Source organism: Battus philenor, unplaced genomic scaffold, assembly GCF_028537555.1.
Source record: "Battus philenor isolate CCGP_79_NKW_IND1 unplaced genomic scaffold, ilBatPhil1.0.hap1 SCAF_15, whole genome shotgun sequence".
NCBI lineage: Eukaryota > Metazoa > Arthropoda > Insecta > Lepidoptera > Papilionidae > Battus > Battus philenor.
Genome location: NW_027181677.1, coordinates 8913500 through 9027679, shown reverse-complemented (window position 1 = coordinate 9027679; position 114180 = coordinate 8913500). Strand labels below are relative to the sequence as shown.

Below are 114180 nucleotides of genomic sequence, written 5' to 3'. Positions count from 1 at the left end.
CACTGTTATTCTAAATTCTGACTTTATGTGAAATAATATAAATTTGACTTTTATAATCTATATCAAAAAAATGAATAGCGTTCGACCAATACTAACGAAACAAGTAACAGCAAGCGTCAATTAAATGTTACAGGTAAAAGTTAGGGGACCGCAACATTCATCCTAATGGGAGTTCGCACTTACTTTTTAACAAGTTTCCTTTGCCGAAGCTCAAGTGAAACGGAAAGTTTACGGCGTAAATTAATCATGTCGTGATAATTTTATCATATCTGAATCATTTATAATCTGTAAAAAAATATATCAATATTCCAAATAATTTTGACAATTTTTATCTAACGCTTCATCCAAAAAATTCAAATTAATAATGAGTAACATTCAAATAATTTAAGAATTAAAATCTTAAATTTTCATATATGTAATTCTCATATAAATCTATGATAATTCTAATAATCACAGATTATATTGTGATCAGTGATCAAGGCGCGCTTGGAATCGTCATAGCCATCTATTTTAAGCTGTAGGATGCCATTATAAGGGATCCCAATTCGATTCTTGTTTATTTCAAATTTGGTTGTTCTGGCATTTATCTCATAAAGTTCACCAGTCACGCATAATGAAATGAATAAATAAATAACGTTAAATTTTATAGAGCAGTAAAGGTTATGTATTAAAACAAAAGCTTAAATATGTAAGCACACGTAACACACCGTAAGTCTTCATATTTTACGAAACGTGAAACTTAAACAAAACTTTAATTAATCTTGTAGTAGTCATGCTTGCGAAGAGACGTGTAACCCGACGTTATCACAACACGCCGTTATATCAGAAGTTTAATCGTCGCGGCGTAGAGAGCGCGGCTAATGAGGCTGCGGTTTTCGGGAAAACATAAGAGTGAAACTCCGTCCCCCGCACCTCGCAACTTCACGGACTTACGCAAACTTTCCATTAATTAATTTCCGACGTATCTCTTCACACATAATGTTAATTTCATTTATTTGAAGCAAAACATGCATAACTTATTTTAACAACAACGATATGTATAGCTACTTACGTCAACAATTAAAAAAAAAACTTGAAAAGTTTTTTTTTTCTCTGACTTTACTGGCACTTAAACACAAACACTTCAGTCCGCACAAAATGAAAAAAAAAAGTTTTCGTGAATAACCGCGGAGGCGCGCGCGTCCGTCGCCGAAACGTGGTCGACATTAAAACCTTAGCGGGAAAGAAACGGTCCCCTTATTACGTCTCGAAAGAAATTCGCACACAGAGGCACAGCGAAAGAAGTCCACCCACACCGCGACACTGCATCGACGCTACACGGGGGGAACGCTGTCGTCGTGTGCGTGCGGCACAAATAAGTATTAAAAGAGATAGTTAGGTACAGAACAGACATACGAAATGACGAGACTACCAGGATGATAGTCAATAATCTGAGACATCTTATTACACAAAAGTCCTGTTCTTGGAAAAAAAAACTCTTAATTTATGTATCATTTTATTTATACAAAATCCTTGGAAAAGTATTAAAATTAGCAATCGTACTTATGCTTTTATTGCCGATTAAATTTTACGTAATTACATTAAATTGTAGTTTCTATTTGTAAACTGTCACTTTATTTAAACAGTTGTACAAATAACTGATTTTATAAGAAGTATTGACAAACAATTAAAATACATAAATTATAAAACAGCAAACTAACAAAAAAACGTTTGTACTTCGCGAAAGCTACACGGGTAATCGAGAATCAGTTTAGAAACTCAAATTTTATTTGAAAAATATTTTTTAGTCTAAAACCCAAACTTGACTAGAAAAAATACTGCCCTTGCGGGAAAAGCTTAAAACTATGAGAGCTATTTATATATTGTGTTTTGAGTGCCATTTCTCGTCAAACAATTTTATTTATTTATCTTGACTTGTTTTGAGTGGTTTAGCCATTAATTATTTACCGTTTTGATTTGCGTACTTATCGTAGTGTATTTCCGAAGTATATAATATATGGCCAAAATATTGTATAGTCGTTGAACTTATTGACAATCTTCAAAATATTTTAGAATTTAAATATTTTTTGAACTCCGAAATACAGACTATATATATAACGTTATGCATACTTATTAACTTTCAATTCATAATTTTATAACTAACAGTATGCTAATAAATAATTATTAGCGTTATTATTTAAAAATGTTTAGCTATGCACAAGTATTAAGCGTAGAAAGTATTACTTTTATTAAGATCAGAGCTATGCTGCAATGACGTATCCATAATCTAAAAAAAAAACACTTTTTATTACTTAGATTATTTATAATTAGTCCAAACTTGGTTTTATTTATTTTATCTTTAAAAAAAATTGTTTTTCACATTATGTTTGTGTTTTGTACCTCAACTCATATCTCCAAAAAATGTACATAAAAAAATGCACGTTCTAGGAGTACATACATACAGAAATCGTAATCATCTTTTAGCTGTAGGGCGTCTCCTGCTAGATGTAGGATTCCCCATAGATTTTCAGTAAGTCCAAAAAGTACAGAAAAAAAATTGTAATAAAGAGAAAAATTTTATAGTAATTCTGTGAAATATATGGCTATTAGCGTAAATATAAGGTATGTGAAGAATCATTAGTATTTAGAATAAATAGATAAATACGCTTGCAGCTCGGCATGGAAATTTTATAGCTCAATAAAATTTAAATGCGCGCTTTAATGAGTAAAGCCCGAAGCCGATACAGCGCCGTATCGTTGACAAAAGGATGAGCATTTCGTAGAAACCTCTTCGCTTATACCGACCGCGTCTCACCCACACAGTGGCAAACCACATACCGCGCGTAATTACACACCCACACGCGCATAAACTCACTACTACAGACCCGAAACCCGCACGCCCACCCGCCAAACACGCCCAACGTCTTGGGTTTTCTTATAAACCACGTTGTGTTCGACGTCCCGCTCCCTCACCAGATGCGCTATGGACTCCTCTCCTTCTAGCGCAATGACGAGCTTCACATAAAACGGGCGCCACATTCCCGCCTTTTTTCCCACTCCATTTTGACAGCTCGCGGCTCCATTTCTGGCCGGAAACTAAGACCATGTTCACAGAAATAGTGTAATTTATTTAATGTATTACCCAGATTAACTAATGATATTTTGACCTCTCCTACTGTCTTGTGTTATCCAAAATAGACCTGCATGAAAAACATTCTTAACAAGATGAACTCCAATTTAAAATATCTTTATTCAAATACGATTTACACGCATTTTAGAATCATCATTATTTTTAAGATTATAAACAGGTCAGTGTAGTCAGTCCGTAAATAAGCTACCAGCTGCTCGTAATGCTGATCTACTTAGAAGAGCCGGTTAGAATCAATAAATAATTAATGTCCATTCTTTCTTATCTATATCCTAACGTTATACTCGTAGCTACCATAACTACATGGAAGCTATGAATCAATTCATTTGATTTTCTTTTTATTTTAAATGAGATAACTCTATTGTACCTTACATTATAAAGTATTTTAAATATGGGAATTGGACACACCTGTGCACATAACAAATCATACAAAAATTTGTGCAGTAACACAAGACAATACATTATGCCCATATTAGTTTTTTTTTCAAATAAAAATAACTCTAACCTTTAATATTGAAATATGAAGACGTCCCTTAGTGTAACAATAACGTGCAAAGAGAAATACAGTCGAAATATACGTGTGTCGCGTCTTAAGTTGTCAGTGTGTGCTCCGTCTTATCGACTAAGTGGCTCAAGACGCGTTAGCGGGCGCGGAAGCGGTAGCGGGAGCGGGCGGCGTTGGGCGGGGCTGTGGAAGATGCGGCACTCCGCTATCGGCACACCGTAACACACATTTTTCCCGCCGCAAACCTCGCGCCGAGGGTTAGCCGCGACCCGCAGACCTCGTTCAGCTGAAACGAGACCTCTAGTCCAACTGTCCCGCTCGCACGCGCAAGCGCTCTAAAACCCAACCGGCGCGCCAAATTTGACAGTTTTAATAAGCAATTGGCAAAGGCAGTCCTTCTTTATTACAAAAGTATTTAATAAGCACTCTATCTTTCAATCCTTTTATTAATACATAATTATTAACCAATTATTTAAATTACACATTTTCAAAAATATTGTAATATATCAGTTATTCTTTAAAAAGGCTATACCGGAATCACTGAGACATATGGACGGCCTGCATTATCGGTAGACTGACGCCCTGTGATTGAAAGGAATAAATATTTCTGTTTAATATTTTGATATTTAAAGTATATATTTTCATCATCAGCAAGGCTCCATAAAGATCGCAATAATGACCATCATTAATATAAATTGCACCCGCTTCCAGCGACTTCTGCGATTTTAAGTAAGACGTCGGTTGGTAATCGGGGGCCTGGCTACCTAAGCCGCGTCCACCGGCTGATGGTAGCCCTTCGACCCTAACTGCCATCCGATGCATGAGCAATGTGCTGCGCCCACTGCAACTTCAGACGAGGAATTCGAGCTAAGTTGGTGACCTTGAATATAATTTATAGTACTATATCAGTAACAGTTAGAAATAAAAATATACATTTGATAATAACTGATTTTAAATGAAAAGCCAATTTTAGTTGCCAACGTTGAATTTCGAAGTAAGTGTGCGACCGCAAATGTACAAGTGTCCATTGTCAAGGGTCGTACGGCGTGTCGTGGCAAAACGAAACGCGGCGGGCTAATCGCGTAACGGCGGTCGCTGACAGTTTGTAGGTTAGCCGCGGGACTGCCGAGATCCTTTACTATTATCACGCTAAGTTCAAAAGACACTTTCGGTAATCAACATACATGAGACTAAATAGTAAACTGTTTTTGATGGCATAATCTCCAACATTTCCTCAAACATTTTAATAGCCTATGCTTTTTACTGAAAATATTCAATCATCGTAGAGTACGCGATTGATAATGATATAGCATTACCATAATTTATATTGTATTACAATTCCACATTTATATATGTTTTTTCCACTTTGAATGGTTTTTGGTGATTACACATCAGACATACAGCTTAAAATATAACCTAAATCATGTTCTAATCTGATAAAAACCCACAACTTAGATTTTGTTTAGTGATCATTAGATTTTTCTTGGTTTAATTTTCATTCAAAGTTCATTTAAATAAAATCATGATATTTGTTAATGCTTAAAATATTTGAATGCTATGCATTATTTTTACCTTTTAATTTTGTAACCACTTTCGTAAATTTTTCACAACCGATTTCCAAACTGCGGTTTTCAATTTATTTATTTACTTTATTGGAAATAAACAGTAACAACAGGCAGTAAGAAAGTGCAAACTTAGAAACTTAGAAATATAATAATTGAAATCAAATGTTAAATAATTATACCTTGTCTCAAAATAATGAATCGAGTTACCTTACTAAGATGTGCATTAATTTCCATTTACTTTAAAAATGAAATAGTAAGTTCATTTCTATGTGGGTATTATTTACTTTGTCGTAGTGGTACAATCAAAGCGGGTGAAAGCGCGTAAAAAATCACGCAATCCCGTCCACGGGGCGCTCGCAGTGTATGACAAACACATCAAGTCGCGACGCGTGTGAACAGGGCACCGACATCGCTGAATAAATAACCCGACACTTGTTCGTAAATAAACAATTTAAAATGTCAAGTGTAGAGAAAGGGCGCGACGCTACCCTTTTCCTCCGTTGGCGTTTAATTCAGCTACAATTTCGGAGCTGTTTGCCTTCGCTACACTTTCGATAATTATACCATTTGATTACTATTTACATAATGAACATATGTACGCATAAACAAGTAAGAATTACCAATGCCTTAATAAAAGTTTCAACTTATTAAATCTAACTATTAATTTTAATTGTAAGTCTATTTTATTAATATCTATGTATGCTTGCTATTTTTGGTCTTATGTTTCGATTATACCAAAGATTCTTGATACCCATATTTAACGCTGAAGTTTAAACTAAATAAATTTATTATCATGTTATTATAACACCTTTTCAACATTAATACATTATCCAATTATTAGACTAGTAACAATATTAGTCTGCTGTCATATTATTAAGAAGCACTGTATGTGAAATTATTCGAAACCTCGTGAAAAAGCTGTCAATATTAAGCAAATAAACGTATTTATTTCATTCACAAATTAAAACGTGAAAATAATAAAAATAAAATTATCTTCCTATTGCCATATATTATTACGAATATAATTTATTAAAATTAATTAAGTATTTCGAAAGATAAATTTATATTATTTATTAAAAAATAAGCTATCAGGTATACAGTAAGTATTCAGATCCGACCGTTAAAGGTAATATTTAAAAAATCACAAAACAGGGCTCATTACATCGCGTATTTTCATAATATCAATCTGTCGTTTATTTTAGCATATTGGTAAATTAATTTAATACAGGAAAATCTTCGTAATATCATTTTTTACACTTTTCAATGAGGTGTCAACCAGCATCAAAGTACATCTTCAATCTTCATCTCGTACTACTTCTTACAACTTATTTAAATTGTGGAACGTCCTTCAATAGCGAATACTAAAACTAAAATCGAAGATATGCATAAGATAGAGTCTGATAAGAGAGACATCTACCACCAATTTCGAACAAGCCTGAGCATTTCTATGAATTAAATTCAAAATTTAAAGCGTCATAACAATCGCGTATTCAAAAGCGCATGTAAATGCATACTGAAATAAATATATTATGATTTTTTTTAATTTTCATTATTTAGTACTTTAGAAAATTAGTGCTTGAAGGATACCTTATATTTTGAAGGTACCCAAATTACGTCGTCGCAAGGGTGCCGTCCAATGTTTTCAAAATACTTCGGTGGCGCCTTTAATCCTGGTTATTTAATCCCATAATACAGCATTGAATATTAATCCTAAAACCAGGAGATGTTATTCACAGTCTGTGTTTCCATTAGAATAATTACCAATATAAATTCAAAGAAAACAAGCATATGGCTAGAGATAATCCGTTCATTCTTAGGCCAGACAGGCTGTTACGATAACAATTGTTCTCGAAAATGAGCTGTACTCTCTCCCACTACCTTTACTTTGAGGGACTCTCTATCGCAGCAAAGTTTTTCTTTATCAGAACGTATCAGCACACTCCGCCGAACGATCAACTGAGTATTTCACTATGGCAGGTGTGAAATTATTGAGTCATTGGTGCAGCCGCAATCTTACATCATGTTACTTTAATTTATCGTTAAAAAATAAGAGAAAATATTCATCAAATACGATTTCAAGGTTGTGTAGATGAGGTGGTTGTGAAAACGCCGTCAAAAAGACCTCCAAAGACAAGGTATAACGGCTTCTCATTTAACTAAACTACATTTTTTGAAAAACAAATATTTTTTTTAATAATGATGCGTAGTTTAATTTTTAAAATAAAATCTGTAGTAGTATTCTAAAAAAAAACAATTTCACGTCTTAAATATTCTGTTCTGTATACACCAGACAACTTTCAGACGTTATCGATATACTCAAATACCTTTTCATTTGTTTCCATGAATATTATCTAGAATTTCAATACAATGTTACCTAATTAATAGGTTTTGTTGTTTTTAAAATTGTTAAATGACTACGAATTAAAAATGATTTTGTAGTTTTCTATAACTACGGAAATAAGGCGACTATTAAACTGCTTGTCGAAGTAGTAACAGAGTCATGAAGTGAGAGCGGCACTCGCGTCGTGCGTGTGTCAGCCTTCCTAGCTCCACTAAGCTAGTTATAATCGAGCAGCGGAGCGTGTTCCAGCTGTGTCTGAGGAACGGGCGAAGCTAGAGACGTCCCTGAACATTGTCGGCAAGTTTATCGATTTACAAAAAATATTTACTTTTCTATTTACCTATATTCCATAGTAAACTTAAGATCAATGCAATGAAAGCAAACAGCGCCATCTTTTATCATACGCGAAAACTACAAATTTTTCCGTGACTTCCACAAATCAAATTTATTTTAAATTGTTAATATTTAAATCATAAATTATTGCAATATTTAATCTAAAATTATAATACAAATATCAGAGTTATTTCGTTTTATTATAGTTAAAATTTTTGAATTAAATGTTTCTTTAAAATTATTGTCCGCTGGAAAACCTACCATTGAATGAAATTCTTTTTTAACTACTTTACATAAATACCTAACATAAATTGACTGCAAAAAATGTAAGTTACATAGCTCAAAATGTATTTTTTTAAATCGAATTGTAAACTGCTTCTTTAGTTTGGTACTCTATTTTTATTTACACCGACGTTAGTAAACAAAAATCATAAAGTCTAACTGACCCGAGAGGCATTTTCCAACCTAAGCTGTAAACAATCTCTTCGAACGGAGAAAAGAAATAGATCATTGCCAATAAAGTATATTTATTGTAATTCGTGTCGATACAATAAGTTTTTAGTTCTAATATTTAGTGTACATATAAATCTATATTTAATTTTGTATATCCAACACGGAAACACGCGACATGCAATTTACCCACACATACTCAGCGACTACCTTTCTATTTCTTCTTCTTTTTTTAGCCGATAGACGCCCATTGCAAGGCATAGGCCTCCCTCAAAGATCGTCATGATAACTCGTCTAGCGCTGCTGGTATACAGCGACTTCCCGGTCCACCCAGTGTGGGGCCTACCCACATTCCGTCTACCAGCTCGCGGTCGCCACTCAAAAACGACTGCCCTTACGATTCATTTATCGACATTACAAGGCACATTAAAAAAAGCTTTTTTTTTTTCGTAAGAAGCTTCTAAAAATTAGTGTGAAAGTTATTACAACAAGAATAATAGATTTAATAAATCGTTTTCAAGTTATATCAGTATCAAAAAAATATGAATTCATTTTATATACATATAAAAATGTGATTTCGTTTATAATTTAAAATTACCGATGATAAACATTTAAAATTATCGATACCGAAATCCTTAATTACCGTAGACACCCCTTTAGCAACTCGCCATATGCCGCGGCGCTTCGAGCGCGCCCTTAAATTACAGAACTTCCCGCTCATAATAGAGAGATATGCCTTTAATATCTGCCTGAAACTGCTTCTGCGACTTGTTTACTTTTTGCCTTCGTTCTTATATTAGAAATTGTGTTGCAACACAAATATGTTCGTTATCTTGAACTTTAGTTATTACGGAAACGAATCTGTTTGTTGAACATTCCTCACGAGACACCAACTTCATAATTGTTCTCCTACCAAAAAAGTAGATGTATAAATATTTAAATAAAATATAAAAAATGTACATGCTGTTATAAATTTTTTCAAATTTTTATTAATAAATACACATTTTATGCACTAAGTTTGCAGCACTTTATCTAGCTTAGTTGCCTTGAAATCACACGCACACAGTTTCCTGAATTTCACATATCATGGCTTAGTTATTATGATCAACATGTGCAGGAAAAACTCAAAGCGAACTTCATCACCAACAACAGTCTTCGAGTCTTGTACCAAATTAATATTCCCGGTAATTCAAAATCTGGAAATGTAAAATGAACTTGAAAATATTATTTAACATAATTACAGATAAATATTAATGTTTCCATAAGTTACCCATATTATTATGCTTTTATATACAGAATTATTTAAAAACACAACTTTAAACACTTAAACCTTATAACAATATCAGACATATATAGTGACAAAATAATATTAATTTATTCATAAGTGGTATATAAAGTAGATGAGAAAATTTAAGTGATGATAGTATATTCAGGGTTGGATCGAAAAAAAGGAACAACCGTTTCCGCGCAAACCAGATATAAAGAAATGTGATTACAAAAGCGACTCCCCAAGATCCGGGTGCAATTTCAATCACAATTCCTCGCCGGTGTTCTGATACGCACCTGCTGACTGTCACGGGAAGGACACGTGCCCGGCTAACAGGCTACTTAACGTAAGTGACCCCACTTACCTAAAAAGTACTTTTCCACTCGACGGAGACGATACGATCACGATCTCGTTTCGACAATTTACTTGCATAGATATTTTGATGTCTTAATGTGTTTACCAAACTTTTAATAACTTAAAATGCTAAAAAGTGCCTATAAAATTAAGATGATATATTAAAAAGGAGGGAAACACACACTATTGATTTCTGTACCAAAATCGATACTCTTAAATAATTATAACGCTTCAGCAGTATACAATAAAATACTTTATTTGATTTTACCCTGTACCAAATGTTACGTAGGTAATTTACGTAGATGCTAACTATTCTTCAGGCGATACTAAAACTTGTCACTATAAAACTGAACGAATGAGCTCTTATTCGTTTGTTACAATAAATTTAAATTTCCGAAAAATTTGGTAGGCATGCAACATGATAGCGCAATTAAGTACTCGAGTGTATTAGATTGCGTAATAAAAAAACTGTTCTAACTAGTATAGTGTAGTCAAATGTCAGATTGTAGAGAGATAAATATTGTTGATTTTCTTGCTTCTTTCGTAACCGGCTCTCTACTAAAGAAAATTTATTAAAAGTATCATATCGGGAAAATCACAAAGCTAAAGAGTCTGGATTTATAATGGCGAGCGACAATGCGACAAAAGCTTAATTATAATAGTTAACACAATTTTCAATTTTGTCATGCTAATTACACTTTCATACCTTGGTCGTTGAATGTAAAAGTCCCCAATCCCAAATGTGCCGTCGGAGACACTCCGATAGCCGGCAATTTCACGAGCTACGACCGCCAGCTGCGACCGACGCGCCAAAAAATAACATTCCCTAAAAAACATTTGCGAAAGAAAGGGATATTAGTCTCCGTGGGGCAATAATCGAAGCCGATTGGCCCACCGAACGCCCCGACACGACACTTCCTTTTATTTATACCATTACTTTATTCTATGGTGATATCGTAAAACATATTTTATGGGAGCTTACACCTACTGATTTTAAAATAAAACGATGCACGCTGATTGCAGATTCTATGGGTTCAAGATGTTGTTATTGATTTCAACTCATGCATAAAATAACCATTTATTTAACTTAACTATATTTTACATCCTAATTTAGCTAGACAATAAATAATAAACGTAATATTATTTTGGTTACATTTATTTTACATTTTTTCGTCAATTGTTCAAAATTTCTGTAAGCATAATTTTTTAAACGACTGAAATAAATAATTCCTTTGCTTCATTTTATATTAACAGATTATAATCTTTTCTAAACATTAAATTATATATTCAACATAAAAAAACTGTTAACCTTTCAAAACACTATTAAAGAAACACTGACAAACACAATTTAATTCTAGAAGAAAAATATTGCATTAAAAAGGTAAAGATATCATATATCACTAAGCGTCTACGTACATCAGCTACGCAAATATGTAACTCTGTAGCACCGTAGCAATGCTTTCAGTTACTTTACATAAACCCATAAGCGAGCATTTGTGCCATTTTTAAAACTGCAAGCACTTCTTCTTCACTCATTTTTTTGTCAGCTTCCACATTTTCTAAAACAAATAAAGTAAACATTAATAAAGTTCTTTCAAATAAACTTAAATAACAGTAAACAATTTTTAATTTTTATAGATTCTTTCAAATTATTATCAACTTAGGATCATTAACAGTGAAATCGATGTACGAACGTTCGGCATTCTTTCATGACGTATTCATGAGAAGAATGTCAGAATAAAGTTCTAAGTTTGTACTTACCTACTGCCTTTTGTTACTTTTTATCTCCAATAAAGTAAATAAATAAATAAGACAGCCCAGTTTGATGCAAACTGAAATCAAATTAAACTCCCTTATAACGATATCCTCCCACTGATAGCTATAAAGGTTTGAGAGGAGCCCACAAAAAACTTAGGCGGGTTTTGTGGTCACCTTAACAAAAAGGAAATTGAGACTGTAGTAGAGCAATTTATTCTCTAAAAAGTTCTTAACACTGTACAAAATATTTTTTAAAAATTTTCCCTCGATGAACTTCTTAAATTTATTATGATACCGTACACGATTGCCTAGAAAAGAGTTACGAATTTGGGAAGCCCATTATATTTCCTGCAATCATATTTTTACTTATCATTGTGTAAATTAATCAAAAACCTTGCAATGTAATGATAGTACCAGAAATTTATTCCAAAACATAAGCAGTAAAAGTTGAGTCCAATATACAAACCATCACAAAAAGCCTTCTTTCTTTGAAGTACTTACATTATTTTCATGTTCAAAATATTCGTAATTACTTTGCTTTGCTATAATAAATTTAATAACCAGTAATTTAGTCCTCTCTCTACACTCACTAGAGAAAAGTTTAACTGTGTTAATGTGTAATAACTAAATTAAAAGCTTCAAAGTTTAATGGTTTTTTCACTACGACTGTTTGTGATTATTTTTTTAGGGGTTGTATAAGCGTCCACCACATATGTGACTATTTTCATTGCTAAGCGGTGTGCACGATCATTACATTGCAAAATAATAATATTAATTTGTCTAATGCCTCAAAATAATGACATGGAGAATTTAATGTAACAATTAACAAAGCCATGTATTTTTATGAGTAGTCTATAAAAATTGAGGATAAGTCTGCTAACGAAAGGTTTGTTATGTAATAAGGTTCAAATGCGGTGATATATTTAATGAAATCAGGCGTTACCTTGCGTATAGTAAAATCTATGTACATACAAGTAATTGAATGAAGAGAAGAAATAAGATTTCGACCTATGTATTGATTCATCACGATATCTGTCTAACCATAAGGCTAAGAGACTTGAAATTTGGTAGGAATATTCATTTCTCCAAGTATGAGTAAACTAGGAACAGATTTTATGAAATTCCATCCGCAAGCGGTTGGGGTAGTATTCATTAAAAACGATATTTTTTCGAAATATGTCTACGTAACATTGTCAGAAATTTTTTTCGCTTTTTAAAAATTACCAACAATGAATTTTATATAATTATATTCACAAAAGATACTGCGAGCCACTCGAGGAACAGCCAATATTATTATATCAGTTGGATGTAATTAATAAGTAAGCTGGACTTTGAACTGATTTCGTTTTGTTTTAAGAAATTTCATTTGTAGAAAGACTACGAAAGCATGTATAGTGTAACAATAACGATGCAAGTCATTATAGGTGAGATTACAGACGCTGCGGGGCGGGCTGATGGTTGATGGGTATTTTTAGAAGCGGCCGGGATTAGGCGTCAAGATTAGATTTTAGACGACAAGCGAGCAAGCGACGCGCTGTCACGAACAACGAACGCCCCAGTTTAATGTGCGTTCGATGAGTAATGCTGCGACTTAACATATTTTATTTTGAAATTTTTTCACCTAAAATAGCAAGGAGTATTTAATGTATGATTTTAGGATTCACAGTATTTTTTAATATTTATGTGACAGGCCATGTCTTGCAGATTTCCTACAGCTTAAATAATGATCGTACTATTTTTTTTCGTTTTATAACTATTTTTTTGGTTTTAATTGACTTTACAAATATAGACAGCTTTTTTATTTATTCTATGGTTTTAACTGAAAATTACAAGTGTTGTTTCCCCCACTATCCTTACAGCTATACCATTTTTATCTCCATAATATCTTTATTTCACTAACGACAATATTAAAATTAAAAACGAATAAAATTATAAACGAATTGGAGAGAAGAGTGTAACGGAAAATATAGATAATGCTATACAAAATCAAAAATATAGATTAACAACAAAAATATTATTTTAACTACTTCTGTCAGATCAATAAGAAAATTTAGTACTTTATTAGAAAAATTAGTAGGTATTAAATTTTAAATTTCTTATGTTTATTAAATAATATAACTGCAAGATAATAAAACTAAAAACATTATTATTGATTAAAATTATTAGAAACATTAACATAAATACCATAAGAATCGACAGCCTCTCCTCTCGAAGCAACCCGGCCAATTTCGCCGACCATTTCCCCCTGAATTTTTTCAATGCGCGTTAGGGATCATTTAACATTTTTATGTGTAATCTTGCTCGGTGGCGATAAGAAGGAGATTTTTGCGCGCCTCTCGCTTTATTTTATCGGCGACGTTTTACGGCGGACTCTAAACAGATTAAATCTAAAACGCTACGGGGCTCTCCGCATACAGTTTTTTATACGTCTTGTACAACGTTCAAATATCTATTTATTAGTTCTAAAAATAAATTGCCATGTATGATACACTATGGAAAGTACAATGGAAAGGTAGTCTCATAGGTCATAGCTGCTCAACCTGATTCGTAGATGAACGACACTTCAGGAAATAGCCAAGCGGCTTGACATGTTCAAATGACAATGAGCAGTACACATAGCGTACCGAACAGATCTCGGCTGAAACCTTAATGTTTAGGAGTGAAAACCACGGACCGGTAAGCGCAACCTATGGCATCGAACCACAAGGTGGATAGGCCACCTTGGAAGATATTAGATGCAGGCCACTGCCAACCGGTCCTATCAAAATCCTGTGGAAGAAGCTTATGTCAAGCAGTGGACGTGCTGCTACTCAAATTATTAAAAATAATGATGACAATATTACAACGAGTATGTCAATTATTTAATAAACCTTACTGTTGTCTACGTCGAGTACGAACAATCTTCATCATGAAATTAAATTAATTATGAAGAGAACTGGTAAACCAGTACCCAGGAAGCATGCCCAGTATTTAGATCTATGCATGTCGCTTATCTCTCAGATTGTGGAACCAAAGACGTACCAGTTATTCCAGTCATATCTTTCTTCACTATTCATAAGCCATTGTTAAATATAATTTAAGTCTATTGACATAAATCGGAGTCATTCACCACTAAGGTACCACTATTCTGATGTTACTATATTTAAAAGAAAACTTTAAATCGTCATTTTAAACAGAATCCAAAAAAGTAATGAGATGTTTTTGTGTATGCCATTTATATTTATAACAATATATTTTAATCTAGTGGCTTTCTGGCACTTTATTGATACGTTATAACAATGAATTATTTTGTTTTAATTCAGACTCATTGTGTTCATTGAATATTAGTAAGTTAGTGACAATTTTTAATTAAAGATTATGTTAGTAAAAGGTTAGTATTTTATACAATTTAATAATAACACAAATTTATATTTGTTTAAGCACTAATACCGGGGAAAGACATACCCCATGCGAACAATGGAATATTTTAAGCTACACCGGCAATCAATCGTCTTTAGAATTCGAGAGTCTTAAAAAAATGTGAAAAATTGCAATAAGGTCATTTATCTTTATATATCATATTCAAGATCACTCAAGCCCTTAGGGTGAATGTATAGATAATTAAGCAACAAAAATCATTAAAGGTTTTACACTTATTTTCTGTTTATGAAATTATCACTCTAAAAAATTTTTTTTCTATTGAAATTATGAAAGGTTAGTAATTTCTATCTACAGGAACAAGTTACAAATAATAATTAATTTTAATGTAGCAAACCTAATTTTTCTTACTACATTACTATTACGCTATTTACTATTTCTGAAACCATTGATTTTGACATACAATGTGCCATACATTAATTGACAGCAAAAGATTTTTTTTGAGATGTGATGAGATGATGATTGAGAGCAACACTCAAAACTAGATGATATCAACTCACAAAATTATGTGAACGATCGATCTGAGTAATGAGTTGTGTTAAATTTAGATTTTTCAAAGCAAACGGCACATGAAGCGTCCGCTTAAATTATGCAACATTTGTATGGAAATACGAAAGTCACCCCCGGCCCTTCACGCCTCCTTAAAAATACATCCCATGTTATTTGTTGCCTTGGTTTGACGCTCACTCGCGATTTGATTGCTTTTTCATGTAGATTATAATATAGTATATTTTTATTCTCACTGCAATGCAGTCATTTATGATATTTATGGTGTACTTGAAGTCTATTATTGTTTATGCGAATGATAAAATTTTAAACTACTCTAAACATAAAGAAAGTGAGTAATTTAAAACATTGGTAAATTCGATTACAAAGAAAATATAATATCTCAATTATAATGTGTTTCCCATTATTATAATTTATTATAGCAAAAATTACATATTGTAACTCTAGGTAGTACTGCTTTCTTTTAGCATAAACTTTGACTTGGTCTTCTGCTACTCTTCTTCTTTTACTTCTTTTCAGCCGATAGAGACCCACTGCAGGGCATAGGATTTCCTTAAATATCGCAGGACTTCCCGCGACCTTAATTATGTCGGTTCACCTAGAGAAGCTCGCCACTAAAGAACCTTTCAGTCCCGAAGACGATCGGTAGTATGAGCGATATGCTCCGTCTGCTGCCAATACAGACAACCCATTCTTTGAGCTACATAGGTAGATGACCTTGGTTTTTCTGAGGATCACCTCAATTCTGATTCGATCTCGCAACGAACCTCCCAGCATGACTCTGTCCATTGCTCTCTAGATGACCTGGACTCTTATTATAAGGTCCAGTAAGCGGCCAAGTCTCGGATCCACAACTCATTATAATTTCACATACAATGGTCAAAGACTTTCGTCTTCAGAGGCATTGTGATTTTTTTTACTACAGCTACTATTATAAATTTATAAATAAGAACTAGCTGTAAGTTTTCAATTAATAAAATTAAAAAAAAAACAGTTCAAGCATTATTAATAAAACTTGTAATAATCATCAATGGCCTTGTAATGGCCGTTTAATATGTAATAAGATTTTATAATAGCAAATAAGATAAAAGTAATAAATATCTTATTTACTTTGATCTTATTTACAATATACAGGATGATTGGTTATAGATGCAAAAGTACATTAATTGATTGCAAATAAGCAGATCATTTGCGATCAATTAATGTATTGCGTATCCAAAAATCAACGGTTTTAGAAATAAGTACATAATGATAATATAGCAAGAATAATCGTTTACAAAATTCGGATAAATACGTATTAAAATTAATATATTATCCTTTACTATCTGAGCAGACTTTGTATTAACAGAAGTCATTGGCCAGTCGCAATCAAAAAATGATCACTTTGTGGAGACATAATCACCGCTACAAAACACATCACTCCAACACAGAAATTTCTCGTTCATACATCATTCACAGACACATTGACATTTCACCTCACCTTTTCTCTGTTTAGACAACTCTCGCTAACATTCTGTATTCTATGTATTATTAACAAGGCGATCCTTCCATCTGATTATAATTGGTCAATAGTGGTATTGTGACCGTGTTATTTCATTAAACATTGTAGTCGGAATAAACGGGAGGTTTCTATCCATACCACTATCCAAAACTTTACACAGGTTGATTGTTAATAAGTGTAAAAGCTTTAAAGCTTTAATTGTTCATTTGTCAGCAAATTATTATTACAAGATGCTATAAATAAAATATAGAATCTAAATAACAAGCAACATTTTTATTTTAGGCAATATTTATTAATATTACAGTGTGTTAGTTTGATACATTAATATAAAACCATTAAAAATATATAAAGCTTATTCAAAGTGGTCTCCACTGGCTGCAATACAGCCCTTTAAACGTTGAGGGCATCAATAGTAGCACGCACCTTTTTCTATGAGAAAAGGGGACTCCAAATTATCATGTCGTTAATGCAAATCTTACTCTCTAAAACTGATCAAAATTCAGTAGATGAAGATTAGATGACGGCCAGTTTTCAGCTGTGATGAAGTCCAGAACGTTCATTTCGAACCCAAAGTGTTCCTGAAAGGACCATTCTTGGTTATTAAACATGGTGTCATTAAGTAGCATAAATACCTTTTTAAAAATGGTATTTTGATAAACTTGTGCCGATGATTAGAAACCATTTTTACAAAAATATAGCTTAGTCACGCCTTCATAGCTAACACCCCACCAACCCTTAACGAAATCTGATAATGCCCACGTTGTACTTTGTTGTTTAATGAGGAAGCTTTATTAAAGTTTTTAGCATAAATATGGTCATTTTGTTTAAAAAATGACATGTTCCAAATTCAAAAGTAATATTTAGTTTATTCTTAATGGAAGATTTGTACAGAAACATTTTTCGAACCAATAACAACGAATGTAAGCGTTCTAAACAAATGCTGATTCCCGTGCAGTAGCTAGTGTAAGTTCTGTGGACCAACTCGCTATAGCAAACAACGCCACCAATCACCGGTACAAATGTTTACCCCCGCAATCACGTCACGCACTAGTTTGGTTATTTCCGCAACGACAAATCACATACGAGAACAAAAAATCTACACGAACATGAAGAAGAATTATTAATATTCATCTACTAAATATGGGTTATTTAGTAGATGAATATTAATAATTCTTCACACGGCAGAACATCGAGGCATTCTTTTTGCGTAAAATTTTAAAAAGGTTATTTTTGTTCGATATATATACTCGAGCGCACTTCCCTGATGCACTTATATTCCGCATGGTATTTTTCTAATTAGGACACTTGAACATTTAGGATGATTGGTTTACACTTATTTCCACTTTTCATTATTTTTTCTATTGGAATGCGACACGCCAATCTTCAGGGACAAATGGTAAACAATAATTATTTTTTAAACTTTATATTTATTTTTTCATACCGAGAAAAAGGGTTTTTTTTAATAATATATTGTTAATACGTTTATATATTTTATGAAACCATTGATTTTATAATTAGGTGTACCATATATTAGCTATATAGCAGCAAATGAGTTATACATTCTCCCCTTTAAATATATCTTTAAATATATATCTTTAAATATATCTTTAAATATAAATCTATTACTAATTATTCTGTCTATAAGAAAACTTAAGACTAGACGATCGATCTGAGTAATGAGTTGTGTTTTATTTAAATTTTTTAAAGCAAACGGCACATGAACTATTAATATTAGTCTATTCTATACACGTTTCGTTCTTGAACCTATGGAATACAAAATTGAAGGAACGTCACACCGCAAGCGCCACCCCCTTGCTAAGCCTCGTATATCCTCCATAGATATCTTTAAAGAAGGCCTGTACTTTGCAGTAGACATATCTGGGTTGAAACATCGACGACGACGATGTATTCCAGAATAAAATTTGTACTTTGCTGTACAGCGTTTTTAAGAATGAAAAACATACAGCTGTTGAAAATATATGCAGAAATCCATACATAAATTTATCAATCATATTAAGCTTTAGGTGAGGTTCATATTAACCGCGACTCATCTCGCGTTGTTCGTCATAAAAGAAAGATCAATGTCAGTGTCATCAATGTCAGTCCAGAGCAGACTTAAAGATTATATAGTAATTATTTTCCTATGCGCAACTAAAAAGTATTTATCCTTTCCATTTAATTTTCATGCAGGTGTTAGAAATCTATTAAACTTTTCAAATTTCGATTTTCACCCTCTAAATACGTGACGGCATATTTATATCATATTTTCAATCCGGCAAACCTTATTTTATTACTTCGATAGGTCGCTACCTAACTTTGTTGGCCACCAGTGTGAACAATTTGTTACCACCATGAACTGCACGAAAATTTACAATTCAAACTCTAATACGTTCTCATAGAACTTAAAATATATTACTTATTACAGAACTTTAGGTAAAATCGCTATCCATACCACGCTAACCTTATATTCTTCAAAGAATGGTTGGTAAATTTTCAATACTCACTTTATTAGGGCACAGCGGAAGGAGGGTGAACGAAACGGCCTTTATTAGATTTTCTAGAAACGTGAGCATCCCGCCAATTGCATACAGCTCTGGGTACATTTCATATTCGATGTGTTTATTTACAATGATTATCGTCATACGTAAGTATAAATTTTAGTTATATTCTAATTTATTTAGTGTAAATCAGAGATGAATAAGTAATAATGTAAATTAAAACCAACACAATAATAACACAAAATTGCCATTCATATAGTTTTTATTGAATTCAGAAATAAAAACGAATGTAACATATTTTTAGCAGATAAGAATTAATATGAACGACTAAATTAATTGCATTATATCGTTAATAGTTAGCAACGAAATGTTTCTCAAACATTGACCAGGAACTTTCATACAAAACATAACAAATTACACCTATCCCCCGATTTACACGGTAGATACGTTCCTGAGAAAAACGTATAAATCGAAAATTAAAAATTTTCAAGTCAAAACCGTGTAAATCGAAAAACTTGCAGAAAATGCATGATTTTGCTATTTAACAGTTGTGATTTATTTCAATATTTTTAGGTGTACGCAATAAAAAAAATGCATTGACAAGTTAAAATATTTAATATGAAGAAATTACTCTCATTTTTTTTTGGAATCGAAGGTTTGTAGAAGAAGTTTGATTCGATGTTTGAAGCAGAAATATTTACATTATGAGAGATGGTAATAAAATCGGTTATTAAAACAAAAAAAAACTTATTTGGAAAACCGTGTAAAACAAGTACCGTAAATCGGGGGATAGATGTATTACTAAATCAAATTTGATATATGTTTTACTTAGTTTTTACTTTATAAAATCTTAACTGTAAAGTTTCATGGTATATAGCAACGTAACAGTAAGTAATTATAATATTTTAAAGTATAATCCTCCGTAGTATTTAGTTAATAAGAATAAAATAACTTTATAATTTTAGTACCTATTAACTAAACAAAGAAAGCCTTATAACTATTTGTGCATTTTAGTCATGACAAAGCAATAACTATTAATTAATGAGTGAAAAAGATATTAAACTTATAAAAATCTACATGGAAATTGACAAGTAATACATAGAAATAATTTATACATAGAAGTACTATGTATAAAAAAAACATTACCAAAAATGAAACTATTCATAAAACGAGAGCATGCAAAGAATAATTAGATTGTTATTTAAGTGTTAAAAAGCGCCATCTATTTTTATCACTGTATAACTAAAATCAATTAGCTATAAAACTATATTCGGTAATTGTTTATATCAATAGATGGCGTGTATAATAAAGTTTTGTACTTTGCAATTGTTCCATTTTATCAATTAATAAAACGGTATTTCAAATTAAAATATTAATTTAAAAAGGTAGAATATTTTAAGAAAATAAACAACAAATTAAAAAAAAACTTCAACGAATCCTAAGTTGGTACAATCGGGTCGAAAATCGATATGATCAAGCAACAACTCATAGTTAATATTTTGCTACTTCATAGTTTGGTTATATAATATTTTAATAAAAAGAATTTAAAAATTTTGCTTTTATAAATCAATAATATATTTATTGTTTATTTCAGTTTTCATAAATTGATAATCGATTAATGAAATTTTTATAAAGATCCTCCCTAACATACAAGGCGCGTCATAACATCCTGACAATTTGTCAAGCCGTAGAGGTTAGGCTTCAAGTGAATGAAGGTTTTTGTGTGTTTAAAGTTAAAACTCATCTATAAATATTAGATTTTTATTTAACATATAATGTTTTAAATATTACTACAATAGAGTAAATTCTAAAAAAACAATGGCAGTAGTAATAGAAACTACATTAGGCGATATAACTGTTGACTTATACTTGGATCAGCGACCTGTTACGTGTTTAAACTTTCTGAAATTATGCAAAATAAAATATTATAATTTCAATTTATTCCACTCAATTAGAAGTGGTTTTATTGCACAAACAGGTGATCCGTCAGGCGAAGGTTCAGGTGGTGAATCTATATGGGGAGTCTTAGATGGCCCCGAAAAACGTTTCTTCTCTGGTGAAAAAATGCCTAAAATACGTCACACGGATGCAGGTTTATTAGCAATGGTGTGCACAGGCGACATGATGGTTGGTTCACAATTTTACTTCACCCTTGCACCAAATTTAGACTCACTTGATGGGGTACATTGCGTGATTGGTGAAGTTACAGAAGGTCGTGAAATATTAAGCAAGCTTAATGAGGTTATATGTGATGATACACACCGGCCTTACCAAGATGTAAGGATTACTCATACTGTTATTCTTGAAGACCCTTTTAATGATCCTCCAGGACTTATTCCACCTTCTAGATCTCCATCACCGAGTGCGGAAAGACTGAGAGGTGGCAGAATTGCACCTGATGAAGATATAGATGAAACTCAAGGCAAAAGTGCTGCAGAAATACAAGAGATGGTAGAAGAGAAAGAGGCAAAAGCCAGGGCCACGATTCTAGAAATTGTGGGCGATTTACCGGATGCTGATATTGCTCCCCCTGAAAATGTACTGTTTGTTTGCAAGCTAAACCCTGTTACGACTGATGATGACTTAGAAATTATATTTAGCCGTTTTGGCAAAATTGTTAATTGTGAAGTTATTCGAGATAAAAAGACTGGTGATTCTTTACAATATGCCTTTATAGAATTTGCAGATAAGCAGTCATGTGAAGATGCATATTTTAAAATGGACAATGTATTGATAGATGATCGTAGAATCCATGTAGACTTTTCACAATCTGTTTCTAAAATGAAATGGTTGGGAAAAGGTAGAGGAGTTAAGTACCTGAATGAAAATGAATCCAAATCAACTACTAAAGAGGAAAGTAAACCGAGGTCCAGAAGCAGGGACAGACAGAGAAGTATGTATGATAGAGATAGAAGTAAAAATAATTCAAATAAAGATAGAAGACATAGCCGTGAAAAAGATATTTCAAAACATAAAAATTATAGGGAAAGAAGTAGAAGCAGGTCAAGAACAAATAATCACAAGATTTCTTCTTCAAAAAGAGAAAGGAGTCCCTTGCGAGATAAAAGAAAACATTCCAACAACCAGCACTCTAGGAGAGAAAAACATCATAGCAATCATTATGCTGACAGTAAAAATGATAATTGTAATAACGAAAAGGAAAAATCTAAAAGTTTTAAAAGAAATTCATCCCAATCCCCAGAAAGAAAACACAGAAAAGTAGATGAGGAATACAAGAAACACAAAAAACACCATAATGATAATGACAAAAATTATAACATTATTAATGAGAACAATAAACAAAATTCATCAAATAATGAAGCAAATTTGTATAGTGGTAACAAAAAATCAAAAGAAGTTAGAGGTGAGGAGTCTCAAACACCATCTCCAATATCTAGAAGAAAAAATGAAAAAACACGAAATAATCATAAAGAAAAACAAAGAATAAAAAAAAATGAAACACCAAATAAAAAAATGAAAAAGAAGCGCAAGCCTTCAACCTCTTCATCAGATACAGATTCTTCCGATTCAAGTTCATCTAGCAGTAGCACAAGTTCTAGCGATTCTGATAAGAAAAAAAAGAAATTAAAAAGAAAGAAAAGACAAAGATCAACATCTAGCAGCAGCAGCAGTGACTCTAGTGAGAGTTCATCTAGCTCCTCTAGTTCAGACTCATCAAGCACGACAAGTAGTTCGAGTTCTGATAGTGACCAAAAGAAGAGAAAACTAAAAAAAAAGGGAAAGAAGCTAGTTACTAAAACTAAGAATAAGTTATAGGGTTTAGCTCATTTTAAGCTTTATTCAATTTATAGTACAATAAACTGGATTTTAAATGTAGAGTTGTCGTTTGTATTCACCTATATAAGTTTTATTTAAAATACTTGATAAACAAACATTACATGACTTTATGATGCTTCTTAGTTTTCATATCAATGTTTGTATGTATTTTTTAAAAAAATATGATTAAAATATAGTCCAATCTATTATGCCATAACATAATAAAAAAAAAAAACAAAAACTGATAATATATAAGTAAAAAATTATCACAAGGAGCAAATATTGCCATTAAGTATTATTACTTTAAGGTAAGGGGACAATTCTTGTAAAAACAATAATCAGTAAATTTATTAAGTCAAAAATACGTAAAACATAGGGACATTTGGTTTTAAATAAATGATTATTACCAATACTTATGTTGGACGAACATTCTCACGCCTTAAGGATCGCTCAAATAAAATTAAATGATAGACTACATGGTCCATATAGTTATTGCCCAAGTTATTGAAGAGATTAGTATTTACATAATGTCACAACAAAGAAAGGGTTTTAGCCACCAAAATACATGTACAACTTATTTATGCACAGGATGATTGATTTATAAATTTAAAAGCTTTAAGAGGACAATAAATACATAGCTATACACTCTGTGTAGCTATATATTTAATGTATGGATATAAACTAAAAGTTTGAATGCTTTTAAATCTATTTCCAGTAGCCCTTTATAAAGTTATCGCTCTGAAATATGGTACATTTTTTTTTTATTGGAATGCGACAGGCTCACTTCAAGCAGTACAGTTTGCAGGGACAGATAGTAATTAATTGTAATAAAATGTTTTAACACGAATTAAAAAAAAAGAGTTTTTCTAAGTGTATTATCATAAAGTTTTATTTCTGAGACCATTGATTTTTGAATTGAATACATACATTACTTGACAGCAAATAAACTATACATTTTCCCCTTTAAAACTTTGTTACCTATAACTAGGCTTACCATAATTACGAAGAGCCAAACCGGGACGCAGAAGAGAAAGAGGCTCATTTTCATTTTGCTTTTCGCTTAATTTGTATTTTTCATATTTGAAATGCAATCAAAATTATTATGAATTAGAAACATATTAATAAATGTGAATATATTTTTTATTAAAAAGAAAAAGAGACAAAGTACAATTAATACAAACAACACTAAAAATTTGCCCGGATTTATTGTTCACCCATGCTTGCTTTATATTTTTCACTAGAGTGCACTTTCTTCAGAAAAAATTCTTTCCACTGGCGCTGAAGTACCGGGTAGACACAGCAAACTCCACAATTTTTTTTTATTTGGCACCTCAATATGCTGCTTGTGAAAATGGGTGAATAGCTGGACCCATTTCTTGGAGTAATTAGCTTCATTAGAATTTTGGAAGAAGCTTTTTGCCAATAACACCTCATCAAACAGCTCATCAATCATTATTTGGGTTTTCGATTGAGGTTTTTGCATTTTATTTATATTTTCCGCTGCCTTTTCGATTTCACTCCAGTTGAGCTCATTTTTCAAGCAGATCCACTCAAAATCTTTAGCTCCGTCGAAGCTCTTTTCCCACAATGTTAGATACGATATGCAGCGCTCATAAAAAGTGTGGACGTCACTCATGAAGTTTTCGACATTTATGGACTCTCAATTTATTTAAGAGTTGTTTAGCTGCTTGTAGAAGAAATTTGTTTACCATCCTGTTTTAAATTGGTTTTTAACTTAGCCAACTCCATACCTACATCTGTCGCCGTTGAGTTAGTCTTCTCCGTAGACTCAATGATCTTGTTGAATACATTGAACTGTCCGAGCACAAACCAAAAATAAAGTGCTCCAATTTCTGTTGTGAAGAACTGTCGCAATGCGAACGGGCAGTTTACTTTACTTTACGATTGGTTGGGGTGTCGGTGCTGTTCAAGTTTGACCGGGACACTAATGCAGACCGGCCGAGACGCCGGGACAGGGATCTCAAACCGGGACTATCCCGGTCAAACCGGGGCGTATGGTAAGCCTACCTATAACCAAGATTGGTTACAATTAACAACGGTTATTTACCTGAATCGTCCAAGTACTACAGACTAACTTTGGGGAATATGTAATAACTATGTAATGGGTATCTACCGGCTGATATGATGATCATAGTGAAATGTAACATATATAGGACCAAAAATTGGAATTTTGCAAGACACTTTTGTCACGAGTAATTTATTTTCGCTTTTGTGAAAAGATTATACCTTCTCTGACAACAGGTTATTGTGTTGAGAATAAGGATATTACACTCCAGAACGTCAAAGCCACAGCGGCCACCTGTTCACGCTATGTGCCATTCCCGCTTTAACTGGCCAATCTGATGGCCTATGTCGATAATTTTCGTTCGTCTATGAATCTCTTCATTCTTGATTCAATCTTGTGAAGAAATCCTGCGCATAGCCGAGAGGGCATCTGTAAGACTGCCAATACAGTCCGAAGCCCGATAGGTTTCCTAGCGTAAATGTGATCAAATTAATTAGTTATCTATGGTAAACTCTCGGAGCCTCGCAATGCCGTAAGAGAAAGTCCGTGGTATTAGCAATGCCAGTGTATAGTAAAAAAAATCAGCGAAAAATTTGTAAAACTATGGTCTTTATACAGTAATTGTAATTACATTTGTTGGCTCACATTTTAATTATTTACATACTTATTCTCATAAAACTGTAAATCGTAATATTTATAGAATCAAAGGAAATCATAAATAAATCCGTTTCAAATTGGAGGTACGTACAGTGCGAACACAGGACGTTGTTCGCGACACTCTATTGGCCCGGTCAGTTATCTTTTGTATGGTTAAAGTGACTAAACAAGAAGATGACTGTCGTTAGCTTCTGCTATTGTGTACCTTCAGACTAAAAATGAATCTGTATTGTAACCATTACTAAAAGCACCATTTGTTTTTTATTCACAAATTTCGGATCAATTTCAACGTCTGAATATTTACTTAATACTGTTAAAATCGATTATTATCGACAAATTTGTAGGATTAATTTTAATCAGATGTTTAGATATTATATTTAACAAATTATTAGTAATGTTATGTAAGTTATAAATAACAGCTTTACGAAAAAATGATGAAGTATGTATTAAAAAGAAAGATATTGTATAAAGATTTTTAATCAAACACCATAAAAAGCCATGAATATTAAACAAGATATGATGGTTTGATGTATAAACGCTTTTGGAATTGGCACAAGATAATTTGATCACTTTTTACTTGTACATGAGACGGGTTGCTATGGAAACGACCTCTATTTAATTCGCACGGTCGCCAACCACGAGCAAAAAGCTGGAAAATGCTTAATGTAATGTAATTAATGGGTGTCGACGGCGTTCCTGACGCTTCATCTTCCAAGCAATAAGATATATTTTATGAAGGGACTCCTTAACTTGACGATGTCAGACGTCATTAATACAGGGATGAATTAAACGAATCGTAAATTACGAAGCATGTTAAGTTACATAATGTTAATCATAGTAAAAGTATACCATAATAAGTTTATTACATATTATAATTTATATCTAAGATGGTATAACGTACTCATTTACTTTTTATAGATCAACTACATAGTTGGTACAAAATTTAACGGGAAATTAATAACTTAAATCCCGTGGCTTATTTTGTGAATATACTCTGATAAATGATTAATGATGTAACAAATACAATAACCGAAATAAACTAAAACGTATAAATTTATTACGCTCTTTGTAGCTAAAAACTTGATTCAGCTCTTCAAAGATTAAAAAGTGTCTACGATATCTATTCTTATGCTCCGAAATTAAATTTTGTTTAAAACTATCACAAAATGTGTCAACGTTAAAACAAAGAACACATTCTTTCTTAATAAATAAAGTAACATTTTATAAATTAAAGATGTATAAATAAATCTAAATATTATAAGTTAAATAATATTTTTATCGCGACCATAAGTTCGACTCTGTCGCGCTCACTGCGCATGTCGCGAATGTATCGACAGGAGCGATGGGTTTTCTCTCCAGTGGTACCCAGCAGACGACACTCGTTCCCTGAGAGCGCCCACCTCACTGTCGTATCCGGAGTTACTCTTGCAATATTCCTTTTAATTAAATAACATTTATTATTTCTAAATCCTGCCACGTCGTCAACATGTTATTTGCAACTTTGACCGCGGTGTTCGCGGTACTTTTCGTCAGCTACGCGTTGCCTGCTCCTACGAACAATAAAGGTATTATTTCTATCTCATTTTTTAATTGCGATTCATACAAAATAACATTTTTTTCTTAATTATTCAAATTTTATGTGTAAGGTTTTTTTCTAAGTAGTTTAGTGGTGTTCTTGATGTTTATTGATCAAACTTGGGCCGGGTTGCGTCCAAATTTAGCAACAGGTGGCTCGACTGCGCCGTTGTTGCTGCGTAGTATCTACAGTCGGATGTAAACTATGACCTTTACTTTCCCACCCCTATCTAAAAATAGCATCGAACCTGGTCCTACTAAAGTTCATACAATATCAAAGCTTTTTCGATTTAAACGAAAACAATATAATATACTAAATCACAAGAAAGTTTCCATGACGAAAAATTTAAAAAAAAAATTTAAGTTCAAATGCCACATATGGTTCTCACTATTAATAAAATGGTATCGGCAATGTCATCAAAGTTTAACAATCAAATAAAATCCCTGTATAGCAGAATTGTGCATCACGTCATATTTTGAAATAAATTTATAATATTATAATTTAACTATATTTTATTTTAGGGTTTAAAAGTTATTTTTTATAAAACATGTGTACTAAAAATAATTAGTAGTTTTTATGTAAGTTCGCTATACTTTATATTAAGAGTATTAAAGCAGCGATTTTTATTTGCATTCTTATAAAACAGCTAATACAAAGATAGAAAAATTTGTTAAATCAAAACGATTTATTGATGTATTCTTCAGAGTTTTTCTAAAGATAGCTTTTATGAAACAACGGAATTTTTTTTTATTATTTTAGGGACGCCATTTCTCCTACACATTATTTATCTATATGATGTATTAAATTATTCTAGATGGCGGTCCAATTGGTGAACTACCGGACAATTGGGACCAAACAAAAGATGATACGCAGTCGTTGTTCCTTAATAAAAGTGACAAAAATGATCTCGAGCCATATCCTCTTGCTTTAAGCGAGGAAGGTAATCCTAAGCTATATCAGTTTTTATTCTAATTCTTTTAGTAAAATTATTCTGAATCAAAGTGCGAGAATTTTACCGTAAATTAGTCAGAAGTCAGTCTTGTATAATGAGCTTTCATATTTTTGTTGCTATATTAAAAGTAAAAAAAGGACCGGTATAAAAAACGGATTCATGAATAATATAAAAATATTTAAATAAAAATTTAAAGAACTTTTTGGAAACTTTTTGCCATTATTTTAAAAGAAAACCTTTTTTATGTTTCGTGACCTATCACAGGGAATGCTGAGGCTTACGATCAAAACGTTGAACAACGTTTCGATACTCCTCAATCGACTGGCGAACTTGATAACCTCATCATGAGACCCGAATTGTACGGTGAGCCACCATCTATGGAAGGCCTACCAAGTGGATACGAATCTCGTCGTCGTAAGCGAGGAAGTGGAACTAAAGTTGGAGGCGCAGGCGCTGCAACTAAAGTGGCGACTAAATCTGGATCAGGCAAAAAAAACTTGAAGTAAGGGTTCATTCCAAGACAACAATGTACATTTTATGTTAGCTGTACATTAATGTTTATTTTGTTGTAGACCTGAGGATGCCCTTTCACCAGTAGAATCTTTGTCTCAAGATCACGATGTTCATCGTCTCAAACGCGGAAGCGGAACTAAAGTAGGGGGAGCTGCGGCATCAGCTAAGACAGCCACCAAGAATTCTGGCGGAAACAAAAAGAATTTTAGGTAACTTTGCCTCCAAGCTTTGTAATAACAGCAATTCTTAGGTTGGTTCTAATGTTTACGAATTTTTAGGCCAATTTCGGAACGGCGCAAGCGTGACTCTGGCCTAAGTGCTGCCGATGTTCGTGCTTTATTGAACTTATGGGAAGCTCAGGAACGAAGAAAACAAGAGTGGAACGCGAATCAATGGGCGGCAGCGGCGGACAATAATGGTTGGTACGGTCGCATGAATGCGCTTGAAGAGGAACAACCTGAAGTGGACGAAAATGGCGACGTTTGGTATAATGAACCAGTTGTTATCAACCCCCGTGAAAGGGACTTCCCGCGTCATTCCTATTTCTCTGAACAGAATCGCCTGGCGATGGCCCATGGCTTACCTGACATGTACCAAGTTGATCCAAATGAACTCGCGCAGAGGTACGAGGAGGCGCGTCGCAAGCGCCAATATGCTAACAAAATGAAGCGTTTCATGGTGGCGCGGAAACGTTCGGATGCCATGATGCATCAGAACAACTACCGACCACGGGACGACCTTTACACTCTTGCCGAACTCCTTCGTTCTGCACCGAGAGTACAAGAACAAGACATTCCCGTATATCGACGACTGATTCTCTAAATGCATTTTATCTATGACTCTCTACTCTTAAAAAAATCAATATAGATTATTTCTGTCTGGAAACTTGGTGTTATCTGGTAAAAGAATAAAATAAAAATAAGTCTTCTCTGATAAATGTTTGCTGCCAAATGGACATGGGAATGGAAGTTAATTGTTTCGCATTTAATTAATTTTCGTAGTGTGTATTCGTCTACCACAGTAGAAGTAAAGCATGAACAAATAAAAAAATTTGTTTATTTCGTTATGTAATGGCCTAATATAGGAATATAGCCAAAATTGAAATCAAACTGAAACAAATTCTTACAAATTTCTACCTCGGTTACTATATAACATTTTAATCAGTTCGGACAAATTTTACACAATCTAGATGTATTTTATTTGTACGTCGCATATAATTGCAACTAGTGAGGTCAAACTTCACATTTTAACATTATTTAGATTTAGCCATCATGTCTATATAATATAAACTTATGCTGTATTAAATTAGTGAAAAATTAAATTTGAGTTTCATTTATCATATATTATTTTACTTTAAAATAAAATATAAATAAAATTGGCATGTTATAAAGATATTGCGATTAAATAACTGCCGGTGAAAGAATCGCCTAAAATCAAAAGAATCTTCAAATACTTCACTTTCTAAGGTTTGAACGTGGTATGGGAAGTAAATAAAATAATAATAATAATAAAATAAACTCACACACTATTTTATAATATTTAAAACTGCTTAAAATATTGAATTAATATGGTAATATTTTGGTGCGTTAGCACGAAAAACAGTAATTTAAAAAAAATGCAGTTTTTTCACCAATAAAAAAATCGTCTAAGGCTACCGTGTTTAAGGCGGTAACTTTTTATAATAGCATAAATGAAGGGAACGATCGAAAGTAATCGATATAGCCCAGCGGACTCGCAAGTTGAAGTATCAATGGGCAGGCCACATAGCATGCAGAACATATAGCTGCAGGTCTCTACTTCAGTGACCATGGACTGGCAAGTGCATCGTTGGAAATCCACACTTTAGGCGGAGAGACGACCGGGATAAGATCGTTGAAAGACGCTGGATGCTTGCCACTTCCACCCGCTCTTTTCGGAAATGTATGGTGGAGGCCTTTATCCAGAAGTAGACATCCTACGGAATTGATGATCATGACGATAAAAGGTTCCCTGAGGAACTAACCAAATTACGGTCATTGTATTATTTCACCACTCACCAAGCTTAGGGCGCTTAGGGGTTATCTCCATTGAGATAATTTATGCTAGACCTTTCTACAGAGATGTCAAGTTAGGGCCGTCACTCAATCGGGAAAACCCGACAGTAGCGACATACAGCTCAACTCTGCTATTATCGAATTATCTAGGGAACTACCGCATCTAACAAAATCTTGTTAAAAACACGTCACTTTGTATATTATAAACAACGAACATTGAGTATTGATAAAAAAAATTAAATACATTCTTATATTCTGATTTATTTTTTGTTTCAGTGAGAATAAAACTTTATTTTTCACAAACCAGTTTTAATTAATAGAAAATTTCTATTTTGTTATTATTTATTCAATCGAAATAATTCCATGACGTTTGGTAACCACAGCAAAGTTTTCAACAAACGATGCAACTATCCGCCAGATATTATTTCGTGTTTGGACAATGAATTATAGACACCACAGCATATAATTTTCAAAGTACGAAAGTTGAACAGGGGTCTACTATTTTTAAGAGTCTATCTAATAAAAAAATACAAAAAAACCGGTAACCATTTTTACCTGGCATTAATCTGTTTTTTCTGAGGTTACTACCTCACTTCTACGTAAAATAGACTGGAATAATTAGTACTCCTAATATAATACCTATTTCTATAGAAAACTATTTGCAATTGATTTTTTGAAAATATGAATATTTTTATTTGTCAAAGTCACTCGTAAATATACTTATAACAAAGTCACCGAGTGTTATATTTTAATTTAAGATATCTACATATGGTCTAAGGAAATATGAATAAAGACAGCCATTATGCGAATATAATTGGCGTTAGAGATTTTGAAGAGGGAAATCCGTTAAGTAATGTCATAGAGAATTCAGACAATAACTATGTTTCATCGGCAGCATCGTATGAAACGTTCGTTTGGTTTATTAATTATTTCAAAATGTTCATGTTTCGCCTAGGCAAAGATCTGTGTCTTTCTGCACTATGCTTGATTTTTTCTGAAAGAGTCTTGCCAAATCACATCGTAGATTTGATGAAAAACCAAAAAACGCTTCGCACGGACCGTCAAAGCCAAGTCGCTGTTTATAGTAAAAACATAAGTAACAAAAAAAGTTGTCACTCCCTGCTCGATCGCTCCACACAAACTATTTGAAGTTACTTTTGCTGTTTTGTTAATAATTAATAACTACAATGTGTTCCTTGTCAATAAAATTGTAAATTATGGTAAAAAATTAAAGTATTTGCTGACTACAAAAAAACCATTACATGCACTTGTATTGTATTTAAAAACAAGCAAGTTAGAAAAATGTATCTAAAGAAAACTTAGAAAAAACCAAACACCATAAAGACATGTCGTAACTAGTTATGAAGACGTTAGTTAAAAACCAATATAAAGAACATTCATTAAAATTTTATTATGTTAAAACTTCTTTTCTTTTTAAACCAATATTGAAATTTTACATATAAAATTACTTTAAGAAATCTCATTCCAAAAAATATCTTTCCTAATTCATGTATTTAAATTGTGTAAAATAGTTTATTTTACACAATTTAAAATAGTTCCCTACATAATTTGTCGACCTATGGATAAGGCCAGTGTCTGCAAAAGGGCGTCTATTGGCTGGCATGGCGATGACGATGATGATAATTCTGATATGTATAGTCATATAATGAAAGTAATATTTATTGAAATATGATTGTGATTAAAAATATCTTTAGAAGTGTAATGTTTTGTAATAATCTCAACGTTTGCTGTCTGTAATATCTCACTTTGCCTATTTTATGAATGTCGATAAATCGAATATGCAATTTCAATAAAGTTTTTCTCTTACTTATAATTCAATCATCTTACAAACGATATTATTTAATTATCAAATATTTATTAACAATATGAACGTTTCTTATTGTTATAACAAATATTCATTTCAACAAATTTATGCGTTACTTTAGGTTTACTGACATATTTTAATTAAGTTTCAAATGTATAAAAGTACATTAATGTTTTGACAGAAATACTGAATTACTTATTGGATTTATCCGATGTCAACCTTTTTGCACCAAAATTTTCGCTGATGAATCCGACTCCCGAAATTCTCAACTACGAAGAGCCGTAGAATTCATTCATGAGGATAAAGAGTTCTTAGTCGCTGCGGAAATCGGCAATCTGAAAATGCTACAAATTCTTATCAGGTGATTGTTGCAATAATAATTTTATGAAACACAGAATTAAATAAAATCAACTAATTATTGTACAATAGCAAAGGAGTTGATATTCAACAAATGGATCACTTGGGAAGAAACGCTCTTCATCTGGCAGTATGCGCTGACAGCAAACAAGCGATAATTCTCCTCCTGAAAGCGGGAGTTCACCCTAACGTCAAGGACAATCTAGGAATGACACCGCTCTCACTATGTTTGATGAGAAGGTATTTTTTATATATACATTGGCAAGCTTACCGTCGCTCAATTAGCCGTGGAGAGGGCTATGCTCGAGATAAGCGATTTCTCTACGAAATCGAATCAGTAACGAAGAGATTCGAGAAGATTAAAAGAACGAAATTAATTAAGTTGCCTAGGGGGTTGGGTGGGCATACCACATTACCAATGGCTGTTTCTGAAGTGGAAACTTCGGTCCGGCAAATGCAGCGTAGGACTTCCGCTCCCAAAATGGACAAATACTGGATGCAGACCCCTTCCACCGGTCTTTGGAAATCTATGGACAAGGTCTATGCTCTGCATTGGACATCCATTCGGCTGAAATAATGATAATGATGGTACATGACATGTACATTAAATTTCGTAAAGCTAATAGAAATCAAACATACACGTATTGAAACAATAACGCATGTTTTTAATGTTTAAATTAATGCTGTGTCTCTCAACAGATTTACTAAATATTTCAGACCGTCTTTAGAAGTAGCAAACCTGTTATTTGATCACGGAGCTAAACTCTTGCCTCGGTCAAATCCTATGGACACCGGACTATTTATGCGTAAGTGTAATTTATTGATCAATTTTATCGAATGTTTTTTACACATATGCGTATTATGTATAAATCATATAAAATTGTATACATACTGTTTATCCCTCGCCCTCTTTGTGAACTTAATGAACGTCGATTTACCCTTTCCAGATAAAAACTTCATAAAATCAGTACATTGGTAGAAATTGGTAATAATATGTATAGATTTTATCAGTAATTTATTAATGATTTCGTTAATTTTATATTTACGACACTTGTAACCCGCCTAATATTGTTTCTTCGAGCATATTGCATCACTAAAACACAGGGTGTAATAAATCTGATCTTTCGCAACTGTCGATCGTTCTTCGAAATAAAGTTGGAAGGAGTACAAAACATATGACTCAACTGAGCCATTTATATTTTGAAAGAAGTCACAGGCGTGGAGCAAGGTAACAAGTATAGAAACTCTACGATTAGCCCCACAGCTATTTGCCTACTCGTCCGGGCTTGTTAGTCACACCTCTGTTCAGCTCGAGATTATGCAATGCAGAATAAACGACAATAACATTTGAGAGCGTCCAATACTTTTTGTTTCTGTTTAATGCATAGAAAATATTATAACTTTAAAAAAAATTTGCTATCTTTACAATAGAACTTCACAAAGTATTGCTTTCGATAACAACTTAATAATTCTTTCTTCTGACATTAATTTAGTCTTAGTTAACTACACATAAGTAAGACTAACTAATCGCCATCTTTATTTTATTATATTGAGGCACATAAAAAATAATACAGACAAAAATATACATTGTTGTTTTTCTCCTATTTTTATTTTATATTACATTTAATATATTTTGTGAAAGAAATCTTTTGTGTAACATATAATATGAAAGAATTTACATATGTACGCAGCAATATTTATGTATGTATTTCTTTCTTCACACGGGCTTGTTTACAGTGTGTACATATAGTACTTTGCCGTAAAGATCTTGTCAGGTTAGAAACATAATAAAATTATAGTACCTGTTTTGCCCTCTTCAGAATTTGTCATGATGTGCACGCCGACAGATGAGGAAACGAAGATACTTAATCTTTTAATCACAAAGGGTGCCCTGATAAACGATCCAGAAGCTCCAGGTGGCCGCCAAGCCCTCCACTTTGCAGCAATGAGTGACAACTGTCCTCTTATTCAAATCCTAGTCGATCTTGGAGCGGATTTGTTCCTTGTCAATCACCGTGATGAAACGCCTAAAGAAGTTGCATTTACTTTCAAATGCAGGAACGCTTTCCTCTTTTTAAATCATTTAGAAGGTGCAAGTGGATCAAACTTTTATCTAAATTAAATATGGTGATTCAAAGGTAGTGGTACTAACTTTAAGGTAAACTGAAACAGCTATCCGCTGTTTTTGTTATATGTAGATAATTGATTGTAATGACGGTTAGTCAATTGCTAAATAAAAACAGCGTATATATCGCATGAAACGTATCGGTATTTATTTTAAATAATTAAAACCTGTAAGAATGTATAAAATTTTCACAATAAATACTATATGATAAAGCTGAACATAAAATATTATAATTAACAGGTAAATAATAATCCATAAAACTATTTCTTAAGGTGAATATTTATATTACTTTGTGTTATGGACATTTTGTTAACATATAATAAGTTTAAAAAAATTATAACAAAAATCTTTTTCATGTGCACATATGTTTGTTAACGTGTAATGTAAATATGATATAAATTTAAAAAGTGGAACTTTTATTAAATGTGAAACTCATTGTACAATTTAATTCTTAGATATTACTTTATCTATTTATTAATTTTCTTCATTACTAATATATCGCCTCAATACTGAAATAGAAAATTGGGTTTTATAACAAAAAGACACCGAAGTAGACATCAATCGATCTCATGAACAGAGATCTAGTAGAATACTACCAGGTTATGAAAATTTACTATAGATTGCCACTTCTTTACATCTTATTACAAGGCAGGCGATAAAGAGTGAACTCGCTTAACATTTCTTTAACATCAATAATAAAGTTGATTTAAATCTTTATTCGCTGATTATGAACTAATTATGAGGACGACTAATTTCATTCGCTCCTCTTCTATTTTCTAGTTTTTCTTGTAGGTAATTACAATAGTATTTTTATTTCAAATTTATTAAAAAATATATATAAAAATGTATTGAAGAAAATTTGAGTGATCTAAAAAATAATTATAACATAGCAATACATAAAAATTATCAATTAATTATTCGGAAAAAAATGTTACATTTTAAAAGTCTAACAAACATGATAACTATCTACTATTAGTATAAATTAATGCGAAGAATTAAATTTGCCGGTTATCAGAATTACCTTCGCTCTAGTTAAACGCTTTTAACATCAATTGAAACTTGAACGAAGTTTCAAAAATTACTTTATATGTGAGAGTGAATAAAATGTCATAGTCTGCATTAGTTGGTAATTTCACAATAATGAAGTTAAACACTAATATCTATCGAAAGACTTATAAGTTTACGTTTTCTAAGGTAAAATTAAAAAGGCATTTTGTATTTAATTAAAAGCAAAAAATTTAAACTCTTATTTCTGGTACTCAATCATAAATTTTGACTAAAAATCTTGTAATGTAATAACCATATTATTATTTAATGACTTGTTAAATATGACAAAGTTGTTCTTTTGAATTAATATATAACAATTTACTCATAATCAATAATAAACGACTAACTAAAATCAATCGCCAAAACTAAATTTAATGGATTATTTTAGTCGCCCACGCTGGGTAACGAGCGGTAATTCTCGGTGATGATTGACGCTGATGCTCACGGTACTGACCTACAAAATCAGTTTTGCCTAGTGTAAATAGCTGTAATACTGTCGGTTGATCTGTATACACAAGTTTAAAATTAAGTTATATAAAAAAGTTAAAGGTTGAACATTTTTTTATATTCAATATTGAATGTTAACCTTTTATTCTAATCTTACACTTTGCGTCGCATATCTCACTACAGAGGATCTCTTTTTAGAAAGTTTCTCCCTCACTAAATTGCCAATACATGATCTTTTTACAGCATATGCAAAAACAACATATTTTAGATACTTGTAAGCACTGCTGTGGTATTACAAAGCGAAAGTAGAATAAAAAATTTACAACCTAAGATTTTTTACAAATCTATTTTATTTTTTTAAATTAATATTTACTAGGACAACACTATTCAGCGAAATGACATTTGTTCTACGGTTTCAAAGATGGCGGTCTTGTCGCAGTTGCTATTTCTTGTCAAACAATAACGAGAAAATTTATTTAAGCAACTATTTATACCTCCTTTTTTAAAAATTGTAGCAAAATACTTATAAACAATACTTGTACTTTAAAGCTAGTCATTTTGATAATGTGATATTAAGTGTACCGATGGCTTCCAGTGTACAAGACTTGCCTGTCGTCCAGCAGACATTTGTTGAGGAAATAGATTACAGTGAAATACAGGAACTGTCGGTAAGCACAATTGATGTACGGTCTCTTTGTTCAATTCTTATTTAAACTTATTTATAATAATGAGGAATGTGGGGAAAGGTTGTAGGAAAAGGTGCATTTGGTGTGGTATGGAAAGGCTTATGGCGGAATACGTATGTAGCAGTGAAACACATAAATTCAGAAGCAGAAAAACGAGAATTTGCGATAGAAGTTCGTCAGCTGTCACGTGTATCACACCCAAACATTGTACGGCTGTATGGTGCATGTACTAAAGGTGCTCATGTATGTCTGGTAATGGAATATGCAGAGGGTGGTTCACTATATAATGTACTACATAATCGACCTAAGCCTAAATACACAGCAGCACATGCAATGAGTTGGGCACTACAGTGTGCTGAGGTATAGTTCCTTATTTTTCTATCATGCTGCATGCTTAATTTTTTTAACAGTATGTTTATTGATTTATACATATAGATAATTCAGTAATAATTTATTAAAACAATATTATTTTTCAGGGTGTTGCCTACTTACATGCCATGAAACCAAAACCATTAATACACAGGGATCTAAAACCTCCAAATTTACTCTTAGTTGGAGGAGGACAGAGGCTTAAAATATGTGATTTTGGAACTGCAGCTGACAAAGCTACTTACATGACAAATAATAAAGGAAGTGCAGCTTGGATGGCACCTGAGGTTTGTGTTATAAATACTGCAAAATATTTGAACTTACAATTAAAAAGCTCTCTTATGAATATATACACAAATTATATGTATATTAAAATTACTATACACATTTGCCAGTGTCCCTAGTTTAAAGTAGATTTATATTTTATATTATAATCTATATATACATATTTTTAAATCGGCAAATCATTTTATCAACATCAACACACAACCACATTACCTGTGTAAGCTTCGCTATTCTAAATATCAAAGTATCTTTTAAAAACCTATTCAATCATGTTACACATAGACATAGGGCCTACTACTAGAATGTGCCTTTTTGTCAATAAATATTTAACATGTGATTGCATTAAAGATACTATTTATGGAGTGTTGAATAAATGTCAAGGAAGATATATATTTCCTGATAAGTGTTTTAGGAAGGTGCAATTTTTATTGTTTTGAAATTTTTTTGTTATAAGAAATTGAAGTGACGGGCGAAATAATTTTTAAGACAGTTACTTAGAGGCTATATAAATATTCAACAATTTTTTCTTTAAATGGAATTCATAACATATATAACTGTAAATCGGATTACAAATAAAAAGTTTTATGTTAAGTTTTAATATAAAATTATTTTTGTTTATACAAGCACTAAAATATGCATCTAATTTCATAGACCTAAAACATTGATATGTCTATACATACCATAGATTAATATAGCAGCAAAAAATTACTTTAAAAAAGTACAATGCTCATACACAATGTATATTCGTTTAAATTAAGCTATATTGTATATGAAGGGCAATTAGTTATAGATGTAAAAGGTTTAAAAGTCTTATTTATCAGCACAGCTTTACAGCTATTACACCTCTTTCAAATGAACCTGTATAAATTTATCTGACTGAAATATTTTACTATCATCATATCAGTTGATAGTTGCTACTGTAAGTCAAGGGTCTTCCCAAAAGGTCAACTTCATTTTTGCTTTTGGAACTCAACAAGTCAATAATTTTGGGACAGGTAGTAAACAATATTTAACTTTAATATAATCCATTTTTAGAAAATGTGTTTTTTACTGTATTACCATTTCATTGTTTATTTTTAAAACCATTGATGTTTGTACATCCTAGCCAATAAATTTAAGAAGCATTAAATAACAACAGTAAGAAATAGCCTTTTCGAAATTTGGATTACTAATTGTTGAAATTAATTATTGTTTACTAACAATCCATGCAGACTTTTGTACTGATAGAGGTGATTGGTCCTTTGCATTCATATTGACAGAATACTTTAATGTAACATATTTCAGAGTGATTTACTTTTTCCACTTCATACTGGTTGATTGGAAATAGGTGTAAGAGCTTTTGCTGCCAAATGCATTCACCTTTTTAATAGTTTTACCCGATCATTTTATGTAATTTTGTGAATTTATTAAAGAAGTTGATGTAAATTATTTTAAGCTTTGTAGTTTGTAGTGTATATGTAAATTTTTCAAGTACAAATAAGGTATTGATATTAAACTATTTTAACAGTATTTATAACAAATCATAATATAAGATTTTAATGTACTTTTATATTGTTGGATTTATTAACTAAACTGTACAGACAAAATTATTATAAAAGTTCCTATTATAAACACTGTTTAATTGTCTGTGTTTGGTACTTGATTGAGCAGAATTTTTTTATTTATCTTTTTTTTTGCAATTCCTACAAAACAAACTACTAATAAATTAGAGTTTTGACAGTTTTTTTTTGATTTGTGTAAATTATTTTATAAAATATTTAAAATGCTTAAAATTGTTTCAGGTATTTGAAGGGTCCTCATATACTGAAAAGTGTGATGTATTTTCATGGGGCATCATACTTTGGGAGGTGCTATCTAGAAGAAAACCTTTTGAGGAAGGGGGATCGGCATTTAGGATTATGTGGGCTGTACATACAGGTGGTTTTTTAGTAGTAAATATCAATAAAAAGCTCTTGGAGTTAGTAAATCAAAATATCTTGTACAATTGAATGAGTAAAAAATGAATGTTAACATATTTTTAATATTTTTGTGTATTTTGCTTTTACAACCTATTTAAACTGTTATCAAATCAACATATTTTAAATTTTCTCAATTTGTTTTTCGCATAAGACATGAAATATTCGTTTACAATATATGTAGCATATATAATAGTTATTTAAAATGTGTGATATTCTTATTATGATTACACTAAATAGTATCTATACACATTTCAGGTCAACGGCCTAATCTAATAGAAGGTTGTCCTGAACCAATAGAGCAATTGATGACACAATGCTGGGACAAAGTGCCCGCAGAGAGACCTAGTATGGCGAAAGTAAGTTAGCAAAATTCTACTCAATAAAAAAATTTGTTAAGGATAAAATCACCTAATGTTACGGAGAATATCTAGTTGGTTTATTTATTCAATAGTATTCTTAAAATTTATATATTGTACAAAGATTTGTGTACCTAAAAGCAGTTTACTCCATAAATGTGTGAGAAAAGTTTGTGTTGCCAAAAAACTATAATGAAAATTTACTGCTTTTAGGTGGTAGAAATTATGACAGCACTATGTACATTCTTTCCTGGTGCTGACACACCTATTGATTATAATGACTGTGAAGAAGACGATGCAGATTATTCAGATGAAGACTTTGTGATGTATGACACCCATGACAGTCTGGAAACTGATACAGATAACATCTCACAAGCTCATAACTCACTTCATTACACTAACGAGACTACGTCAAATCCAATCTTATACAGAAATGCAGGCAGGCCTACATTGTCACCCAGGCCACAGAGTCTTGTCGAAACGCAAGTGAACAAACTACAAAATCTTATAGCATCCGAAACACAGCCTAGAACAGCTGGTTTACATAAAGACGAGTTAGATACGCAAAATAGAATAGGAGCAGTTAGAATTCCACACCAATTCAAAAAGGCTGAAGCATCTATGGAAGCGGTTAGATCACCGGTTACCATAAACCGCACTTCCAGTTCCCCAGTGCCGTCCGACAAAACCTATATGCCGAGCGAAGGAAGCACGCCTCAAGATTCTCTACGCATTGTTCGTAGTCCCGCTATATTTAGTGAGAGCTCGTCACCTAGAAGACTGTCCCCGATTGTTAATTATAACATTGGCAACATGAACCCACGACATATAGATATAGAACAATATTGGAACAGAGAGAACAACAAGTCACCAGCTAGGAGCCCATCTGTGACGAGTAATACTAATTCATCAAGAAAGGAGGACTACAATCAAAATTACTGTGATAGACTGAGCGCAGCCAACAGTCCCATGACACCTAGAGAGTTCAATGGTAACATACAACAAAGGCGGATCGAGTCGCCATATCAAACTCCCTTGCAGATCGAAGTGGACCCGGTACGTATATTTTAAAGAAACTTCGCGGTGTGTTTTCGCGAGTCTTGTTTTCAAATATCCATTATAAAAAATTTCAGAACGCGTGGGAGCTAAACGACTTGCCGCTCGATTTTGACGGTTACGTGGAAGTCAAGAACATGGCGGGTTTTGATAAATTTATCCCAGTCGGTGAGTGTTGCATGCTAAATTCACAGTGCCGAGATTTTTTTTTAAATAACTTTAATTCAGAAATAATTTTCACCAACATGTTTATACGTGTGTGTATTTAATGATTCATGATTTTTTTTCAATGCTTCTATTTAAATTCGTACAGTTTAGCTTCAGACAATAGAATTCCGAAAAATAATTTTAACTGTAGACGATGACGACTTTTATTATAACTATCGCAAAAGCTGTACAAAAAAGGCATATTATTAATATGACGTTAAAACAGAGACAGACATTTAAAACGATTTTCTTTTGTTATAAATTAAAAATTACAACAAAAGTTGATAAAGAGGTATTAGTAATTACATATTTTTATCCTTTCTTTTAAACAAGCACCTAAACGCACTTTTTTTAGATAGACACTCTTTCTATTTATAAATCATGAGTAGTTCTTCAGAACAAATAAATATCATTTAAATCGTAAATAAAATAGGTTTCTTATAATATTCAAAATAAATATATATGTTTCTCATTTGTATGTAAATCTAATTAATTTGAACTCAAACTTAAAATTACGAAAACGCAATCTATTAGATCTATTTATTGTTGAATATATATTTTTGAGAAAGTTTGTTAAATTTTATACTGTCTACTAATCTGTATTGATAACTACGTTGGCTCATTTAATACATGATATCCAAAGAAAAATGATAATTTCGACAACACTTTCATTTTTCATCACGCCTAATAATGTAGTTTGAATTTGAATAAATTCAACCAGCAATGTTGTTGTTGTTTTGTTGCAAATTTCTTTATAAGTAATTAATAAATATCAATAGAAATTATTTACGGCACTGAAACATGATTTCTTTCTCTAGCCTTGTTGGTCGGTCACAGTCGCTAAAAGAATAGGGTAGGTCTATACTAGCGGCTGGAGCCTTAATATTCTGGATTAGACCACGGATTAGCGAGAGAAGCGTAGAACATGCATCTACAAGATGGATAGACAGACTTCTTAACGGTAGACGCTTGATGCAGTTATTGCTTTCAACCAGTCCTGGTAAAAATCTATGGCGGATGGCTTTAGTCCAGAGGTGGGCGTCCTAAAGCTAAAATGATGATGAATAAATATAATCTTATACAAATCAATTAAATTACAATAATAAATAGATATTGAGTGAAAATTCTAAGAACCCTTGATATAATCTCTCTTTTGATTCCATATTAAAATTTGAAAAGATTTAAAAGATTGAAATAGTAATGATGAAAATTATTTTTTTATGTTTTTATCGCACTTTTTTATAACCATAGAGATCCCTAAATAATTAAAGAGCCAGATGTAATGTAAATTATAACAGTTAAATCAAACCTGCGTTTTGCTTGCTGAATGCTGAATTTTATACATAAGCTTGCTCTATCCAGGCGGGCCTTATCGCGTGGCTCGCATTGCCTTTTGTTGGTATAATCTCATAGAATCCATTCCACGCCATTTAACATGCCGTGAAAAATATTTGAGTTCAACTTTATACATTTTTCATGAATGTTCCCTCTACCAAGATTTCAGGTGGAACTTGGTAAAATTGCTCAGATTACTTAGTTGACCTCTACACAGCAAGAAGAACATTTCCACTAAATTTCAAATCCCTTGGCCTTATGGTTCCAAAGACCTCTGCTTAGGCTGTCAATTGAATCGCGTTTAGCATTCCCATTCGAAGTTCGCTTCGCTCGAGCCGATGCTACGCCGTTTGGTATAATCGATTATAATTTTATACCTATATAACCTTATTTTGTATCTCCAATAGATGTGCATTGTTAATATATAAATATATGAAAAAAGAATTTAGTTGAAGCTATGAATCAGCCGCTCAATTAGTAATGATACCTATTATACATTTATTCATTGTTAATACAGGTATTAATTATTCTTCCACGTTATTTAGTTGCTGTACAAAAGCCTCCTCAGTAGATTTCTGATAAGACCGGTTGAAAGCGGTCTTCATCTAGCGTCTTCTGACCTGCTTATCGACAATAATTTTTCTTGTTAAATTGCTAATATTAAACCATTGATGCTCTAAAGTAAAACCTATGGGTTTCTAACATTTCTTCAAAAAATTCAACGCTTCCTTTTAACAATTTTGTGAAAAAAAGTTTTTCTTTATACTTTCAACTGTCCTCTTGAAAACCTACAGCGTCGACTAGCAGGCAGTACCATCTTGGTTGGAAATCTATGCGCTAAAAATTTTCACACTTTGGCTTATATGCATATTGTTTTAAGTAAATTTATCGTGTATTAAATATTGTTGGGAAACTATTTATATTAATACCTTGTCGGGTGCGCTAATTTTCTTAAGACAAATTGGCTGTCTCAATTAAAATATTTATTATGTCTTTTTTTCATAGTACTCTGGATTAGCAAACTGCAACGATTTTCTCTCCGTTATAAAGAGATGGATAGTCTAAAGTTAACTCAATGCATCATCGAGCTTGAGCCAGCATATCGAAATAGCGTAGTCCTGTGCCAGGACATACGTGTGCCATGACTCAACCTCCCGCTGCTGTTTTATTTAATCTCTTTGTATAGATATACCACAAAAGACATGCATTAAAAACAAATAAACCATTCCATTTATTTTCTTAGATGGACTAAAAATTTTACAAAATATTTAATTTGATTATAGACATAAGATATTTTGTAATCTGTTTTATTACTCGGCGAAAAAACTATTATTTTTTTTATTGGATTTATAAAAATGCAGTTTTTTTATTATTTGTTCTTGTTACCATCACTTTGAATTTACACCAGTATATAAAACTATTGTAAGTCATACATAAACTATGATTATTAGAGGCACAAGATTTTCAACTTAAAAACCCCTCGATGATTTTTTAACTGCTAAGAAAAAGTAACAAACTCTTCGAAATCATTTTCCCTCTGTTACTTACGGTATTAATGATTTTCATTATTTTCGAGCGCGAAATTATTTATCGGACAAGCTATTAGTTAAAATTTAGATATTTATTTATTTATTACATATTACGTATTGTACACCAAAATAATAATAAAATGCATCTAGAAGTATATGTAACATAAAAATATGTATATGTGTACTTTTTATAAAGAAAAAAACTGTTTTGCAATAATAACTGTGGTAAGGATAATAAATTTGCCAATTAAAGTCATACGTCATTTAAATATTAGTTTAATCGCCTAAAATAATATTATTAAATATTATTAGAACTATTATAATATTATATTAAATTGCTGTTATTAATTCTCCCCCGTGTTACAGGCGCGATTAATAAAGTTAACACATTAAGGCGGCGCTTCGTGGAACGGCCTGTTTTGCAGCGTCATTTGTCATAAAATATTCGACGCACTTAAATATTACGCGTTATTTCGTCATACTTATTTTAATAATAGTTCGAACAGGATACTTCATTTGAAATTTTTAATACTATAAATGCGCTCTGATTAATGTAATGTTAAATTAATTAATTGTTGTCTTGGGGACATTAAGGTTCTCTTTGAAAGATATAATTTTGATTACATACTTATATTTTTAAGAAACGTTATTAACGATATTTGTTCGTTTTACTCCTTTATATCTAAAACGGTAGACATTTTTAGGTGTATGTTAGTAATTTATCATTAAAAGCCTTAAAACATTATAAGTCTCGTTGTCGGATCAATGTAAATTAATAAATTTTATTTTGTTTATGTTTTAAGGTACAATTCAAGTATTGACTGCAAACTTTTATTTGTAAATGTTTTATACGAGGCATCTTGTTCAACATGGTAAGAGTTGGATCACGGGAAACGCGCAAATCGTTGATAAAAAAAGGCGCGCTCTTTGTCCAAAGCGGCCTCCGCGCCGGCACGTGATTGCGAGTTTTATAAGCGCGTACATACGTATAAGGAGGAAGCGTTCGCTCCGCTCGTTTTAGGTGCATTTATACTCGACGTCTATAATACGGGATTGTGGTGTTACGCCCGGTCCAGATGCGGTCCGGGACGGTCCCGGCATGAGTCACGGTTCTCGGAAGAGGCCGGGACTATTTTAGACTGTGTCCGCTTACCTTCTAGGAAGCGATGTGGGACCAACGACCGGCTCGCAACGAAGTATTGTTAGATCACGAACGGGGTTGCCTGTTCCCAACACCGCTTGTTCCTTATTGTGTTCAAGCTAACCTGTTCCAGATGTAACGAGGAAGTGATGTCTTCACTTGCCCGACTTTTAAAACGATACAATTTTACCGGTAGTCAGCTTTTATACGCATTCGTAACGATTATAATCTACGCTATAATCCATACCAACAATTTCTATTTTTTATGTGATTGTACTTCATTTCTTATGTACTCTTTTATTTCCTATATTATTGAAGTTTAGCTATATAACAATTCACATTTAATTTTATAAAGTTTAATTTATGCATTTGTATTAATATAAAAACCTATTAAACTAGAGTCTTTATTCAGTCTGCGCTTACGCAACTAGAGATGACTGTACTTACTACACGGAGACAATTCAAAGAAGCTTCAATATTATTTTTGTCACAGAAATCAGAGACACCTTTCCTGTTTACCTGTCTAGAGTCGGCCTGCGTGTATATAAATGAAGCCCGCGATTGAGTGGGAACTTCAAGTTCAACTCATTTTGCGAACATTAGTAAACAACCTAATTTTTTGCCATTGCTCCACTTGTTTATTTAAATACAAAGCGCTAAGAATTTTTTTTAATCTAAAGCCATAGAGTGGATCATCAAAAAATTTTACCATCATTTTGTAAATTCCAAATATTTTTTGAATGCAAGCTTATAGAGACTAATGTTTGAACCATCAGACAAATAAAGATAGAGAAGAATAAAATATAAACATTTTTTCACTGTCATGTCCACCGTAAGCAGGTCCATTTCTGGACACGGGACTCGCCCAAATATTTTCAAAAGAACCGGTTGAAAGTGTTTTGCATCATACTTCCTTCATTTATTAAAAAAAGTTAATTATATTGTATACGTTTTTAACAAACATTTTTGTTTTTAAAATGACTATTTAATCATTACGGTGCGGTTACCCTAAAACTCTGCTCTTATAATATCTAACATATTTGAATGCTTCGCATTATGCAATTACGGGATCGTATAATAGAATGTGAAATCGGCACTTACCAAATTGAAATTCAAAATATCATTACTCAAGTAGGCTTTTAAATAGTCAATTATCGCCTCTTGAAAACAAAACAGTACTCACATTATGAAGTGACGTAACAGTGTAGTGTGAAACATCTTTACAATAAAATTTATTATATTTAGATCAATTACAGCAGTACATTGACGCGAGGGGCTTACGCTGCATCTGTATGCATCGGCGTGTAAAGTCGAAAACACCACTTGTCTCTGTCTGTAATCCCCTTTTGTTATATTAAGCCGACGTATTAGTCCGGTGTCAGCAGGGTCGCCAATTGTACGCCATTTTTTTGGACGGTCTTCTTGCTTTTATAGCGTAATACAAATATACATTTTAATAAAACAACCTCCTTACAGTTTTATTGCAGAAACCGCGCAATAGATATATATTACCTCTAAATCTTCCTACAATTTAATATAATAAATTCAGGTGGGTATGAGGTCACCTTTTGAAATAACCTCTTAGTAATAAATCAATCTGCAATTTCCGATATTCAAGTGGTTAACAGTTGAATAATAGCATTCATAAACATTCTCATTAATAGCACAGGTTAAGCGGACGGTTAATATTAATACTTATTACTATATAATAGGGATTAGTTTCTAAAACGGATTTATTATTCCTTACAGTAATATAAATATTTTTAATTGCTGGCAATTCCGCTTAAGTATACTGTCAATTTCACACGCACACCAAAACAATAGTAATTAGGGGTGGTTTTTTATAGTGGTTATAACAAATTTTTTATATATCAAAGTGGGTTCAGATGAAAGAAAAAAGAGAAATTCCCACAATTAAATAGCCTCGAGTCGACAATCGTCGCCCCCTCACTTTGTCCCGTCTTTTTTCGTTCGCTGTTGGCAACCCTTGGCGTCGGGTACAGGCATGAATCAGCTCGATACAATTAATCTAATTTGAGGTTATCGGGATACATGGGACGGGCTCGGTGACGACGCACAGTCTCGCGGCACTGTCGCCTCGGTGCATACGGATGCGTCCGCGGAGCACCTCGCATTTGCAGGACGACTGCCCAACGGGCGACACCGCCTTCGTACCGCGGCTTGTGCACGAATGCCGATATCGTGGACACTTATGCGGTAGTTCAGTGAGATGCCACAAAAAGACTGTTCATTTCAAGTTTCGATAAGAGTGCAACCAAGTTATTACAAGTTTGAGGTGTTCCTAGACGTTTTCATGAGTAAGTGCTCAAGAAAATTTTAAATGATTACATGTGTTAATTAAAGTTTTATATGGTACAAGTTCTTATACGAGAATTTTGTCATAAAAATTAAAAAAATAGGTAGGTACTTCACCTAGAAGTTTTTTTTGGCTATAAAACACATTTTCACATATATAATACTGAAAATAAATTTAATTATAATTACTCTTTAATTAAAAAATTATTATTCAATATAATTTTGAATATGACACATATTTTTCGTCATTATAATTTGCAATAGTGTAAGTAAACTTTACATTGATTATTTAAATAATAATTTGTAAATTAAGATTTGCATTTACATTAAAGTCCAAAAAATATTTAAGAAAAACATAATTTTAATTGATACGACAGACGTTGCTCGAAGTTCATAACGAACTGTCAAATACGCAGTTTTAATAATCTTAAGAACCTTTTACATACTTATACATATCTTAATAAAAATATAAATTTTTAAGAATATTAAGTTCCTCATTGTTCATTAGTCCAATGTATTGTAAGCCCTGTATGTTCTTCAACGAAAGTAAAATTCATAGAAACACAATTACGTCACACAAACAAAAACTGTTTTATTCGATGAACAGAGTTGATATAGCGCTGGTCATTTCAGCCCATAGACGCCCACCTAAAAGGCATAGGCCTCCCCTAAACGTATCTATGAGGGGATATACCATAATCGTCAAACTTAACAGGCAAGTTTGCGAATTTAAGCTCATCAACCGTAATTTTGCAAGCAATTGAAAAAACCGATGAGAACAACTGTAAAGAAGTGTTACCGTGTGACAACTTTTTTAAAAGATGTGCACATATCAATTAACGTAATTATTTTTCTTCTCGGTTGTCATAAAATGTCGTTCCGATTTCTTTACCGAGATTTACTGTATACTGTATCGCTATCCATACGAAAAACAGGAATTATGTAAGAATACACTAAATCAAATAATGCTAAATAAAAATAGGTTCAAAAACACACTGAGCATGAACAGAAATTATCGACATATAAGGAGAATACGTCCTTGCTTAAAAGTTACAAGCATGTAGACGCATCCTTACCTATTAATCAAGTAATAAGACGTGCATTTTCTGATATTAACTCTGTCCAGTGAATACAAGATATATAATGTTGAATGTTCAGTTGTGTAATCTCACGATCGATTATCGCTTCTCTGGCAAAAAGGAACAGTTTATATATTTACCTTGATTGCGATCAATCACAGCACAGATGATAAACAGCCGCCATCGCAGTCGCGCGGTTAAATTTATAATCGCTGCTAACGATCGTGGACATAGAAATAATCGGCTGTCAAAAGGCTTTGCCAAAAGCACTCGGCTAACTGCGATCTCACAGCGTCGAGTGATGCTTTCGGCGCATCGGTGAATCACCGCTAATTATTTTATGATGATAGCGCTCCGATTCGAAGGCGCAAAACATTGCCCGCTAATATAACTTAAAATAATTTAACTAAGTTTTTTTTATTTGTGTAAATTAGCGGTAATCACATCGAAAATATAATTATTTGTAAACATTTATTTAAACCCGTATTGTTATTTGTTGTTTGTATAATATTATTCACAATAGAAGCAAACAAACACAAAAACACTTAGCTATTTCAATTAACAATTGTGCCTAAATGCAGTGTGTTTATGTGAAAAAGTTAAGAAGGTAAATATTTTTTACATGTACTTTTACATCTATTTCTAATCCTCGTACAGTTAACAGAGACTGATAGAAATGATTTTAATATGTTGTGATTCTAATTTTTAAAACACTTTTTCTTACAATACTATCATTACGTTATTATTACTTAAACTATTGGATTTTGATAAAGTATATACATTAATTGTTAGCAAATCAGTTATAGGTTCATCACTTAAAAGCTTTTAGCAATAACACAGGGTAATAAATCTTATGATCATCGATATGACATAAAACTATGACGATTAATACTAGGGAACCCAAATTAATTATTCTTCATCATATTTAAAATACTATTCTATCGAATACGTTGTTTAATTCCGCGCGCAGTTTATCAGTTACATCGTACGGTAACGTCTAATGACCTAGGCCGTTGTACAAATTTACGACTCTGAAATTTATTTACAATGTAATCTTTTGTTGTACCGTGCCGTTTTCAAAGCGATGCTCAACTCTCTTTTGAACACAAGTCTGTTTACGCGGCCTAAAAACGCATACGCGGGAGTTGTTTCCGCGTCATCTCTTTATATTTAAACCACTTACGAGTTTATTTGTACATATTAAAACATGAAATAACGCTTGACATATAAATATTAAAGATTTATAATGAAAATATTATTTAAAAAAAAACCGTTCGAGTTTCATCTTTAAGTTGAAGGTTGCCGTCACAGTAAAGCACAATCTAATTCTTATTTCTGTTAAATTGGGACTTCCTGACATTCTCAATAAATAATCTTTATAATTCTAATTAGATAATAATATGAATAAAAAAGATGAATGTTGTGATAGTCCTGCTTTTCTCAAAGAAAATCTTTGATAAATTGAAGTAAACCGGAGCACAAGTACAGTTATGGTAAAAAATTTCCCGGTAATAACATTATGTATACAAGATAATTAATTATGCAAAAGCTTTAAAATGGTGTAACACGCTGATAATTAAATAAAAATAAATTGTTAACAAAAAACGTCATTTTACAATTAGGATTACGAGATATTAAAATCATCATCAAAAAAATAGACTCCTGTAGATTTTGTGCTGCCAGAAGTTCACTTGTCGCATTCCAATAGAAAAAATAAATTAATGTAACATATTTCAGTGAAATACACGGTGATTGGTGTAAAAGGTGAAAAGTTTCATGCTGACAAATGAGTATAACTCATTCATCTCTTCAAAGCCTTTACACCTTTGTCCGATCAAATTGTTTATACTTGGGAAAAAGACGAGATTACGTCGGAGAGCTTAAACTTAAACATGGCATACATCACCTTCGGTTCTCTGCTGTGTACGAAATAGAAAAAATAAAGATAACGCAATAAAAGTAATAACAGTATGCCGTAAACAAACAAGACGCGGTCCGAGACGTCAGCGTGTCTTTCAGAGACGCGGTACGGACGCTGGATCGGGAGCATAAATGAGTATCAGTGAGACATTTTGCAGACGGCGCTTAGTGTGATTCAGTCTGGAATACGATTGCCTTTATAGCTTTGATGGTGGTGTGCAGCGGCCGGGACGTTGGCATCGGCACCAGCATGTGACTAACCGCCCGCTCTAGATATAATCAAAATATGTGACAAGTTTATTTCTATTCGGAACAACACACGGCTCGATATATCCCGCCGCAAAGTTAAACATCTGCTGATTTTTTTTTGACGACATAAGTAGGTCGGGGCTCGTGCCTGCGTCACTCGCCCCGGCCGTGGCCGAACGTTCGCTTACGTTTACGCGAAAACGTTACGCTCGTCTATGACCTCGGTTGATGCTGCCGCGGCAACCAGCCTGCCCGAGAACCAATTACGCAATTTTCTAAATTTCTATAAAATATTCAATCGTTAGCGAAAAATCTGACATAACTATACGAGTAAATATATGCATCGAAAACAACAGTGGAATAATTCATTACAAAAAAATAACATGTATGTTTGAAGTTTACACATGTGTATTGAATCATCATGATATCTCTGGAACCATAAAGCTAAGAGACTTGAAATTTAGTAGAATTATTCCTTTTGCCCAGTACAGGTTGAAACCTGTACCGGGTGAACCTGCAAGGGGGATTGTAATAAAGAATAATTAGAAATAATTACCCAATAATTAGAAAGGTAGATAATAAAATTTAACATTTCTCTATATTTTACGCGACGCGAAGCGGACGGGAAATAGCTAATAAAATATACGCACTTATTTATATACACTTGTATATTTTCATTTATTATTCATCAATATCTATAATTAATATTAATCCTATCTAAGATACAATTATTTACTTGCGGAAATTAAATAATTATTTAATTTTCGCAAGTGTTATTTTGTTGAATTTTTATAATAAATTTACTTAATATCGGTCTATTTTGATACATAACATTGTTTATGTGGTTTTCATAATTTTAAGTACCACATGGTGCCATAACCAACGTGAATTCTCACTAAGTAGATCGACGACATAGTAAAGGTCGCGAGAAGTTGCCGATTGCGGAAAGCTCTAGAAAGGTGGCGATCTCCAGGGATGGTCTTGCAATGGGTTTCTATCAGTTGCTATGACGTTAATGAACCAAGAAGGCTATTTCAAAAAGTATCATTATAAATATTAAAAAAAAATACAATCTATAAGAGGTGTTATAAAATATACAGCAGAGTGCCGGCCGCCGTGTGCGTCGCAGCGGGAGCGCTCCTCCGAAATACACGCGTGACTCACGCCGCTATTTCACAACGTTACCTTTGCCAATAGTTTTCCTATTGCTTCCTGCTGCCGTTATCCCTCGTTTAATTGTTTCATTCTAATCCTTACTTCAATTATTACAAACACAATCAAATTATTTACCCACATAATCTGATTTTCAACAAACAATGTCAAGACACTACAAATCATAAAATAGAAATTTTTTAAAGTATTCGCCGTGAAAAAAACAATATATTGAAAATAAACTTTAATAAATAATCGGCATTATATTGGCTCGGTCATTGTTGCGGTCTGTCCTGTAGGCCTAGGCCTAGTGGGCGTCTATCGGCTGATATGATGATACTAATGATGATTACATTACTATTTTATTTTTTATATGTAAGGCTTATTAATAAATCAATTAATGATTACTACGTGTCTGGTTGTACGATAGTATATACTTAGTAAATTATTAAATTATTGATTTGAGTTTTTTCTCCAAAAATTCTCTTTTTTTTGTTACGTGTTGTGTGGTTTTTTGATATTTTTTATTTGTCATATTGTGCTTGCCCGTCACTTAAATTGCAATTTTCCTATTCTTTCATGAGATTTGTATTTGCATGTAATGTTGTTAAATTTACAATAAATTTTATTGGCAATCATATCATATATTAAAAATATTTCAGCAAACCTCAAATGCAGTGTACAACTTAAACATTACTTAAACGATATAATGGAAGATGTACGAAATATTTTTATTTAAATAAGAAACAATAAAACCTTACCCTAATTTGTACTATTACTATGTTATAATTGTTTTAATCTTGGTATTAGTACGATAGGTAAAATTTTGACTTGTTCCTGTGCAAACTTAGAACAGGTTTTAGGTAGTAAATACGCCCATTTTGTTTGTAAACTCTGTACAGATTTGTTCCTAAAAAATTATTTGTTAATTATTAGTTATAATATATATTGGAGAGCTCAAGCTCACCTGGCAATTAGACACTATTTGTTGATTTTATTCAATCTTCTACTTAAACATTAGTTCAACTCACTTTTCTATATAAATTAATATTACTTAGGTCTTCCATTCTCTGTGTCCGTTATATAATATTATCATTAAATAAATATGTCGGTTTCTTGTCTGTTTTTACTTGGAATTTTGAGTACGTAAAGTCAATTTATGAGTCATCAACATATTACGTGGACTTGAACAATATAATCAAGGAAAGCGAATTCTTCGTGGTTGGACATCTTTTTTAATAAATAATAATTAGGTTTAAAGTTCTCAAAGCATAATACACACAAGTAAATTGTGATATAACATATTTGAATATTTCTAATAAAATTTTGAATAATTTACTTTATTTTACTATTTAATGATTTTTGCATTGACGATATTAAACTGTGCTGATATATTACGTTTTAAGTATTAGCTAGTAACCTTTTCAAATCTCTCATATCATGAACGCGAATATTGGTAACTACTTCCCGTAAAAAATTTCGAAGATTAATAAAATTATAACCGTGCATCCCAAACCCGTTTGTTAGGGAAAACCACAGGTACGTAAGAGTTAATGATCAAGTTTACGCTAACGTTTTTCCTGTTTAAAATAATATTCACCAGAGAAATAAAAGGGAAAAGAAAGCAAAATAAAATGGCATAGTAGTTATAAAATGTGGAGAAGAAGCAGGAAGAAACTCTACAACACCACATCTTTTAAAAAAGAGTTAACAATATTCTTTAAACAGCAGTATGTTTGCACATACACTTTTTGTCAGATATAGCCAAAGCGAAAACAAAATAATCGAGCGTCATCATTGTCAAGGGTTCATGTCATATGAATACATCATCGGAACATAATGTATAACGGAATCGTAAATAACCTTGCCGAACGAGGTACATAAATTTAGCGACGAATCTATACACCCGTATAACCGGAGCAACGTAACGTCGCCGGTCTGTCCTGATCAATGCTGCTGCTTCATATCCCGCATCCCGCATCCCGATTCTTTGATGTGATCTGGATACGATCACGTATATAGCACATTAACGGCGACTGCCCCAGTTCCGATTTCGCCGTAGAAGTTGGCACGAAATTGTAAACTGCCCTCTTTACAATGGGCACTAAATAACCTAGCAATTCTCAATGACTGTCGTTTGTCTTTTCGCGAGGGAACTTTATCATTTCGATAGGAAACTTGTTATAAACAAGGTTGTTGTATATTATGTGTGTATATATATATATATATATATATATATATATATAACATGTGGTTGTTGTATATGTATGTAACCTTTATTGTTTTGTAATAAATTTGAATAGAAAAAAAAACTCATAAAATAAAATGTACCTTTTGCGAGAGGGTATTCCGAAATCTATAATATCGCTAGCGATTACATTGAATCGGGTATTTTCTCTTAGTGAAAACACCGCCCCACAGGATTTTGTATTTGAAAAGTTAAGACGCTACCATAATAATTCGAGTAATAATCATATCAATCTATTAGCTGCATATAGTTTGCATAAACTTGGAAACTTAGTCTGTTGGTATACAAAAAATTAGGATACGGTGGTATATTTTTATACAGGGTGATTGAAAATATGTATAAAATTTTGTTAACAAATGAACTATACTTTCATTCCTTGAAGCATGACCAATCACTCTATAAAGCAACACTAGGGTATTATATTATACTTTTATATATTGTATTACAACCTTTGACAAGTACTTAAATAATAATCAATGTTGATTTTAGCCACAAGCGGTGATTTTTATGACCGCAACAAAATCAGGAGCCTTATTGTAAGAATAAAAGTTTGAGTCATAGATGTCATTAATAGATCAGTTACTAAATTTTATCGTAAGTTAAGACGATCCTCTCGATATGAGGAGGTTAATAAAAGTCACATATAATCATCTTATCAGCCGATAGACGATCACAGCAAGGCATAGGTCTCCCTCAAAGATCGCCATGATGACCGGTCTTGCGCTTGTCGGCATCCTGACGATGTCGTCGGTTCAAACACTGTGGTGCACAACCTCTAGCTTTATACATCAATGTGATATAGATGTAACAAAAGTAGAATTCAAAAACAAATTGTCTCGTCACAATATTCCAATAATACAATTATGTTATCCACGGTTATAAATTTTAAATATTGATTCTTGCAAGTCGCTGCGTTTTCTTTCATCGACTTCTTTAGATCTCATTAGCGAAGTAATATCAGTAGGTGTGACGCCCTTTAAAATAAAATACAATACACTCAATTGTTTAAAGGCAAAAATGTTCTATAATGGCTTATTGTTTTAGGTACAATAAAGATTTTGGACTTGATTCATTTACATTTATCGTAAAATTTTCAGATAATAGTAAGTAAGGTATTCTTTATATACTATTTTCTCAAAATATATTATTTCAAACACAAACATTTGATCATCAAGGGAAATTATTTCGTATTCTTCGTAATGTGTTATGTAAACATTTATAATATATTATTATAACTTCATCCCATATATTCCACTGTGATTAACCGCGTATAAATAAGACTAAAATATACGGTATATTTTGTTCATAATAGATTTATCTATAACTTTTTCAAACATGTCGCTTGACGAACACGCACGAATACATCTGAAAACGTAAAATAGTAATGCTTATAATTTAATGTTAAACATCATTAATCAACGCTACAAAATGTTACTACGGTGAAATTATATATTTTGTCAAACAACTACACGACCGTTCCACTGTTCGCGAAGATTTATTGCAAGAGTATTACTGTCCCTTATATTTTCACTTTTACATCGCATTCAAGGACGACTAAATTCGTAAAGTATATTTCCGTAATGAAAGACGGTGAATCACGCTTTTTTCAAACGCCTGAATGTACATCTGTCAGCCACCTAGCGCGATTCCCACATTCAGAGTCTGGATTTTCCGAAGATTTTTGGCATGAGCTCGAGCATCTCAATCTTACCCAATTGAAGGAAATTAAAAATATACGAATATACGTAACGTGGAATAAAGCTATCAATAACGATTAGCGTTTACTGTATCTTGAAAGCGGCAGCTTTAAGCCTGAAGTTTCTGCGAGATGTCATCGCTGACGTAATCCGTACGGTCTGCTGAGCCTCGTCCCAACGCCGCGTCGAGGACATTAATGCCACCGATCAAAGAGAGCTTTAGCCGCCCGCTGATTTATAATGATGCAACACCGATATGATGCCTCACGCAGCACCATAATCTCGACCAACACTAAGACGTAATTCTGAATAATGTTCTCAATGACTTACCTTTGGAGCATCGCTATCATTCTACAATACTTCAATGATAGACACACTCCATCTTACATATTTATTTATTTGCTAAATAATTTAAGTAACTCAAGAAAATTGCATACGCGGTGACTATTGATCCCGTTTTTCAATAGTTATTAATTAGTAATATCTAGAGATATTTAGATTTTTTACAAATAACACAGCGCTTTTATTAGCTCGGTTCTAAATTTAACAAAATCCATAAACTTAACGTAAACTAAGCCTGTAAATAGATTTGTCTCTTTTGTAATAATTTTTCGTGTTGGAAAGACGACCTGGTCAAGGTCATAGAGGCAACCGCTTCCAAGCGTAACTATTTGAAATCTACGAGAAAAGGCTTTGATCGCAGTGGACATCTTACGGCGGAAATAATTATGATTGATGCCAATTTATACCCCGAGACATTCGGACTCCATATAAGCACTTAAAACTTAAATACATTTGCATAAGATATAGATTTTAAATACGAAAGAAGACAATTTTAAGATTTTACCGTAAATTAAATTTTTGCGTATAAATTTTCGTAGTTCTCTATAAAATCACTATGGTAATATAGTTAATTTGCGGTTAGAGATGAAAGATTGGTTCTGTATTATATTGTTGTGTCTCTACTTTAGGAGTATACATACTATAGTATAAAGGGCTTCATAAATTATCAGTGTATTTATACTCTGATACGTTGAGTGCCGTATAGTTATGTAAATATATATTTGATGCCAAAATAAATTTCGTCCATTGTCATCTTACCGTCCGTGATACAATACCGCCGCGGATGTGACACTTGACGATTCATCACAAGTGTCGCACGGTGCTAACGATTGTTCTCAGCCCCCATTACGTCACCAGTATCGTATGCGAAACGTTTTTACTTATACTAATGTATATAGTATCTATAATCTAGGGTTTGTAAAATCAGATAATTTTTCTAATCTTACTGAATACTCTCAAATAATGTTTTAAAACATTGCCATATATGCCGTATTTTTGTATAAACAAAAAGGCGACGATAGGCGGTTACTTTTTAAGCGGTAATTACGTAGGTGAAGAATCTACAATGTATTTAAATTTGGTAACTATTCGCAGTCTTCTGGTTCCAGTATTAGTTGTTTTTAAGGCATGGGCCCAATTAAACTAAATTATTTTATACTCAACGATGGTTAAACTAATTAAGATATAAATTGTGATTAGATGATCTCGTTGTTCTCACCGGTGAAGAGCTGAAGAGGCTAACCGTGTAAGGTGGCGAAGCCAAACACGATATTGTCCGAGGAATTTTTACCAAAAACATTGAATAATTCAGTGCGAATCACTTATCAAGTGAATGTTATATACTTGTTTCATTCCTATAAATAAATACTGCATAAAAATACAAGTTTGAAACTTATTTTGAAAGAAATTATTATTTGCGACCAATTCAGAATTTTTTTTTGATCAACGTTTCCACATCTCATACTTATTATTGATTTCTGTTAGAGATTATACTTAATTACGTATTCCTGATTAACTCGAATTTTTTGAATTTACTTTAAAAGTTGATTCGCGTAGTATTTCTCTATGTATTTCTAGGAGCATCTTCAAGTAAATATAAGATTAACGTGTATCTTCGAATTTTTGTAATCTTACAACAAGTAAAAAATTATATTTAGTAATAAAAATTTTAGTTTAATGAAAATATAGCTGGAATCGCAATTATTAGAATGTTGTGACTAAAATTTACAGTCAACTCACATTTCGTTGAACTATTATCAATAATCACAAGTTGTGATTAAATCAATTGATTCATCTCTTTCACATCGGCTATTATTAATTATTGTTAAGGGTAAAGTCTATGAAATGAACCCCACCTCAGCGCTGAAAGAAAATACGAGTATCTTTCGCAAGATTAGTGCTATCTTACTATCACTTCTACAGATACGAAATTCCGAGGCCATATTCCAAGAGTGTGCCCAATGTGGTGGTCAGCATTTAGACGACATAATTTTTAGGATATACCATTCGTACAGCTTTTGTTTTTAGATTTTATTGAAATGAATATTTAATTTTAGTAGTTTTTTTATCTTTGAATTTGAAATCCGAATTCTACGGTGGCTGTTATATAGTATAGGAGCTAAAGAATTGAAATTGATTGAAAGAAACACAGTGCAGTTATAAAAAACAGTTTTTTACGTCAACCTATAGACTATTGAGTGACAAGTTTCCGTACGAATTTTTATTTCGCAGAAATACCAATGGTCAATTAAGTTTTTCTATTAGTGAAGATAATATCGTATTAACAGCTACTAATGATTTTTACATATTTAGACTATTTTTCTACATAGAATCAACATTAATTTATTTATTTACCGTATAAAAAACATCATTAGATTAAATTAATATTGGTCTTTGCTCTGGGCTTTATTCTCGACTTAGGATAATGACTAGTATATTTATTATTGTTGTTAGTATATTATTTAAACTGTTTGTAGCAGGTAAAGACGATACAAATCATTTATAATTGTAGTGTCGTTCAAATGCACAAATTTTACCTTATATGTTACGATGATATCAGAAAGTTTTAAGCTGTTTTTTAATATATATATATATATATATATATATATATATATATATATATATATTAAAAAAAACAGCTTTTAATTTTATTAATATTATATATTTTTTTTTATTTTAATATATATATATATATATATATATATATATATAAATGTTATGTTAGTTGGTGTTTGCATTTCCGGTAGATGTTTTAACATTTGCGATTCTAATTTAACTATAGATACAGCGAGATTAAAATACTCGTTAAATTTACCGTTTCCCGGTTTGAATTTTATGGTTCATCAAAGTTTACGTCGTAAAATGTGGCTTACATTACTCATCCTCCAGCGGCTGCGCTGATACGATCTTTCAGCGGCCTGCCTGCTCGGGCCCTGTCAGCACTGACCACTTGATTAATTACTTCTTAGATGACGACGTCATTTTGACGAGGTTACAACGTGATTTTTTCTTATTTTTTAAACTATTATCAACTTAATAGGTACCAACTGATTTTAACAATTCAAAATACTTTCGATCAGTAGATAAAACTTTTAAAAAGCTTGACTTGATAAATTCCTAATATTTTTATGGCCATAAAGATATCAGAGATTTATTCAAAAAAACTATGTAAGTATGGAGATAAAGTATAGTAGATTAAAGAACAAAGCTTCTTTTTAGAATTTACTCTCACTGCAGCCCAAATGGCAGCTGCAGATTGTACAGGTTCAAGGTGGTAGGGTGTAGGGAGCGCCTAGCCTATAATCCGTTTTAAGGTAGCAAGCTTTGGCTCGGGTCACTTCATATCACTAATACACTGGATTTGGAAACCGCTGACGCTCCATAGAGGTAAAAGGGCTTCCACGAGTGACCTCAGGTTGAGCTATCAGTATGAGCCCGAAAAGGTCGAACCTCGACTTAGACGATTGCTATTGCCTGGCTAATATCACTACTACTATCTAGCATTATCTTGGGTTGGCGTCACCTGTGGTTAACGATCGGTTATCGAATGCCAAGGTTTCTTTTTATATCCTTACTCGGTGTATGTCGTACGTTGTGCTTAATAGCGATTACTGTTACAATTGTAAGCTCCATGTAGCGATCGGAAAGCGTCTATGTACAGTAGTTTCGCGCACTGCACCTTTATGGGGATGATACATCGATCAGACATAGAAATAATAAGTATAGCCCTACATATCACAATCGATTACCAAAGATTTATCCATGCAAAATTTATTCGGTGTCCAATGTATCCGCATATATATATATAGTATCTGTCACGATAAAACAACGTGCTGCGACCACGTGACGGTTGATAACAACTCGCACTATTTTTGTCAGCAGGTGTTACAATAATAACTTCAAGTACAGGGCGTTGCATATTGAAATGTTTACATCCAACTGCATATTTATATTAAGATGATTAGTAAAGTGAGCCCTCTCGGCACCCAACAAGGTCATGCATACGATTTTCCTGGACACAACTGCAATAGACACTTGCGTACTCTACATATTATTAATAATTTCACATTTTTATACCAACGACACGTAATTTTAAAGATTATGGGTAACCTGTTTTTATTACACAGATTATAAATAAGTACACCTAAAAACAAAATTAAGTTATTTCTGTTACTTAAAACAGGGTCTTTTATTTTGTCAATTAATTTTTTTACTTTCTATGCTAAAACATTGTGTTAGCAGGGTAATTAAAGTATTATTGCTCCGAAAACAACTTTAATTTCAAATCTATAAAGTCGTGTTTAGATTAATAGTTCCAATATACATATACATGTTTGCCTTCTTGTAACGGCAAATCGTTAAGAAGGATAATTTTTGATTCACTAAACTGATTTACAACGTAATATTTACTTAGCTGGCATGTCTTAAATTGTTTTTACAATTATCGCTATCTACTCGATGCGAATACAGCTTGCTTATCTTTTTATTTCTTACATTTTTCCTTAACAGTATATCATACAATTATTCTTTTTTTCAATGATCTTCAATGAATTTATTTTATTAATTTTTTTTCTCATTGAGGCTATCGAACCGTGAAACAAGTCAACATCTTAATATATCGAATAAGCTAATTGGCACATTCTGGCTGTTCTTTCGCTGGTTGTAACTATTAGACAGTGTTGGTTAGTGCGATGGTGAGCCCAAATGCATGGCGTGGGCGAGGGTCGACGACCCGGTGGAGCAGCGCGCCCTGCCAGCGAAGCGGTGGAGAACCTCACGAAGGGCGGCAGCGCACGGCGTCCGCTTTTAGCTCTGGCTGACGCGGCTGAGTCACGGCACCGCGAATAGCGGCGGTTTGTTTGTTGCACCGCCCGCTCCCGGCTCTCCCGCTGATTATTTCGAGCGGCGGCCGCGTGCACGCCAGTGCTCGGCGCACTGTCTCCGCGAGCGGACGCGCCATGACCCCGCTGCCTGCTCCCCCCGCGCGCTTCCTCCGCCGCGACGCCCCCGCTGGCGTCGTCACCACCATCAGGGACACGGTCAGCTGTAGTTGGATATTTTACAGTGAGTGCCTGGAGACTAAGCCCTATGTCCTGTGCTTCAACCCTCCTGTAGCATTGACGCTCGTAATGCTGGCATCTACGGCCACAATACTTTTTGTGTTTAACCATTCTTGCGAGTTCGAATTCAAATTCGGGCGCCAGCAGTGATGTGGTCAGTGTCATTGCGTCAGGGTCGATCCCACTTCTGACACTACATTCACCTCGCCTTTAATAAAAATTCGTGCTCGGGTGGTAACTCCGCCACCCGCTAATCGCGTACATACCTTTGGATGTTTGTGTCGGCAGCTCTTCGTTTATGTCATCATTTGCGTCAACTCTGTCCTTCCTTCTTGCGCTTCCGCATCCGACGTCAACTTTGTTTCTTTTCGATCTCACGATTAATTTCAATACTAGACATTATATTCCTCGAACCAATCAAAGACCTAAAAGTTCAGTTTGAAAATGGGTATACATTTAATGCAAATCTCTCATACGACTTCATACGATACTTCTTTCATACGACAAAACTTCCATTGTGTTCTGAAAGTCCAAACATGTAAAAATTATCGCGTTGTTTTTAACGCTACTGCCATCTATTTGCAGGAGAGGAAACTCGCGTTCAAAGCTGAAATCTAGGTGAAGCGTCTGACATCAGCAACCCAAAGTAAAATTAACTCTTGACGTATTTAACCCTGTCGGGGAACTACGACTGATTCTTCTGACTGAGACTATCTAAACATCGCAATTGTTATCGCTTATACAGATCAATTTATGACATCCACGTGTTGTTTAAGCTTCATGTAAATATAATCTTGGCTGCATAAAGGTGCATATCGCACTTTAATAGTTATTCCATTATCAACACTAAAAATCTTTTAGAACATTCATAATTTAAAGAAAAGCAGTTTTATATTTTTAGGTGATCATATATAATAATATTGCTACCATTGCATTATTAATTATCATAATGGAACCTTATATTTTCTCAAAAAAGTAAAGCCTATTGGAAACCAAAATATATCCGTTACTTAATTTTACTGTTCTCTATTTCAATAAAATATTGTTTACGTTGATCGTCTAGGCATAAATGTCAAAAAGAGTTAATCTAAATTTACAATTGAAATCAATAATAACGTTCATATCATTCTAATTGTGAATTCATAATCATGAATACCATTTTTTACGAAAAATATGTTTCTATATAATTTATTGTATATTTAAATTAGCTAGCCGACTAAATCAATCCCATTTTTAGTATAAATTGACCATTTAGTCACTATATATAAAAAAAGAATTGTTTAAACATAACAGTGCAAGTTTTCAGAACATGTTATAGTAAAAGCAAAGTTCTGTTTGACGGAAGTCAATAACATTTCATCCTTATTGATCACGACGTGAACAAAATATGCGTAAAAAATAGTTAGTGATCCAAATGAAATTGCCATTTTTTTTAAAAATTTGAGCATTCGTTTGTCTGTTTTAAAAAAAAAATTAGTGCCAATTTGAGATTCTAAGGAACAAACCTTTAGTGCGTGGGGAATGAATGTTGCGTCTGAAGAGTACATTATGACAAAAATCTCACCTGAATCACTCCCATTTTACTTAATACTAAATATTTACTATTTTTCATAATTAGTACATATTAAGTAAAATGCAGTCACATGTGCCATTAATGGCTTGACTGACAGAATAAGACTTGAGGCTTTAAATCCGCCCCACTATCTCTTATAAGTGTACACAAAAATAATTTTCACACTATTTCAAATACAATAGGTTTTGAAAGGTGGAATAAGAAAAGCTTAAAAGTCGTTCGATTCATAATTATTTTCAAAAAACAACTTTAGATTACGTCATATAAATATTGTAACCAAAACATCTTAAAATTATCAAAAGCAGATTTGAAGCCCTGAAATTTTAATCGTAAATAATAATAATTAAGATATGTTGTTTTAGGTAACAGTAGCGGGTCGACCCCTGCAGAGGGTGGGGCACAGCCGCCGACAGAGCCCGACCCAGACCTGGACTCGATGCACATGATGCTGGATCCACACCTGCGACCCATCTCACCGGACCTCAACAACGAGGAATCCAAACGTATCTTCGAAGAACACAAGCAGCTGGCACAGGAATACCTCAAGGTAAGCTCACTCCACCTTCTGTGTTAAAATACAGTTGCATAATGACCTCCAATAGAGCAACATTTTATTTTCCTAGATTTAATATTACCCGCTTATTTTTGCAATTAACTAACCTTTACGGTAATAAATATTTATGTTTTCTTTAAGAGTATTAAATAGTTTATTTTTTAAATTCAAATTTCACAAACTGTTTTTACAAAATACAACTAGTATCGATTAAAGCAATTTATACGTATTTCCTAATTTAAGAAAACTAAAATAATGTCATTATTGTTATATATATATATAGACCCAAACGGAGCTGGCGTACTTGAGCAACCACAAATCAGAATTGGAGGAACAAATGGACTCGGACGAGCTCCGGCAAAAAAGAGAAATCATACAACTTGAAAATGAGAAGGTTTGTAGTTACCAGGTTCATTAAAAATAATTGTTTTGGTTACATATAAATATAAGCCTCATCAATATTAACAACCTGGTTGGTCGCCGCCATGTCGGCTTAAACGTTACTGATTTTTCATAAATAGTAATCGTTTATAGATGTAAAAGCTTTAAAGTAGTGAATGTATAGTTGATTTTTCAGCATAAACTATAAAACTTTTACACTTATTTTAATTATTTTCTACACAATAAACACAAAAAAAATTATATTAAGCCAATAACTTCTGCAATACAGTCTGTTACATAAAGCAGAGTGATCATTCAAATTAACATTTTGTTAATTTAAATGATCACTCTACTACTATTAGTTATTTTTTATTTTTGAAACCAGTGATTTTAAGATAGGGTGGAACATGCATTAATTGACAGCAATTGAGCTATAATAGACCACACCTTCAAAGCTTTTACATCCATAACGAATCACCGTATAAGACTTGATAGACAATAATGACCTTGTTGTCAGTAGAATGCCTAGACTAACTTAATGTCTATGAAAATCTAATCTCACAATATCGTGCGTAGATTTCAATATTTTGTCTACCTCTTACAGGTGAACGTCCTGTTGGCCGCGACGCTTTGTGATATAAAAAGTCTGTTATTCTAAACGTCTGACGTAATGCACGGCCGATGAGAAAATAATTTTAATTATCATAGTTGTGCCATTTTTATTAAAACTCAGTAGTAATTGTCTCTACAATACTTAGATTTTCAAGCCTTTTCAACTATAGTCTTATAATGATAAATATTTATTAAAAAAAGTAAATGCCATTTTTAAAAAAAAGTCTTTTTAATCGATTGTTAGTAGATTAAAAACGGAGTAAAATATACTGCTTAAATCTCAGTAAAGATGTTATCAAAGGTTGTGGTTTTGGTACTCTGGGCTTCATTGGCAAGCCCGAGATCTCTGCCGAAGGAGATCTATAGACGAACGAAAGTAATCGACATGGTCTAGCGCATTGGCAAGTTAAAGTGTGCCTTAGGTTCTATAGTGGAGACCATAGACCGGCAAGCGCAATGTTGTACCTCCACAAGTGGACAAACGACCTAGTTAAGATCTTCAGAAGACGCTTCCATCCAGTCCTATTGGAAATCTATAGGAGGAGGTATATGTCCTGGATGTTCTTCGGGTGAAATGATGATGATGATAAGGTTTTGGCGATCTATAACTGTTGTTTCTTTATTTTCAGGACTCGTTACTTAAATTATACTGTACCCTTAAAAAGCAATTGGCGCGAGCCGAGAACGAAAGTTGGTTACTTCAAGAGGATATGCCGCACGAGTGACGTCATTTCATACGGGTGTACACGCCCTTAGGGACCACACTGTACCGTCACCGAGCTATACACATAGCGCACGGGTGGAAAATTCCACTTTGAAAGTGTTTTGTAAAACAAGACTGCTGTTTTGGAGGCACCTGAAGGGTAACTAGTTGGCGATTAGGAATCATTTCACAAACACATCATAATAAGCGTAGGGTATTCAAAGTAATGCCTTTATTTCGTATTGGACTAGTCAAAGAAAATCTAGTGTAAATTTTTTATACGATCAACAAATATAAATTATTTTGTATTTATTTATCGTTATTCAGTGTTTAGAAAACGTGTTTGTTATTCATTGTCGCTAACATGTGTTTTTACGTATGATCTCAAGTCGAGCCTTCAGACAATCAGTTACAAAATCCTATTATAGTCTAGTGTGCATTTCTTGTCTCGTGTTGAAATTGTATAAATATGGTTAACGTCACGTAAATGTCCTTTTTTAATTTTAGGTTATACAATGATTTTGCCACTGCCATGTAGCGAGTTTGTATTTACTTCGTTTAGCTGAGGTTCCCAGACATTTTTCTCATGGAAAACTTTCGAAATTTAGCTGGTCACTGTGAAAGCTGTTGAATATGGAATAAGCGAGTTTTATAAGTAACAGTCAATAAACTTTTTAAAATATATCTGCTTACATAGATAGGTGAAGTCAAATCAATAATAACGAAGACCCTGTCTAGTATTCTTTAGACCACTTTGGGAACCTTTGGTTTAACATATTTGTATAGTTTCTAATTTGTTAATAATTAGATGTTAAATTGAATGTTTATTGTATTTTAACTTGTTTAATTTCAGTTCGTTTCTATTTGTCTTCAATGTATTTATTGTTAATAATTAAGCACGTTTTAGTGCTCATAAAAATTGGTTCGTAATATTCTGTTGATTTGATATCATAATAAATAATATTTTTATAGCGACGTAGTTATACTACGGCGCCTGTATGCAACTTAGGTTTATAATATTAAGATACCATAGCATTAGCAGTATTAAATATATTTGTACAATGTTAAGTTTAATAGATAATTATAAAGTTGTTATTTGTTTTATTTAATTTTTACCCTTTTAATTACGTCGTTGATAGGACCCCCACTAGGTGGATGACATAGTTAAGACACTCGCTGAAGACACCTGCGGTCAGCACAAGACCGGTCATCGTGGGGATCATCGGGCCTATGCCACATGCAGTGTGCGTCTATCGCTGCCGATGATTTGTAAGGGGGGAAAGGAAAGTGATGTCGTATCTGTCGACATATTTTACAGAAAAACCGATTGATTTTTATCTCTGCGGCATTGAAAATTTGTATCCTAAATGGCAAAAACTTATTAATAATGTAATAGTCTGAATTTGACATAAGAAAACGACATTACTTTCCGGTCCCCCTAATACATTGTCTCACCTGATTCCACTAGTTTAAAATATGTATAAAATTTAAACTGAAATCAAAGAAAAACGGTGGAAAAAGTTTTTTTTGGGCTCTTGTCAGTAATACGGGATCTTGTGAAAAGGTATGGCCAAAAATAATATCAAAAGACCGCAATATAACAAGAAATATCAAAATAAAAACTGGTCAATTTCTTGGTCTTAATATTCAACTACAAGTCAAAAACGTTCATCTTGAAAAGAGCCGTTTTAAACGTGTTGACGCTTCGAGGTGAGGTGCTGATTGAAGATGTTGCAATTACGTGGACGTAAATTTCGCACTACCGAGTCCATTATACACCATCACAAGATTAGATTCTCTACCACTGTGCTCAGTATTGAAGGTTTTCAGTCAAAGCAGTTATGCCAACCAATGCTGATATAACTACATATGATGTACTGACATTACGTAGTTATATAATGTTTATATATATGTTTTAAACGCAAAAATACAATATTTCTCTAATTATTAAGAAAATTACCAGCAAGTTTAAGAAGTTGAAGAGAAAGTTCGAACTTGAACCTGGGATGCAGGTACCAACTCGCTTGATTTCCCATATAGATAAAACTGCGTCGTTTAATATAACTTACAAAATAGTAGTCTATCATTAAGATGCGTAGACGGATACGTTAAAACTAAAAGAAAGTAAATACCTAGCTTGTGCGTCAACGTTTATCTCTGGTGTAAACACAGCCTTATTGTATAACATGATGGCCTGCACCATGGAATACGGTTATAAAATGCAATTGTTTTACAGGAGCAACATCCGTAGATGTCGTGGGTACTATTTTGAAAAACAATAAATCATTAAAAAGTAAATATTTTATTTTTGTTATTCTTACTTATACGAATACTTGAGCAGTATCCAGTTGAAGAGTCAACGGTAGAGGACTAACAGCGATCGTAGGTCGCGGGTTCGATTCTCGAGTTAGAATCTTTTATAATTTACACTGCATTAATTACACAGGAATGTCACTGCTCTCAAATAAGTTTCCAGAGAATGTGAAGTGTCACTGTCCTTCACGTACCATAATACCACATTGCGATCGCCAACAAAACGTGGCGATTATGGTATATAGGCTGAAAAGACGATATGAACAGTTACCACTCCTAACACATATTACGATGGTTATTTATAAAACAATTTGTGAAAAGAGGTAGCTTCTCCCACCACAAATTTTTATTATCTATTATTCACCACAACACGCTATTACGTTAATTGTATATTTATAAAAATAACAAGTACGCTTAAATGGACTAGGTTAATAGAAATAAAACACAATAGATATAATTCAGTCCAAATAATATATCAATTTAATTTATTTCTGTCTATTGGAATGATGAATCGATTGAAACATTTGTCAAACAATTTGGCACACGATTAAATAAAATAATCGAAATAATATAGAGATTCGTTATTACAAATAAATGCTTCTCGATGATTACATCGATTGGACGATTTTAATATAAGACAACTTATTTACAATAATTACATCCTTTCATAAACTACATCACCCATTCAAAATATAGTTTCGTTATTAGGGCGTTAGGAGAATAGTACAAGTAAAGTGACAGTATATATTAATTATAGTTACTGTGTTATATCAAATCAACACCTACTTACGTACATAACACAGCGATGTACATAAATAAATTAATTTCAATGTCTGCTAAAAATAAAAATTTTAATAAATTATAATGTAGCATTCAAATTATAATAAGATACAGCTTGAATTAAACTAAAAAAATTTAAATGTAATCTCTTCAGTACAGAAATAAAAAATAATTAGTAATCACTTACAATACTGAGGTGCCTTTACAGAATATATAAAAAAATATGTGCGTGTTTGTCTACGCAAATTTATCGAGTATTAAAAATAGAGAGTAAAGATTTATACAAGGAAGAGGTAGAAACTAATGTGACAACATATTTACACCTAAAAATGTCGGTTGACAAAGTTAAAGAAAGCGTGAAGAGGGGACGCAAACATAATATACAACGTTTGATCAATAATTTGACTTAATATTATTATGCTTTATATATAAAAATAACTTTCACAGAAAAGCATAAATATTAAGACTTTGTGACAATGAGTATGTTCGGAACATTTTAGTGCGATATAAATAAATGTTAATTGTTATATAAGCCGCTCAGAGGCCAATGCGGTTAAGTCCATTTTTTTATTTGCTCGTTTTTGGAAATTTTGATGAAATAAATAATAATCTTCTTAGTTAGACAATCCATTTTTAACAGTTTCTATATATATTGTACAATAATTACAGAAGCCATTGTGAACAAGTCCAAATTTTATTGATATTTTTTCACATAAACTTTGAAATACAAATTAAATTATTCTTCTTCTCTCGATAATTGTTGGTAACACGGAAAACAAGAAATTAATTGCAAACGTTACAATAATTTCTTATCTTTTTCAGCTGCCAAAAGGTTAAGATGCTATCATTATTTCAATAAATACTTACGATTTTATTTATACATCCTGTACATATCTTGTTTTTTGCAGAGTTTATTTTTCTAATTAAATTATTAAACCCAGAATTTTAACAACTAATGTATCAAAAATCATTAATTTTCTCAATATTTGTGTTTTGATCTTAACCGCATTGGCTTCTGTGCGGCTCGTATATTTCCAGGCACCTCAGTAAATATGAATATTGTATAAATACATTATTAGTGCGTATATATGTCTAATCGTTGTTACAGAATTAATTATTAACAGGAATAAAATCCAAAAATATACTAACCTACAATAGTTATATAAACAACGTTATTTAGAATGTATTAACGGCAATTCCATACGATGCGGCTAAAGACGATATGTGCTAAATATTATTCTCGTTCAAATTCCTATTATCAATATTTATAACAATTAATTTGAAACAACAATTACATTCACCTGAGTTATGTTTTATAAAAATTATTACGGCATGACTAAAATTAACAAATAATCGAAACAATCTTAAATGTCTGTTATAGTAATAAAATTAAAAACTACAAATATTGTCGATTGTTTTCAAACAGCGTAACGGAGATATTTTTATTTTACAAATGCGTTGAAACATAAGCTATAAAGATTCTTATGCCATTTTAAGAATGCAGTAACATATAAATGTCATAAATAAACTCGTAATAATAAAAGTTTGTTAAAGTGTATTGTCTGAATTATTGAGAATCTATAGAATACGTGAATATAAAATTACCTGTGTTACATGTTTTCAACTAAATCGATATTAATAGATGTAAATAATGAAAGTCGTACATATATGTGTATTATAGTCCATAGATTACTAAAAAAAACCCGAAACTAAATTTATAGTAAACAAGTTACGGGATCATCATACCTATCACTGGCAGTATAGTATAAATCTCCGAAGCTACACAACAGATTATTAAGTAATACTTTACATAGGCATAGGCTAAATATAAGAGCTATAAGAGTATGTGGCAAATAAAGGGCGGACTGGCAATAAATATGGCACGGGCGAGTGCCTCTCCTCTTAGCTGATAATAAAGACCAGATATCGGATATTCGAATGCATGTAAAGTTCATTATTATACGCAGATTTATTTTGTATATACGATCTTTTAAGTTTAAAGTGTAGAAGATTTTTTTTAAAATTATCTGCATGTTTGAATGGACATATATACTGAAAATAGTTGCTTTCGGTAATTTATCTATTACACTCATTGAAACCGACTCCATGATTTCTTAGCACATAAATTAGGCAAACAATGGATTCGAATATCCGATCCTTAGTAATGAAGATATTAAATATATGAAGCAAATTTATTCAGAATTAGCACCGTAAATTTCCTACACAATATATAAAATAAAAAAGAAAATAATATGAAAAATAAATTGTAGAAAAAGGTTAACAGATATTCTTGAAATCACAAAGATTTTTATATTGGTTTTACGTAAACGTTTCATTGGGTAGTTAATTATCATTGTAAATGCTCAGTACGTATTCAAAGAATATAATCTTAAAGAATGGACAGGCACTTGTACGGTTATTTAATATATACGACCCTGTACAATGATTGCTAATTATAAACAAGTAAAAGGTGATATATTGGGCTTATATTACCCAAAACAGGTTAGAGATACACTGCCGTTCATTACTTATCACTTGGTATTACTATTGCTTTTTAATTATTAACTTTAAATATAATCTCAAAGAATATATAACAGATTAAAATTGAATTAAAACGGCTTAGAAGTATACAGGGCAATTAAATACAATAAAAGATTAAAGCAAACGAAAATATGTTGTGATTTTTAATATTTATACTGGTGTTAGTTTTCTTTTATAATCTCTCATTAATATCGGGGGTTCAACGAATAGAGTATTTCCTGAAAATATCATATTGCAACGGCAAACACTCAATGGCGATGTAGAGTAATTTTTAAGTTCGTTTAATAAAATATAATATGTCTTTTTACGTAAACTAAAATACGTATGTGCTAAAAAAATAAAAAAAATAATAGGCATGTTATTTCTTATTAATCTATTATTTACTTCCCTAGAGTGTTGCCAGTTACTAATCTCAGATAATATTCAAATGGAATTATTTTAATAATTTGTTAAGTTAAGCATTCTCTGGCAATAAAAATTACGCGTCAAATGGAATAAAAGAGCCACACGAATACGCTTTCAAACTTGAAAATAAGGTCAAATTCACTTCACAACATCGAGAAATAGTTTGAGCAACTTTGAATGGATACAAAATCTAATAGCATTCATTCTCTACCTTCGTATTGTCAACAATTCACAGGACCTCGTGTGTCGTTACATCTAATTATAATATTTCTGATATAGGAATAAGTAATAAAATCTGATATCTAATGACAGGGGAAGACTTTTATGGTCTATCGTTGTTGATCTGAAATATAAAAAATTTAAATATATAGTAAGAATTAGAAACTAATAATACAACATTTTTACAGCTATTAAACGTAGTATTTTTTTAAAATCTAATTGTTCACATAAAAATGTAATTAACATGTTGCACTGCTAGATATTGTGACCCGTGAAAATATAGTGTAAATATTTCATCCCGTTATAAGACCGCCAATGCAAAATTATCAAAAACATTTTCATTAAAAAACTAAACACTATAACGTATTTTAAATTGCGACTTTATGCTGGTAAATCAATATGTATATAAAAGACAGAGCTCAGAGAAATTGGCAAGAAGTGGCACTGGGCAAGCCACATAGCGCGCAGAACTGATAGCCGATCGGGCTTTCGGGTACTAGAGTACAGACCGTAGACTGGCCAGCCCAGCAGTCGTCGGAAGACGCTGGATATAGGTCCTTTTTTTCTTGCTTATAATCATTGGAATATTTGATATTATACTGTTTCTCTTTACAGATTACGAATCTAAAAAATGATTCTAGACTTAACTTTAAAAATTTTATTACAAAGCTGTAGGCTTTTAATGGAGAGGGCTATGCAATGAGCTTCGGTGTGAGTTCGATGACGAACAAGGTTACCGACATAGCTGGAATAATTGCTCGCTTGAAGTGGCAGCGCACATCGCTCGTGCAACCTATGGCCGTTGGGGCCTCGAGTAGCGAACACAACAATGTAGATGCGGCGTGGCCCCCAACTACATAAACCGACTATATAGGTCACTTTATAGCATTCATCGGCAGATTTTTATATTTAGAAATTTTCAACAACTATACTTACAATAGTAGTGCGTGGACTAGCTAGGCGGGCTGCGTGCGTTGTGGCGCGCCTGCCACTTGAAGTCCACCTGCATGAGCCACTGCTGGCCCCGGGAGCGAGTGCATGTTCTAAGCACGGGCTTCCATACGTCAGAGGAGTCCGGCTTGTCCAGACACATACCTGTGTTCGTGTGTTTTATGGTTCGCGTCTGAAAACACGCATACACCGAATTATATTTATGGGATACAGAATGTTGTCGTACAAGTACAAATAACGTACAAGGGTTAATTGATGGATATCAGCTATTCCAAAAATTCATAAATTTGTATAAATGAATACTTTAATAAAGATAAAATGAATTTTACGATAGAAAACCGCAACTCTTCTATCAATAATAGGAGAAAACTAAGCCTGGTAAGTAGCGGCAGTGTAATTGCGTGTAATTTACTCGACAAGATACTCGAAGCGTTTATTTTAAATACTTTACTATGTAGGTTGCACAACTCTAGAGCTCTTACAGTCTAGATAATTTATTTAATAAGGTTTTATAAAACTAAGTTCGAAAACGATATATATGTTCATTTATCTTATTTATGTGTACGTATATAGTCTGCAAAATATTGTAATAGTGTGTAATGTATGCAATGTCACAATATATTTTATTCTATGCTTTGAGTTATTCTACATTGAATTTAATGACTAATTAAAATGCAGTTACACATAATGGGCAGTGGCAGCTCAGCGGTAGTAGACTGAAACTTTCTATCGTAGATCGCGGGTTCGATTCCTCGGAAACTTATACAACTATGTCATCAATCATATGGAATTGCCGTTGCTTACAAGCAAGTTTCAGCAGCGTCCTCTGCGTACCATAATACTAAATTCCGATCGCAGATCCGGGTACCAAGTTCTTATGGTATATCCCCCATAGATATCTTAGGGGGAGGCCTATATGACGACATATACTTAAATTTTACTCTTTTATGTACCATAAAGTTTAAATGACAAACTTTTTGTTGCACAACAATAGTTCCTAATTATCAATACAGTTCGAATTGAGCCCGTCTGATGTGGCGTAAATTACTGAAGAGACGTATCATTTATCATCACTAGAAAGTAGTTGTTTTATACACTTTCTATTACAGAATAAAATAAACATCGAAAACAAATGGAGGAAATCACTTAAGCAGAGATTATTTTGTAAAATATAATCAAGCATAGATAATCTTTTATTGGCTTTGTTTCGAATCGCTTTTAAAAGTTTATACATACAATTTCTGGCCTCATCATACAATTAGAAAGTAAATGGTTGGTGCGAAAGATAAATGATTAAATTAGTTAAATATTAAACGATAATACTAAGACATAAATCACAAGATATAGTATGAATTATACGGATCTGTTTTGGAAGGATGAAAGTAAATATGAGCCCAGAGAATTGGCAAGTTGGAGTGACAGAAGTCAGGCCCCATGACCTCTGGGTCGTAAGATTCTGGAGTGGAGAACGGACCAGCAAACGCCAGTTAGGACGTCCACCCTAGGAGTTGGACAGACGACCTTGCTAAAGTCGCGGGATTCAGGTCCAGGCGGCTTCTAACCAATCCTTTTGTTTCTATGGAAGAAACCTTTAGGCAGGAGTTGGAGTTATACGGCTAACGGTATATCTCTTTAACAATTACGTAAAAAGTACAGTAACATAAAGTTACACACAAAATACTTAAATTAAGAACCCTTTTGCAAAACAAATATAAATCTTAATACTTTTTTGAGCAACCTGGTTTTAAAGGTATTAAGGAAATCGAAATAACTAAAAAACAAAGTGAACTACGTTGCAAGACAAAGTTTTCTTTAAAATCCAAATGAAAGTAACGCTGGATCAGCTAATCCATCCATTTTTCACTTCAACGGATATCTCGAGCAAGAAAAACTTTCTGTTCTGTATGCTCTCTATATACATATACTGCACTACTTAGGGTGATTGGTTATCGGTGTGAATGCATAGCTTATTTGCTGTCAATTAAGGTTAAATACACCCTACCTAAAATTTTTAAGAAGTAATAAATAACAAAATAGTAAAAAAAAGCCTTTTTAAAATTTCGATTACTACATACTCGTATAAAAAAATATTTTTTACTATCTAGAAAAAACAAGTTATTATGTAAGTATTTCAGAGTAATCACTTCATAACGGTTGATTGGAAATGGATGTTAAAGCTGTTTGTTGATAAAACACAATACATTTAATCCTTTAAAGATTTATACCCAATCACCTGTTATATAACAAAATAAACTGTAAAAATCATCTGTTTTAGTAATAAATATAGCCCACCTTGGTATCATATGTCCATTCTTGGTTTCCTCGCATACCGTGACACCGAATTAGCTTCACAGGCCCCCGTGGATGCGCCGCGTCAAGGCAGTTATCGTCAGACATTATTTGTTTGCGTTTAGTATATGCAAATACTTGATTGCCACCCATACCGTGGCAGTAACCCATTCCCAACGGCTGACCTGCTTTCCCGCCCATCGTGTCAAGGCAATTTGACGTCTCCGCGTTACGGATCTAAAGAAGAGATGAAAAATTCTTTCGTTATTGCTCAATTGTGACCGCTACGAAAAAGTTCAACAGGTCACGCTATTACATCGATGTATACAGTCGATGACCTGCACAGTTTAACTGTAAAACTTCTAGCAATATTATCGAAGCATTCTTTCCACTTAGTATAAACCCAGCTCTTTTTTTATACGATACATACTTTAGTCGAAAAAGCATATAAAAAATCTTGTAAAATACATTTATTCGTATCATTAATTTGCAGACAATTTTAATAATGCAATCCATATTACATAAATATTTATAAAACGAATTCATTTTTATTATAAAAAAAATTAAGTTAATGTACTGGATGAAAATGAAAATTCAATCCATAAGTACAAAATATAAAAGTACAAAAAACTATTCGGCGTATTTCATAACTAAAACTAGGCGTTAAGGTATTCTCTCAATTGTATTTAGTTGTCATTATCAAAATTGAAATTATAAAAAAATTGACATTCGTGATTATGCTTAATGGTGAGCCGCGTTGTTGAAAACTCGTGTAAAAAGAGTTGGGTGTATTCATAAATATATAACAAGCCATAACATTTTAATCTTAAAACAATTTTCTGCTATGACATATTTATAATGAATCTTAATAAAATTTTCACATTTTTTCGAAGTTAACAAATTTAATACATATTATTTGTGTATAGGTAATAATATATCGACTACAACAAAACAGATTCATTTCCAAAAAAAAAATATTGGATAATAAATAATTGGGTCAAGGCCAGAACGTGGTTAATTACCATACCGACTTTACCATAAATCTGATAGCGTCTCTCGTAAATCCGGTACGGAATGTAAACCAGCTTCGGTGACTTTTAAGAGGCAATTTAAATTTATTATTTTTTTTTGATATTTGATTTATTTTAATGTCACTACAGCTATATTCGTGGAATAATATACCGCTCTCCTACCGCACGTATTAATAAGTGTATTTGTGTGGGCATCAACAACTGTATAGAAATTTAAGGGTGCGTTTACATGGGAACTTTTTAAAAGGTGCACAAATAACAATTTACCTTTTAAAATTGTATTTGCAAAGCGGAACAGATGAAAAGAAATAAGAAACATTATTGTTTTTACCTAAATGATTTAAATAAAAACATGATTTTTTATTCATTGTTACCTAAATAGTTTTCAGTTGATTTCCATTAATAATAAAATTTTTAATCGCTGCTTTCAGTTATACGACCTCTACATGTTTAATACAAATTTCAAAAAGCCATTTGCAAATTTTGTCATCGTGATTCAGTAAATGAAATGATATGGTATTTAAACCCATATTTAATCTATACCAACCGCACTTATAATATAGACTTAAAATTATGCTCAAGTAATGAAATATGTAGTGCATTTTCTGGTATTAACTCTGCCCAGTGAATAAAGTATAGATAACATGACAAAAAAGTGAAAATAACAATCACTCACCTCTCCCAGGAAATAGTAGTCCAGAGGCATTTGACTCTCCGGATAGATGTTCTCCAAGTACCATCTAAAGCTCTTGCATTTGAGCCTTTGTCTTAACGCCTTGCGCTCGGTGACGTCACCGACAGGCACGTTCAATGCGCCTACTCGAAATAACATGATATTGTAAGGAAAATAAATACTACTTAATCGAAACAGATAATTATACTGCGAATCTTTATTGCATGCCTTTCGATAGCAACTAAATTAATTCCTTTTATCGTATTATTATGCTTCTAAAATAAAGTCTAAGAAATAATATCTGACATTAAGAGAATTTTTAATAGTAATAAAAACGAGTATAGAAACTTGGTAAAAAATAATGATTTTATTACATGCATTTTTTTTGCATTGACCACTAAGGTAATAAAACCATGCCAAACGCAAGCTACATACATTAATAAACATAAATTGGATTAATTATCATAATTATAAAGGTATACATATTAAATATTACCATTTGTCTAAACACGAATTTAATGTCAACTGTGTAAATAATTTTAAATGCAAAATGCATATTACGTTGTAATAAAAAATAGCAGAAACTGGTGTGATTAAAAGAAAAAAAAGTAATAATTATTTTCCTCTCAACTTATTACTGCAAAATTTACTATCATTTTACACCTTTGCTCTTAGAGGCAGCAAGCGAGATGTTTTATATGTACAATCCGGTAAATAAAACATGGCCTCAAAACTTTTCATACGTAATGTCTGTTAAAATAATAGAGTTGTAATTTCATAAGTTTTTAAACAAAATAATTAAGAAGCCACTTAATTAAAAAAAAAAACTACAAAAGAAAACTGAGAATCAGCAGCAGTTTTAATGTCTATTTATGTAAATAATTGACGTGACTATAAATAATAACAAAAATTTAAGATAAGAGATGATAAAATTTAACAAAGATGTTATACTTTATAACTTATTCATGTGTTAGATTTAAAACACTTGAAACCAGCATGCTGTCTTGTTATATAAAAATCAGAAGTAAAACAGCCAAAATAATTTGAAGCAGAAAAATCAAATTTAGAAGCAAGGTGCGCGGATGGACCTGGATTGATATTGTAGTAGAAATGCTTCCAGTCGTCGAGCCACACCTCGGCGAGGCGGGCGTTGTTGTGGTTGACCACGCGGCCCGTGCCGCCGGGGAACGTGTACGGCGTGGTCTTGCGGAACACGTGGCCAACGTGAGAGCACGGCGCGATCTCGAGCGACCCGCCGCACATCCACACCTGCCCCGCCCATCCACGTCACTCGCAACGCACGCGTTAGCCACGATTTAATTTTTTTTTTTGAACGGACTCACTACTGCCTAATTGGCATTTTACCCCTTTCAGTATGATCGTCGCCTATACACGACATACCCGCGACACGTTTACGGACGTCGCTTGTAGACGACATCCGCACGTCGACCTGTATGTACGAACGTGGGCTATAGACACATCCGCATGTCGACCTGTGTGTTGAGGGTTACCTATATAATTTTAGTATGTATAGATATTAATCCTTTTATTCTAAAAACATTTTTAATAATTTATTGTATATGTTGGTTACAAAACCCAAAGTACAACTACCCATAAAATAAAAAATAAAACTAACAGACAGTAAAATGAATGTGTCCTTCATACTGATAATATTAACACATGACAAAATATTATAGTAAAAAATCCAATTATTATAATTTCAAATTCAATTACCACAACTATAGATATGTGTAATCAAATTAAAGGACGAGTGATGACGGTTAATATGTAACAAAACATAGCTAAGAATAATAAAATTTAAAGTTGTCTCAACCCTTCGTTTATTAGCCCAAATTGTTAGCATTCATAATTGTTAAAACGACTGTTCAAATAATACATACAATGTATGTGCTTGAATAATTCAAAAACAGCTGTCACGTTCAAGTCCGATGTCCTATAAACCGGGCTAACGTCGACGTTGCGAGTTACGTAAATCCCATTACCTCGACCATGTTATGCAAAAACATTCACCGGTTTATCATCAAAAAAATTAAGTCAATTTTATTCAAATTTATTCAACAAGGTATCTAATAATATGCAATATAATACACCTACGTTCAAATGCACTTTAAACATACCCCGCGAAAAGCCCAGTTGACTATATCGAGTTTTATGAAACATATCTCAATATTGATATAACAAGCTACAATATTTGTTATTATAGAACCAAAATCAATAGTTTTATAAAGACAATCGTCCTAGTGTCTTTAGGTAAGTTAACCGGGCCAAGCTGGTCTAAATACGTCTCCAATAGGTGATATAACGCGACATCAGTCAAGTTTTAGGTTAAATTTACGTTTGTTTCTATTTTTAGTTAAACTAGTTACCACCGAGACCTAAGGCAGACAAAGTAAATTGAAGGACAGTCTGTAAATACACCCAACTTTTTTTTAAACGTAGATACGTTCCTTAGAAAATTCTAAAATAATAATGTGACTTATGATAAGGTTTTTGTACTCTTTAATTTTAGGATGAAGTTTTATACATGTCAATCCTATCGATCGCAATGTATTTTTTTTAGTGCACAGTAAATATTTAAATTAGGATTAAAAATAAATTTTGGCAGCTATCCATCGCTACTTGACAAGCGTACACAACAGTAGATATGTCATACATCTAGCATAGCTTTTTGCTTTGGATTTGTGTTAAAAAGGCTGCTGTTAGCTGCTGTTTTTTTGATTTATCAACTGGCTTATATAATTCGTGGTATCCATCTACACTAGTGTTTCTCAAAGTAGGTCTCGCAGTCCATACACGGGCTATTTCATTACTAGTTGGCAATATTAAAATTATGTATGTTAAATAGGGCGGCATAAAAATTTTAAAAAGGCTACAACATAAAAATTAATTACGTTGAAATTTTAAAGCACGCTCTATGTAAAATTAAAAAAATTAAGAGTTTTTGCCAGAAAAAAAAAATTGTGTGTAAAAAAGTTTGGGGGTAAATATATGTTACAAATTGTATCTATGAAAACCTCACATTTAAAGCGATCTAAGTTTATGTGAAATTATAACTTGACGTGCTTCACGGTCGTGTAAGCGATTAGATACCTTGAAGAATCGGTTAAAATCTCAAATGTATCATCTTAATGTTTATTACGTTTAAGTGGAACAATACACCGGTGATGTTTAATGATGACGCAAGGCATTGTTAGCTGCTCAATATCGTCAGAAGCTAAATGATTAAAATAGGTTAAACAAACACAGTAAAATTATGACATATAAACATATTGTTATTTTCTAAATACCTTCATTTTGTATGCAATATGATTATGCGAACATTTTATCAGTTTATGTTATAGTTTATATATATTCATTTTTATATAAGTTTCTATAGCCATATTGCTACAAAGAAATGTTATAGTTTAAGACATCAATACGTTAATTAAGGTTAGGTAGGCGTTAGTTGAACAGTGGCGTCGTCGATAAGTCGGATTGACAATAAAACAATTATGTTATTCATTTAAATTCTATTAAGCCATGATGAGTAGAGCTGTGGCAAAGTTATTTTTTTAATGTTTGCAACACTATAATGGTGTTTTAGTAATATAATTTTCTTTTCTATAATCTTATAAACATCTATTATTCTTTCCGAAGAAAACGTTTTCTCTAAATTATCTTTTAAACTTCGATTTTTTTAAAAAAAAAAACTATTTATTATTCATGGAACTGCACATAAACATATATATAATAAAAATAAATAAAAAAACAAGTTAATTTTAGTTTTAAATTTCAACTTAACGTGTTAATATTCAAGCTTATTTGCCACAGCTCTTTACGCGATAAGAATTGCTGTGGATACGAAATAATTTATAAATTATCCTTAAGGAATTAAAATAATTATCGAAAACACTTCATTGCTTCTGCATTACGAAGAAGCCTGAGAATTTAAAAAAATAAAACAAGAAAAAGTGTAATAGTAAAAAGATAAAAAAAGGAAAAACATAATTGCCTTGTGAAAATATGAAATCCTGTAAAAATACAAGTATAAAAGTTATAAATTATTAAATGAAGAAAAAAAAACACAAAAAAGAAAAATAGCGGAATTAGCATGCAAGTAATAAAACAATATGCAGCCGCAATGCCGATTACCTGATGTTAAAAAGCTTGACGTCACCTCAAATGTTAATGACATGTTCACAAAACGACCGCATTACTTTCATGTTATCCCAAGCCACAACAATACTTTATCAGAGTACCATAGACCACCGTCATTTTGCTTATACGATCTTTAAAATATATACCACCGCTTACTCTTATAAATCTCGTGTTACGATCAAATATTCAGTTAACATCATAAAAATTTGAATACGATTAACATAGTTCATTCAAAAGTAGAATATATTGGGAAAGTATCAAAACAAATATTAAAAATGGAAGCAAAACTACTCATCATCATCAACTTCATCCCTCTAAGATCGCCACAATCACTGGTGTAGCACTGCCCGTATCCAGCGACATCCCGCGTACTTGATTGAGTCGTGACTCCATCTAGAGAGGGTCTAGCCACGTCGCATCTAGCAGTTCGTAATCGCCACTCGAGAAACTTTCGGTCCCAACTGGCCGCCATTTCTGTTAAGGTGTCAAAGCGAAGCTCCTTTCATAACCCTATCCATTGCTCTTTGGGTGACAATGAGCGTTCTTAGACCCACGAGCACGTCTTAAATATATGTCATAACCGGCAATAAGCGCTGCTCCAAGACTTTCTTCTCTAGACAATGCAGTATTTTAGCGAGAAGCTGTTTCGAAGTGAAACTAATATGACATATAAACTGAATATGATATAATAATGATAATATTGTTACGATTAATTTCGCGTGTGGAAACAAAAACAAAATGTAGGCGGTCAAGGCACGCAAGAGTCCAAGTTTCGAACCTGGGTTCATGGCGTAATAGAACTCTCCCCACTCGTCCATCCAGACTTCGGCAACCCGGGCCGCGTTGTGCAGCACGACATTCTGAACGCCGCCGGGGAACGAGTACGGCGACTTGTCGCGGAACACGTGGCCAACGTGGGAACACGGCACAATCTCCAGCCGACCTCCGCACTGCCACACCTTATACCCACACCACACGTTAGGGCACAATACAGCCCATCATTACCCTCAAACACAGAAGTTGCCAGACTTTTTTCACATTAAAAATTCAGCAGGTTTTTACCAGATCGTTTTAAATTGACTTAGAAAAAAAAATTATCAATACTTTCTGTGACTACTTCTTACAGATAAATTCGAAACATTTTTTCAACATTTTTTCTCATAGAACATTTTTCAAATTCAGACGGTTCCGGTGTACTCTCTACAGCTATATTTCTGCCATACTTTTAAAACTTGACAAACATAAGATTAGATCTATGAAAAATTGCGCTGATGGTAGCGTTTTGCAAGTCTTGACATAGACTGAATATGCTAGTTTTTACAAGTAACAGTCGCTGAACTTCTTCAAAATCTGCCTACTTTGAAGTTCAGCCAACATTTTAGTTGTTCATTATCGAAAGCAGATACATTTTCGTGGAACGAAATTGTGGATCACCATTTTTTTGCCACGCCAATGTGGTCTACATTGGATTACATTTTTACTTGGTATTCCACCTGGACCACTAAGAAAAAAAAGTTTTAACCCTCCTACAGTCACAATCGATACGTTAAATAAACATTTTTATTTTGCATATAAATCTCGATGTCTTAAAGTCATCATTTACCATCAATATATTCGTCACGTTCATCACTGTTTCTATCTAATTTTCTAATAAAGAAATTAATTAAATATCTCTGTTCATAACTTATGTCTTATTACAGATTAATATTTTGGTTGAATAATAAACGTATATCCGATTGAATTTACATACTAAAAATCAAATTAAGATATGACGTCTGATTAAAATTTTGTATCATAGGGTATATCCAATTGTATCAAATGTCTATAAATTATCAAGTCTTCAAAATATCATTAAATGGTTTGATAATAAGTTACAATGCATACGATACCCGGAAACTCATTTCTAGGTTCTCTCCGCCCCAGATGTCCATGCCCTCGTCGTAGGAGCCGATTTTGTAGAAGTATTCACGATCGATAGCGAATAAACCACCTGCCATTGTGGGAGTGCGTAAAGGTGCGGTGCGGTCACCACCGCGTCGCGACATCTCTCGTTCTGGTACCCGGTACCTAGGACGTAATAAAAATCAGAAGTTATTGGTGGCGTTCAAACAGAAAAAATAAATTAATGTAAGATATTTTACAGTGATATTTCATACAGGTTGATTGTATAGATGTTTATCATTAAAGCTTGCAGGCTATATTCACCCCTTTTACACCTATAACTCATCAAAGAAATTTCGATCAATGTTGCTTAAAATTTAGTAGGAATATTTCTTTCATCGAGTAATGAGCCGTAGAGATGAGATTTTACAAAATTTCACACGCAAGTGGGTAGATGTGGCATTTACTATAACGCGTATTTTATAACTATGGCTCTTATAGGTATAAAAACTTGACCGCAATACATTTTGGTATCTTAAAAATTACCAAAAATGGATTATTATGAAATCATACTAACAAAAGGTAGTGCGGGCCACGTAAAGCGGGCGGCCAGTAGCTAGTTCTATGTAAATAAAAGTAAGTCGCAAAATTAAGCGGAAAAACTCGAGAACGGCTTGGGTTCTTCTGGTAAGAAAACAATAAATATTTCGGAAGATTTAACTAAACAAAACTTAAGTTTTTCAAAACAAACCACAGAGTAAATTAAAACAATCCCAATGTGTCAAAGTGAAGTGACTGTAAAAGGCCAATAATTTTTAACAGTATAGTTTCCAGCTATTTTGAAATTTAAAATTATAAAACGCAAAGTTATCGGCATGTGTGTCACGTAAAAAGTAAGGTTCAAAATATTCCGTTATATCTAAACAACAAAGCAATTTCATGGAGCTTTATCATTCTTATCAGATAAATTTATCTATATTTAAACACCTATAAATGTTAAATAAACATTTCATTTACTTATGCTGTTCTTTATTTTATTCAAATCAGATGTTTTGCACAACTTATGATAGTGATGTCACCGTATCTAATAAGATTATAATGGACCATCGAAGAGAATGGTCTGATTCACATTTCGAAATTTTTATTTGTACTTTGGTTACATATACAGCTCTTTAAATATTTTTGTAAGCTTGTGAAAGAAAGAGATGAGATTAGAGGTCGTCAACTACTGTAAAAACATTTAAAGATTAAATTCAGCTTCTTTTTTATAAGTTGTACATTTTTTTCGTTGACGAAACGTGTCATCACAATTTCTTTGTTGGCGGCAATATTTTTTTGACAAACAGTATTCATACATTAAATAAGTATCAATTCAAGAATAATTATTAATTAATATCAATAATTATTACATTATACAAAACATAAAAGCAAAAGATCATATTCGTACCGGGCAAACAGATAACACGTACCCTTAACTTATTATTATTAAAAATGTGTCAAGTTGTGTTTTGTGTTGTATTCCTCATACTAAATAAGTCCCGCGAATATGGTATAGTAATTAGAAACTTCTTAGTGAAGCTTCAAACAGGCGGGGCGTTTTAACAACTTTTAAAGACTATTTTAAAGTTTATTCATACATCACGATTTATTTAATGACGCTATTCACGGTAATAGCATAAAATGTATGTGATGTTATAACAAGTTTATGTAGTAACAATTTTATTAAGTGAGAAATACTTTTCTAATGATTGATTCTTCTTAAATGAAAGTATAATTTTTTTTCGCCGAGAAAACGTGAACAATGAAGTATAATTATGTAACCAAAACAGATTACTTTAACAATGACCAACCTTGAAACGTCGAGCTGTGATCGTTTGCCGGTAACCTTTACAAGCCAATAATGCTTTTATTCTTTTAGTTTTATTGATTTTTCTACAACTAGCTATAAGTCTCTTAAACTGTTATATTTAATATCTGTTTCAAATAAGATTTAATAAGTCACGGTAATTAAAACGTACGAATTAATATACATACTATTAGTCATCAAGTTGTTCGACATACATTTGTTGTGAAGTAAAAAGTATTATTATCACAGATCGGGTATTCTAACCCATATTCACCTAAAATTCAAGTGTTAGTTTAATATGGAAAACACTTGTTATGAAAAAATCTCGGGATGCAATTTACCTTAACTTCATCTGCTTGTGTGAGACAGATTTTAAATATAGTGTTTTTGTTAAATTATCTAATGGCACTAATTGTAATGTGATTCTTCCACGGTGGGCTTCATCGCCAACCTCACAGGGATTTCTCTACGAGGTCGAATGAGGAATGAGGACATTCGTAGACGAACAAAAATAACCGACATAGCCCAACGAATTGACAAGTATAAGTGGCAGTAAGCAGATCACATAGCTTACAGAACTAATTGCCGTTGGGACCTTCTGGTGTCGAGACCAAGGTCCGGCAAGCGCAGAGTAGGATGTCCACTCACAATCTAATATATAAAATTCTCGTGTCACGGTGTTCGAACTTGAACTCCTCTGAAACGGCTTGACCGATTTTTACCAAATTTTGTATGCGTATTTAGTAGGTCTGAGAATCGGCTACTACTACTATTTTTCATACCCCTAAGTGATAAGGGTTGTTCACCCTTAAAAAATTTTTTTTTATTTTTTTAACGAAATTTTTTGTTTTTATTTTTTTATGATACAACATACAAAAATACATACAACCCTAAATTTTCACCCCTCTACGATCAACCCTTATTTTTAAATTGAAAATTTATTTGTTACCGTTGTTTATAATATGTATTATAAGTTATTTATTATAAGTATGTATGTTATATACATATGTATGTATGTTTGAATATATATACATATATATATATACATACATATATATATATACATACATATATATATATATATATATATATATATATATATATATATATATATAGATGTTTTGTACACTTTAACTACCCATTATTTATACTTCTACCTTTTCCATATTATGGTTGTCTGTAAAAGACTGCTTTGTGTGATAACACCGCCCATTGTACTTTTTTGTACTGTTTTGTATATTATTATGAAACTATTTAAATGTATCCCAGCGTATACAATAAACAATATTAAATAAGTATCTTTATCAATTTTAACATTCAACATTTGTAGAAATTAAGAAAAGCTATCTCTGGAAATAATATCTGTCGTAATATTTAATCAGAAAAAAAAATATTAAAACAAAAAGCATGAATTGTATGATAAAGAAATTTTCAAGTGTGTCTGATATTTAGCCCTAATATAAATTAATAACCTTAATGAAAAACAAATCAGTGACTGAACTTATATGAACAAGTTCAGCAGGTTCTTTCTGTCAAAAAGCTGTGTTATATTATTATATGTTCAAACATAACCAAATATTCAATATTTTGTTTTTGCGATTACCATATAAACATTGCCTTTTAATTTTATTCTTTTGTAGCTTCATAAATATTAGTAGTAAATTAGGTTTGCCAAATTAATTTGAAATTGATTACAAAAATTAATTTATTTTAGGAAATATATGCGTTTTCTTTGCATATAAACTGCATGGTAACAAAAACAATGTATGACTAGGCTACAAGTGAACAATGAATAATGATAAAAACTTATCTAACATGAATTCCGTAAACAAATGTATTACAGTTTATAAAGGAAATAGTGGATAAGTGGTATAGTTTTTTCCTAAGCTATCTAATTGCATATGCACTGGTACTTCCTGTTCTATTTTGCTGTAACCAACAGTTCAATACAAAGAGAAACTTATACATACCATCTAAAGTTAAGTTTCCAATTGAATCCACCCCATGTCATGTCTGATGCCTGGATATACTCGAAGGTTGTGTCAGATATTACGTCTATTATGGGACAAACTACGGTTGTTCTGTCTTCTACTATTCGAGCTAATAATGGTTCGAGCCAGCCTTCTGCATTAGCAACAAACAAATGTATATTTCATATGTGGTAAAAAATTTTAAAAAAATATGTAAAAAAAGCAGTCTAAGTTTTTGAAAAAAATATTAGCTTTAAAAATAACACATTAATCATTTACTCACTTAGTGGAATAGCATATGAGCAAACTTTTAAAAGCAAGATATGTTATTCCTGTTGCAATGTGTCACATACGAGTTTTTTTTTTAGTAATACCATTTGTCAAAATGTAAATAAAAAATTATGTTAGTACACATCAAAATTAAACCCGGACACAGCCTAAATATTTTTTCTGTCTTTAGCCCTCAATTACGTATAAAAGTCTATTAAATTTGCCTTAACATATGAAGAATAAATATAAACATTGATAATTAAGTATCAAACAAACCTGTGCATTCACAATGTGCATCTAAGAATGTAATAACATCTCCTTGCACATGTTTAGCGCCCAATAGTCTCGCCCTTATCAAGCCCGAACGATTTTCCGTTCGGAACAAACGCGTCGGAACTGGTAGTGTTTTTATGTAATCCTCTAGTTTTTTTCCCAAATGTTCTAAATCAATAAAATCCATGTTATCGTATATGTCAATGTAGAAAAGTTAGTTAAAACTGTTAAGTCTTTTTTATACATAAAACTTAAAAAAATGAGTCGGTGATTTATTAAATCGTGTCCCTATTTACGACATAAAATATTTAGTTATATCTTAAAAATACAAGGCTATTTACAGGTGTTATAAAAACAATTATTCATAGCAGATTGTTGACATTCTATACAGTGGACTATAATTGAAAAGTATACATAAAGTACAGTTGTATAAATATTATTAACATTAACGTAATTATTGATCAAATAATGTATGAAACATAACACTATTTTTAATAAGTATTATTTCTGTCCGCTATTTTAATTTCTATGTAACAATATGTGGCTTTTATTTGATTTTATGCAATTAGCCACATTATAAATATATCATAACTAGATCAATCTATCAACATCTGCGTCGTTGGATGGAGGCCGCTTACGATCGCATTGAAATGGATGCCTATTGGAAACCTATGTGGAAGGTTATGTCGAGTACTGGATGTTCTAAAACTGAAATGATGACGATGATCAACATCTCATAGTTACAATGATTATACAAGAAACAAGTATAGAATGACAGGTGTTCAGAAATAATATAATAATCTTAAATTCTGCAACAACTGAATATGCTTTAAGAAAAACTTTTTTTTAATTACCTGTAGTAGATAAAATGACATGCAAAATATTTTATGAAAAATAAATCCTATCTCAACAGATTAAGAAATATTCAAATACTATATACAAACAGAAACACTTTTTTTTTTAAATATGTGGTAACGTACCTTTTTCACTTGCATCATCCACCAATATAATCTCCTTAAGCAGTGGACGGGGTGATCTATTGATTGTGCTCCAAATAGTTCGAATAAGGGTTGTCCAGGCTTCATTGTGGAAGACAATCACGACACTGGTCGTTGGGAGTAGATTTGGATATGGTTTGTTTTTACATCTGTTGATAAGAGTTTTAATAAGAAAATATATTTTTCTCTAAAAACGAAAAGAGAATACAAGTAAAAAGGTGAGATTATAAAAAATCCTTAAAATACAAAAAAACTTTAAAATGTGTAAACACTTCTATAAATAATTATATTCTTTGTCATTGTCACAAGTCACAGGCAATATTTCAATTAATTGATTTTCTTACTTTTCAAACCTAACGTCTGTAAGTGATCTATTTAATGATATCATATCACTGGCTAACAAGTTAAACTGGTTTTCTTGAAATTTGTCTAACATAAGTTTTTCTTGTTCTATTGGAATGTTGACAGCTTTACCTGAAATTTAAAACATTGATATAGTGTGTGTATTGTATAAAATATTAAACTTAAAATGGAAATTACATGCTTACAAATTACGGTTATAAAAGCAAAATATAAAGTCTAAAAAATTAAACAAAAAATATATAAATTATGAAGTAGCAAACAGACAAAAAAGATTTTTATTTAAAACTATACTGAATATTCATTTATTAAACCATTTATGGTACATCAAAAAGACGAAAAAGAAATCACTTGTAACAGGCAAAAATATTAAGTACAAAATGCAGTCTTACCATAAAATGCTTCCCTCTTTCAGACAATTGTTGAATAGACTTGGTTAACAGGTAGAAATAAAGTGGACAGTTTCAACCAATAGCAGGCATAAATGGTTGTGAATTACAGATAACTTATGATACAAAGTACTTATAATATTCTACTAATAATTCACAGACATCATTATCAATCATCACCATCATACCAGCCGACAGACGCCTACTGCAAAACATAGCCTTTCCCAAAAATCGCCTCTTTGACTGGTCATATGACTGGCCATAACTATGTCAATAGTCCACTAAGTGGCGAATTACCCACAAAGCATCTAAATATCAACTAAATTTAATAAATATTCATATTAAGCATATATTGGTAGTAAGTATGAAAATACTATATAATTATACAGGTAAACAAGTATCAACTTTTTGTTTCATATATATCATATTTTAATTAATATAATGTATTTCACTTTATTTTTGTTTTTTAGATAATGAGAAAGACCAGAGTGTCATATGTTACTGCACATACCCATTTCTCCAGGAGAGTCATCGTGGGGCCTCACAGGAGGCACAATAGCCCATCTCTTGAGCCGAGATCTTGGATATGGTGGCAGCATTAACCCATCATCTCCAATATCTTGTTCTATTTCATTCTCCTCTAGATTAGTATCCTCATCTTCTATATTACTTTGTAATGCTGCTGCTATTGCTGCTTTTTTACCACGGAACTCTTCCTTACTCTGAAATTTTAGCTTACATTTATTTCTTTTCCCTAAAGTTCATCTTACATTACAATTTTTAATATTTAAGAACCAGGTATATAGATAACCATTTATCATAAAACATTATACCACAAAAAATCATTCAGAGTTTTATTAACTATTCAGCAATGCAATGGAAAGGTCATGTCTGGAAAATGGTTTTCCAATTTTACAAAAGGCGAAAGAATGAAATCTCAGACATTGCAGGAAAAAAACTAGGTGATTTAGGCAAAACACAGCAATAAAAATAATAATCATCAGGAGGCCTACAACCAAAGAGCCTATAAAACATTTGACTTATATTACTAAATCTAGTTAATTTTATTTTAATGATAAAAATGTATTGTTGTTCATAAGTAATAATGATAAAAACCCCATGAACCAACTAGCCAAGACCTAATAATAATAAAACTCAAGTCATATAGACTGATGTTAAATAGTATATTCTGTAAACATCTAAATTTTTTTTAAAATAAAATAACTACATTAATTTACACAAGTATATCCATCCTATCACTGCTTGATATCCAAATAAATCAAAATAGCATTTGAACACAATGAAGACATATTTTTCACACTACTATCTTAATTAATACAATAAACATTTAGACCTTAAGTTGGCAATGACACTTTCCTTTCTTATTCCACTTTCTTTTCCTTATTTTTGTGAAGAAAAAAAATAACATTTTTAACTATTTTTATTCCTTTTAAAATAAGTGTAATATATATTTTGTAGGAAATGAATACCTAAAAACTTATTTATTTAACCATAAATATTTCAAGGGATTCCCAAGCCAGATTTAGGTCAAAATTAAAAATACATTTTACAATTCTACTCATTTTCAAGCTATATACAAATAAATAAAGATTTATAGATGTTATATCTGCAAAAATTTTGTCCTGGTTTAAGTGAGCTAAAGAAATAAATACAATAAATTGACAAAAAATCTAAAATTATGGTTAAAGGATTTGACAACCCTGGCCTTAAGTATTAAGTATAACCTAGCAGTTATCGGTTTATTTTACATCTTCCTTACTTTTTTTTTAAGATATACTTCCCAATCCTAAAATTAATATGACAAAGAAAATTTTTGTAATTATTAAAAAAAAATTATGTTAAATATGCCACTTTGCCAATTATAATATGCAATGAACCACTCCTGTCAAATATTAAAATTAATGTTTTATGGATTAATATTTAATAATGAAATCCTTATAATTGTAGTACCTCTCTGATTTGGGTGTTAATTAACAACATTTTTATTTTAGACGCTTATGCTACCTAGCAAAATATTCAAAACAAACTTACTTTTACAGCAACTTCATTTGTCTTCTTACAGTCCCAACCATCACCAAAGCAATCAGAATACATGGCTAAAAGTGCTACATCCACCAGCAACCATACCAACGATGTTAATAATATGATGCGACATGTGTGTATTCTAATTTTACTTCGAAACATTTTATCTAAAGAAAATTAAAGTAAACTTTTTTAGTTTCAGTGCCACATGTCAGTTTCGACACAATTGACAATTTGACTCACCGCCGACCTGCGAAAAACAAAGGTGAAAAAACAAGCTCAGCTTAAAGATATTCCATATCGCTAACTTAGAATTTATTCACACAGCTATAGATTTATAACAGCTTGAGTTATTGAAGTAACTTTGTAAAAATTTCATTAAATTTTTGCTAAACACAATTAGACATAAGTAGGTTTAGGAATTAATGAGGCATTTAAACTGTGATATTTAAAAATGTCTTCAAATAAGAAGCAACTGAAATTCTTTTAGAAATAAATGTACCTACTTATACTATTATTTTTAAGTTTCACTGTTTGTGTATCATTAAATTTTCTATTTTATTCTATCTAAAACAAGTTCGAAGTCGACAATCGCTAAACGTATACGCAGGTATACGTCAATACGTCAAACTTTCTATCTCGAATGCCGTGTCTTGTATTTTTGGATACAAGTTTTAAAACTCTTTCCTAGTTATCATAAAATGTTAATAAAAATTACGAAACTACCCAAGAATAGTAAAATATTTTAAAATGTTTCTCAAATGCAATATAAATAAATCAAAAATGTCTAAAATTCAGAAAAGCCTTTAATTAAGATTTTATTTTTTTTTCTATCTCTAATATGCGACTAAATTATTAACTTAATAAAGTTATTGTTAATATTCAATAACTTATATTATTATTAATAACATTATTTTTCAAGTATTGCAACTATTAATTTTAATAAAATGTTTTTTTTTTAGTTAAGGTACTAAGGACTAATAAAATGATCAATCATGTGTATATTAGATATCAATAATGATAAGCATTTTATAAAAAAAAAACCTCTTTAGTGGAAAACAACCACCAAATCATTGGTAATATACGTTTTAAAAAAAATCTAAAATCCTTTAAATCCAAATTAGAGACCATAATTTCTTTAATTCAATGAGTAATGTTGGTTTCATGATCTCGTGGAATATAATTTTTGATCTGTTGTTTTTCGTTTATCCGTCATTGGTTAGTAATTGCATCTACGTTTCGTAGCCAATCCGACACATGCAATTTGTAAACTGTCACGTCGCTAGCAAATTATCAGTTTAGAAACAATTTAAATGCAGCTATGCAAGTAGTTTTACAATTAAGATAAATTTAATATTAAACCAGTCACAGTTGTTGCTATTCTTTGGTCTGAATGATTAAATCTGTTCGTCGTTACAGTTACACAAATATGGGAGTTACAAAGAAAACTTCATGGCTTTAATTTTTCATAGTACGTCATCAATTTTCTACTTTTTAATTACAATTTCCTTTTATTAAATTATTGATGTAATCATGAACAGAATCAAGAATATCACTAGAATGCCAAGAAATTCAGAGAGTACTAATGAGACCGATATGCACGCTGATGCGTGTAGGCTCATTGCTAACTCCAACAAACCGCCTGATACCATCAGTGAGAAAGAGAACTCTTGGAATGCTGGTGTGCAAATGTTCGTGTCGTTTTTGCTTGCTGGATATGGAATGGTGGCCGCAAGTCTGTTGCTTGATAAAGTGCAACATTGGGACGTGTTCCGAATAGTGTCAGAGGTGTATATCTTAGTTCCAGCACTATTAGGTTTGAAGGGAAATTTGGAAATGACACTGGCATCACGATTGTCAACACACGCTCATTTAGGACATATTGATAGCAACCTTGGTGCATTAGTTGTTGGTAATTTATGTTTAATACAATGTCAGGCAGTTTTGGTAGGGTTTTTAGCAGCTATGGCAGCAGTAGCTATGGGCTGGATACCCGATGGACAGTTTGATATCCATCATGCTATGTTACTATGTGCTTCTAGTGTCCTAACTGCCTCATTTGCAAGTTTGGTGCTTGGGTTAATAATGATTGGTGTTATAGTACTTTCAAAACATATGGATATAAATCCTGACAATGTTGCCACACCAATTGCAGCTAGTTTAGGTGATTTAACAACATTGGCATTATTGTCTTGGATAGCATCTTTACTACATAAATCAATTGGTTCAAGTATAATATTGCCCACTCTAATAATCACTGGTGGCCTAGTTTTGGTGCCAGTATGTGGATATATAGCATACAAAAATAAATTCACTAGACAAGCATTAGATGAAGGATGGGTGCCAGTGGTTTCAGCTATGGTTATTAGCAGTGCTGGGGGGTTAATTTTGGACTACACTGTATCAAATTATACAGGGATTGCAGTGTTTCAGTTGGTCATTAATGGGATAGGTGGTAACATGGTCGCTGTGCATGCTTCTAGATTGTCCACATCTCTGCACACTGGCCAAAAAGAAGACACAGTTTTAAGCAACACCACTAAACTTCTTTTGGTGATGGTAATTCCTAGCCAGCTTATATTTATACACACAATAGAGTATCTTAAGGCTGGCCACACTTCCTTAACTCCAATATTTATACTTATTTACATGTCTGCTGCCCTATTGCAAGTGTTCCTACTGTTAACCATTAGCCATTACATGGTTGTAGGAATGTGGAAGTTAGGAATGGACCCAGACAACTCTGCTATCCCATATTTGACTGCATTGGGTGATCTCCTTGGTACAGCTCTTTTAGGTATAGCTTTCCATATATTATATGCTATTGGTGACAAAGACAGTGATTTAGGTGACTGAAATTGTATGCATACTCAAGTTTATTAAAAGCTCAAATTTTTATATCAAATATCTAGTACATATATTTCAATGTATACTCAACTATAAATCAATATCTATTTGCAATACTGTGCCATGTGTTTATTATATTTGTTGTACAAATTGAATTGTAAATTGTATGCAAATTTTTTTAATGTAAAACAATGAACCTGTTTGAATATTTAAGACTTGGTGCTACTTAAGATAATGTCAATAAATATTTTTATAAATTGATGGCTCTCTTTATTTTCATGACTATCTTATCTTAAAAGTTGATAATAGCATGTCAATACAAAATGAAATAAAATGGTTTTTTTATACTATATTTGGAATAGGAATGGGAAAGAAAATTATAAGATACTAGTTGCTCCTATAATGAAAATTCTTAATATAATGTTGGATAGGATTTGACTTGATTTAGCTATTTTCCAAGTGCTTTGCAATTTATAAAAAAATGAAGCCCTACAGAAACTACAAAAAATAAATAAAACTGACAGTGTAATTCCATATAATTATATATCAAAAGGAAAAATGTAGTGATAGTACAGTAAATTATTTATTATTTCACAAATTGGTTTGAAATTTTATTGACAAAAAATTATTAGCTTTGAACTGCAATTGAATATGCAATAACTATTTACATGCACATTACCCATTTTTGTGACTGCTTTATTCATATGAAATCATATTTTCATTTACCCTCTATAATTATAGGGGGGTTTGACAAAATAATGTTGCTTTCTTAAGTTAAATTCACATGACTACCTTTAATAAGTATTTATTTCTAATCAATCCTTTATAAGCAACCTTTTCCTATCTAGTAAACAAATTTTCAATGATTGTAAAAATCCATCAGTTTATCTGTAAAATATGTAGAAAGGAACAATACATTCCAGTCCCCCCAATATTTTGCCTTTCAATTACTTTTATCCAAGAATTTCTTCACTGTGAAAATTGTCATGAAATCTTAAAATTAACACCTTAGTGACCTATTACACATTTGTTCCATTTGAAGAATATGCAGTACAGATGTACAACTTTGAAGAGACACCCTATAAATAGTTGTTAACTACTCTGAGAATGTAACACAATGTCATAGGTTTAGTGCAGACATGGAATATAAGGGAAAAAAGTTTATTTTTTATTTTAAATTTCTATACAAGGCTGAGTTATGATAAATTTATTACAATTTTAATTATTTATGCTGATAAGGGAGAGTAATAAAAAAGACTTTGTTTTTAGATGTTGTTTATTAGCTTAGTCTAGGTGTTTACTTGACTTCACGCAATCTTCTTACTGCCGAACGACAAGATGAAGCTGCTACAGTGGAGAAAACCCATGCACCTCCAGCTACTGTCCTTTTGCAACGTTTGCAGGACCAGATACCAACACAGGAGCGCTTCATCGCATCCTACAATGAGAAAAAATACTACTTAGAAGCAACAAATAATATATATATTTAAATTATAAAGAATTAACAACTGCAACTATATTTTCCAAGTCACTTAATGTTAACCCTCTGATATAAATTGATATTTGTTTTTTAAAACACTAATATTTATACCTTCATAATGTTTACCTCATAACCAATGTAAGTACATGAAAATAATTTTGCTTACAAATTGTAGTCTTGCTTGTTTGATGTTTCACTGACAGATGTCGAAATGTGAATAAATTTAGCATTGTTATTACTACTAGACTACAAATCTTTGGAAACCATTATACCCATCCTTGTTAGCACCTAAGTCTGCTGCCATAATGATTACTACCATTCGAGTTGAAACTTAACACTAACACTTAACATTGTTATTCTGATAATAATATATTGTTACAAGGATTAGAGTATAGTTGTGAACACAAGTATTGTTGTTATGAACTAATCAATAACACCAATGAATTGCCTTGCAACATATGTACCACTTTTATACTATAAAGCAACAAAACATAAATTATAGTCACTTAAAAACCTGGAATGTAAAAATTGGTATTAAGAATTGTAAAGCTATCAACATGAGGGACTTCTTAGTATGTTAATATCAAATAATAAGTACTCACTTTTCCACAGAAAGAGCAAGTGTATTTAGCGTGTTGTGTTACTTCCATTTTCTTAACCATTTTACGCAGTGAGGCACCATAACGTGTTCCATATTTGCCGGTAATTCCAACCTTTTTCGTGCGTTTAGCCTAAAAACAATAATATTAGATCACTGGTATTTTCTCATTTGTACTAGTAAATACTAAAATATCATTCACTGATAAATAAACACATCACGCTTACTAAATAATTGTATTTTTATGTACAAAATATTAGAAGATTATAAAAATATTTTGAAATTAAATTTCTCACCATTTTGAAATAACCTGCCTAACACAACAGTTGACAGAAAAAGAGAAATGACATGTAATGACACTGACACTTCAGAAGAAAAATAATCTTTGGTCTGATTTTTTTTATCGTCGTCAAGTGCCAAGACAAACCGGCCATTCTGCTTACAATAAATGGTTATAAAGTACATAATTAACCATAAATGCGATTGTACGTTTTAGATGCATAATATTAACTGCGGATGAAAAATTATAAGTAATTCAAAAAATCAATACATGAAAAATAAATTGCATTTATTGAGTGATAATTTTTAAAATTATATTTCATATCTATTTTATATCATTTTGTTCTAATAAATTAATAAAATTTAGCGATATAATAAATCTGCTACTAAAAATTATTAATGTTAAATTAATAAATGTTTTCCTATAATTTGATATATATTGAATATACACTGTATTGTAGTTAAAATTTGTAATGAATAAGAAATATACTGACAACAAAACATTTTTAATGACCTAATATTTTAAATTTTATGAGAGTTTGCATCAATCGTAATGGCTTTTTTATGTACGAATCTCTGGTTTTGTCAGTCAGCTGTCAACGTCAATTGACAGATCCGTTTCAACGACCTACAGGCTGGTAAAGGTCGATCTTACGGTTTTCTATAAAACCGTCCCGACTAACTGGACGGCATATTTATAACATACAAAAACATACAATATGTTGCGAACGATTATTGTACGAAATCAAGTTTTGAGGGATAGCTTAAAAAATGCTGTTCGCTATAATTTAACAAGATGTATGAGCACAGAGTTGATCAGGAGGAAAAGTTCCAATAAGTAAGTTAAATTTTTTCTCACAGTCTAGAATTTCATACACCGATACCAGTTCCTCGTTCCTGTTAAATCTAAATATTAACACAATAAAGGCTTTATACAATTACGTTTATTGTCGGCGGTAATTGCATAACCAAAACGTCAAACGATTTACCTTGATCATGTCATCAGAGATAAATGTGCAAAATTCACAAAATGCTTCATGACAAATAATTAATAATTTAACAATGTAACACGTGCTATTTATTATAATACTATGGTTTGTTTGTGTATGTGTAGTATGTATACCATGAAGATTTTTACAAATCACAATGTTAAGTTACTTGTACTTCAACACTGTCGAAAATGTCAGTATTATTATAATTAATGTGATATTTTGTCTCAAATCTTCGTCCATGTTGTATTTGAAGTCTAAATCATAGAGATAGACTACTATAAGAACAAGCTGTTATTGTGTTTTCATTTCTTTAAAAAACTTCTCTATGTATGAATCACAGATAACACTTTTTTCCTCATGCCTTATAAAGACATTTTTAATTTAATTAATGAATAAACTTAAATGTATATTTTATTGTTTAAGGCTTATAAACTCAGATTCCAAGAGTGGATTATTGGTGCTACAATGGAGGCCTCACATACGTTATTATTCTGATCTGCCAAGCCACAGTAAGGTAAACCTACCGGCGCTGTCACCAACTATGGAAAATGGGTCCATTGTTAGATGGGAGAAGAAAGAAGGAGATAAGCTTAGTGAAGGTAAGATTTGTTGATAACTGACTTAATATGGTTGTCTTTAAATTCCTATCAGTAAATATGGCAGTCATTAAGCTAATCTGATTTCATTAATATTTTTGACTTGAAGTTTCTCTGTGTATGACTAACCTTTAGTAAGTAATGCTTTTTAATATAATAAATAAGACCTATTTACTTTATTTTACAGGTGATCTTCTTTGTGAGATTGAGACAGATAAGGCAACCATGGGCTTTGAAACACCTGAGGAAGGTTACTTGGCAAAAATTATTATCCCAGAAGGAACAAAAGGCGTCCCTGTTGGAAAACTTTTATGTATTATTGTAGAAAATCAAGCTGACGTTGCTGCATTTAAAGACTTTAAGGATGATTGTATGTATATATTTTCAACACGCATTTCATAATATTTATTTTTCTTTTTGGGTACCATTATTAATACACTAACTAGTTACTAACAAGGTTTCTTTGAAGGGAATTAATATTATAAAAAACACTTTCTAACAATGTTATGATCAAATTAAATATGGATTTTAACTTAATTCATTTGAGGTAATTAAATCTTAATTATCATTATTGTAATATTATCACTAAAGTTAATATTTAAATTTTATATTGCATGTTTTTATTTAATTTATTAACAAAATGGGTGAATTTACAGTAACTGGATCTTCTTCAATTTCAACTCCTGTTAAAGGTAATATTTGAAACAATGTTGTTTTCAATGTATATTCATATTTATGTTCTGTATAACTGAATTCAGCTGTAGAAAATAAGTATAATACAAATTTAGTCATACACTTTATTTGTACCTAATTCCTTGACTATTAGGTATAAAGTATACTTAGGTATAAAGTAGGAAATAAAACTCGAAATTATTAATGTGCTATTTTTTAATTATTTTTTGTAGAGACTGATCAATTTGGCGAATTTTTACTTTGATGTGACAAACTGAAAAATAAATAAAAAAAAACATTGTGAAGGTCATTCAAGAAATATGCTACATATTGTTTGTCAATTGTTACATAATATTTCTTAAATATTATTTTTTCACAGTTAATGTATTTTTAGACAATCTAATGTTATAATATATATATATATGTGTATACACATACATACATATATATAAAGATAACTGAATTAAAACAATTACAAGAAAAGTTTGAATTCTTTTAAATTCTTAGCGGCAGCGGCTCCTCCGCCTGCAGCACCTGCAGCTGCAGCTCCTGCGCCTGCTGCTCCAGTAGCAGCTGCACCGCCAGCAGCTGCCGCGGTTCCGGTTCCTGCTCCAGCTCCTGCTGGAAGGTTATACGCAAGTCCTTTCGCGCGCCGAATAGCTGAACTAAGGAATATACGACTTGGAGGTATGAATGATAATAATTTTTGATACTTATACATTAGGCAGCATTCTGAAAATTATAAAACATCTTCAGGTACAAAATCCCTCAGTGCCTTAATATAAATATCTGCATTTAAACATTGGCTCTCTCTTTGGGTTTCATTGCCAAATTCACAATTGCTCAATAACCATGGCAAGGCTTGGCAAGTTGAAGTGGCAGTGAGCAGGCCATATAATGGGCAGAACTGATGGCTGCTAGAGCCTAAAGGTTTTGGAGTGGAGACCATAAACTAGCAAATACAGAACAGGAATGTCTACCCACAAATGGCTAACACAATGATAATGACTTTTACATTACAAAATAGCATGTGGTTACTGATTTTTGTTAAAAAGGTATGAAACTTAGTAAACATTACAGCTTCTAGTTCACAGTTTTATGTACAAGAAAAAGATGCAGTACTATCTATAAAATATCTTTAATGTAATTAACATCTGTTTTTTTATAATTTAGTTTGCTACATAATTCATATTATAACCTGTAAGAAAATTAAAAATTAGTAAACAATATTCTTAGATGGCTTTAAAATATATCTTCATATTTAGTAAAAGTAATTTTGGCAGTATTTTCTTTTGTGTGGCAGTAGTACTTATTTGTTTAGTCTAGTCCTATTTGTTTAGTAAGATAACATTGTCTGGAGATATGTCCAAAAATATTGTTGCATAAAGGACATTTCATTCATGTCATAATTATTTGCTTGTAACCTTCATTGGTATATTTAGCAATTACCATCTATAAAGTTATGACAATGATAGCTTGACACCTGACATGTGCTATTTGCACAGGCCAGGGGTCTGGATTGTACGGGTCGCTAAAGAGCGGTGACCTCGCAGGCGCCGCCGCTGCAGCTCCGGCTGTTGCGGCCCTTGCTGTTGCACCAGTTCCAGCCCCAGGAGCCACCTTTGTTGACATTCCTCTTTCTGGAATGCGTGAGACTATAGCAAAGCGATTATCCGCTGCTAAACAGACTATACCTCATTATCAGCTAAGTGCCACTATTAATATTGAGAAGACTTTAAAAATGAGAAAAGATCTCAATGAAAGATTGGGCAAAGAAGAACCCGGTCTTAAGGTAACAATTAATTTTCTATACTTTTTAACATTTATGAAATACAATTATTGTCAATAAGGTGCATATTTATCTTAAATTGAAATAATGGATTATTACAGATAGGTTATATCTTTGTATTGAAACAATCAAGGCAAATATGAATGAGCAAGTAAGATGGATAATTATATGATAATTATTGTGCTTAAATAGAGACTCAGACAATAGTTTCTATTTTCTATTTATCTGTTAGTAAGTCTTTTTTTTTGCACAATTACTTTCAAGTGCATCTGTATATCCAATATGTTGTCAATTTTCAACCACACAAACAAAGTTAAGTTACTTATGTAGGAAAATTCCATCAATATGAATATATTATACTCGATAAGAAATATTTCTTGTAAGTTATTAGAAGTTACTTAATATTTTTAAATTACGTATTAATAATCTTTTATGCATTGTATATGTATTTTGATTGCTTTTCAGGTTTCTGTTAATGACTTCATAATCAAAGCTGTGGCGTCAGCATGCAGGCGTGTGCCAACTGCTAATTCACACTGGATGGAGTCTTTCATTAGACAGTAAGTATTCTTGCACATTACATATATCGTCGTGGCTAAGCGTACCGATAGTCAAATACACAATGAATCAAATTTGGTACAGTGATGTAATTAATGCTAGTATCAGAAAATTACCACATTTTAAATCTTAATTTGTAAGCAATAGTTCTAATTGTGAGCAGGGCACGTCGTTATGCAACCGATGGCAGTTGAGGTCGAAATATTTTTGAGTGGCGATCACGAGCCGATAGACGCCATGTGTGTAAGCTTCCCACTAGGTGAACAGACGTCAGTTAAGGGTGAGGGCTGTCACTAGATGTGGGCAGCGCAAGACCATAGTGGTGATCTTACATCTTTAGGAGGCCTAGCCTTGCAGTGAGCGTCTATTAACTGATATGATGATTATGAATTCATTTATTTTCTTATAATTATTCTGAAAACAATTAAAGTTAAATTATGATTGTTCAAAATATCTCTGGAATTTCGACCTTGTGTACCGGATGTAGCTGTAGTCAATCAAGTAATATCAGTGAATGAAAATTATGTTAGTTTATCATCTTGGGTAATTTAACATATATACCTATTATTTATTTAACTCTTATAATAACTTTGGTGATTTCTGCTTACATATCTTCAATTTTCTATTTACTATGTAACAAATTGAACAATTTTTCGTTCTCTATAATAATTTTATAGGTTCTCAAATGTGGACGTGAGTGTAGCTGTGGCTACACCAACAGGCCTCATCACCCCAATAGTGTTTAATGCTGATTCGCGTGGTTTAATTGATATCTCGAAGGACGTTAAGGAGCTTGCACAAAAGGCAAAGGAAGGCAAATTGCAGCCACAGGAATATCAGGGTGGCACCGTTACAGTGTCGAATCTAGGAATGTTTGGTATGTTTAACTTTTTTGTAAACTATTTAAATGATGACAAGATGTTAATCATAATTGAGAGAGAGTTTATCTTTTTATCACCTTATCTTAAGCAATATTTTTTGATAGGCAACAATTTTTATAATTAAAAAATACTTAGTGATTAATTAATGAATTTTTATATCTTAACATGAAATCAGAACTGATTAAATTGACTATGTTTTAATTTATGAAAATGCAAAGCTTAATTGAGATAATTAACCGAAATCAGGTATTAAAAATCTGCCAGAAATTGGCAATCTTAAGTTGCTGGCCTATTACAGATAATGTTTTAAATCATAATCTTTAAAATATTATACCGAAAGCGGTAGTACAGCAGATAGTTGATGCCCAGTTACAGCCAGTGCAACTTACTGGTATTAAACATTTGCTCCCTGCAACAATTGAATTACTAATTTGTATGATTATCATTGTTCACAAATGAATAAAAAACTGGTGAAATGGGCATTATTTAGTAGTAAAGATTTTTGATTTACGCAAATCCACATTTTCCTGCATATTTAGATAATGGTTTTTTTTTCCGTCTGAGAAAATGAATGGAACAGTATAGCTAATATATTTTTTTTGTTTTAAGGAATAACAATGTTCAATGCTATCATAAACCCTCCGCAGTCCTTAATATTGGCATGTGGAGGTGTACAGGACCTGGTTATTCCCGACAAAAATGAGCCCCAAGGGTAAGCAAATTACACACTATGAATATTTGTTTTCTATGTTTTATATTTATTAAAAAAAACAGTATAATGTATATGATATTATATATGAAAGTAGGTTTTATAAAGAACAATAAAATTTCTGCATATAAATATTTAAAAAGTTGGCAAAGATCATCCATATGGAGTATTAACAGAGCGGACAAGCTAACTTGTGATGGTTTTTGGAAGAGACTGAATACAGACCTCTTTCAACCTGTCCTAATGGAAGACACAGTGGCGGAGGGGACTATGTCCATCCTCGGTCGGGTAAACATTTTATGGTTGAAATTATAGAGATTACTAATCAAGTAGCATAAATCTGGTTCTTGGATAAGTTAACATTCAGTTTTCTAGATTCATTTTTTATATCATAGAGAAATTGACAAAGAAAGAACACAAAATTATATTCATTCTGTTTTTATACACAAAATACAAAAAGAATCAAATTATTACAAAAGATAAAATAATGCATTTTCTTATAGAATTATCTTATACTTTGGCCTTTTGTTAATTTGTAGGGAATTTAAACTGTATTTGTAATATAGTTGAGATTAATTCTTATATTTAAACATAACACTTACAGATTCCGTGTAGCGAAATTCGTGACGTTCACGGCATCTGCTGATCATAGGGTCATTGATGGAGCGGTTGGTGCACAATGGATGAAGGCACTCAAAGATAATCTTGAAGATCCAGCCAATATGATTCTATGAAGTGAACATTTATGAAACAGCTAATTGGATAAGCTTAGAAGAATTCATTATTAACTAGAATTTTATTTTAGCAATCACATTAGAAAATATTTCCTGTAAATATGGAGGATTGCCAGTAGTAAAAAATCTGTTTTGAGGGTTTGTCTATATTATTTAAATCTTCAATGTCCTTATCCAAGTAGCTGTCATTGATTTGAATTACTCATATCCTTTGTTTTTTGGTAGGACTTCTATTATTTGTTATTGTTGTTAAAAATTTAAAACTTTTTGTCATAATGTTATATCTTCATATATCAACAAATCTTACTTTTTGAAGGATATGTAGATTGTTTATGTAGGAAGATTAATTTATACCATTTTCATAGAATCATTCAGTGACTTAATTCCAAAGTTCAGTCAAACTATTTATAGATAGTTAATAAATGTGTACCATGGGATTTGTTTCAATCGTTGATTGTGAATTTAGCAACGAATTTCTGAAAATATAAACTAAAAACAAGTCGATATTAATTTACACCTGTGAATGTTATGGAGTAAATTAGTACAATGCATTTTTTCAGATAAAAGATAATTTCTTTTTGTGAGGATTTATTTATTTCACAATCTTTTTTATGTTATCTACTATTGTTATGAATAGATCTATATCAGGGAATAAATGACAGTAATATGGGCTCTTTATGACGTAAAAATCACAGAACGTCTAAATATTTAATCATGTATTAAACCTGCAGAAGTGCGATAAGAATAAATGGATGTTAGTTGAATAACTTTTAATAATAAAAAATGCGCGGCCTTTTTCGTTTTTTTTTTTACCTATTATATTTAATTATTTAGCATATTAATCAGCAATATACAGGGTAAAAGTAATAGACAACGGTCTCCTGCTCATAGGAATAACAAAATTACAAAATACCTGTGCTTGGATTTTAAGGAACTTTCACAAACCTTAAAAAAATGGTAGCAGAGACATGTTTGACCACCACCATCAAACTTACTATAATATGAAATCTAGTAGAAACTTGAATTTTATAAATTTAATATTTAGAAAAATATTCTTACAATTGGTATGATTTCTTATCTTCCCAATTCAGTAATACAGTAAAATGTAGCAGCTCGAGCCGAGACTCCTGGATATCCATCGAGCTTCGCTACATTTAAAAGAAGTTGAGGATAAGCGCCAACTGCGCTCTGCATCTTCTGCGGATTTTTCATATTCCTGATTCGATTTCGGAGCAAAAAATTAAAATGATTTATTTAATACTATGAAAAACTTAGTTATTTTATATATAAGCTAAAAATAATCTTTTCAAAGGTTAATTTGCGGCAGCGATTTTAACCTACAGAACTATTATTAATAGTCAAACAAATTGCTAATCAAAAAGCTATATATATATGTAATTAGTTTTTACTACAGTGCTACTTAAATCGCTCTACCGCGCCTAAGTTGTGCGTTCTGTAAAACAGAGGAATTATCGGCCTCTCCGTACCATTAGTCCTTCGTTGACGTGCAAGGCGGTAGCACTAATGCTCTTATCACCTCGCTGCGCTTTCTTCAGACGTGTCACAGCGGTTTCAATATTCCTATAAAAATGCCTTGATATGGTATTCCAAGTCATATGCGCACAAGTGATTAACAGAATAACGATCATTCCTGGGACTGTGTTATTAGGTTATTTTAATTTATTCAACTCTAATTCTTGGATAACCAAAAGTAAAATAAGTCACGGGTACATAATGTTTTTTTTTTAATTTCGGCGTTTTGTACTTGTAGTCAAGGGATGTAGCTGTTACAAAATCATTATAAAATGAAAATGAAACGCTAATAAAATTCTCCGACTATTTACGTGTCAGTCAAAAAAGTTGAAAACAGCATTGTTTTCAATTGGCATCGAGTGATGAATATTTAAAAACTTTTACTTTCAACTATAACTAAAATTTCATGATTTGTATTTTTGAAAATTTCTGTGTTTGAAAATAGCAGAAGCTGTTTGTGCATGGGTTACAGAACAGTTTAGGTAGCAGAATAGGTTGATGTTTCATTGTTTCTAGTATTAAGTCGGGATCTACTTTGTGGGTTAGAGTGGTTCTCTTTCGGAACTGAATTAAAACACCATTGGGTGAAGTAAATGCTTGTTTTGACAAAATTACGTACATACTTATATACCCGCGTGAAAAATTACAGGATTACGACATTTTCGCGGTGTATCAGAATGGCACGCCTTCTGTTTTGACGACGTGACAACGTAGTGTTGTGGTGTGGCGCTGTTCTTTAAAATGAGTCGTTAATTCTGATCCCGTCAAACAACGGTTTTAATAAACCTTGTTAATCTTGAGTATGAATGCCAATTCAAATCGACTTGGCTAGACTGGACTTAATCCGAGACACTAGGACCGCACAAACCAGTTGATTGTTCACAACTGTAAACAGTTGAGCGATTGTGTGTAGTTTGTCCCGAGGCTAAAACAGTTTCACGGGTTTGAGATAATAAAACGCTGAAGAAACTCAGACTAAATAGTTTTTCAGTAACTTAGTTACACGGTTTCATTTGGAGCTCAGGCCATTACCGTAGATGCTATATCGAAATAGGAAGATAAATTTTCAGATCGTTAAAACTGCTGCTCTATGGGCTTGCTCGGCGTTGAAGACTCCGAAAGTGGACTCACAAACAAGTGAACCTTTCTGCACGATTCAGACATACCACCGACTAGGTAGCTTAAAAAAACCATATTTTGTTTTTAGCGGAACAAGATATGTGTCGTCCTTCTGTGTGTGATCCAGAAAGAGGCAGCTTAATTGGATTAGTAAACAAAGATTCGGTTCATAGACGATGCCGACAGCGCAAAGCCACGCCTCCTAATGGCTTCCCGGAGAATGATGTTCCCCCATCAGAAAAGAGGCCTTCGGATTAGTGAGTATAGGGTGGTGCTTTAGACTTTCACTGGGTTTAGCAGTACTGAGGCGGTGATGAATCGACGTGGTTTCGAATCTTAGTAAAAAATTGAGACGGGATTTCCAAAAATGGAAGATCCGGAATATCTCCACCCAACTAAAAAAAGCTGACTGTTATTAAGTGTTAAATTATTCCAGGGATATGACAATTAAAAGTCACCAACAGCAATTAATCTTGTTTAACCGTTCGTTTATTGAAAAAGGGCCACAATACCGATAAGGAAGTACTAATTTTTTGTGATAATACTATAACTTAAATAACAAAACCGGTTCAAGTACCATTGAAAGTACTCAGTTGGCATCTACTACCCAATGCGGGTTTACATTACCAAATTTGATTCCTTCCGATTACGTATTGTTTGCATCAATGGGTCACGTACTAGTTGAAGGTACATACGAAATTGAGAGACAATAGTACGATGAATAATTCGTAGTAAAAGGTAAAGATTTTTAGGACGTATTTTAAAATGATTATTATTTAAATATTCTTTCATTGTTATCTCAGTCGTAACCCGTCCACAGCTGGACATGGGCTTTCCCCTTAGATTTTTTATAGGACCCGCTGGAAGTTGTCATCAAGTGTTTTCTGACGATCTTAACCGAGTTATTGCCTCTACGTAGTTTGGCATTATATTTTTCCGATTTGCTCGATTATATCGAATACTTTAACGGATCGGTTAATCTTTTTTTTAACATCATTTAATTATATGTTAACCTTTCGATTTAAATATTGTTCTATAATGCATTGCATTTAATTTAGCTATGGCGTTTAGATATTAAAATAAAATTTTATTCAATTCTATATTAAGGCCATGACCGAAAACGATGACATTGCGTGCTAAAAAAGATATAAATTATACATGTCATGGACGACATGTCACGTTTTGACCTATAGAAATAAGTATTTTCTGTTTTCATGTTAGGAACAATGGCAATTAATTTAATATAATACGTAATAGAAGATTGCAATTGTTGAACGGCAAATCCCTGTAAATAATTTACTAACGGTGAGGTTTTTTTACTTATAAGGTAAATTTTTTTTTTCGTTCGGTAAAGATGTCATAAGGCTTAATTATTTCTGTCTATTAATGAGTCACAATATGTTTTTAAAAAAAGTGGCTTTCTCATCAGCTGAGTTTTTAAAAAAAAATTCTGTTCAATAAATTTAATTGGCATAAATTTAGGCTCTAATAAAACAAAATCTGCTAAAATAGTTATATAATATGTATCCAAGTTTATAACTATTTCAGAGAAATTTCAGAGATCAACGTTTCAATAACGAAAAATTGCATTTTATAAATATGTCAGATTCGATAGACAATTCAGAATCTAGCACCACTGATATGAAAAAACCAGTTAAAGAAGTAACTGTGATACAAGATGAGGGTTTTTTCGTTCACGATACAGGAGACACCTATAATGGATTTTTTGAAGTAAAGAAGAAAGAAAGAAGCGTAAAGATGCATGGTAAAAGTATTTTATGTAATGAAAAAAAAAACTCTTTGTGTATGTATGAAATAACGCCCAGGTTTTTGGTCAAAGCATATAATAGCATCCGCTTTATGTAATTTTGGAGTCAAAAGGAATAAATAATTTATCACAATATATATTCACATATTTTTGACTTAAAAACTGCACGATATGCTAGCTTTTTTAATAATAAAAGTTTATCGAAGGTCTTTGATCTCACCATTTCTTTATTTTCTAATTATGTACGGTTCGATATCCAAAGCTAATGTTTTTGAATCTGAAACCCAACCGAGCATCACGAAATGTTTTTGTCTTTTATAAAATGGAGTTTAATAGACCGTACTCGATCTATTCCGGCTTGTGATGCTAAACGTTACGCTCTAATTATGGAAAGCGTTTTCAACAACTATTTCGTCTGTTTTTTTTCACTCTTTTTTCGGCGTTAAAAATTATTATGATTAATTCTTATAAATTATTTTAATAAATTAATTTTCCCTCTTTATTCTTGTTCTGTTGGTACAACATAATGTAATTTCGTAAGGTCTCTATAGATTATGAAAATGTTTGACCGATAACACATCTGTGTATCGAAATGAGAGTGAGGCGAAATAACGTTTTTTTCATAACAAATCCTTACTCAGTACTTTTCCATTTCGATTTATGTAAATGTTTAGGCTCTATGATGTAGTAAAATGACGTCATGTAATGGCATAAATGGCGTTAATGAAATCTCCGTACGCATAATATCTATAGTATGACGGTGCCTGTTAAAATAATAAGAGACTTCATAATTTGTAAATATAAGAAACTTTATGTTCACAGGTTCAACTGTCATTAGTTTGTTGGAATGTCTTAAGTTCACCAATCCGGTGAAATTATGATATGTAGTATCTAGCGGTCCGTGCCGATGCTTCCTAAGGAGCCCTCGAGCTTTGCTTTGGTCTTTATCCAAGAAATTTCAAGGGTAGCTTTTGAAAGTGGAACTCTGCAAGGCTTTCAATCGATATGTGTTTAATAAACTCCAACTTCTCTCCTCTCCTCTCCTCTCGAACACCAACGAAATGTTTAATTTCATTTCGTTGGTGTTCGAGAGGAGATGATCATGGCTAGATCGGTCGCTTTTATTGGGCTGGTGGGAAAATTTTTACAAGTAACATTACAAGATGTTTGAAGAAGTATTGGTAAAAACTTCATTTTGGCTCCTATCATTAATAGAGGAACGAATACAGTAGCACGTTCTATCTAATGAGATTATACAGGATGAATAACTACTGATATAAAAGCTTTAAAGAGCTAAATGTAAAGCATTTTGTATCAAGTGATCACTCCGTAATGTGTTTATTTTGGAATGAGACAGGCCAATTGTTTCTGGCAATGCAAAGTCTATGTGGACAGATAGTAAACAATAAACAATTGTAATATGTAGTAATTCGTATTTAATATTTCTGAAATTATTAATTTTGTAAAAGATACCCCATATATATAAAAATATATATATATACATATATATATATATATATATATATATATACATATATATATATATATATATATATATATATATTTATAGCAAATTGAGTTATAAATTCACCTCGTTAAACCTACGTAAGTGTATATTGTTTTTGTGTTCAGGTCCTGGAATATATACTACGGCAGAAGGCGATGCGTATGCTGGTTTGTGGGACAACGACAAGTTCGGCATTAGCGATGAAATAATGATATCCTTCAGAGATGGGTCCAAGTATCAAGGATTCTTAAAGGATTGGAAGTACAGTGGACGGGGAAGATATTATTACCCTGACGGCAGTATTTTATCATGCGACTTTGTTGAAAATTGTCCTGTCGGTTTTTTAACTTTAACTGATCCCAATGGTCATATTTGGCTGGGAAAGGCCGAGCATGGATTTTGTTGGTTTCAGCCAGTAAATCATCTCTATGATATGTTAGAGAAAATAAGAGATACCCGTATAAAGTCTAAACATTAATCTCAAGAGTAATGAGCTTTATATTGTCGCTATTTCACTTATTTAGGTAACCGCTATGCTATTTTATTTGTGTTATTTTGCAATTGAATTTACGTTTTAATAACGTTAGACAGTTGTCAAGGAAACCTAAAATAATTTATATGAGATTTGTACGTTAGCAATTACTCTAAATATTTTGACTTGAGCAACATTATTCTAAATAACTCATTTTGATATGATAACTAAATTATTTATGTAAACGATGCTATTAAAATATCTACAAGTATTAAGTGTTAAGAATTCTTTATATTCGGACTTTCGGTAAGCAGTTCATTTAATTTCAAAGAGGTGATCGTGACAGGAAACGCCCAATACGCGTGTTAGTGAAAACGTTAAAAGGCGATAGGAATTGAATATTTAAACGCAGGCCAACGCGCACCTAAAATTAATTTAAGCGGAATATACAATGCAAGTAAACACAATCACGAGGGCTGTGTAAACAAGTGAATGCTCACTGAGTTGAGAAAGAGGTCGCTCTTTAAGGTGTTAAGTACGCTCGGTTACTCCGACAGTTAAGATACGCATTTATTTGACACGACCATTTGAACCCCACTTAAAGAGCTGTATTTTCAATGTATACTTTTATTTATCATCTATTCTACAATGTTTCTATCAAGATTGGCTCCATGTATGTTTTTTTTTAATTTTGTGCTTGAATTAGCTAAATTATTATTTCCGTATTCAAATTTAATAACCTGCAAGCTATATACATTTAAGTTTGTCATAATTTTAAATATAATAACATACTTTAATATATAAATAAATGTTTATAATATTTATATATACATATAAGGATATGTGGGTTTGTATGAAGATGACTGCCCGGTACTTGTCCGTCCATTTCGATAGTATGGTTGTCTGTAAGAAATTGCCTTGAGTGATAAGACCGTTCAATGTATTTTTTTACTAATTATATATGTATTTATTTTCTAACATATACAATAAAGGGTATTAAATAAATAAATGCGTTTTTGCTAAATAAACAATGATTAAAATTCTCATCTTATTTTATTTTAGTACATGACGTAATTACGACCACGCAAATAAACCATTTTGCACTTCTACAAAAAAGGATTAGTTAATCCTATAAAAGAAGCAACAGTCGTCGCCTACGTTGAATAAGTGTGACGTTTGTTTCTGTAGTTGTTGCGCGTGTTTAGTGTTTTGGCCTCTACCGTACGCCCACGGGAGGTCATGGCTTCATTTAGAATTGCTTTTAACATTTGTTTTATTTAAGCTCGCTTAAAGGATTGCGTTAGCTAACACGTACATTTTCAAGCTTTTAATTGCAGCTCACATAAACATTGTTTTTGTTTGTATCTACTATGTTATTATCATTAATTTAACAAAATCTTAGATGTTTGCGATGTTTAGTTAGGTCATGTGTAGTTAATGTTTAAAGTATTTGCAATTTAGGAGCGGCGATCTGCGTGACTGGCTGACATTTATATCATGGAACAATAAAGTTGTTTTTACTATAAATTTGGAATGGTGTTGTAAATAATAAGCTCTTCTATTCTTATCGCGATTACCTTATAGTTCCTTTGTTATGTATTTTACAATTACAATATTATTATATCACGATTTATAAAGAAAACCAAAAGGATCAACTAACTAAAAACACATTGAACCAAATATTACAAATATTTATAAGAAAGAGGCTTCAAAATAATGGAGCAACATTTTGAAAACGCTTTTGGCTAAAGAAATTGTACGACAATAATCAAATGGTATTTTTTTAATTAATTTTAATTTGTATCGGTATTTTCAGATCTTTAAGGATTTTATCCGGATTTTTTTACAGATCTATACTGCCGCCTTTTTGGTATTTACAGATTCAGCGGCTTTAACAGCATTATCGGATTGGGGGGCCACCGAGCTCTTAGGTTGCTCAGGCTAGCGCAATGGCTCTGTAGAAGAAACCTCGGTGTAGGCTATCATTCAATTTCCATTTGAAGATACCCTAAAACCAAACCTTTAATAGGTCTGTTGGTATTAACGGATTAACGTTACTACCACTTTCGATAACGTTAGGAAACAATATAATAGGAATAAATCCTGAAAAGCTTCTGTCTAGGATGTGTTCGGACTATATGTTTAGTGTAAGCTTTACAAATGGCTCATCAAATTCTGGTGCAGAGTTTAAAATCATCAAACGTCACTAACATCAGGAGTGCTTAAAGGACGTTACATCTAAAATACAAATACAAATATAGAGAAAAGAAATTTGGAACTTAATATATTTTAGCGTATTGTAATTTTTTTTCAAATTTTGTTAACCGTAATCAACAAAAAATATGTTTTAATTTAATAAACCCCTTTACTTTTATTCCGGAGCTCGCGCTAGGTTTATCCGATAACTAAATCCCTAATCTACATTGATGTCAAACTAATTTGAGGCCGGAAGATGTCTGTCTTTTGTTGGACTACAGAAATTTTATTTTAAGAACGACGAAAATATTTTTTTAAAGGTATGTTCAATCAGTTATTTGTAAGTAAAACATAAAGCTAACTTTTTATTATAACACGTATTTAATATTTTATTTCATTATAATTAAACACGCTAACAGCGACACATAATTAACATTTTATAAGTTTTTTACAACCTATATATTGAAATATTATATAAATAACAGTTTACATTGATTTATTATATGAATTTAAATATATCAATTATTTTATTTCCGTAATGTGTGACACAGCCGGGGCAGCAACCATATTAGCCTATAAACGTTAATATTTGAAAAAAACATATATAGAAAGCTTTCTAAATAATAATAAAACGAGCAATGAATGATACTATAGTTAAATAAAAATACGTAATTAAATTTGATTTACAAGTACATCAGAAAAACTATTTCATAAATTTTTTTCATCGTGTCCTAAAATTTGTTAACAATACGCACACATAGTAAATAGATTTCTTATTTACTGCCAGATAAAACAAAATGTTCACATTAGTTATAACTTAAATATGATTAAAATATGTATTTACTTGGTATGTTTTCGTTCATGGCACTAAGTGACAACGTATGTGTGACAAGTGATAGAACATAAAAATATGTATAGAGCATACCAATTGTGCTTGTAACCTTGTGTTATAAAATAAATATTAACCCGGTGCAGCGTCATTCGAGCGTAAGTCTCCTTAATTACACTGTTACCATTAAATTTGTAATGAATTCATATGGTAATGACTAATAGATGTCACGGAAGAACTGCTATTTAATAGCAAAATTTAAAGTTAAGCTCAGCGCTTATTTATTTTCTCTTTTTACTATTACAACGGTGGCCTTAATGCCTTTTCAACAGTCAACATACTGTGATAATAAATACATTAATAAAAAATATTTTTAATATTTTAATGTTTTAAACTATATATACATAATAAGAGCATAATATATACACATTAATTAACCACAAATACACTTAAAATATTTAATAAGGAAATACTGCGAAAATTCTTCTTTAGGTGAATATGAACGGATAAAAAACAATGAACATAAACATATGAATATAAAAATTAAAAGCAGTTATTAAAAAACGTCTTTTATAAATCAATTTAGATAATATTTTAAATATTTAACATAATCTGTATAAATATGGAAATATAGTTATGTTAGTCAATATACACGAAAAATATATTTTTATAAGACATTTGTGTGAACGTACCTTTGATCTGCATTTCTGTTTTTCTTTCTTGATTCATTCTTTCTTCTTTGAATCATTATGATTAAGAAAAGTCTACACAGTGGCCGGTCGGATTATGAAAATATAATGTTTTTAAAAGAAGTTTTTGTATATTTTTGCTAACCATAAAAATAATGATTTTATAAAAGACATATTAAAAATAGTGGTTTAATTCCCTAAACTCGTATTTTTATTTATTTACGATTTGATTAACGGAGTGATTGTTAGCTAGCTCTATTTTTATTTTTAAAATTCATGGTTGAAATCGATAAAATAGAAAAGTAATTAAAAATGCGAGTTATTTTCGTGGCGACACTTGACTATCGTTTTACGATGATGGGTTTACAACTGTAAAAATACTTCAAGTACCTCTCCTAAATTATAGTGTAGAGTACTGATTTTATTAATGTTTGGATAAATAATGTTTAATTAAAAAACTTTATTAGGGTATTGGCAGTTTAATTGTTATATTTATTATGGTCTGTAGTGATATTTCATTTCACTAGAACTTAGCTGAATATATTTTTGGGAATTGTCAGAAGCAATCAGTATAAATAAATTCAAAAGGAATTTCTTGCACGGTAATAACATTTTAGCGTCAAATATCAAATTCGAGCTACACTTCTTACTAATCCCATAGGAATTCTATGGGTTACGCAAATGTTTTGCGGTGGACGTCCTTCGGCTAAAATGATGTTGGTAATTAAATTTTGATAAAATTTAAATTTTTATATTAACTCCTGTGTATAAGCCGCG

General features: G+C 32.1%; 8 protein-coding genes across 11 annotated transcripts; 6 read left to right on the top strand and 2 right to left on the bottom strand.

Annotated features, from left to right (window-relative positions):
• The first annotated feature begins 21306 nt into the window (after positions 1-21306).
• LOC137918734 (peptidyl-prolyl cis-trans isomerase sig-7) lies at positions 21307-23581 on the top strand. Its single transcript, XM_068761618.1, has one exon. The coding sequence runs from the start codon at positions 21442-21444 to the stop codon at positions 23398-23400; it is 1959 nt and encodes a 652-aa protein (XP_068617719.1). The 5' UTR covers positions 21307-21441; the 3' UTR covers positions 23401-23581.
• Positions 23582-27416: 3835 nt separating this feature from the next.
• On the top strand, positions 27417-30386 carry LOC137918835 (putative neuropeptide precursor protein). The gene is made up of 5 exons (XM_068761754.1): positions 27417-27648; positions 28474-28599; positions 28876-29113; positions 29184-29333; positions 29403-30386. The coding sequence occupies exons 1-5, from the start codon at positions 27570-27572 to the stop codon at positions 29944-29946; spliced, it is 1137 nt and encodes a 378-aa protein (XP_068617855.1). The 5' UTR covers positions 27417-27569; the 3' UTR covers positions 29947-30386.
• A 7000-nt stretch (positions 30387-37386) lies between these two features.
• On the top strand, positions 37387-66856 carry LOC137918615 (mitogen-activated protein kinase kinase kinase 7-like). 2 transcript variants are annotated; one of them, XM_068761439.1, is made up of 10 exons: positions 37387-37626; positions 37705-38004; positions 38121-38300; positions 40080-40215; positions 40512-40612; positions 40826-41668; positions 41746-41836; positions 63879-64063; positions 64353-64463; positions 65692-66856. In XM_068761439.1, the coding sequence occupies exons 1-10, from the start codon at positions 37543-37545 to the stop codon at positions 65785-65787; spliced, it is 2127 nt and encodes a 708-aa protein (XP_068617540.1). In that variant the 5' UTR covers positions 37387-37542; the 3' UTR covers positions 65788-66856. The 2 variants fall into 2 exon arrangements, with proteins under 2 accessions (XP_068617540.1, XP_068617541.1); XM_068761440.1 differs by lacking the exon at positions 37705-38004.
• Positions 66857-70595: 3739 nt separating this feature from the next.
• On the bottom strand, positions 70596-91749 carry Pgant5 (polypeptide N-acetylgalactosaminyltransferase 5). The gene is made up of 13 exons (XM_068761571.1): positions 91662-91749; positions 91165-91405; positions 89624-89834; positions 88708-88837; positions 88346-88512; positions 87369-87533; positions 86823-86976; positions 83015-83192; positions 81904-82084; positions 76971-77110; positions 75267-75500; positions 72960-73146; positions 70596-72147 (listed from the first exon to the last, which is right to left on the bottom strand). The coding sequence occupies exons 2-12, from the start codon at positions 91315-91317 to the stop codon at positions 72976-72978; spliced, it is 1884 nt and encodes a 627-aa protein (XP_068617672.1). The 5' UTR covers positions 91318-91405; positions 91662-91749; the 3' UTR covers positions 70596-72147; positions 72960-72975.
• A 656-nt stretch (positions 91750-92405) lies between these two features.
• On the top strand, positions 92406-94263 carry LOC137918798 (solute carrier family 41 member 1-like). Its single transcript, XM_068761703.1, has one exon. It carries the CDS (start codon positions 92689-92691, stop codon positions 94009-94011), a length of 1323 nt encoding a protein of 440 aa, XP_068617804.1. The 5' UTR covers positions 92406-92688; the 3' UTR covers positions 94012-94263.
• A 997-nt stretch (positions 94264-95260) lies between these two features.
• RpL37A (ribosomal protein L37A) lies at positions 95261-96484 on the bottom strand. The gene is made up of 3 exons (XM_068761572.1): positions 96377-96484; positions 96085-96213; positions 95261-95440 (listed from the first exon to the last, which is right to left on the bottom strand). The coding sequence occupies exons 1-3, from the start codon at positions 96377-96379 to the stop codon at positions 95300-95302; spliced, it is 273 nt and encodes a 90-aa protein (XP_068617673.1). The 5' UTR covers positions 96380-96484; the 3' UTR covers positions 95261-95299.
• Positions 96485-96965: 481 nt separating this feature from the next.
• Positions 96966-104082, top strand: muc (dihydrolipoamide S-acetyltransferase muc). 3 transcript variants are annotated; one of them, XM_068761460.1, is made up of 10 exons: positions 96966-97197; positions 97775-97950; positions 98135-98317; positions 98604-98639; positions 99127-99306; positions 100173-100411; positions 100874-100968; positions 101644-101843; positions 102457-102559; positions 103161-104082. In XM_068761460.1, the coding sequence occupies exons 1-10, from the start codon at positions 97079-97081 to the stop codon at positions 103288-103290; spliced, it is 1461 nt and encodes a 486-aa protein (XP_068617561.1). In that variant the 5' UTR covers positions 96966-97078; the 3' UTR covers positions 103291-104082. The 3 variants fall into 3 exon arrangements, with proteins under 3 accessions (XP_068617561.1, XP_068617559.1, XP_068617560.1); XM_068761458.1 differs by having other exon boundaries at positions 100125-100411; XM_068761459.1 differs by lacking the exon at positions 98604-98639 and having other exon boundaries at positions 100125-100411.
• Positions 104083-107541: 3459 nt separating this feature from the next.
• LOC137919006 (MORN repeat-containing protein 4-like) lies at positions 107542-109695 on the top strand. The gene is made up of 2 exons (XM_068761966.1): positions 107542-107707; positions 109343-109695. Exons 1-2 carry the CDS (start codon positions 107542-107544, stop codon positions 109693-109695), a joined length of 519 nt encoding a protein of 172 aa, XP_068618067.1.
• Positions 109696-114180: the final 4485 nt, after the last annotated feature.

Excerpts from the sequence above, each read along its gene's own strand:
- Pgant5 (XM_068761571.1), bottom strand. The coding sequence starts at position 91,317 with ATGTTTCGAAGTAAAATTAGAATACACACATGTCGCATCATATTATTA. Across the intron at positions 88,838-89,623 it reads TGACTCTCCTGGAGAAATGG|GTAAAGCTGTCAACATTCCA; the intron begins GTATGTGCAGTA and ends TTTAAATTTCAG. Across the intron at positions 77,111-81,903 it reads CTATTACGCCATGAACCCAG|GCGCATTGAACGTGCCTGTC; the intron begins GTTCGAAACTTG and ends TATTTCGAGTAG.
- LOC137918835 (XM_068761754.1), top strand. The coding sequence starts at position 27,570 with ATGTTATTTGCAACTTTGACCGCGGTGTTCGCGGTACTTTTCGTCAGC. Across the intron at positions 28,600-28,875 it reads TCTTGCTTTAAGCGAGGAAG|GGAATGCTGAGGCTTACGAT; the intron begins GTAATCCTAAGC and ends GACCTATCACAG. Across the intron at positions 29,334-29,402 it reads GGAAACAAAAAGAATTTTAG|GCCAATTTCGGAACGGCGCA; the intron begins GTAACTTTGCCT and ends ACGAATTTTTAG.
- RpL37A (XM_068761572.1), bottom strand. Across the intron at positions 95,441-96,084 it reads CTTGCTCTTTCTGTGGAAAA|GATGCGATGAAGCGCTCCTG; the intron begins GTGAGTACTTAT and ends TTCTCATTGTAG.
- LOC137919006 (XM_068761966.1), top strand. The coding sequence starts at position 107,542 with ATGTCAGATTCGATAGACAATTCAGAATCTAGCACCACTGATATGAAA. Across the intron at positions 107,708-109,342 it reads AAGAAGCGTAAAGATGCATG|GTCCTGGAATATATACTACG; the intron begins GTAAAAGTATTT and ends TTTTGTGTTCAG.
- LOC137918734 (XM_068761618.1), top strand. The coding sequence starts at position 21,442 with ATGGCAGTAGTAATAGAAACTACATTAGGCGATATAACTGTTGACTTA.
- LOC137918615 (XM_068761439.1), top strand. The coding sequence starts at position 37,543 with ATGGCTTCCAGTGTACAAGACTTGCCTGTCGTCCAGCAGACATTTGTT. Across the intron at positions 40,613-40,825 it reads AGAGACCTAGTATGGCGAAA|GTGGTAGAAATTATGACAGC; the intron begins GTAAGTTAGCAA and ends TACTGCTTTTAG. Across the intron at positions 64,464-65,691 it reads TACAACTTGAAAATGAGAAG|GACTCGTTACTTAAATTATA; the intron begins GTTTGTAGTTAC and ends CTTTATTTTCAG.
- muc (XM_068761458.1), top strand. The coding sequence starts at position 97,079 with ATGTTGCGAACGATTATTGTACGAAATCAAGTTTTGAGGGATAGCTTA. Across the intron at positions 100,969-101,643 it reads ATGGAGTCTTTCATTAGACA|GTTCTCAAATGTGGACGTGA; the intron begins GTAAGTATTCTT and ends ATAATTTTATAG. Across the intron at positions 102,560-103,160 it reads GACAAAAATGAGCCCCAAGG|ATTCCGTGTAGCGAAATTCG; the intron begins GTAAGCAAATTA and ends TAACACTTACAG.
- LOC137918798 (XM_068761703.1), top strand. The coding sequence starts at position 92,689 with ATGAACAGAATCAAGAATATCACTAGAATGCCAAGAAATTCAGAGAGT.